This window comes from Homalodisca vitripennis, chromosome 1 (genome assembly GCF_021130785.1).
Source record: "Homalodisca vitripennis isolate AUS2020 chromosome 1, UT_GWSS_2.1, whole genome shotgun sequence".
NCBI lineage: Eukaryota > Metazoa > Arthropoda > Insecta > Hemiptera > Cicadellidae > Homalodisca > Homalodisca vitripennis.
The window spans coordinates 87,206,152-87,343,515 of NC_060207.1; the positions used below are offsets into that span (position 1 = coordinate 87,206,152).

The 137,364-nt window shown below is 33.2% G+C and overlaps 3 protein-coding genes across 12 annotated transcripts; 2 read left to right on the forward strand and 1 right to left on the reverse strand.

Annotated features, from left to right (window-relative positions):
• Nucleotides 1-9,788: 9,788 nt before the first annotated feature.
• LOC124366089 (sodium-dependent phosphate transport protein 1, chloroplastic-like) lies at nucleotides 9,789-66,431 on the forward strand. 3 transcript variants are annotated; one of them, XR_006922776.1, is made up of 11 exons: nucleotides 9,789-9,944; nucleotides 14,094-14,342; nucleotides 16,184-16,343; nucleotides 21,717-21,829; nucleotides 27,058-27,195; nucleotides 33,632-33,836; nucleotides 38,085-38,229; nucleotides 46,240-46,354; nucleotides 50,856-51,018; nucleotides 54,388-54,469; nucleotides 59,555-66,431. XR_006922776.1 is itself a non-coding variant. In XM_046822350.1 (11 exons), exons 2-9 carry the CDS (start codon nucleotides 14,151-14,153, stop codon nucleotides 51,009-51,011), a joined length of 1,224 nt encoding a protein of 407 aa, XP_046678306.1. In that variant the 5' UTR covers nucleotides 9,789-9,944; nucleotides 14,094-14,150; the 3' UTR covers nucleotides 51,012-51,018; nucleotides 54,388-54,418; nucleotides 59,555-66,431. The 3 variants fall into 3 exon arrangements, 2 of the variants coding, with proteins under 2 accessions (XP_046678306.1, XP_046678293.1); XM_046822350.1 differs by having other exon boundaries at nucleotides 54,388-54,418; XM_046822337.1 differs by lacking the exon at nucleotides 54,388-54,469.
• On the reverse strand, nucleotides 53,001-95,261 carry LOC124366103. Of its 3 annotated transcripts, none has more exons than XM_046822362.1 (4): nucleotides 95,043-95,261; nucleotides 67,123-67,245; nucleotides 59,547-59,616; nucleotides 53,001-54,240 (listed from the first exon to the last, which is right to left on the reverse strand). In XM_046822362.1, the coding sequence occupies exons 1-4, from the start codon at nucleotides 95,171-95,173 to the stop codon at nucleotides 53,977-53,979; spliced, it is 588 nt and encodes a 195-aa protein (XP_046678318.1). In that variant the 5' UTR covers nucleotides 95,174-95,261; the 3' UTR covers nucleotides 53,001-53,976. The 3 variants fall into 3 exon arrangements, with proteins under 3 accessions (XP_046678318.1, XP_046678327.1, XP_046678337.1); XM_046822371.1 differs by having other exon boundaries at nucleotides 95,003-95,211; XM_046822381.1 differs by lacking the exon at nucleotides 95,043-95,261 and adding an exon at nucleotides 77,453-78,040.
• Nucleotides 95,262-108,320: 13,059 nt separating this feature from the next.
• Nucleotides 108,321-130,521, forward strand: LOC124366113. 6 transcript variants are annotated; one of them, XR_006922778.1, is made up of 4 exons: nucleotides 108,321-108,355; nucleotides 110,069-110,171; nucleotides 120,316-124,735; nucleotides 124,772-127,131. XR_006922778.1 is itself a non-coding variant. In XM_046822425.1 (4 exons), exons 3-4 carry the CDS (start codon nucleotides 120,316-120,318, stop codon nucleotides 129,085-129,087), a joined length of 2,136 nt encoding a protein of 711 aa, XP_046678381.1. In that variant the 5' UTR covers nucleotides 108,321-108,355; nucleotides 110,069-110,171; the 3' UTR covers nucleotides 129,088-130,521. The 6 variants fall into 6 exon arrangements, 5 of the variants coding, with proteins under 5 accessions (XP_046678381.1, XP_046678390.1, XP_046678351.1 ...); XM_046822425.1 differs by lacking the exon at nucleotides 124,772-127,131 and adding an exon at nucleotides 128,918-130,521 and having other exon boundaries at nucleotides 120,316-122,281; XM_046822434.1 differs by lacking the exon at nucleotides 124,772-127,131 and adding an exon at nucleotides 128,918-130,521 and having other exon boundaries at nucleotides 120,316-122,197.
• The last annotated feature ends 6,843 nt before the right edge of the window (nucleotides 130,522-137,364 follow it).

Here is a 137,364-nt window from a genome sequence, read left to right on the forward strand (position 1 = left end):
CGGCACCACCAGTAACTAGCACTACTGGTCTACTGCTCCCCATTCTCTGTGGCTTCAAGTATACCTACACATACAAAACAGTGTGAGAACCAACATACCTGGCACCACCAGTAACTAGCACTACTTGTCTACTGCTCTCCATTCTCTGTGGCTTCAAGTATACCTACACATACAAAACAGTGTGAGAACCAACATACCCGGGACCACCATTAACTAGCACTACTGGTCTACTGCTCCCCATTCTCTGTGGCTTCAAGTATACCTACACATACAAAACAGTGTGAGAACCAACATACCTGGCACCACCAGTAACTAGCACTTCTTGTCTACTGCTCTCCATTCTCTATGGCTTCAAGTATACCTACACATACAAAACAGTGTGAGAACCAACATACCCGGGACCACCAGTAACTAGCACTACTGGTCTACTGCTCCCCATTCTCTGTGGCTTCAAGTATACCTACACATACCAAACAGTGTGAGAACCAACATACCCGGCACCACCAGTAACTAGCACTACTGGTCTACTGCTCCCCATTCTCCGTGGCTTCAAGTATACCTACACATACCAAACAGTGTGAGAACCAACATACCTGGCACCACCAGTAACTAGCACTACTGGTCTACTGCTCCCCATTCTCTGTGGCTTCAAGTATACCTACACATACCAAACAGTGTGAGAACCAACATACCTGGCACCACCGGTAACTAGCACTACTGGTCCACTGCTCCCCATTTTCCAAAACCTCATTTATAACTGCACATACAAAACAGTGTGAGAACCAACATACCCGGCACCACCAGTAACTAGCACTACTGGTCTACTGCTCTCCATTCTCTGTGGCTTCAAGTATACCTACACATACAAAACAGTGTGAGAACCAACATACCCGGCACCACCAGTAACTAGCACTACTGGTCTACTGCTCTCCATTCTCTGTGGCTTCAAGTATACCTACACATACAAAACAGTGTGAGAAACCAACATACCTGGCAGACACCAGTAACTACACCACTAACTGCTACTGGTCTACTGCTCTCCATTCTCTGTGGCTTCAAGTATACCTACACATACAAAACAGTGTGAGAACCAACATACCCGGCACCACCAGTAACTAGCACTACTGGTCCACTGCTCTCCATTCTCTGTTGCTTCAAGTATACCTACACATACAAAACAGTGTGAGAACCAACATACCCAGCACCACCAGTAACTAGCACTACTGGTCCACTGCTCTCCATTCTCTATGGCTTCAAGTATACCTACACATACAAAACAGTGTGAGAACCAACATACCTGGCACCACCAGTAACTAGCACTTCTTGTCTACTGCTCTCCATTCTCTATGGCTTCAAGTATACCTACACATACCAAACAGTGTGAGAACCAACATACCCGGCACCACCAGTAACTAGCACTACTGGTCTACTGCTCTCCATTCTCTGTGGCTTCAAGTATACCTACACATACAAAACAGTGTGAGAACCAACATACCCGGCACCACCGGTAACTAGCACTACTGGTCTACTGCTCTCCATTCTCTGTGGCTTCAAGTGTACCTACACACACAAAACAGTGTGAGAACCAACATACCCGGCACCACCAGTAACTAGCACTACTGGTCTACTGCTCCCCATTCTCTGTGGCTTCAAGTATACCTACACATACAAAACAGTGTGAGAACCAACATACCTGGCACCACCAGTAACTAGCACTTCTTGTCTACTGCTCTCCATTCTCTATGGCTTCAAGTGTACCTACACACACAAAACAGTGTGAGAACCAACATACCCGGCACCACCAGTAACTAGCACTACTGGTCTACTGCTCCCCATTCTCTGTGGCTTCAAGTATACCTACACATACAAAACAGTGTGAGAACCAACATACCTGGCACCACCAGTAACTAGCACTTCTTGTCTACTGCTCTCCATTCTCTATGGCTTCAAGTATACCTACACATACAAAACAGTGTGAGAACCAACATACCCGGGACCACCATTAACTAGCACTACTGGTCTACTGCTCCCCATTCTCTGTGGCTTCAAGTATACCTACACATACAAAACAGTGTGAGAACCAACATACCTGGCACCACCAGTAACTAGCACTTCTTGTCTACTGCTCTCCATTCTCTATGGCTTCAAGTATACCTACACATACAAAACAGTGTGAGAACCAACATACCCGGGACCACCATTAACTAGCACTACTGGTCTACTGCTCCCCATTCTCTGTGGCTTCAAGTATACCTACACATACCAAACAGTGTGAGAACCAACATACCCGGCACCACCAGTAACTAGCACTACTGGTCTACTGCTCCCCATTCTCCGTGGCTTCAAGTATACCTACACATACCAAACAGTGTGAGAACCAACATACCTGGCACCACCAGTAACTAGCACTACTGGTCTACTGCTCCCCATTCTCTGTGGCTTCAAGTATACCTACACATACCAAACAGTGTGAGAACCAACATACCTGGCACCACCAGTAACTAGCACTACTGGTCCACTGCTCCCCATTTTCCAAAACCTCATTTATAACTGCACATATGAAACAGTTTGAAATCCAACCAGCACCACCAGTATCGAGCATATTGATTCTTATTTCACTTTATCCTACTAATATTATAAATGCGAAAGTTTGAATGTTTGTATGTTTAGATGTTTGGAGGTTTGTCCTCAAATCACGCTGAAACTGCTATACGGATTGTGCTGAAATTTGGAACAGGTATAGCTTTGTGTCTGAATTAACACTTAGAGTGCTTTTTACCACCCATAACACATTGATTTCACCAAATAAAGTCGAATTCAAATTGAAAAATTAGTTTGTTTACATTCGAATGTTATGATAAGAACGAAACGTAATAACGTTTCATAATTCAAATTAAACTCACACTAAACAGCTGTTGACAGCTATAATTCGACAAACTTTCTGAAAAATCTGTTTACATTTAAATTTTATCAATAATAAGTAAACGGTGCTTGATCGGTAGTGTAATGCAGATAGTAAAACATTAACATATAAATTTTACTCCAGATTGCGCCAGTGACGAATTAAAATCATCTAATGCATTAAATACTGTTATAAAACTAACCTTAATGAACAAAGTTATGAATGTTTTCACATAATTTACTTTAAACTGGTGGGCTTCCTGACATTATGATATTACATTTTAACAATGGCTTAGGGAAAAACAGGGAAATGAATACTAACATACCTTAACGATTCATTCTTTCTCTGGCTACAGTCCAAAAAACAAGTGTAACGCAAAACTTTAATAACGATTATTTTGGAATGTTGCATAACCTTAATAAGGATTTCCCCCTTATACCGGAAGTACCGTACATAAGAAGTAGGTAGGACTTCCCCCTAGGTCGTAATAGGCTTTTCAGTCCTAGCAAACTCAACTATGCCAACACGATTTTGACCAAAATAGATTTCCGAGAACTACATAATCGAACGTATATAGTATTTTAATCAAGACAATATGGCAAGCTAACCTGTGACATAGTAGGTAAGTGAATTTAAATAGTCTTAAGTAGGCACTTTTTAACCGAAGTAGGCATCTAGGTCCTATGTAAGTATACTATATATATTTTTTCTTCGTCAGAACAACAAGGCAAACTCTACTATGGTACTGGAAATATCTTAGACCTGAAATATATGACAAGGATTGGAAATATACGCTTTTTGACCAAAGTAAGTTTCCGAGACCTGTGTGAACCGAGATTTGTGTTTTCTTGATCGGGATTACAAGGCAGATTCAGCTGTGATGTTATGTATATAATTAATTAGAACCAGAAATGCTCCTACACGTGCCAAACATGATATAATAATTAAGTTAAACTCTGATACTATTTACCATGAACTTTAATAATATCTACCTGATGTATGTCTACTTACGTTTTAAAATGGTTGTAGGACTCCCATCATATTACATCATAATTGCTTTTTATAAGGACTTCGGTTCTAAAAATTGCGGGCAAAGCCGCGGGTAACAGCTAGTCTATTATAAATGTTTGTTATCATTTATGAGTTTTTTGTATTTCCAGTTCTCATTTTTGAGTTTGATTGTTATAGGCCTAGCTCCTTTATTATTTATGACATTTTCACTATGTGTTTTATATTAACAATTTTAATTCTAAATATGATTGGTATTATGACTATAGATATGTTGATAGGCTCGTATTCGATGAGTATTAATTATCGATGATTGTAGGCCTACTAATCGATATAAAAACCGTCTGTTCATCATACTCTACCCTTGAATTTTACTAGCCATAAAAAATCAAAACCTTAGATTTTCTGAAATGATTCATCATTATAGAGTTCTGAAGTTTATTGTAAATAAAATTATACTAAATAAGAAAGTTAGGTTTACAGTTCATAACAATTTACAAATTTATGTTTGTTATCACAAAAACCGGGTAGGGTAATTGGCAAACGATATTATTTAATCATAACCATTCGATATAATCGATACTGATTAATTATTTTGAACAATTAACTATAATCTATATTAACAGCTGTAAACACTTTCAAATAATACATGTTTTAATATTTCAATTTTACATAAATAACATTTGATTATTAAAAATGGCAGTCAATTTTAGAAAACTACACAACATTATTTTGAAAGATGATAAGACATGTTTTTCATGGCTTCAACATGTTGGGACTCGTACCGAAAACCCATTGTGTGAAATTTGTGGGAAAGAAACAACTGTAACTTTGAGAGGAGCAAATATGGTCTTCTTCAGTTTTCCTAATTTTGGTTATAATAATTTGTTTCATCAGTGTAAATATTAAATTCACATTTTAATTTAAAACATATGATTGTTATTGAGGACTATAGATACTTTTACATCGATTGATAGTCTAGGATTTGAGATGCGAATATAGTTATTGATGATTACATTCTTCAATATAAAAAACCGGGTCCGCTTATCGTAGGTACCTTACCCCAAAAACCACACTTCCCGTACTACTTTCAGTTCTTGCACTAAAACTAATTTATTCATGCAAAAACTCAAACAAAACTATACATTTTCTGAAACTAGACTAAATTTGGACTAGACTTTAGGCTATCTTGAATTTGAATTGTTTGTGTCATTTACAATGTGGCTAAAGTGAATATTGTACATAAAATTGATCTTAACAGTATTAAACTTTCAAAACGTAAAAGATATCTGCCACCTAAGATAGGGCTGCCTTTAAAAGCATCCACAACTTAAATTATAAATTCATTAACTTTCAACTTATTGTTTGAAAAGCTTAGAAATTTATACAATGAGATCCTATTACTACACTTATAAAATGCAATAAATTCATTATTCTACTTAACAAACAAGGTTTATCCCTCTTGCTTCAAGGTTAGGTTACCTTAAGTGGGCACAAACTAACGTATTCAACCCATACATGATAAAGAAACTTACTTCAGTCCAATCTTGTAATATTTCAAATTATTTCACTTTAATAACGAAACAGTCGTAGTCGAATTCGTGACAACCGTAGTCGAAAGTAACTATAAACAATACAAACGCAAACTGATAAACACCGCTATTGGTGCTTTCATATTTAAGAATACTGTCTGCTACTGTGCTATGTGCTGGTAACTGGCGACTGGCGAGTGGTGACTGTTTCATAGAGTAAGAAATGAACTGACTTAGCTAGCAGACAGCCTGTGCTGGTGATGAAACACAACAAAGTTATTGTATGTTATATAATGTACTCACTGATATTTAAAACATTTATAGCAAAGATTATCCAAACAAAGTAATAAGCATCACTCTCAATTGTGTATGACGTTGTAATCATACGCTCGTGCGGGATCTCGTCGAATCACAAGCTTTTTTTCTTCTCTTTTAAGCCTCAGCTTTAAGCTATGCTGGCTTCGATGTACACTGATATTTATTTTATTTATGTTATTTATTTATTATTTATATTTATTTTATTACGCTGGTATTTATTTGCAAAGTACTCAATCGTGTCTATGCCTGATTGGACCTCTCCTATCAATCACAAGCTTGATAGAGAGAAAAAACAATAATTGTTACTTTTATTTTAATTACTCAAATATAAACTAAAAACAGCCATGAAAGTGTGTGGTAAATGTAAAGCTACCAAAAAATATATAATAGGACAATGCCGATTTTCTTAGTAAATTAAAGGAGGATTGTATATTTAGAACAAGTATTCAAATTTTCATAAAGTTAAGTAGAGCATAGTCTAGGTATAAAATAATACTGCAAAGAACAGTGTTTATTCTTTAAATGAAGTGAACAACACAAAATATAGTGATTACAATGCTGAGAATCACCATATTGTAGTCTGGAAGTCCGTACACAATACTGCAGGAATTTTGTATGTATGCTCTACAAATTTAGTTAAGAGATTATTCATTTTAGTTAAGGGTGGAATAGCTATCTTTAAAAACAACAAATTCACAAACGATACAGCGAACTTAAAAATTGAAACTCATAGCATCCCCCTAGTATGTGAGATAGCGGCTGTAAAAATAAGTCGCAGTAACAGTAAACATTTGTACATACTTGGAATATATCGCCCTCCCTCGAACTGTTTGGATAATATCAAATTAGCTATGAATGTAATTTATGAATATCTAGAAATATGTACCCCCAAAGCCAAGACTTCTACCATCATTATTGGAGATCTGAACATCGATAACCTAGTTCCAACAAGCATCAAAAGTCTTCTTAATGAACTAATTACCTCTCACAACACCAGAATAATTCCCTTTCTCCCCACCAGAATTACACCACATTCTGCCACTTCTGTCGACGCAGTCAGCACCACCTTAAACGAAAGTCAGATTCCAGTGCATGTGTTTCACACGGGCATCTCCGATCACACTGGACAGTTATGTCGTTAGAATCTTCCGAATTATAACAAATATAGCAGTGTAAAACTTACTACTTTCTATTTTGAAGGATACACGTTACACATAATAACACATGTTCATCGCCATGTTGCTTGCGGCCATTACAATCACAAAAATGACTTCATACTTTACATTAATTTAAATTATATTGTTATTTAATACATTTAAAAGCTGGCAGAATTTAAATGTAAACAACTACAACTAGAATGGAAGAAAATGTTTACTTTAGATAGGTTACCTAAAACAATCTAAAACCATTTTTAACAACTTCTTTAAGTAGTATACTTTTATTTTCAGAAAGAAATTTTAGGTGGTCATAAACTATATATTGCACAAAAATGATTAAAGTGCTTTAATTTTAGGTTAAATCTTTATTAATCTGTCTATCTAGGGGACCAAGTGGAATCAAGGTTTCTGGGTGGGGAAGGATAACAAATTAAGGATGGGTAGATTTATGGAGAGGGGATATCAAGGTTATCAACTTTCAGGTGAAAATTCGAGCTGGAAGAATAGACAAACCAACTGCATTTTAAAATAACTTAACAGTTTTTCCCAAATTTTTCCTGGTATTTATCATTTGGTCACAGTTTCTACCTCCATATTGAAGTTTATTAATCTTTTCCCTTTGTTACTTCAGTTCTACCAAACTTTTTTGGGCATCTGAAAGTTGCTTTTCTTGATTGGTTGGATTCAGTTGCATAGTCATTTACAGAAATGCTCTTTGTTATTATTGTCTATGAAACTAATGTAGGAGAAGTTGGATGATCTGTGCTGTGATCTGAGGTTGGGAAGGTATCAATCAGAAATGAATGCCCCTGGCCATCAGTGCGAGCTTCGGTAGCACCCTGCACTTATGGGGAAAAAAGAAAAACATCCTTCAAGATAGTACCTAAATTCAAACTCAGATCACATGAGCGCTCATACACATGTAGATGTAGCCCGTTTACTTGAAACTTAGCAACGTCATTTCAGTAACAGCATGATGCTAACACCAGGATTGGATCAGCTGGTGACATGTAACCACGGTAACAGTTTACATGAATGTAATACCTCAACACGTTATTTTGCAATATGTTATAGACAATAGGTTAGGAAATGTCCCATCTCTACCAGCCATTACTCAAATATCATCCACTAGATTTAACTTTGTTTAAATTAATTTGGAACAATAATGTTGAACTGAATTGCGTTATGGACTTATAAGATTGTATTATAGTGAAGCTATATTTACATATGTAAAAGAAATACAAGCATTTTAGATTATAGATAATAATACAACTTTATACTAAGTTTGAGTAGCGTAGTAGGCCTACTTACAATTACTTTAAAGGGTATACATATCTGACAGCATTTAAATTGTTCTAATCAATATTTGCTTGGATGCTTATTACACTACAGACTTTCAATAAATTGTGTTTTAATGAATATGCTAGAAAATTCATATTTGAGGTCTATTTTGTAATAACTATCCCCCTGCAAATTCTACAGCCAATTATTTAGTAAAGTTAAATAATTGTTGATCCAGAGAATACCAAAAACCTATTGAGAATTATTATAAATTTTTAACAATAAGACTATTATGAATTGTAATTATGAATAGTTCCAACAATAATCATTTAACATAACATTTTTAAGTCGACAGATGTCTAGCTGCTATTCAATTCTAAAGTCTGGATCAAACTTGAGTAATATCAGCTAGCTCTTTGGATGAAATTATACGAATAACCAACCTAGTGTCTTAATCAAGTTAGGCCTAGTATGTCACTTACCTGCTTTCCTGAATTAGGTTACACTAAATTTGCTTCTTGCATACCATTTTCAATTTAATAATTTTTTAACCTCAACAAACTTAATTTTAAGAGTAAAACGTATAGGAAAAGATTAGCCTACCTTTAGTTTTATGCAGATACTGACATACTTCTATTTACTGTTTTTGACAGGTTATGTAGTTTTGTTCTTTGATATTTCTGGTATTTTGTGTATTCTTTTACTTTGATTTATGTTATTTATCTATAATCTTCTTTACTCCCGTCGCGTCAAGTAACAGCTGGATTTAGTTTTTGAACACGCAGGCATTTTTATCCATAGCAAAGGCATTGAAGTTAAAAAGTTTTAGTATAAAAGAACATATTAAAACAGCATAATGCTGCCTAGGATACTGCCTACTATTTTAATCATGTTGATACACAAGTGCAGAAGGTGCAATTGTGCCCGGAAGAACAGTCTGCAAGGTTTGCCCAAGGGAGTCCCAAAGATGTGTGGTGCGACCTAAAAAATAATAAAATATAATAACAAAATTCTCATGGCTGATAAGACGTGGGCTTTACCTATAAGAAGCCAAAGAGTTATCCTGAAGAGCTAAATCCAAAGTTCAAAGTCAGAAGTAAAAAATTTAAAACATTTAAACAGATCTCTGTGAGATAGTTCCAATCCAGATGGAGATATGAAGAAAAAGAGTGAGAGGGAGATGAGGGAGTGAGAGGGAGATGAGGGAGTGAGGCGCCTCACAGAGATCTGTTTAAATGTTTTAAATTTTTTACTTCTGGCTTTGAACTTTGGATTTAGCTCTTCAGGATAACTCTTTGGCTTCTTATAGGTAAAGCCCACGTCTTATCAGCCATGAGAATTTTGTTATTATATTTTATTATTTTTTAGGTCGCACCACACATCTTTGGGACTCCCTTGGGCAAACCTTGCAGACTGTTCTTCCGGGCACAATTGCACCTTCTGCACTTGTGTATCAACATGATTAAAATAGTAGGCAGTATCCTAGGCAGCATTATGCTGTTTTAATATGTTCTTTTATATTAAAACTTTTTAACTTCAATGCCTTTGCTATGGATAAAAATGCCTGCGTGTTCAAAAACTAAATCCAGCTGTTACTTGACGCGACAGGAGTAAAGAAGATTATAGATAAATAACATAAATCAAAGTAAAAGAATACACAAAATACCAGAAATATCAAAGAACAAAACTACATAACCTGTCAAAAACAGTAAATAGAAGTATGTCAGTATCTGCATAAAACTAAAGGTAGGCTAATCTTTTCCTATACGTTTTACTCTTAAAATTAAGTTTGTTGAGGTTAAAAAATTATTAAATTGAAAATGGTATGCAAGAAGCAAATTTAGTGTAACCTAATTCAGGAAAGCAGGTAAGTGACATACTAGGCCTAACTTGATTAAGACACTAGGTTGGTTATTCGTATAATTTCATCCAAAGAGCTAGCTGATATTACTCAAGTTTGATCCAGACTTTAGAATTGAATAGCAGCTAGACATCTGTCGACTTAAAAATGTTATGTTAAATGATTATTGTTGGAACTATTCATAATTACAATTCATAATAGTCTTATTGTTAAAAATTTATAATAATTCTCAATAGGTTTTTGGTATTCTCTGGATCAACAATTATTTAACTTTACTAAATAATTGGCTGTAGAATTTGCAGGGGGATAGTTATTACAAAATAGACCTCAAATATGAATTTTCTAGCATATTCATTAAAACACAATTTATTGAAAGTCTGTAGTGTAATAAGCATCCAAGCAAATATTGATTAGAACAATTTAAATGCTGTCAGATATGTATACCCTTTAAAGTAATTGTAAGTAGGCCTACTACGCTACTCAAACTTAGTATAAAGTTGTATTATTATCTATAATCTAAAATGCTTGTATTTCTTTTACATATGTAAATATAGCTTCACTATAATACAATCTTATAAGTCCATAACGTAATTCAGTTCAACATTATTGTTCCAAATTAATTTAAACAAAGTTAAATCTAGTGGATGATATTTGAGTAATGGCTGGTAGAGATGGGACATTTCCTAACCTATTGTCTATAACATATTGCAAAATAACGTGTTGAGGTATTACATTCATGTAAACTGTTACCGTGGTTACATGTCACCAGCTGATCCAATCCTGGTGTTAGCATCATGCTGTTACTGAAATGACGTTGCTAAGTTTCAAGTAAACCAGGGATGCTACAGGTCAGGGAAATCAGGGAAGTCAGGGAAAAGTCAGGGAAAAAAAACAGGACTGGAAATCAGGGAAAAGTCAGGGAATCCGGTCTCAAGTCAGGGAAAAGTCAGGGAATTTCGACGTTGGTCAGGGAAAAATATAAAATCCCTTTGCACAAATAAACTTACTGATCATTTAAGTCAATCTTTTTGTACGTATAAACTGGGTTCACTTTATTTTTTGCTTTTTTATATTTGCCACACTGTTAGCCTCAACACCGCTTTTTTCCACCCATTAATTGCCAAAAACCCTGGGGATTGCGTCGAAAAAAGTCAGGGAAAAATGAAAAATTTGGTCTGGAAATCAGGGAAAAGTCAGGGAATTTCATTATTGGACTCCTGTAGCAACCCTGTAAACGGGCTACATCTACATGTGTATGAGCGCTCATGTGATCTGAGTTTGAATTTAGGTACTATCTTGAAGGATGTTTTTCTTTTTTCCCCATAAGTGCAGGGTGCTACCGAAGCTCGCACTGATGGCCAGGGGCATTCATTTCTGATTGATACCTTCCCAACCTCAGATCACAGCACAGACCATCCAACTTCTCCTACATTAGTTTCATAGACAATAATAACAAAGAGCATTTCTGTAAATGACTATGCAACTGAATCCAACCAATCAAGAAAAGCAACTTTCAGATGCCCAAAAAAGTTTGGTAGAACTGAAGTAACAAAGGGAAAAGATTAATAAACTTCAATATGGAGGTAGAAACTGTGACCAAATGATAAATACCAGGAAAAATTTGGGAAAAACTGTTAAGTTATTTTAAAATGCAGTTGGTTTGTCTATTCTTCCAGCTCGAATTTTCACCTGAAAGTTGATAACCTTGATATCCCCTCTCCATAAATCTACCCATCCTTAATTTGTTATCCTTCCCCACCCAGAAACCTTGATTCCACTTGGTCCCCTAGATAGACAGATTAATAAAGATTTAACCTAAAATTAAAGCACTTTAATCATTTTTGTGCAATATATAGTTTATGACCACCTAAAATTTCTTTCTGAAAATGAAAGTATACTACTTAAAGAAGTTGTTAAAAATGGTTTTAGATTGTTTTAGGTAACCTATCTAAAGTAAACATTTTCTTCCATTCTAGTTGTAGTTGTTTACATTTAAATTCTGCCAGCTTTTAAATGTATTAAATAACAATATAATTTAAATTAATGTAAAGTATGAAGTCATTTTTGTGATTGTAATGGCCGCAAGCAACATGGCGATGAACATGTGTTATTATGTGTAATGTGTATCCTTCAAAATAGAAAGTAGTAAGTTTTACACTGCTATATTTGTTATATATTTAATAATTACGCATAAATAGTGTTCAAATAATTATTCATTACATTATTCAATTTTTATATATAAAAAACAGAGCTGAACGATATTATAATTTGAAAAATCTGTACTGCAATATTATTCAGCGTCTATTTTTGGATGAGTTTTTCTTACTGGGGACCTAAAAAACTACATTATTAGAAAGAACAGACTTTACTTAATTTACTGTATAGACTGGATTTCAAGTTAATACATGTAGCTATTAGGTACTTTTTGTCCATTTTTTGTGTTAAAAATGTATTTATTGACTTAAGTGATGAAACAGTGGAGCTTTTAAACTGATCAAATTTTTGTTTCGTTATAGAAAAACAGACTTCTGGATAAGTTAGTTTTCGTATTGTGCTGATAACACTAATACAAATTGGGTGTGTTCAAAGAGAGGGAAAACTGATGATTTTACAAAACTTCAAGAAAAGCTAGACACAAAACTGCTAGGTATTGTTTAGAGTATACATTGTTCATAAGGGCACTTTCATACACACTGGCAAAACTGAAGCCAGACAATTCTACCCTCTGAATAATCTAGTAAACAAGTCTACTAGTATGAAGTGAGGATGTGTTCTAGGATTAAACAAATCTGCTGTATCTTGCCTTGCTCCTTTATTTGAGGACAAGGTACCGAGGACCAAATATTTGATTGTTCTAACCTGTACTTTCTTGCTCCTTCTAATCTAGCGTAACAATGTATTATTCTTTCACAAAACCCAATAACTGAAGCACATTTATTTTAATACAGAACCTTCATTAAAACATGTAAGTGCATTTGTTAGTATTAATTTCAGTGTTGCAAGTTCCATAAACTATGTTTTAGGCAGTCTTTTACACATGCATTGGTTGACACTTATATTCAAGCAACACTACATTTGAAAGTGATTTTTTATATGTGAACTTGATAACCATAACTAAATCAGGTAGAGAGTTGATATGTTTATACTGGCTATTACGGGCAAGTGCTTTGTTGAATTTACACTATCTAGATAAGTCAATTAGTGAAAGTTAGCTTTTAAAGAAGGATGAAAACCAAGCCCTACATATTTAAAAAAAAATTGAATTTAAATAGAACTGCTTATGTCACCTTAATAAAACACTCAAATAACTCTTTATATCAGTGGTAGACCTTAAAATCTTCATGGAGGCTGGTAAAAGAATAAAAAAATATTAATATTTGAATAACAACACAATAACGATTCTCACTAATACATCTAATACATTGCATTTGAGACCCTAGCGTTTTATATCACAGTTTATTCTTTTTACAACACACTTCTTAAAATTTGAAGAAAACATGTTGAAAATAAAGATGCCATGAAATGTCACTTTTCACACAGAAATTGATAAAATGACATGGTACTAAAAGGATTAAATGTAAGAAAAAACATATTCTTAGTGTGTAAAATACATATCAAGAAGGACTATTCTGTTCAATGTTCTTTCCAATTCAATAATATTTCGTTTATAGATAAAATGTGAAATATAACACTATCTGCCCGATATTGCAATGCCTTATTGTGTACTATAATTCGTATATGTTTCCTGAAGAGTTGAGCAAGAAGCCTCTCTCAGCAAATACAGAACAAACTTGCCACTCCACTGTTTGTCATTAATGGTGTATGTACAGTTGCTGTGATAGCCTGTTTAACTTAATTTAGTTACTAAGATCAACAAAAATCGTCAAAGTTGATCCATAAGAAATGTATGCAGGTTATTTTCTGCAGAGTAAAAGTATATCTACCACTAAAGATCATTTAAATGATGTATTTTTAATTTGAGAGGAGTTGTTAATTAATAGAAGTGTCATAATATAATGGATTTCTGTTAACAGGTCTATTTTTATCATTCTTATAATGTAGAAGAATTGACATTTCGTTTACAACATACAATGATACAAGATAAAATGTTGGCCAAAACATCAAGGATAGTTGGCCTGTGCTCGATCGCCAATTTTATTAATGCAGCGGACAGAGTTATCATGCCCATCGCCATTGTACCCATGACTGATCAGTTCAAGTGGAGCTTACACTGGCAAGGGTGGATTCTATCAGCTTTCGCTTTCGGCTACTTTACCAGTCAGGTTGGTATTAATTTTTCAGCATTACTATCAAAATAATTAATATCAATGGAATTAAGAAAAGAAAAGACACAAACAATGAAGAAACGGTTCGCTTTTATTACAACCTTTTTAATAACAGTTACAGGCCTCTTGTTACGAACATATTATATTTTATTTCTAGTTCTATTAATGTTGATATAATTTACAGATTTTTAACCTGGAAACCTCAACCGACCCATTTGGTGTCGATCGCGTTACTTCCAAATTGCAATCAACACCAAAAGTGTTATTTACTGGAAAAAGCATTATTGACTAAGACCTTTATTAAATTATATTTCAGTTGAAAGCCTATGATGTTTAATGTTTATTCGTCTATGATTTTCTTCCATCCAGTGTCTAGTTGGGTTTTTTCAGATGTGATTTCGTTGTTAACCTCTGTGCAGTGGAAATTGTTTGTAAATAAATAATATTTTTCTTTATTCAAAATTTTTTTGATTTGAATTGAGCAGTTTTATCATACACTGTTTATTATAATACTTCAAAATGAGTGATCATTGTAGAACAAGTGGTATTCTTGACATTTAATGGAGTCAGTTGTGGGTGAAATTGTTGAGTCTGAAGTACAAGTTATGTTATCTTGTTTTTTTCCTTTTTGTTAATTTTGAAGTAAAAAACTGACTTACATACACACTGTTCTAAATCAGCTAACTTCACACAAGGATGGAAATACACATTCATTTGCATGAGAGTGGATTTTATTTTGCTTATTTCATTTTGTTACTTAGCAACTGTAAATAGGTAATCATAAGCCACTTTGCACTTATCTCTGCAAACATAAAAACTATTACTGTTTTCATTTCTGAACCCCATAACACAATATATTTCTGTGTTAACAACTAAATTTCCTACAATTTGACTGTTTTGAACTTTTTAAACACCTTATGTTTTATTATAATGTGGATACTATAATGTATTTTTCCCATGTAAAATAGTAACAAGTACATTATACTATGCTGTAAATATATTTTTTTAATTTTTAATTCAAAATTGTTTAGTTTATTCCCTGTTTCTTAACACATATATAAAACACTATAATTATATACTACATGTAAGATTTTGTATGAAATTTTCAAAGGGAAATAATATGTATGGTTTCAGGGTTGTTTTACAAAAATGTAAAACGCAATGATACAGCTAAAAACCAATTACATACTTATTATATTTCAACATAAACAGATAGCATCACCCACCTGTATTACAAGAATTTTGTTATAGAATACAACCAGTTGTTTGGTTGAAGCTGACTGCAGAGAACTGTGGACTAAAAATTCAGTATTACAAATTTAAAATTCAAAGACTTTAAAAATATAATTTATTTACATTATTAAAGTTTCAATAAACAATAAAATACTATTACCCCCATTTTTTTTTTAAATATATTTTGTGCTCAATATATTTTATTATATAACATAAAATCGGCGGGTGTAAAATTTTCCACCTGTACAATCAACGAATAACTCGGCGGCCAATACATTGTTGGCCCCTGTTCACTCTGCATAGTACAGACTGTTTCAATTTTATATTTACAGTTAAATTTTAGAAACAAATATTTAATTAGCCATTTAAGTGTTAACATAATATGATTGAAACCCCATGTATATTGTCTACCCGGATTAAAAGGGTTAGAGAGTCAGTCAGTACAAACATAGTAGAAATGTTTGTGAATAATAAAATTTGTATGTGCAATCTATATTTTATTAACATGGTTATCACTTAACATTTAATAAATAGTAAATATGATTTAAAATTATTTGCAAAATTAAAATTATGTAGACATGGTTAAGATTTTTTCCTGGTCATAGGTAATTGGTGCGTGTGCAGCCAGTAGGTTTGGAGGCAAGACGGTGCTACTGTTTGCTGTGTTCCTATGGTCAGTGTCGACTTCTGTCACACCACTGCTGGCCACTTCCATCCCTGCCCTCATCTTCTGCAGGGTACTACTAGGCCTGGGGGAGGGTTTAGGTATGTTTTTATTTTATTTTTTTTAACTGTGCTGGGCTTGATTTGAAATATTCACAATATTTTAATCCATGTGAATTTTGATAAAAATTCTAAAGCAAATAAGTGAATAAAACATGGAAAGATAAAAATATTTTTAGAACTAATTTTAATGCCGATCCAAAAACATGTCAATTTGTTTTAAATGAAAAATACAGTTAAAGTAACCAGTACAAATTAGATAAATTAAATTTCAACGAAACAATGGCTACAATCAACTATTTAAAAAATAGGTCATCCAACAAATTGAAGAATGTAAAATTTGTCAAAACTTTTTAAAATTAAAAGCTTAACTATTTGAATAATTTAACTGCTTTTCATAATTTTTCCTTAATGATTTTAACATTTTGTTCACTTTTTAAATAAAGTTAAAAAGTCCACTAATCCTTCCAACTGGCAAATGTGCTCAAGCAGTAGAACTCTTAATAGTAGGGTGGGCTGAAAAAAAAAAATTATTTTTTTTTTCAAGTGCTATACCGCGGAAAACTTGCATATATACTTCATAAATAAAATGCAACTGGGAAAAAAAATTATTTTTTCAATATCACGGGTAGCGCAATGCAATTAAAATAGTTCGTTTTTTGAAAAAAAAACTTGGATTTTTATAATTTTTTCTCCGGTGTAAAAACTTTAAATAATCAATCGCTATAGTGAAAAAACTGTATAATTTGACTTAGAAAACAGAAATACCAATGAACCAGTTAAAAAAACAAATGTTTACGGTAGCGCAAACAGCTTTAAATAACGGATAATTACGCTAAAAGGCGCAGTTTAACAACACTGCCGTCCTGCGACAGTTTACTCACAATGCCTTTTAATAAAAAGTTTTGTTTTAATTTATTTGTTGTTTAAAGTGTGGGGACTGCAAATTAATAATTCAAATTCCTTTTAACATAGTTTATTAGCATCAACTTAATCATAGCATTACACATTTTTCATGAAAATTGTTTATTGAAAATTCAAAAAGGAATTTTGATTTGTAGGATATATTTCATCACAAGTCCATAATCATTCTTGTTTAGGAAGTTTTGAAGGCTGATTTTGCTTTCAAAGCATGGCATAGCTGCTCTTGACTGTAGTGTAGTTCGGATGACGCCCATCTCTCTTGCTTCAAAACCAACTACTTTTTGTGAAGCGATGGTTACAAGTTTGATGCATCGTTCAACCGCTTGCGTATGACAAGGAAATTTGTCGAATCTCCATTCAGCTGCGGTGTCCCCAGTCAAGATTTTTGCACGAATTTTCTTCGTTGCTGATTCTTCTTAGTAATGGTGGTGGTGACAATGTGGTGGCAGTCCAGTCAATCAGTTCACTGTACTCTGTGGCTTGAAAATTTAATTTGGGTGGATGGAAAGCTCTAATTGACTTTCTTTTGGGTGCTGATGTCCTGGCCTTTATGATTCGTCTCAAACCCAATTCTCTTATGTGAGTTCTTTTATCTACTATCATACTCAACATCAAGTTTTCTGGGTGGGCAAAGTAAGCGTTCCTTTTCAATAACGGGGTCAATTACTTGAAGCAGATTTTCAGGCAGGAATCTTGAGGATTTTACAGTTTGAAATATGTGTTCTGGTCCATCAGTTAAGTACTTGCTTTTTTTGATATTGAACCAAACAGGCATGTATGACTTCAGAATAAAATGAACTACGATTTTATGTTCGTCTGATGGATATTCAAACACTCACATACAATCTTAGAATCCTGTTAGCCATTGTTAGCCATCTTGCGTGAGAGAGTGGGCCAGGTTCACGGTGAGATAAATCTATAGGACAGATTCCTGATTGTACAGCAGAACTTATGTCCAGTAAATACTGTTGGTCCTTGCTCAATATGCTTCGGTCAATATCTGGAATTTCACACTCCACACTAGCAAATTTCACCAAGGGGAGTTTTTTTTCGCAGTTATTGAGCTCTGTTCCGTTAGGTCCTTTAAATGTTGTAGGCCCTGTAGTGTCTCCCATCCAAAAACTGGAACAAGTGTCGGAGTGGTAATTCGTTGAAGTGCAAGAGACAAACTGCCCACTGCATTGGCCTTTTCACTTTTTCTTCAATTGTTCGAATTACGCCCCCTTTTCCACCCTGTATTTGTAACGGTGCCGTCACATCCAAATGACGTCTAAATCATCAAGGAAAGTCCAGTTTTTTTTAAATAAGAAATTATACTGTCGGCAATGTTTTGAGCAGATCCAGAACAAGGTGTCACATGACCAACATATACAGATCCAGGTTCTTGAATGATAGAATAATGTTCTTCCTTAATCACTCTCCGAAAATGCTTTGAATTTACCTTTTCAATCACAATAGTGTCATCTTTCCTTCCATCAAAATACAATCCTTGAAATGTGTTGAGCTCAGCCTGATTCTGCACCTGCAGTTCTGTGCGGATAACCTTTTTTTTCCCCCTTCAGATTTTATTTTTATCAATAACATTAGAATGTTCAGTTTCAGTTATAATACCAAAATCTTGCAAAAGGCTAGAAGCAATAGCAGCTGTTTGCTCTATCAGAAACTCCAAAACGATCACTTTGTTAGCGCAGTATTAGTCAATTTAACTCGCAATCTGCCATGGTGTCTTTACAACAGGTTGAAACTCTTCATCGCTACTATCCTCATTTCTATTTATTTCAGTTGAGTCAAAGTCTTCTATTTGTGTAGGTTCCATAGTTTTTGAGCACGATGGCTGTGACAATGAGTCAACGTTCGACTGACATCTGCTGTACTCAGTGTTTTTTCTTTTTTGTCCTTTGAATAATTTTTTTTGACTCCTTCACATCTACGTTACCAATTTTGGCTAAACTATGTTTTTCTTTGAAGGTTACAAAAACTTAAGTTCAATGACTGGTACTTTTTTTGACTTCTCACATGTACAAACAATCGATACCGGACACTCACACAAGTCAACGGCCTTTCGGCAATTGCAATCTAATGTTATTGTGCATTTGCATGCGGAGATATCAAACAGTCGCAAAGACTTTTGCTTGAATTCTTCAACTTTTTTTTTTGAACGAGTCTTTTTCCTTATCTCGTTTGTAGGACTTCATAAGACCTCTGTAACTGTTATTGTAGGCATTGATCATTTGAACAATTCTGTAAAGGGAGACTGTTGGTATTGAGGATTTATCAAATAATTGCTTAACTTTCGGTGCAACAATATTAGAAATTTTGAAAAACTGTTGTTGTTCAAACAATTTGTTGTTGGTTTCCACAGCTAAATTGTAATGTTCAAGAAAGAAGCACTTTAAAACGTCTTCATAGGAAGGCAGTTTACTTACAGGTAGTTCCTTTGGGTAACCGAATATCGGACAATAAAACTCACTACGCGTAATTTTCTTGGACAAAGCCATGACACTCAACACACACTCAACTAAGTAACACAAAAGAAGCTTTGACACTGACAAAAAGCTGCCGAGTCACTGACGCGAGCTCACAAAATGGCGAAGCAAGCGTACACAACGCAAGGAATTGTGGGTTGGGTACGAGTGGTGGGGGACACGGTACAGTCACATACAAAACGAATCATTCCGCGCGGGACGGCAGTGTTGTAAACTGCGCCTTTTAGCGTAATTATCCGTTATTTTAAAGCTGTTTGCGCTACCGTAAACATTGTTTTTTTTAACTGGTTCATTGTGTATTTCTGTTTTCTAAGTCAAATTATACAGTTTTTTTTCACTATAGCGATTGATTATTTAAAGTTTTTTACACCGGAGAAAAAAATTATAAAAATCCAAGTTTTTTTCAAAAAACGAACTATTTTAATTGCATTGCGCTACCGTGATATTGAAAAAATAATTTTTTTTCCCAGTTGCATTTTATTTATGAAGTATATATGCAAGTTTTTCCGCGGTAATAGCACTTGAAAAAAAAAAATAATTTTTTTTTTCAGCCCACCCTACTTAATAGTCAAGTGTAAAAAACAACGCTTGGTGTACAACACTTGGCAAAAATGAGGACCTAACTCAAACAATTTTATGTTAAAATAAGTCACCACATTTAACTTGAAAATCATCTTCACATTCTATTACTACTTCCCAAAGATAAAAAAACATTAAAAATGGAAAACATGACTATTTCAATTTTTAACCATAACTCTTTAAAATTATATAGAATAGACTAGCAGTTACCCGTGGCTTCGTATTTTTGCAGGTTTTGCACCTTTATGAGCACCTCTGGTTCGAGTGAATTTTATTTTTGACGCCAATATTGAGTTTGTCTTGTTGGAACGATCTAGAAATTATGTTAAAAAGTTTATAGTTATTGCCATTGTAATTTATTTGTTCTTAGTATGATTTGTTCCATACTTGATTTTGCCTTGTTTCCCGATCAAGAAAATATATATCACAGTTCAGAGAAGCCCACTTCTGTCAAAAGTGAACTAAGATGAGAAAAGTTAGATAGCAACATTGTCTTTTACACCTAATACTTAGTATTTGTTAAAAATGTACATTTAGAACTACATTAACAATGGCACTACCCGTTTGTTTCTTTATAAACGGAAAAATATTGTCATTTAGAGCTGGAGAAATGGCACATTAGTTCAAAAGCACAGTCCAACAAACTTTCATCTTACAGCATAGTTCTTGCTGACTGCTCCAAAGACTCGTCTTTGGAGTCAAATTCTGATTATCTTATGTTTTAGGACATTTTCTAAGGTAGATGAGTACTTACCTAATCGCTGATATCTGAAACGGCTTTAAAAATAATGGTTATTCCTACCATTATTAGATATTTCTTATATTAGAATGTACTCAGTATAAATGTAAACAAACTTAAAATAATAAACAATGTTTACACAAAACAGTTGCATTTAACAGACACTTTAATAATATTTCACAACTTTAGAGACCAAGGTGGCATTTTTCGCTACTGTAAAGACCAGTGGGGTGTAGCCCTGATGGATTTTTGAAATAAGAAAAGGCCTATATTCATCCCAGGGACCGTAAGAATGTCCAAGTAAAATTTCAGTACAATCAGTTGAATAGCTTGTGTGTGAAAGTAAAAAAAAACATTTTCTCATTTGTAATATTATTAGGATATTTCATTTTTTTTAATACATTTCTAATTGTTTTGTTACGTCAAGGATACTGTACTAGTTTGTTATTATATTATTTTAGTTAATTTTTTAACATTCCTTATTTGTTAATAGTTATTTTTATAACTCTATACTTTTTGGGATTTCTTTTACCCATTTCTTCTTTTTAAAAATAAATAGCTAAATTTGCTTTTCCTATTCTAATTACGTACCCTTATTTTGCAACATCTTATTCACCCACATCTACCATATCTCTTTATATAATTTAAGTTGTATTTAAAGTACTTACTTAAGTCACATGTTCACAGGCCTCCCTACGATATTCCATATATTCGCACACAATGTGCCAATAGAAGAGAGGTCAAGAGCTTTTGGATACTTAGTTGCGGCAGGGTCAGTTGGCCAAACTGTGGCTTCCATTGTGAGTAGAAACTTACATGATATTTTAAATTTATTATTTGAGACACAAACTAGTTCTAGCTCCCAATGTTGGAACATAGTATGGTTGAAAACAAGAATAAATGAGTGACCAGTTATGTTTGAGGGTTGGCATTAGAATCTAGAAGTTGATTGCTTTGGTATTTTAGTTTAAGATAGGAGACCTCAGTACTGAGTAATATTTTGACAACTCAATTTTATGATTACCTTAATCCGATATTAAATTCACTATCTCTTTTCTGCTTTTAATCTATCTTACATTTTATTCAATCATATATGATACATCGAAGATGTCTGGTAAGGAAGTGCGGGGCAATGTTACGAACAAATTCTGATGCGACGCAGTTGATGGCATCAAGTGACAAATACCAGGGCCCTCATCCCGTCACAATCAGGACTCTATGCATCAACTCCTCCTAGGCACTTCTCAACACCCAAGGCTGAGACTCCCAAGAGCAATGTGTCTCTTGCTGAGGCCCCTCTGCTGAGTGCGTCTTCAGCGGCAACTGTTAGCGACCGGGTGCTGCCTGATGCTACACCTGTGTCTACCGCTTGCACTCCACCCCTGATTTTCTCGACGGAACCTTCTGCCGTGTTGACTCTACTTGCCCCTCAATTGTGTACTGCACTGGCTGCGGAAAATGCAATCCTAAATGAAGAGATTATCTAATTAAAACACAAACTAAATTGCATCCTGGATCACTCTTATCGAGTCAGATACTCAATTGCTACAATTTACAGACTAGGTTTTTGTACCAAAGTCACGGTTTGGCATGGTGGGTAGCCTTTTTCTTCTTCTTCTATGGGACGGCCTACTGCCATGCACTTAAGCCTTAAGGACCTTTTGTACACCCCGGAAGCACACCATGAGGCCTACCAGTCTATGATTCAGCAGTTCCACAAACCGCAGAAAAAAACCTATCAGGTCCTCCTGGGGAAATTCACAACCCTTGTCCAAACAAGATGCATTCTGCTCCCTTTGCTATTGTAAGACAATCAAAGAGTAAGTGTTTGGCAGTTTCATCTTGCTCATCACACATTCTACAGAGCAGATCCACCTGAAGGATGCCGACTCTGTGAAGATGTCATAAGTCATATATTTGGCCATTAAATACATATTTGTACAATAGGCTACGTCATACAAACACATACAAATAAAAGCAATTAACATATACAGATAAAACTACCTACAGACTAACTTTGGAAGACTAGACTAGATATATCACTTTTAAAGAACTCGTCAATTTTGTAAAAAGGATTGTTCAACAGCCAATTGTATAAAATATTCCTAAAACTATTGAAGCTACTATAATGAGCAGAAATGTGCAGTCTATTAAATAGCCTTATGCTAACAATTTCATAAGAGAATTTAGTTTTACTTAACCTAGAAAAAGGTACATGAATTTGGTGAGAATTTCTAGTAGCATAAGAGTGAACATGCTCATTGAGGACATAATTATTAACATTATTTTTTGCAAAAAGTAGACAAGATAAAATGTATAGATTTACAACAGTTAGTATTTTACTGCAAATAAAGAAGGGTCTACAGTGCTCAAGACAATGGGCGTTGTTGAGAATTCTGACTGGTTTCTTTTGAATAATCAATACTTCATTTATACTGCTACAGTTACCCCATAATAATAGACCATATGTAATTACACCTTGAAAAAGGGCAAAGTAAACCATTCTAAGACAGTGTTTGTCTACACAGTGCCTCAAATGGTACAAGAGATATATGACCCTGCTCAATCTTTTACATACATTATTTATATGAGAATGCCAGGTCAACTTTGAATCCAGAGTGATACCTAATAAATTAACCACATTATCATTACAATCAGCTTGAAGTCTTAAGGAGAAAACCATATTTTGAGTTTTTTCTAAATTCAACAACAGAACATTTGATTTATACCATTCATCTGCTTCATCAATCATACATCTTAGTTTAAGCTCTCTTTCATTCTGATTATTTACTGTTGTAAAAAAGTGACATCATCAGCAAACATTACTGATTTATAACTCACATTGTACTCAAGATCGTTAACCATAATTAGAAATAAAGTAGGGCCCAGAACTGATCCCTGTGGCACGCCAGACTTTACCTCTGAAGATTTGGAAAGATTACCATTAGTAAAAATGTTTTGTTGCCGTTAACTGAGGTAGGATTTAAACAAAGAATTTTGAATGCCTGTTACACCATAGAATTTAAGTTTTCTCAACAGGATGTCGTGATCGACACAGTCGAAGGCCTTGGAGAGGTCGCATAGAACTGCGCAGGTCTCAAAGCCTGCATCGAAACCAGCCAAGACGCCCGAAACAAGTCCCCCAACTGCATCGGTTGTCGACATCCCAGCTCTAAAACCAAACTGACTACAACTAAAGAGATTATTTGTTTCAAAATATAAGTTAACCTGGGTTTTAATGATGGCTTCAAAGACTTTAGAAAAAACTGGTACCAGAGAGATAGGCCTGTACGATTTAACACTTCTATGATCACCCTTCTTAAAGATTGGCACAACCTTTGACACTTTTAATTTACTAAGAAAGATTCCCTCTTTAAGCATTGCATTTAGACACATGGTGAGAGAGACATTCACTCCACTGCACACCAATTTCACTAAATTGTTTGAAACATTATAAATATCAAAGCTTTTGGAACTTTTTAACTTTAAAATTACTTTCACAATATCACTACACTCTATAGGCTGCCAGGCGAGAGGCTGATGTGAGGGTAAGTGTTGCACCTCTAGGAGCTCATCTGGCTTTGTATTTGCTGGGGGGATTTTCTCTCGGATTTCATCCATTACCGAAATGAAGTATTCGTTGAAAGAATCAGCATCCGGAGTAGCATGTTGTTGTTTCGGTTGAGTCTCATGTTTTATAATTTGCCACACAGCTTTGCAAGTGTTGCTTGAGGACTGAATAAATCCTTGGTTAGCATGAAATTTAGCTTGTTTTAGAGCCCCCTTGTAATTGATCTTGGCCAATTTATAATTTTTAGCATCCCTGGGATCTTCAGTCGCTTGTGAAATATTAAAAAGTGACATAACCATTTCTTTCATTTTTGCCAACTAAGGAGTGAACCAGTTGCGCAGACCTTTAGGTTTATGGTAATTCTTGATGTTATTTGTTCTTGAGTTCCTCATTGGCAAATAAATATTCATCCAGCCTATAAACACATTGTGAAACTTGTTATACATTTCTTCAGCACTTAATCCTTTAAGAGTTACACCCCAGTCAATATTCTGTAGACAAAGTTTAAAATCTTCAACTGCAGGCCCAGGTAATGGTCTGAAAGGTCTTCCTAAGGTAACCATGTCCCGTGACCTATAATCCGAGAAGACATTGATCTACTTAGTGAGAGAAGGTCAGACGCCACTCTGGAGGAATGTCTGTAGTACCATTCTGCTCATTCTCATACCCGGATGCAACCTCCTTCTTCAAAAAATTACAAAATCTTCAGTTGCAAAGAATAAAGAAAGAAGAACAAAACAAGAAAATCTACTTCCGTTCAAAGTCACAGAAAGAAAAAATGTCAAAGCCTCAAAGTAAAGGTACGCCAACTACAACGACAACTGTAGAACTTCCCTACCCTAAGATACAAATCAAGGCGGATAGTCACAGAAGATGTTTGGTGTGTAAAATGCAGACAATGGGAAGTCAACAACAAGAGTGATAGGAGTCTGCAAACCAGGTGCTGGCTTACTGACTGTAACTTCTGGCAACAGATGACGTGGCAAGTGGGAACGACAGGACTATCTTCAAACACCTCGAACAGCTTATCACAAAATATCTTGCGAGTTCAACCACAGTTATGGTTGCTACTCTACCTTATTGACATGACCTATCAACCAACGCACTCCCCACAGACGCCTTATCTCAGTTGGCTTCTCATCCTATCATCCAACGCACTCTGAACGTGAACTCATATCGGAACGTGAACTCGTACATTGAGGAATTCTGTGTTATACACCTGAGAGTGTGTTCAACCTCTCCGACATACAGAGATGGCATTTTACAGCACACAGGATGTACCTTCACCAGCATGGGAAGCGGATACTTGTGGAACGGCTTCTGCGGGGGCTTCAGCAAGGCGCCCAGGGGTTCAACACAGATACTCCTACCCCTTATTTTACTTCTGAGCTGCCTCTGCATACGGCTGTCGTCATGGGTCCAATAACCTCATCGTCCGGGAAACCTCACCTGCTCCCTCAAGCATGAATATGAAATCTTGAATCTTGAATCTTGCAGAGGCTTTGAAAAGCTCACCTGCACTATCTTCTGCCACTGCCACCCTTTGGGTCCATCTTTTTTAGGGACCCCACCTTCAAACAACGCTGCTGTTGAATAATAATCAAAAAATTCAAAATTTCACATTCAAAATATAATATGACAGCTTTGCCAAACTTCTCAATCTAAACCAACAAATTGGATGAAATTGAACTCATGTGTAAAAACTTGAAATCCCACAAGTCCACATCTTGTTCTTGTTGTTGTATTCTTTGAAACTTGAACTGTGTTTTGAAACTTGAAAACAGTTTCAACAATAAAAACATCCATCTTTGCCACATTTTAAATTACAAATTGGTAAACGTTTACTGTCGACTCCACTCCAAAGGAGGAGGAGTCACAATTGTTGTGAAAAGCAATTTCACTTTCTCCAATTTTTCAATTCCAGAAAAAGTTGAACGAGACTTAGAAGCAGTTGCTATTAAACTTCAAACAAGCGGCATAAAATCGTTGGTCATCGGAATTTGTAGGTCTTCCAGTGGGAACAAAGAATTTTTTTCATAATTTGAACACTTATTTACAGACTTGACCAATCACTGAAAAGATTTCATCTTGATGGGTCACTTCAACATTAACGCAACGAACAACAGGAATCCAAATACAAAAAATTTGTGGAATTGTTGAAGTGTTTTGGCTTTAAGTTGCTTCTCAGAACTCTGACCCGAATAACGGAAAATGCCCAATCAGCTATAGATAACATCATTTCCAACATTCCAAATGTCGCATTGGTGAGATCTCTAGTATACCAATATAAATATTATGTAAAGTGTTGTCTATTATGTGTAGTTGAAAGTAAAGCCAATTTATTAATGATAATAAAAAGTTTGATAAATATGCTATCCATATTTTGTAAGTGCAAGATTTAAGAAATAATTAGTTTTTAGCTGATGTAACTATGTTAAGTATGAAATTTTGGTCTAGGTTTGCCCCCACCTGACGTGGCAAACAAGTTTCTACCTGTTCGGCACTCTGGGTATTGTTTGGGTGTTCATCTGGCTCGTCTTCTACAATGATAGCACGACACTTACCAAGGACGAAATACCCTTGTTTGTACCAAAAGTAAGTAATAGTTAACTCCACCAATGTACAATAGTTATCCACAAATTAAAGACATAAGAAGTCGTTAAGATCATAATAAAATTATTTAAATTTTTGACGTTCATGAATAATTTGAAACAATAACAGGATTTAGGACATTTTTATTTGTTGTGTTACAAAAATAGAACTCTGTATTTTAAGGATTGGAATCCATCCTTTTTTCAAGTATAAAAAAGTTATGATAAAGGTTAAGCAAGCACAAATCAATATGTGATGATGAACTCGTATACATGATTGATGCAGGTTTTATGTAAAAATTCAAGTATATACCTGAGAGTCAGAGTAGTCAGTGGAAGTACAAACCAACCACTGCACAAAAAGACTGGGGAAGAAAATAAAGCACATTCCGTAACAGCCTCACTTAATAATTTGAAACAAAACTCTTGATGGCAATCGTTGCAAGGGAGAAGAGCAGGTGGCTTTGGCCTTATTTTATTGTAAAGCTGTTCAAATCTTATGGCAGCAAAATTTTAGTTTCAAAAGCAATGATAATTTCTTATTTTCAATGTCCATATGTGAATTAAGGGTATCAAACTAAATGCTGATTATTGATCAGAATTGTGACATGTACATTATCAGAAGAATAAACAGTCATATAGAAATTTCAATTTATTTGTTATGCTACAAAACGAACTATTGATTCAAAATTAAAGTTGATTTTAATGGCATTGTAAGTGAAAAACTAATTTTGGATACAAAATAACCTTAACCTTTTGAAGACCAGACCAATGTATTCATCCTAGGAAAAAATGTAGACACAAAAATGTGTATTTTTGTTTTTGCCATATATATATATATATATATATATATATATATATATATAATATTTTAATTTGAAATCTATAATACAGAGCACAAGTACACAAAGTTTCAGACAAATTTAGTATAAAATATTGTTTCTATGGTTTTTCAACTAAGCACGTCAGCAGATGCCATGCGCATAGCCAGCTTGTAATGAACACCAAACAAAGAGAAGTAAAAAATTCACTAGCCATCTATAAGGCCTTTTTTGCACTAAGAATAAATAATCAGTGAAGCTTCGCAGACAAAATTTCATGACCTCAGACAAAAAAAAAAAAAAAATAAAAAAAGATAAACATGTCATTTCAACTACTTCATCATATCGACTATATACAGGGTGTTTCATGAGAGGTTGGCACAACTTCAGGATATGATAGTAAGTAGTACGTTGATATGCATTTAGCATATGGCACTACTTAGGAAAAACAGTGCTGAAGCACTGAGGATATACATGGAGCAGTTTCTTGGCAGACATATCCCTGTTCCCAAGACTTTTGAAGCTGTTCATTACCATTTAAGAGAGACAGTTACGATTGAGACCATTATTAAAGAAAGGGCTATTGAACTAAACCATGAAATTAAGAAGATATTTTTCAAATTGTTCAGGGAAGTCCAGGAACTACTACCCTGCAAGGATTGAATATTGTAATTGGCAACTTACAAGTCATATTCAGAATCTAAATCATTTTAAGAATATGTTATTCACAGAAGAAGTTACATTTTCCAGAGATGATACAATAAATTCTTACAACATGTATACTTGGGAGAATCCCTCACGAATCTTTGATTAGGTATCCATATTAAAAGTATACTTGGAGATCACTTGCTGGGCCATGTATTCTTCCACCCCATCTCAGTGGAAAAGTTTACCTACAATTTTTAGAACAACTTTACCAGATTTATTGGATGATATTCAAAGTGCTACAAGAGAAGACATGTAGTTTATGCATGATGGTGATATTGTGACTGATTTACCTCAATGTCACACACCCTCTGAAATGGATTGGGCTTGGATGAACTGTAAATTGGCCAGCTAGATAACTGAACCTCAACCTACTGGATTATTTTTTATGAGATCACCTTACAGTAGCGTAGCCAGAAATTTCGTTCGGGGGGGGGGGTCCGAAACCGGGGATCCGGGGGACGTTTTGTGTGTTATTTACCAATGAGTTCACTGGTAAAAGGTAAATACCAAAAATATGGAGCTTTAGTAACTACGCTTATAGAAAGTGGAAAGATTTAATTGGCAAATTCAACTCTCACAGCAACTCTAGTACCACAAATTTTCTTGTATAGCTACAGAAACTTTACGAAGTTCGATTCTGGCCGAGTAGAAGGCACGAATATGATGTTGCATTCACTGTATAAGAAAGAAGAAGAACAAAACAGAGCTTCACTCAGGCGTATAATTGACACAATTATATTCTGTGGAGAAAATGAAATACCCCTTCGGGGACATTGGGCCACTGACGGCCGAAAACCCTTTAGAAAAAGAGGGCAATTTTCTAGCGTTGCTCGGGTACAGATCAAACTAACGGTCGGAAAATGCACCGGAAAAACTCCACTGATTAGAAGTTCGGCTGCTTTGGATTTCACTGATTGAGGTATTTATGAATGAGTTATAATGACGATTTATTGTATCATTACACTGTAGACGAGTACATAATTATCGGAAAAAAGTAAAAAAATCACTTTCGGTCGGAAATAAAATACACATGAAAAAACTCTAATGATTAGAACTTCAACTACTTCGGACTTCAGTTATTGGGGTAAACGTGGTATTTTTGATTGAGTTAGGGCGACGATTTATTGTTATCATGAAACTGTACTCGACTAACTATATAATTACTGAGAAAAAAAATCACTTCCGGTCGGTAAATACCGAAGAAAAGCTCTCTACAGATTCAAGTTTTGACGATTTTGGATTTCACTGGTTTAGTGGTTGAGGTAGAAGTGGTACTTAGAATTATGTTAGGACGTTGAGTTTAGGTATTAATTCAACGCCGACTAATACATATAATTATCGAGAAACAAAACAATAAAATTACTTCCGGACGGAAAATACCGAAAAAAACTATCTACAGATTTGAAGTTTTGACGATTTTGGATTTCATTGGTTTAGTGGTTGAGGTAAAAGTAGTACTTAGAATTAGGTTAGGTATTAATTCAACTCTACTGATAAGAAGTTCCGACTACTTTGGATTTCACTGACTGAGGTATTATTTCATTTTCCTTAGTATATTCTGATCGGAAGTGATTTTTTTTTCTCGATAATTATATATTTATTAGGCGGCGTTGAATTAATACCTAAAATCAATGTCGTAACATAATTATAAGTACTACTTATATCTCAACCACTCAACCAGTAAAATCCAAAATCGTCAAAACTTGAATTTGTAGATAGCTTTTCCTCGGTATTTTCCGACCGGGAATGATTTAATTGTTTTTTTTTCTCAATAATTATATATGTATTAGTCAGCGTTGAATTAATACCTAAAATCAACGTCCTAACATAATTCTAAGTACCAATTTTACCTCAACCACTAAACCAGTGAAATCCAAAATCGTCAAAACTTGAATCTGTAGAGAGCCTTTCTTCGGTATTTTCCGTCCGGAAGTAATTTTATTGTTATGTTTCTCGATAATTATATATGTATTAGTCGGCCTTGAATTAATACCTAAAATCAACGTCCTAACATAATTCTAAGTACCACTTTTACCTCAACCACTAAACCAGTGAAATCCAAAATCGTTAAAACTGGAATCTGTAGAGAGCTTTTCTTCGGTATTTACCGATCGGAAGTGATTTTCTTCTCGATAATTATATAGGTACAGTGTACAGTTTAATGATAACAAAAATCGACGTCCTAACTCAACCGAAAATACCACTTTTACCTCAATCACTGAAGTCCAAATTAGTTGAAGTCCTAATCAGTAGAGTTTTTCAAGTGTATTTTCCGACCAAAAGTGATTTTTAAAAATTTTTTTTCGATAATTATATACATGTCTACAGTTTAATGACACCTAAAATCAACATCGTAGATTAATAATTAAAAATGACCGCTTAGAATTATTCTAAGCGGTCATTTTACGTCCCCAAGACGAATTTGAACGAAGTGGTCGCTAATTTAAACTGTTCGCCGTGTTATGGTTCAGGTTACTTTGAGACGTCATGTGACCGCGCCCTATAGAAATACCGTGATTACACTACACTATCCAAAAGGCCGAGCCCAAAAGTATCGTTTGATACTTTATGATTTAAACGAAAGGACAATTATATTTTTAACAACGGTCACTTTAATCAATTAAATCAATCAATTTAATGTTTATAGACAAGAGTAATGATAACTGTCCTTTTTTCTCCTGCTCCATGCTTCATTTTTTAATGTCTTAAAATTTCGGGGGGGGGGTCCGGACCCCCTGGACCCCCCCCTTCGCTATGCCACTGTCACCTTAAGTCTACAGTAATAATAATAACATTTATTGCTGTAAACAATAAAAAAACCTGTATTTCAAACGTCATTAAAAAAATTGTTTTAAAATCAATGATACCTTATTTAATCATAGGTATAGTCAAATACAAACAGAGTTGTATGAAACAGAGGCTTCAGATGTACAAGAATTGCTAAGACAGGTGCAAGGAGGATGTAACAGCATCAGGGCTACTCCTGGGATCTTTGAAAGACCAAGGAATTCCAATGTTCTACATTGAGCAGCATTTGTAACTTCAAATCTTAATTGTATATAAATATAATATAAATTGTATTTAAAAACAACATTTCTTATGCACATACCTGTACATGTTATATTTTATTTAAAAACAACTGTTGGGATGCAATGACCAATAAATAAAGAAATAATACTTGGTTCTAAGAATTCTAATAAGATAGCATAAACACCGACCAACTAAAATTGATGTAGTTATTTTATTTCTCAACTGATCAAAACAAATTTGGTATCGCTAGTTTTGTAATTAAATTTGAAACAAATAGTTATTCTTGCAATTTTTCTGTAGGATTTGGATAATAAAGTTTGTAAATTTAAAAATGCTGCTATTTTGAAATGAAAAGTGATAATACGTAATTACATGTTTTGTATTGTTCCTTTTATTAGCTTAACATAAATGCCAAGTTTCATGTTATTTGCTTTGAGTTCTGAGATTTTTTTCATATATGGACAGGCAGACACCAACCAAAACGAGATAAGACATATGTTCATATGAAGTTTTTTGCTTGTTTTTGTGTCTACTATCATATCCTGAAGTTGTGCCAACCTCTCGCGAAACACCCTGTATCAGACTGGTCTTTTCCATGTAGTTACCTAACAGCAATATGTAGTTGGCTGGTCTCCATAGGGTTAAACAATATTAGTAATGAAAGTGAATGTTAACAAATATAAAATATGATGTAGGAATATAAGAAACTATTTCACCTTGTGACTTATGCCCTTGATTATGAATCCTTCTGAGATGATATATCATCCCTTCGGGATGGGTGTGATGAACAGCCAGTGTATGTTTTATGTGGTTATCGCCACCAGATTCTCAACCACACTTCACCCATCAGCCCCTCTCTTCCTTGACACCTTGCCTACCTGGAAATGCTCGGGGCTTGTCGGTGGTAGTTTGAACTACTTGGCTCTGTCTACCTGCTCTTTCGCTACAAGCTATTGCCCGTTTTAGGCCTCTGAAACAATATTCTAAACTGCACACGCTGAACTGGTTCTACAACACTCCGCTTGGCGCTGCTCGCTAATCACTAATAGCGTTTGTTTTTTGCGTTAGCTGCTAGGTGGCACATACGTCAATGGATTTCAAACGGAAACAATGTATAGCATTGAAAAGTTCATCTTCTCAAAAGGATTCATAATCAAGGCTTATGCCTACTTCAGTTATGGTGCATGCTAGTCTATGGATGAATATTTCCCAATTTCCATGTATAATCAAAGCCAACTATTGACTTTTGATGTAGTACTGTTCTAAATTCTCAAAATTACTCATAAATACACGAGAAACTACAAATAATAAATTGAATTTTAATTACTTATTTTCTATCTTCACTCTCACTTGCCAAGACCTATTACTTGGTATTAATTGAATAGTTTCATAGCAATGAAATAAATTATTAAAACTCGTTACTGACAATTGCAGTTGGCATGACCCATAACCGTCCCTATTTAAAAGATAAATTCATTAGCCATTTAGATTTAGGTACTTAAATAGAATTAAAGAAATTAAATATTATCTTTGTACTACTTATCCAGACAGGTTCCTGGACATTGATGAAAAACCAACTGCCCAGTTCCATCTAATCAAGACACAAATACCATCTCTTGGTAGGTATCGGAGACCCGCCTGTTTCCTGATTGGATAGACTTATCTCATCAAAACTTTTTTTTGGTGGAAGAAAAAACTTGTGTCGCTTTGTTATTGTGTCACTTACACAAAGTGATGATTGCCACCACAAAAAAATATATGTATTTGTCATCATTGCAGCCCAGCATTTTTATTTATATCATCAAAATCGTGTTAAATATTAGAGATTCAGAAAACTGGGCTATTCTTAAGGAAAGTTAATAACAGGCATTGTGGTGATAGGTGACGAACACAAATGTGCGCTGGACAGAGTTCATGTGTCACTGGCCTCTGTGGGCCGTATACGTTGCCCACTTCGCCATGAACTGGTCTAACTACATCATCATGCAGTGGCTGCCCACCTACTTGAGCCGCAACTTGGGTGCCAACAAGGAGAGTATCAGTCTCACCGCTGTCCCATACATCATCAACAGCCTCATCGGCATCGGTATGCAGTATCGGAATAGCTGAATTTCCATGCACCCTTTTTTCCTTTCCTTAATAATGTAGAATGTTAAAGGATTTCAAGTTTGGCTCCCAACTTATATACTAAAACTTTGTACTAATCTGTACTTTTTGAAAGGTTTTTATTATTGTACGGCAATTTCATATATCTAGACCTTTAAATTTTAGATATATATATATATATATATATTTGTTATCAATCAAAAACTCTTACACTCTAGATGTGCCTTTTGTGGGTTTGTAGTACATCAAACTAATAGGGCTCTTCCATCAAGCTTCCAGAGATCCAAATGTTAATCTTATGAGAGTATTTTTGTTAGTTTAACTCATTAGTTAGACATCGATGAAGTGTTAGTTTTTTTTTTTACTCAAGCTAGTCTTCCAAAAACTTGAAGTAGGCCTGCCCTATAAGTGTTCTTTTAAATTTTATTCTTTTTGTGTACTTGTAAACTTATGAACAGTTACATATACAGTTTTATACACAGTCTATGTCTAATGTATTTAATTTGTAAAGTGCAACACAATTTTTAGTGATCTGTGCAAAAATTAAAAGTTTACAGTATTTTCAAAATTAACTATAAAAACTTTATTTTTATAATCATTGTTTAATGTAGTTTATAGTGTCAAAGCTATCTAACATAAAAACTGTTGTTAATTGGTGACAATTTTTGTGATTGTATTTTTGTTTGTTAGATTGTTCTTCTGGTTTATTTTCTTCTGCATACTACTTAACCCTATGCACTTGAAGGGGCAGTATTTATAATTTAGAGCTCGTATGGCCAGCTTTACTGGCCGCCGCTAATTTGTTGGAAGCATGGATTAATTTTGGACTATTCATTCATTTAAAAATCAATCACTCCAATATTACATTTTATTTTTTGAGGCCTATCATTTTCCAGTAAAGCATTATCATCCCCACGTAGCTGAAAAGAAAGAAAACCAATGATGATTTCCTTGAAAGCGGAAGATCTCAAATAAATAAAATGTAATTATTGGAGTATTTGATTTTCAAATTAATTAATAATTAAAGTCCAATAAGAAAGAAGCATCTACAGTGTAGGTTATATTAAAAGACTTGTATACTATAACAGCATGTTGTTGAAAATATCTGTTTATATGTTTTATATGTGAAAACAATACATGTTAGGTAAGGGAGTTATTGTTGAATTAGATGGATTGTCATAATGAATCATTCTAAACCACAAAATTCATTGTGATTTTTTGTATTCATATTGTCTGAAAAACTTTAGTTTATTCCATTACTTAATACGTTCGCTGCGGCAAAAGATTCCCCATAATGTACCCGATATGCAGCATAATTCGAACTCGTGATTTTCGTTCACTTGGGCTTATATTGATTCATTATGGTTTAAAAACATGTACCAAGTATATTACATGATATTACGTGCTTACACGTAAATAATGGCCGGGACTGTCTGGACAGTGTCCCACACTTTTGGCATAGGCCTTTTTTTAAGTAGATAAAAATCGTAATAACTTACCAATTGTCATAAGTAATATCCAAAAGGATCAGACATGCCCCAGATGACCTTGATTTTCACTGGATCTGTCTCCAAGCAACGGAACTGTCTGGACAGTGGTCCCACACATAGCGTATAAAAGTATAACAATGTGGCATGGTACAACGCTGTTGCGTGGTTACTCAACACAAAAAAACAGAGATATATTGTTTGAATAAATGTAATATGAAAAATAACACATATTCTTTACAAAGGATAATGTAAGAGCCCGTTTGTTACACACAAAAACTATTTACACTATTTACAGTTCCCTGTTACCAGTTTACAGTCTTCGGTGGAAGATGTCAAAGCATTTTTCATTGTAAAGACCTGGTTCTCCCACACATGCCAAGCAAACAGATCTTGTTTGTGACCTTTTACTCTCTCTGGTACACACTCGGCATGTTTTCATTGTCAACCTATTGCTGTCAGGACGAAGCCTGAGTTTTGTAGGTGTATGCCAAGATGGTAGTGGTAAAACTGGTTCCTCCTTCTAGGGGAGGAATGACTCTAAAACTTAAAGTCGAAATTTCATACATCAATATTTTTCTGGCTTGCAAATTAGGAACCTTACTGTGGAGCTGGTGGGCATTTGTCATGATCATTTGGAGAAAATGTGCAAATATTTTCTTATACCAGCAAAGAGTTTTTCGCTCTGATGGGTAATAGGCCATCATTTGGTCTGACCTATCTATGCCTTTCATGAACGCGTTGTACTTTAAGATTGGGTTTATCTTTCTCTTCACCTTTTCTGTTGATATAAGTAGCCATTTCATTTTCAAACTCCGTTGAAATATACATCACTTGCTGTTTATCTTTCCACTTCCCAATCATGATTCCGTTTCCGTACATTGCGATTTTTTCACCTTTTTGTAGCCATGCTTCTTTTACCTCATCTGGTATATACTTTCTGTTTGATCGCATAGTACCCGTACAATAAGTACCTTTCTGAAGAATCTTACTTGCTAGTGTAATGCTATTGTATTGTATTGTCCATACATACTGAGTGAGTGTTATAGAATTTGCCATCCAATAGATGCAATACAACATTTGCCATGTGCCCTTTCCCACCTACTTCATCAGTTACACCGCAGTACACAAGAAACTTTAAAATTAGCCCATGTGGGTCGGTCAGGGTATACAATTTAATACAATATTATGTCGTTTCCCTTTGATGTACTGAAAGAACAATCTCCCTCGCCATAACACCATACATTCATCTAATGACCGTTCCTTCTGTGGGATAGTACAGATCTTTCATTTTCTGATTAATAATCAATCAAGAGTCGAACCTTTTGTAGGCGATCTTCAGCATTGGCCTGATAAGGGGAATAAAAATAGATACAACGTAAAATAGCAAGGAACCTATCATGGCTCATGTACTGTGAAAAACATTTGGTTCCGATAACAGCCAGTATGTTTTCCAGTAATCCTGGATTCTCGGTAGCTTTAACGTTCCAGTATGCAACAACAAGGCAATGATAGTTTTCAATTCATTCATAGTAAGATCTTTCCATTGTCCAATTCTTGATTTAAGGGTTAGGCCAGTGGAAAAAATACAATGAATGCGTTTTGATTTGTAAATTTCACAATGTTTCCAGCAATATTACATCTAAAAGTAAATTGAAAAAATCACTTGGTTTACCATCACCAGGTACGTCAACCAACAACCCTTGATTTCTTCTAGTATCCAGTTGCCTCAATCCGCTGGTGGTTGGCGACCGTACAGGTGGAGTATCATCATTGTCTTCACTATGTATTCGAACTCCTCTTCATCTGTAGAAAACATAACTTCCGAATCATCGCCAGAGAAAGATCTTCCTAAACCATTTGGACCCGGTTGTTCATCCATTCTAAATAAAGGAAGTTATGCCGCATCCGCGTAAATAACAAAACTAATACTAGTAAACACGCCGGAAAACACTACTAATAACACTAGTAATTTATTCACTCGTAAAAAAGCCTAGGTTTTAATGCGCATTGTTTATTCAACAAAGGAACGAGGAATTAGGAACAACATTTAATTATTGTCCGCTATATAGCAGCTATAAACAAGCCAAAAGTTTTATGTTCCGTTGTCACTGTCCCGACAGTTAAACCGCATTTCCAGACGGAACTGAGTTAACAGAAAGTAAGTATACTTTGTATAGAACAAGTTTGAAAAGTTTCAGAGACCTTCCGCAAGATTGAAGCACGTAACAGGTGAAATAGTCGAGTGCTACAGGGTTGGTTGCGCAACTATCTGGACAGTGGTCTGCAGTTTTGACAAGGGGCATGGTACTGTCTGGACAGTGGCCAGCAGCAAACGTGTTAACAGTCCCATTACAAGGGTTTGTCATTGATCGTCTTGAACATTTCATTAATTGTTTTAATATGATTTGTCAATAACACAGAATTGGTGAATAATGTTTTTCATCAGTCAATGTCTGTTAAATGAGATAATCACAAGAAAATTCATTCATTCATATAATATTATTTAAAAGGAGAAATTATTAAATTCCAACTTAAGCCAAAGTCAGAGTTGAGAACACATATCTTATATTGTAGTAGGTTGTCTCTCTATTTTTTAATGGCTGAGCAGTATTCATTAGTTGTTTGGTGTGACAACTTTGTGATACTCTACCATAGGCTAATGTTCACCAATACCCTTATACAATCATGCAATATAGAGTATGGTAAAAACTAACAGAAATATTTTGTTTGACTTCTAGTTGCTGGTCACTTTGCGGACACATTGGTCAGCCGACGTTGGTCCGTATTGTCAGTCCGGAGGCTAATGACCAGCGTGGGTCTCATTGGCCCAGGTGTTTTCCTTCTAGCTTTTTGTGCAGTTGACAACCTACTGGCAGCTGTCGTGTGAGTATAGGTGTTCTTTTGATTAAATCTTGTTAAAGTTTCTACAGTAATACATTTTGTCACCTGTGTAATCTTGTTATTACAATTGTAACTGCTCTGTTACTGACCTAATTTGAACTATTTTACATGTTGCTAGGTGATGTTGTCTGTCTCTAGTAAATCTAAAAAATTAGTAGTATGTAGTTTGTAAAAGTGAGTATAACATTATGTAATATATGTTTGCCAACAATGTGAGGACATACTGTTTACCACATTTAATGTTGTATGGTTGTAGTGTTTAGATCTACAACTAAAAGTAAAAAACAAAAACAAAATGTACAACAACAAAAAACAGCTACATACACCTTCATCTTGAAGATGATTTGTCATTTATTAGTGCATGCTTAATCAATTTTGAAGACCACACCATAGATCTTAGTTTGATTTACCATTCCGGATAGGTCGGCAAACGAGACAACATTAAAATGTGATAAACTTGATGTCCTTCCATTATTGACAATCAGATATCATTGGGCAGTGCAATCATTTGCCTTAATTTTACAAACACTGTTCATTCAGAGTGCTTATTTTTCTAACAACATTACCTTAACATGTTCAAATTTGAGAATTCTGGTTAATAATCGAGCAGATTTGGATTACAGTAACTAAGTTAGACAGTTAACACCTTGATTGATGAACAATCTCTCCACAAGAATACCAAATACAAGTTATAATAAACTTAACACGTTCGCTACCGAGCGTCACGTATGTGTGACGCATGGGTGTTTCTAGTGGACCAAATACGAAACGTGTAGTTTCACTACAGGCCAGTGCAAAAGTAAACTACCATAACCTCAGACTGAAACTCTTTTTTTGTTAAAACTCATTTATATTTTCAAAATTTATGTCAATTAAAAAAATGCTTAATTTACTATATTAACCATTTTTTTAGTTTCTAAGGTTCTTTTTTTACGTCACGCATGCGTGACGTCGGGCCACAGCGTTGTGATAATCTGCTGCAGACCCGACGTCACATATGTGTGACTGTCAAGAAAAATGTGTATTTAGAAAATCTATTACACATCTATATTGCCATGTTTATTTTATTTTTGTTGTTGTTTGAATAAAAACGATATTGTACAAAAAAAACTTGTGTTTATTTTACAAACTACATATATAGGCTAAACGAGATGAAATAAAAAAGAACAAGTTTTTAGTTCTTGATTTTTTTTTTTTTTCTTTTTTTTTTTTTTTTTTTTTTTGTTCTCTTTAGAACAAGAAGCTTATAAATTGCACTTAGTCCTGTGAGAACCTTTGCGCTGCTTCCGGAGTGATAGGATATTCAGGATGGGTAAGGTTAGGTAGTAGGGGGCCGCCTGCTATCGAGATCCATGAGGAGAATTAGGGCACTACATCTCAAAGTCATCCCGGAAGAAGGGGAGGCCAGCTCTGAACCAGCCTCTCCAGTCAAAGTAGGCAGGGGGTGCCACACCCTTGTTGAGGTTAACAAGAACCTCTGAGGTAAGGGAACAAACCCCACCAACTCCAACAGTCATCTTCCACAGTAGACTAGACCTATCGAATTGCCCATGAACCCCAGAATCTCAACATTTGCGGTTAGTGATGTGCCGCTACTGGACATCCATACGGTTGCCCAGATTAAAGTGACACATCGGTTTTTGCTGTGCCCAGTGGTGGGTTCAACTGGAAGGTATAAACCCAGCCAGAAGTGATCCCTGCTGGGTGTAGTTTTCTTGATTACTCCTTATGCCAATCTCCAAAACATGGGGCTGCGCAAAGTCCAATTTTGTTGTCACTGTTATCTGTGCAAACTTCACAATAGTAAATCGTTGCCTTCCTCTTCTTCTGAGTCTTGAAGCACTGACGACATCTTACTCTTCGGTCCCCCTTCACGAGTCTGTGCTGTTCATTAGGCCTAGGTCGAACAGGGCGTTGTGGCGTTGGCTGTACTTGAAGGAAGTGTGCTATGATTGTGTTTCTTAAATCCAAATAGGTTATCTTACTTCCCCGGTTCTTGCATAGAATGTAACTTGCTATTCCAGAGAGATGCATCAAGGAGGTGGAAAAATATTTTGACATACCAACGAAGTGACTTCCTTGGAGTACTATAATATGAAATCATTTGATCACAGCGATCAATGCCACTCATGTTCTTGTTATGTGCAAGTACCATTGAGGGTTTGGTTATGGTTTCACCTCTTTTGTTAATTACTTCTTCTGTTCCGGGTCCATGGGTTGTGGAAATTGTCAAAACATTGCGTTTGTCCTTCCATTTCATAACGGTTACACTTCCTTTTTGGCGACTTATACATTCACCCTTCTTCAGTTTTGCCGTGATGACCTGCTGCGGATTTCCTGCTCGATTTGTTTGTAAAGTACCACAAACATTGGTTTTGCACTGCATCAAGTGCTCTGCAAGGTCCACGCTGTTGTAAAAGTTGTCTAGGAACAATGCATGTCCCCTTACCTATGTAATCCTGCATCAAGCGAGTAACAACTTCAAAGGAATGTCCTTTTACGGGATCTGATATCGTACCTTTGCCTGTGTATACGAGAATATTTAAAATATATCCATCTGGAGTGCAAAGCTCATAAAGCTTAATGCCATATTTGTGGCGCTTGTTTTTGATATATTGTCTAAAAGACAATCTTCCCTGCCACAATACCATGGCCTCATCAAGTGACAGATTCTTCGCAGGACTGTAGGCTCTTGTGAAATTCGTCAAAAGATGCTGCAGTACATTTTTTTATTTTATGCAATTTGTCATCTGCAGAATCAACATTTAGGGTTATAAAAACATAAACATCTAAGTATCGCCTCAAACCTATTTCTGGACATGGTTTTACCAAAGATGGGGTGGTCATAAAAGCTCACAAGTTTGACCAGCAGTGCTTCATGGAAGGGAAGTGCAAGTTTCCCATCAGTATGGAGAGGAGGCCTAAAAATTTCTTAAATTCCTCTAAATTTACAGGCTTCCACCATCGCATGTTTGAATGCTTGGTAGTAGGAGTTCCCTGAACAAATAAGGCACGAGTATTTATCCAAGCTACAATTTTCTTTAACACGATTCTTCATCAAATATATTTAAAAATATTTCAACAGGATCTGTCGATTGAATGTGTAATCTGTTCTTGCCCAGTAAAATTGTGGACCTGAGGTTCATTCTTTGTGTCAGTCCAAACACCTTGTTTACTCTGATAATCATCATGGATGTTTGAAACAACAAACAACACGTTTGGATCATTGGAAAATGTTTTCAAGATTCATTACATCATCATGTACTTCTTCGAATTGAACCTCTATGCAGGGTCCCCACCCGACCGTGAAAACCGTGAAACCGGGAATAAGCCGTGAATTTCGTTCACCGTGAAAAAACCTTAAATAAGCCGTGAATTTTGTTTACATACCGTGAAAATCTCTACAACTTTTGAATAAATAAAATCAAATCACCACGGGTCGTCGTCAGACGATCATATGGGAAAGTTGACCTTCGCTATTGCAAAGTAAAATGTAGCACGCAATGTAGGGGATAGACCACGAAGTTTGACAGGTGCTGCTATCTGAGCGATTGTACTGATAATATGGTTTATAAACAAATGAGGAAAAGGAAGGGCCGGTGGGAGATGACGCTTCCGGCTCAAATCACGTGAGGCCTGTCTTTGTCTGTCGCCAGTTCCGGGCCTTGGCTACGCTACGCGGCCGCTGTAAACAAGGCATTCTCTGATTGAACGCGAGATTAATAACACAATTTAATTACTTGATAGATTGTCGTTTAATGTAAACACTTTTCGTATTGGAGTTTTATTGTATCAGATATAGTCTATTATTGTTTTCATAAAATAAAAAAAGTATACAAATCCTTAATCTAATGTAAGGAATTTAAATTACATTTTAACTTAATTTCATTCTATTAAATCCCTTATTTTATTTAAATATTAATGAGAAAAATGCTATTCAGTACGATATCTATATCGTTGTGTGTAATGACTGTTAACACAATGTAATAATTATAAAAAATTTTAATGTATGGTGGACAATAAATTGAATTAATTTAGGGTCTTGCGTAAATAAATAGTATAATAATGTGACGGAGCAGAACCTACACGACACATATCAATTAACGCAGCGAGACCATAACTTTATAGGCCTATATAACTGTTTTTAATTACCAGTAAGGTCGTTTGAGAAAACAATTTTATTTTTCATCTCTTTAGATATTAAACGGTTGTGATATGCGTTTTCCTTATCAATAATATTTTTTATGATTCCTAAGCTGCATGGATATTACGAGTGTACACGGTTTTAAATCTTTTATGGTGAATGTGTGTTTAAATTGTATAATGTATTAGTAAAATATTACAAAATGAAACGTCATGTTATATAAAACGTTAGAAAAAAAAACCATTGCATTTTTTTCTAACCAGGAAACAACAAATGTCAAGTAACTTTGTAGTGTTAAGCTTTATTACTACAAAACTACAAAATCGAGGAAGTCGTCCAAGTATAATTTTTGTCGGGTTCCATACGACTACGTTAACGCTATTAATCATTTCATGCAGATGAAAAATATATCGTACAAGGTTCATTTATTGTAATGTGGTGCAGTGATGTTATGGTTAAAAATAACCTTTGTTGTCTACTGTCAATGAGAGTGGAAGGGGAGGGGTATATCGTGTACTCCACTCCCCATCCTCGGGACAACAGCTGGTTTCATGTCTCAACATGAAAGATTTGTTTCCCCAGCTCGGCACTCCAATCTTATTCTTATTGTGAGAATTGGTATAAAGATTTAAAGCTTTTCATTCAACTCATTCTGACACTTTCTCACGGAAATTCCTTTGTTGAAAGAGGCTTCTCTGTCAACAAACAGTGTATAGTTGAAAACTTGAAGGAGGAGAGTTTAGTCGCATTGAGAAAAGTTTGTGACGGCGTATCAGCAGCAGGAGGATTGGAGGCAATGGAAATCACTAATGAATTAGTTCATGCTGCCAAAAATTCCCACGCCCACTACTCGGAGCACTTGGCAAAACAACGAGAAGAAATGAAAGACAAAATTAATTCTGAGAAAGAGAGGAAGTAAGCTGCAATAGAAAAAAAAGAATTGGAAGCACAAAAATTCCAGGTTTTGTCCGACGCCAGGAAAAGGGCAGCTGAGTTAGACGATAAGATACAGGAACTTAGCAAAAAGTGCAAATCGTAATTCACTTTTATTCTAGACATTTTTATCAATTTCTTTATTTATGTGTACAAATATAATTTTTTTTGTATAAACTGGTACCAAATAACTTTTCTTATAACAAGTTGTATATAATTTTTTATACATTTAACGTTTATATGTTATTTTAATTTCAATAAAATTGCCTTTTCTTATGTACTAATTAAAATGTGAACCTGTGATTATGTGAAAATTTTCCTGTGGAAGAAATTGATCGAAATAATAATAATACTGTGTTAAACAAGAAAATAATTTAATAATCACGCAAGTGTACTTCATGGACTCAAACGAGTTAGCCTTAGCCAACGTACGAATCCTGTCACCCTGCAACTTGTCTAACCTGTCGTCAACAAAGTTCTCTTCAGATTTCAACAAACTTGTAAGTTAAAGAAAATTATGAGCTATGTGCATGCTAATTATATTGAAATTTGTCTTTGTCATTGCTTTGATGACTGTTATGATGATGTTTTGTAAAAATAATATGCCTTGTTATATTCATTATGTAGCAAATCGCACATTAAAATCGGGGCTAGCGCTCGCCGCTCATTGCTTGCGTCGTAACCGAAGAGCCTATTGTTATTTCGTTCTTTTAGACGTTTCCGTCAATTCCTGCACGACCAATGACATCGTTAGTCAAATGGGAAGAAGTTTTATATTGTATTTTACCGCTCTGCCGCGTCTGTAGTGTTTTTACGTCTCAACTTCGCCCCTCTCCAACACGATTTTGTTTGTACCGGTAACGTTGTTTATGAAAACTTTCCGACCTTGAATTTTTAATTTTTTTAACCGTGAAAACCGTGAATTAGCCGTGAATTTGAGTATTTTAGATTGAGTGGGAACCCTGTCTATGTCATCTGCTAAAAGGGCTATTTGGGTTTAGGCCCAAGTCAACGTACATATTTATTGGTTCAAAATGCTCACCTCATCACTAGATGAACTTGGAATGTCTGAGTCAGGAACATACTCAGAGGCACCGTCAGAACTAAATAATTCCATCACTGTCATCTTCGTCCATCTCACGATCGATTTCGCTCACAGGACATAAAAAGGTCTCTTCCTTTCACCCATCGCACGATAAAACAAAAAAAGCAGTTCAGTTTTAACTACAAAAGCACATATAAATCTTCCACTGTTATAGGTTTAGACAACAACACGAGGATTGGAAATATTACACAGAAAACCAGGTTTGCCAATACGATTCCCAGGTTTGCCAATACGATTCCCGCATAACAAAAATAAAAAATCCCACGCTCAGACCATGCGACCAGTATATGTGACGGACATTCCCACTGACCGACATGCAATAATATAGTTGGAAAAAGTAGACCGACTGGCAACCAAAAAAACATTTAGTAATACAATCCGTGTGTCACAAATACGTGACGTCGGGCTATAGTTTGTGCCCCGAGAGTCACACATGTGTGAGACGTTGGTCTATGGTATGAATCGGTGCGTCACAAATACGTGACGTCGGTCTATTTTAAAAGTCCAATTTTAGAGTCGGTAGCGAACGTGTTAATGTATGTGCTTTATTGAGCATGATTTGTCAAATTTGTTTTAACCTTCAATAATTATACATTTAGTACATATTTTTCTCATGTTTTGATAAAAACTTCAGTGTGAATAAGTTTAGTAGTCATTACATACTTACTTGCATTGTAAAACAGTATTAAATTGTAATAAATACTGCAAGATATTAAACAGACTTTGTGCTTTTAACTTAGCAGACAAAATTTAATCATTTTTACACTAGAAGGAAAATCTTGATTTGGAAGTTGTTTGAGTATCTCTAGTCACAATTACATTTTTATTGTACATACAAATCAAAATGTAATCTTAAATAATATTATCATTTTAATATATATGAGTATGCAATATTTACTTTTCTTCTTTACTTTTCAAACTTTTTTGGCAGTCATTTAACTTTTTATTGGTAGACAGTTTTTTTATACCGTGGAAGGGTGTTATTTAAAAATCTTAATATATAATATGTTGTGTATATTGTTAATTTTATTTATATACTTTACTAGTAAAGCAGTTTTATTCCCTATGGTACTGAAAGGATAAATTTACATAGTTACAATGAACATGTTTTCAACTGTTGTTCAACAGTCATCTTTGGGTCTCAGAGAGGCAAGCACTGCAGCCTTTTGTTGTAGTTGGGTTAATCAAGTTTGGTGTTCTTTTAGTTTTTTTCCGTGGTAGGAATGCACCCAGCAAAGAATAATAATATAATATTATTCAAAATCTGAGATAGTCAAAACAGATGACATGTCAAGGTTGCCAATATAGCCAAATGAAATATACCACTGGAATCAGCAACTCTTTTTGATTTTAGTGTTATACAAATCATGATGAAAGGTGTTGATTTATGCACTGTAACAAGTGTTAGAATGATTCATGTCAGATCGCCCGAATTAAGGTAACTACCGCTTGACACTAAGTTTAGATCACCCAAATTTAAGCCATTTGGAGGGTTAAGATCTTTTCTAATGTGACTTTAATGTGACAAGAATACGCTGAGTAACCCCATTCATTCACATAATTCGTCTTATACAAATGGCACTGAAAGATTTTTTCCAATTGTAAGTTTTAAAAATTCTACTGGTTTTTAATTTTCGTCCTTCACCTTGTAATTTAAAGAGTTGAGATTTTCACACAACTTATTAAGATACCAGACTTTGATTCTTGAGAACTTGTTTATTGTTAATACATAATGATGGTAATAGCAATCCTGGTTCTATTTTAAAATCTCTAACATACAAAAACTATATAAAGTGTTGATTTAAATCAGGTTTGTCTCTATCTCGATGGGTCTGTGCGCGTGTAACTCCGCTGGCCACCTCAGTAACCATGCAGACATCGCACCCAACCATGCTGGAGTCACATTCGCTATATCCAACACATTGGTAAGTGTGAACAAAAATTTAACATTATTTTTAATTGAACGGTGTTGAAATTATTCAGGTTTCTCTTTGAGAAGAAATTAGAAGATTCGAATAATAAATGCGTACACTATTTAAAATTCAAGTGTTATGTTTTAAAGTATAAAATGTAGAATATGGCTATATTTAGTTCTATACCTGAAAAAAGCCTATTCTATTTTATCCACTAACGTTTTGTTCTAGTATTGTAACAAACTCTGACACTATTAAGTAGTTGTTATCATTAGTACTTATCACATAATACACAGACATTGTTTCTAAGGAAGAGCAGACTTTAACTGCGATTAACCTACAATAATGAAAACCGTATTCTTAAAAATATTAATTGATAGTTAAGTGCAAGTAGTTTCAGAAATAGACTACTTATTATAGTTGCGTTATTATAACACAACTATTGTGTTATAATTATTTCTATTCTATTACATTAAAAAAGAATAAATATAGATCCCAACTTTTAAGGCATTTTGTATTTCTTGTGCTTAGGAGAATTCTAAATATCTATAAGCCTTATATAAAGTGAACGAAACAGGATTTTCTGGACATTTGCTGTTGTTTAGTGATTCAAAAAAATCAGTAACATGTTGCAGAATCTGCAATCTGATCTCTTCCTTAGGTGAATAACTAACCTAACACAAAACTACAATCTAGGTTAAAATAAACAAATCATACCAGAACATTGTGATACGCATAAGTCAGGAATCACAACCACAATGTTGTGTGTCAACTTAACTAACTCTAAAAGATGCACTTAATAAAAACAAAACACAACACTAATTATTAAAACTGAACTACAGAATACAAGTCGCAATAGGTCTGCATTAGCCTACCAACCACCTAGGTCTGAAATGGTAAATTATCTGTTCTTGCTAGATAATTACATGCTAACAAAGACCGATGTGTAGGGGCGTTGTCTTGAAGTAAAAACCACCCATTTTTCAGGGTGTTTCCTCCTGATGGCATCTCTTAAGCACCTAAGGATTTTCACATAAAGTTCTTTGGTCAATGTTTGTCCCTCTGGAATTAACTCATAGGGAATTAAATCTTCGTAGTCAAAAATACACTTGAAGGATAACTTTTACTTTGCATTTGTCCAAATTTTTCGTTTCTTGAAGATGTTTTCATTTTCCTTTCAGAGGACTGATGTTTTATTTTAGGACCATAGAGAAAACCGTGTTTAGTTACCAGTACAATTTTTTCAAATAATCCGGATCTGCATCGGCCATATCAATTAACTCGCCATTAACATGCAGTTTTCTTTTTGGTCGTCCATCAGCATTCTTGGAACCACTCGCAAACAAATTCGATACATGTTCAAATGATCATGAGGATGCTTGGACTCTTGCCATGTGATAAATTTACATCAAATACAATTTTCTCAATTTTTACTCTTCTGTTTGCTCATACAGCATTCCATTCGAAATGGAAAAGTGGGAACTGGTACACAATGCCCCTGATGTTGAAGAGGCATACAGAACATTTCAGACAACTGTCAGACAAATATTGGACCACATATGCCCTAGAAAAAAAGTAAGAGCAAAGCCGAGGGGCAGACTAAAAGTTCAGTATGACCAAGAGTCCAAAATACTCACCAGAAATGAACATGATAGAACATCCATGGCAGCAAAAAAGAAGGCCTACGATCTCAAGCTTAAGAGTCTCAAACAACATATGGCTGCTAACTACATCACTAACTCTGACAATAAGTCTAAAGCCGTTTGGGACATAATAAACTCAGAAAAGCAAAGTAAGCAACAGAAAGAAAATTCGACACTGAAGATGGAGATAGAAGGAAACATAATAGACAACCCCGCCAAAATAGCCGAACATTTCAACCAATACTTTTCCCAAATAGCAGATTCCACATTAGGCGAAAATAGAGAACATCTGAAATACACAGCCATAACTCATCCGATTTTGCTTCCACAAAGAAATTGTCAATCACTAATTTTAACACCAACAACTGTTAAAGAAGTCTTGGGAGTGATAGCTTCCCTGAAAACTAAATTATCATGTGGAATTGATGAAATTCCTTCAAAATTAGTAAAACACTGTGCCAAACAACTAGCACCACCACTGGTTACCATAATAAATCAATCGTTTTCCTCAGGCCAGTTTCCATCCCCCTTAAAAATATCAAAAATATACCCAAAGCACAAAAAAGGATCCATCACTAAACCCGAAAATTACCGTCCCATTTCACTAATACCAACTTTTTCAAAAATAATAGAAAAGGTAGCACTCTTAAGAATGTTACAACATCTGGACAGATATAATCTAATAACAAAGAACCAACATGGCTATCTCAAAGGACGATCCACCACCACAGCTGTCACTAATCTAATTGAATATGTCATAGATAAATTAGAAGACCACAAACACGTATCAGCTGTCCTATTAGACTACAGTAAAGCTTTCAATTGTCTAGATCATGATCTTATCTTGAAAAAGATTTCAGCCCTAGGTTTTGAAGGCTTGGTGAAAGATTGGGTGACTAGCTACCTGAAAGGACGCAAGCAAATAGTTGAGATTCAACAAAATGTAAATGGGAGTAAATGCATGTATAGATCAAGACAACTCACAGTAAGTAGAGGAGTGCCTCAAGGCTCAGTTTTAGGCCCCTTTTTGTTCATACTTTTTACAAACGATTTTCCAAGTTTTATCAATGACAATTCTGTAGAAACCATTATGTACGCAGACGACACAACTCTTTTGTTTACAAATAACACAGCACAAAATCTAATTTTGGATATTTCATCAGCAACAGAAAAATCACTCCAATACTGCCTTCAAAACGATCTGGTCATAAATCAATCTAAAACCACCCAGATCAATTTTAGCAGAAGACAAGAGCAGATTTCCTAAAATACCTAATATTTTAGTTGAAAAAAGGCAAAACTGCTTGGCCTAACAATGAATGCTGACCTCTCCTGGACAGATCACATACGCGATCTGACCAAAAAACTTTCATCTGGCACTTATGTGGTAAAGCGAATGAAGTGGATAGGAGGTTTGGAGACGGCAAAGACAGCATACTATGCTGTAGTGGAGTCCCACCTCAGATATGGCTTAATTTCATGGGGAGGAACATCTGAAACCAATCTCAACAAAATCCTGATACTCCAGAAAAAAGCTATAAGGGCACTCTATAGCCTCAGCCCTAGGGAAAGCTGCAGAGAAGCTTTCAAATCCCTGCACCTTCTTACTGTCATAGCACTATACATCCATGCAGTCGTCATCTACACCAGCCAGATGGACCTTCCTAGAAATGAAAATGCTCACTCATACCACACCAGACGAGCAACGGACTACATTCTCCCTGTACACCACACATCGCAATTCAGCAAAAAACCTTCTTACATCGGACGCAAAATCATTAATGCACTATCACCAAATCTCAAGAACATGAAAGGGAACAAACTGAAAAGACATTTTCGAGACTGGCTGATGGAACGACCTGTATATTCATTGAAGGAGTTCTTCGATCTTCTATAAATACCACATCAATATTTGTAAAGCAAGAAATATTAATCTAAGTTTTTGTTATTATCTACTATTGACGCAATTGTATTTCTTAAAGAAACAACAAATAAAGAATATTGTCTATTGTCTACAACTTGTCATACTCGGTCAATGATTTCATCACTGGTCGCAGTTGTCCAATACGAGGGTCATCTTCAATGTTCATGCGACCTTGAAGAACGATTTTGCCATTCATAAACTTTACTTTTCTTCATTGCCTTGTCTCTTTAAGTATTAATAAACAACTCAAGAGTCTCACTAAGCGACTTTTGAAGCAAAATACAGAATTTAATGTTCGATCTCGGTTCACTGTCTTTTATTTTTTAATTGAGAAGGTTAACCTGCAGCAGACACATGGGTTGGATTTCTATAATTAACATGTGTAACTTTAATGATTTAGAGTAATTTAAGTTTCTTTACAATTACATTTGCATGTATTTTTATTTTTATATTGTTATTGTAGAACTTGGGGTTGCTGCTTAGTTTTTTCTTTCTTTTAAGGGGAGATGTTTATCTTTTAAAAAGCTGATGATGATTCCCCCCCAAGTGCAAGATTTGTTTCTTTTTTGGTTGGTATATTTTTCTCAAGCTGTATATTGTTGTATAGTGTATCTACATGTATTTGAATAATAAAAATAAACACATTTATTATTATATATTTTAATTATTTAGTCATTAACCTGAATAACTTTTTGAACTAACTATTTTCGCTACAATACACAAACAATTATGTAAGTGTACCCTGTTCACGAGATGTTTTACATTTTTTATTTTAAATGGGTTTGACAATATGAAGTGTTTTAAACTATCCGCAGTTATAATTAGTTTCAATTATAGATTAAACTTAATAATGAAATTTATTGGATAATTTGATTGAATTAAATAATATGCATGTGAATTTTTAATTAATTCTGGCAATTTATTAGTTGTGTTGGGTGTGTCACAGGCAACAATCCCTGGTATCTTGTGTGGACCACTTACTGCGGAATTGGTGACGACGTCTCATGGCCGTTGGTTCCCTGTCTTTGTGTTGGCTGCGGGAGTCAACTTCACCGCAGCTGTCATATACTACAGTCAGTCGTCCGCGTCTCAGGTCCTCTGATCCCAGTGTGAGTATCGGTTAAACATATGAGTTCCAAGGGCATTTTGAACTAAGTGAATGGTTAAACAAGTGTAGATTAATGCAATATAAAGTAATGGAGTGTATCGGATTTAGAATTGTTTGTGAAGAATCAGGTATTTTTTGTAATAATTGAGTGTTTTGAAGTGATCGCTGGTAATTGTTTGTAAACAAGTATGTTATGGTGTCAAGTTGGAAGCAAGTTCACAATTAGTACATATATTTCTACAAAAAACTTTAAGATTTATCGAACTTGAGTAAAAATGATAGTAATGAAGAACATTTTCATTTTTTTGTAAATTTTATATCATCATAATGATAAAAACGATATTTTGTAGAAATATATCTGTGCCATGGGGTGGTATTACTGCAATATAAACCTGTGGTTTAAAACATTAATTAATGAAAAGTAGATTAACCTAACTACGTTTAGGTTTAAGGTCATTTGAAAATACATGCCAAATAATATACAGGGTGATGGAAATAAAAATATTGTTTTGATATAAAAAAATGCTTTATTTGATATAAAAAAGGTTTATTACCATAGGCTTGTAATGACTCATTTCATACACCCATCTCACATTCATTTCAATATTTAATTTAATTTAGAAATTTATTAGTAATAATAATTAAATAATTAAGGAATAATTAATAATTATAAATTGTCTCAAATTTTGATACAAACAATAATAAATACAAAATTAAATATATCAAAATTAATCAAAATTCACCTTATTACATATAAAACTCAAAAGTTATAAAGTAAACTAAAGTCAGTGATACAGTGTTCAGGGATGATTGTTGAGTGAAGAGAGCAGAGGTTTAAAAGTTTAAGAGGAGAGAGGGATATAGAAGAAGTGAAGCAAGATTATTATTTTAAATAAAGAAACTGGTTATATTTTATTCAGCAGTATTTGATTCAAAAGAAAGGTTAATTTATTAAATTCATATTATCACTGAAGTACAGAGAAGCAGAAGGCAGACATTGGGTGAGAAAATTCCTTTTAAATTTAACAGTGATCCCTTGGAAGAACATAAAACCCAGGAACATTCAATTTGGCTAACAATTCAAAATTAATATAATTAAAATTTAACAAAATTATTTTTCAAATTACAATATCTTTTATTAAAAACATTACCTAATATTTATATTTCATTAAGCCAGCACGACCACCCTACCCTAAAATTTAAGAACTGTATTTAAAAAAAAATACCATTATTGTATCCTCCATCTTGTTTCAAAATTCAAACCTGTATGTCAATTTATCATCATTAAAGTTCACATTTGTATCATACTGAGTTATTTATTATTTCTATCTATAATCATCAGAATACAAATTAAGTTTAACCATTTATTTAAAGTGTATAGTAGTAGTATATTACAGGCTGCAACTCTATTTTTCTGTATAATTTCCTCTAACAAGCCTTTGTTGTAGGATTCGCTCAATTATTATGTATTGTAATTTACTTTCTACACAGACCTAATATCATAAATTAGTTCACTATTCGAGACTAACAAATTAATTTATAAATATTATTACTTACAAAAATAATTCTATTTTAACTTTGCATTGTTTTGTGTTTGTAAGAAGTATTGTAAAATAATTTGTATACAGTGTGAGTTAAAAGTATGGATACACTCTGTTTAGTTTTTGACGGATAAAGATGGAGGGAGGAACTCTGTACACCTTTCTAGGAAATAGAAGTGAAGTTTTTAGTGACTACTGTTACAACTTTGGCCACTTCCTCAAAATGAGATTTTGTGGGTAGGGGCTCAAAATTGTTAGCAGTTTCCACTGCTCTTTTTCTTTTATCAAGACCTTTGAAATGAGGTGTCACTTAATTTTTTTATAATAGGCCTTTACATTTAAAAATTTTGAGCCACCCCCTAAAATCCCATTTTGGGGAAAAGAACAAGGTTGTAACAGTGACTAAAAAGTTCACTTCTATTTCCTAGAAAGATGTCCCGAGTTCCATCCCTTCATCTTTATCCATCAAAAACTAAACAGAGTGTATGCATACTTTTAACTCACACTGCATAAGCTGTTCATATATGGAAAAAACTAATTTTTATTGTTAATCTCATAATAATAGGAAACTAGTATACTTGTGATTTCAATCAAGATATTTCTTTCAATTGGATATAGAACTGTTATGCTAAATGGTATGCCAATACCATTTAAAAAAGTATTTAGTTTAAATATTTATTGGTATAAACTTATAAAGATTAATTAGAATTGTTATGCTTAATTCCTTAATGCCATGTAAAAAAGTATTTAGTTTAACTATTTATTAGTATAAACTTATAAAGATCAATAAAATTAATTAATACATTCATATTAATATAAAATTAATAAATTAAAAAAAGTGCATAAAATTAATTATTTTACATTACACAGAAGTCTACTTACCTCTGAAAAAATACAGAAGAAAACAAGATACATTTAGAGTATGCCATATATGCATGAAGATTTGTGAATATAAGCTTGCAAATTACTAGCATGATATGAGAACAACTGAGAACATTAAACATTACATAGTAATTCTATTGCAATATATAATGAGTAGGTATTTCAAAATTTATCATGGCATTTAATTAACAGTTAGTATTATAGGTTTTTAATTTACAATATTTATATATCAGTAAATGTGTTTAAGCTAATAATGCCTGTGATCTTGTTGATTGTAAAAACTTTTGTTCTACTCTCAACAAAATTATAGATCATGTCGGGATTCTAATCATTGTAAGCCTGTTTGTGAACATATTTTGACATTTTCAAGTTCCATCACCTTTTGCTCTCTCTTACCTACCATTTTATGTGGATTTTATTTGATATTCAGTACACACAAAATATTAGATTTAGATCATGTACAATAATTTAAAGTATCTTTAATATAGAATACAGATTAATTAAGAGATTTACATTTGAATTCAAACGGTTATTCTCTAAAGTTTCGGTAAGTTGGTGTGAAGGCTCCTAGTTTTCCAGAACCCACCATGGGTGCAGTTGTGGTTGGTTTTGCTCAGTTGGTGGTGTATTGGTGGCAAACTGCTCCTGGTGGTTTTGACTCTGACACATTGGTTCTTAGCTGAGGCGGGACACCTTATGTCAATCTGTTCATTTTCAAACAGAGTTAGTTCCGTTTTTGGCACCGACACCCTCTGTGAGTCTTCTTGTAGAATCAGGTACCCTCTGGGATCAAATCTGACCTGGAATAAATATAAATAAATAACACCAAAATATGGCAGAACTAAAGAGAATCTTTGTGCTTTTGTAGTTCATGTAATGAAAATTAAATAAAAATTTAAAAAATCCTTTTATATAACTGCTTTTCTAATCAAAATTTGATTTTTCAGATAAAAAAATCATACTAGGCGTATTTGGAAAGTAAGTACCATTTCATTGTACCGCCAACACAGCGCTGCGGTTGGCTTGCGCGTAAGTCTTCCTTTTTTTTCACTAGCTCTCAACTAACGCAATTTTGGTTGCTCTATGTTGTGTTTTCTGGTTGTTGTTAACATTTATAAAGTTTAAGACAATTACTGATCTCTCCAACTGTAAGATTCGTTCTTTAATTAAATTTTTGAGCGTAAAGAATGTGAAAGTGGCTGAAATTTATCGTCAACTTAAAGACATTTATGGTAAAGATGCAATAAGTGATAAAATAGTGAAAATGTGGTTTAGAATCTATATATGTAAATGCGAATGTTTGTTTGTATGTTCCGTTATAACTCTGGAACCAATGCACGAAACATCGTGAAATTTTGTACAGTGATTCTACACGTTCCTGGAAGTAACATGGGCATACATACTAGAGTAAATTTGGTCCAATTTAAATAGTTTATTTAATTAATTTTTTTATTATAAATCGTTGTTGATGTTAGAGTGTTTTATATTGGATCCGACAGACTGCGCTACGACACATAATACAAAGCGAACTGATACTTAACAGCTGTTAATACTTTCAGCTGAAGTTCATCAAAGAGGCAGAAACATTTGTTTACATTTAAAATTTAGAAAATTTTTATTGTAAAGTGCCTGATCAGTAGTGTAATGCAGGTTGCATAGAAGACGTCATTGCCTAATTTTAAATTCAGATTGCACCAATGATCAATAATCTATATATATAAAAATGAATGTTTGTATGTTTGTCCTTTATGGAATCGTGAACTATTGGACCGATCATGATGAAAATTTGTACGTATATGTATTTTTCCACGGAGAAGGTTTATAAGCTATGCCCATCCCTTTCCCGATTCAGGATTCCGCCCCACTGGTTACAGAAATACCCATAAGAAATGCATTGCAGCAAACATATGTTAACGTCTTTTCAAATTTTTAATCAGCTGTTCTTTGTAAACATATATTACACTTATAGTTTTAAAGCATAGAGTAAGCTTAAGAGAAACGACAAATTTTGTTTAAACTGTTTCTGCAATCACTGTTAAACATAGACTTTACTATCCAGATAATACAATTCAAATTTGACGTAAAAATTCACCTTTAACTGCAATATTTATTTAATATAAACCATGCTCATGCTTGATCAGAAGAGCAATGCAGATATCATAATTACTATCTTACGTTGGCTACAAATATAAAGAATGTTATAAAATCAACCTTAGTTGTTTTTTTTGACAGAAGTATGGTTCTCAAAACTCCGTGTGTACATATTCTCTCGATCGAGACAACAAAGCAAGCTCAATTGTGGCATCGGAGATATAACTAATTTAATCTAAAATTTATTATAGTAAAAAAAAAAAATTTACTAAGTAATATAAGGACTTCGGTTCTTAAGATTTGCGTGCGAAGCCGTGGGTAACAGCTAGATAGAGGCAGGAATATGGTACATACCTTCATAATACGCCCAAGAGGCTCACGATGGAACGACTATCAATTATCTCAGCAATGTTTAGAATGTGATAGAAAAAGAATAAGTGAATATAGTGTACTGTTTTCAACGGGAAATTGCGTGCGAAGCCGCGGGCAACTTTTGCAAAAAATTATTGAAATGCGCAGCAAAGCGCGCCGGGCCCGCTAGTCTATATATATAAAAATGAATGTTTGTATGTTTGTCCTTTATGGAATCGTGAACTATTGGACCGATCATGATGAAAATTTGTACGTATATGTATTTTTCCACGGAGAAGGTTTATAAGCTATGCCCATCCCTTTCCCGATTCAGGATTCCGCCCCACTGGTTACAGAAATACCCATAAGAAATGCATTGCAGCAAACATATGTTAACGTCTTTTCAAATTTTTAATCAGCTGTTCTTTGTAAACATATATTACACTTATAGTTTTAAAGCATAGAGTAAGCTTAAGAGAAACGACAAATTTTGTTTAAACTGTTTTTGCAATCACTGTTAAACATAGACTTTACTATCCAGATAATACAATTCAAATTTGACGTAAAAATTCACCTTTAACTGCAATATTTATTTAATATAAACCATGCTCATGCTTGATCAGAAGAGTAATGCAGATATCATAATTACTATCTTACGTTGGCTACAAATATAAAGAATGTTATAAAATCAACCTTAGTTGTTTTTTTTTGACAGAAGTATGGTTCTCAAAACTCCGTGTGTACATATTCTCTCGATCGAGACAACAAAGCAAGCTCAATCGTGGCATCGGAGATATAACTAATTTAATCTAAAATTTATTATAGTAAAAAAAAAAATTTACTAAGTAATATAAGGACTTCGGTTCTTAAGATTTGCGTGCAAAGCCGTGGGTAACAGCTAGATAGAGGCAGGAATATGGTACATACCTTCATAATACGCCCAAGAGGCTCACGATGGAACGACTATCAATTATCTCAGCAATGTTTAGAATGTGATAGAAAAAGAATAAGTGAATATAGTGTACTGTTTTCAACGGGAAATTGCGTGCGAAGCCGCGGGCAACTTTTGCAAAAAATTATTGAAATGCGCAGCAAAGCGCGCCGGGCCCGCTAGTAATATATAAAAATGAATGTTTGTGTGTTTGTCCTTTATAGACTCAGAAACTATTGGACCGATCACTATGAAAATTTGTATTTATTTGTATTTTTCTATGTAGAAGGTTTATATGCAATGCCCATTGATGTAACTCACCACCAGGCTGTACTGCAAGATATAAAAGTTATCAAAGCGCCTGCACATTATAAACTGCAATTACGACACAGTTACGTATATTAAATAGCCAAACACTATTTGAAGGCAAAGAAATATACGGGAAAGCTTAAGAGACGCGTGCGAAGCCGCGGGAAACAGCTAGTATTCAATAAAGGTCGAACAAATGTGGCGTCAATGAATCCTAGAAGACAGATGGTGCACATTTACAACGCTTCCAAATGAATTTCCGCAAATTTCATGAATTGGTTTGTACGAGATTTGTACATACGGCCTAGATTATCATAAGCTGTATTCCTGATGGGTTTAAAAAATGCTTATTGATGTTCACAAAGCCAAACGAGTTGGAAGCACTTTGATCAACCATACAGATAGTCGTCACCAGTACAGGATTTATCTGACACATGAAGCGCAAGCACTTTGGATCCGACGGTGAGTTGAAAAATACTATGAAATCGTCACTAGTGAGAAGTGTCTATGCAGAAGGAACTGAAAAGCTGGTCACCACTACAAAAAGTGTCTGTACATTCATGGAAACTATTTATAAAAATAGTTAAGGGTAGTTCTTTCTTGTTAAAATAAAATTTATTTGAATTGTTTTACACATTTTTTTTTCAAAATGGTACTTACTTTCCTAATACGCTTTATACTTTAATGTTTTCTAAACATATCAAAAATCTGGAGCGACTTGAATTATTTATTAATATCATGTTATCTGAATGTGTATATCTCATATAGCTTTTGCTATTGTTATCTGTTACTGTTTATTGTTATATTTTAATGTTGACTGAAATTGAAACGTTAACTACTAGTATCTTTCTTCTTATTTAATGTAAATTAAAACAACCAAAACATAGTGATAAACATGCCAAAGTCATACATGACAATAGAGAAGTTGCATAAAATTATGCCTGATACACACGCCAAGCAGTTATTAATCTCCCTAATGTTCAGTTAGCGTATGGGTAAAACAAACAAGTGTTGAAGGCTAAGGTTATAGAAGTTTGAAGCAATGTAATTGGTCTAACCCTTTGAAGCCTATGTTTCACTCTAATGAAATTTGTAAAGTAATGGTTTTTTGCCTTTCCAAATTAATATGGAGTAAATACATAAGCACTGAATGAGAGGCAATAATGTAACATTGTAACAATAAAGTAATGAGATAGGCAATATACAGGGTGTAACAAAAAGCTTGGGCTGGCTATGTATTTTCATTTTCTGAGCGTGATTCTAAGCTAAAAATGAAGAATAATTTTATTCCGATTTCCACTTTATTTAGCAGTTATATGTTATTGTTCTTCTTTTTTTTACAATTTTATCTTTGTTGCTACCTTTATGATTGTTACAAAACTTGGTAAATGGGTCTATATCAATAAGTATTAAATCAGAAAAAAATACCTTAAAATTAGGTTTCATATTTTCAAAATAGCCGCCATTTAACTTTTATTATATAAAATATCTGATAAACAACTGTTTTCATAAAAGTTTTATAAGACACAAAAAATATTTATAAATAACTTTTACTTTCCAAAGATACCTCATTTGTAAAACATTGGTTAAGAAATAACTATTTTATGAAAGGTTTTGTATAACTCGTGCAAACTAAATGGCCATAATTTGACAGTATTTGAACAGCTGTTATTTAAATCAACTGTCACTGTAATTGGTATAAATTTGTATAACCTATTTAAAACAGCTGATGCCTATCAAAAGACAAAACCTTAGTTGCTCCCGGCTTGTGCAAGCATAACTATAAAGTGATTGTGCTCGCCTTGACAGATTTCTTTGCAAATAGTTGGTATCTTATGCAGTTTTTATAACTATACAGGTTTTTTTGTTATTTGAGTTTTAAAGTTTTAAACAGACGCCATTTTGTTAATATGAAAGTAAATAACACAATATTTTTTCTCTTATCTATATAAACCTATGTGCAAAATTTGGTTTCTTTAGTTTTACTAGTTAAAGAGATAATAATTTTTTTATCAAAAAATACAAAATGGCAGCTAGTGGCTAAACGAGATGTTTCTCGGCCTATGTTTACGTGACATTTCTTGTTTGAAATGATTATAACTATCATCCACAGAAGTTTGTGACACCCTTTTGTGAACACTCTGTATATACTGATAATTCTACAATTTGCTGTTTCAGTAATTAATTACAAAACAATCATATGTCATGCTAATTATTACTAAAGTCTTTTTTCTGCTGTCTAATAAAATATACATCTATAAATTTAATTTTGCTAATATTGATCATCTGGCTTAATAATTTATAACATACATTCATTGTGTAAAGGCGTCTTTCAATTCAATTCTTCAAGCATAAACAGTGAACTAAAGAGTTAAAATGTAATAGATTTAAGTTTTATTTGTTTTTATATTAAATTGTCATTACCTGTGTAGGAGGTTCGGTGGTTCTGGCGTTGAAGGCTGCCACTTTGGCCGAAGTCTGAGCCAGTCTATCCCTGCACCAACACAACAGTTTACTGTACCTCTCACGTCACATTGTCGCTGGGTCCTGCATCACATCTAACTGAAAATGATGAAATCCAAGAATCCTTGGTACTCTGTATCAAGCAAGTCTCTAATATTGAATTAATCTCTTAAGTTATTGTTGATGGTTCAATATTTTGCCTGCTCCAACAAGTCAGCTTAAAATTGTTTTAAATATTTAAAAAAATATATTTATGATTACTATTTATTATTAGACTCTCTTTTGAGAAAAAGATAAACAAACAACCCAACAATATAGGTGGAGAGTTAAAGAAAACAATATTATTGTTTAGTATTTATGGTCCAACTCGAGAAAATGTAAGCTCCCTTAGTTTATTTTTAAGTAGTTAACTAATTGTAGCGGTATTGCCAACATCCCACTATGGTGATGTGTGCTTTGGTAGTCACGTTCATAGGTTTGACTACTATACTAATGTGGCTGTGAATTGTTGTTTACTCAGGTGAACCTGAGTATATCTTGTAATAGAATTGAAATATGTGTTCAGTAAAAAGGAAATAATGCAATACAACTCAAGCAGTTGTTATTTTACATGACATCTCAAGATATTCATTAAAAATATGAGAAATGGCTTTACTGTCAGGTTAGGATAGAATACTGCTAGAAAAGTGCATATGGCACCATTTGTCAATTGAATGATTGATTTTATGAACTTTTTAGTTTACAAGAGAGTAGACCTTGCATTCATAAGGGGTTGTAGGGCCGAAATACTGATCAGTGATGGGCGATAACTTTGTATCTTGCACTGGGTAGGTAGCACTAGCATACTAAATCTTATATTTTTTGCCAATTCGTATTGACTCACCATTTAGACATTATTTCCTTTAAAATTAAATTAAAATTAGATTGCAGTGTTAAACTATCAGAGTTACACAATACAAAATCTTGAAGAAAATAAGATGGGCCCATTTAAACCAATACTAAAACGCTGGTCTGTAGTTTGCACACTTTTTAAAATAAACTACATAACATATAGCAATGAAATTTATGTGGGTTGTTTTATAGATATTTTATATGGTTTAAAAAATAACTTTTAAAGACTATTTATTTCCTATATACCTACAAAAAGATTGTTTTACTTTAATTTTAATTTTTAATTATTTTTTTCTTCCTGCAATCATATTAAAAGCTTGTGTCAAACCTTATAAAAGACTTAATTAAACATGTGGTCAAAATTTCAATGCTTTCTATCTCTTTTGCTTCCTCAGAAAAGTTTACAAAATCCCATTAAAAAGGTTATTTTTGAACAATTGCAAAAAAATTTAGACAAATTAATTATTCACAGAAAATGTATTAGTTTAAGCAGTTCCTACCTTGAAATAATTCTGTACCTTAGGTGTGATCATTAAAATTTTCTTCTTCAACTTCAAGCTTTTTCTGTCCTTTGGTTTGTGCTTTCTTTGTCATCTCTTATGTTTGTTTTTCTAAAAAGTAAACTTGGTCTTTGTCCATGTTCATAGCTCACAATGTGTTCAACATTTATTCTGAGATTTTTCATGATTTCACATTTGACAATGTAGACATCATTAAAAGATGCAATAACTTCATAAACACCAAAATGAAATGTTGATATGCCCATAGAGTTTTGAGAAGTCAACTCCAAATGATGTTATTCATGTTTTCATTAGGCTTTTCAGTGTGGCCATGCATATGTTTTTGAGAAGGGTTTTCTTTGGTATATCATCAAAGCTTTTTAGCTTTCATTACCTCCTGAGGTAATTCAGTTCAACAAAGAGAACTAGAGCATCTGCCCAGGGTGTGTTGTGACGGAAATCTGAGCGTGCAACATATTTTCTAAAGCAAATAAAACTAGTTTACAACCCCTTATATGCCCCTTAAATATAAAATAACATAGAATAATCAAATACAGTACAAAGGTCTTAACATTTTAAAAATATTTGTTTACCATTGTCTTCTGTGTAATGTATTTATAGTTACAGTTCTTTTTTGTGCTGTAGAAGAACTCAGCCTGAACACATCAGAGCAGAAACAGGTTTTAGCATTGGATGATATATCTTTTCATAGAATATTAAATTATTTAACAGAAGCTGAAATTGAAAAAATATCTTAATTTGATTTTTCTACTATCAGCTTGCTTCAGGTACAATATTATACTACTATTGTATTGTTATAATAATAAAATGTATAATTTTTTTATAGCAGAAGGTTTTATATGTAAATATTTACTATTTTAAATTGTATCAACAAAATATTATTACGTTTTCGAAATGGCAGTATGATCTCCTCAGACCGGTTCATAATATCACAAATAAGACAGAGTAAATAAGTCATGTCAATACTGTGTGTTGTGCTAACATCAAGAACAAGCAACATACATAATATGTGTAGTGCAAGCACTATTATTATTTGTGGATATAGTTCTAATGTAGGTAGAAAGAATAATGTAATGATTTGCCTCTCCTGGGAACAAGGGAGTCTGCCTTGGACTGGGGAGGTTATTACAGAAACATTTGGAATGAGAAGTCTGTTTCAAGTATATTATTAATTTAATTTTTATAACAATAAACCCTACCTACAATCACTGGAAAAAGCAGACTCTGGAATAAAAGTAAAGAAAACTGGAACATCAAAATGAAACAAAATTTGTTTCCCTTATTTTAAATGCTTCTTATGCAGTTTTACTGCCTTTTCCTCTCTAATTTAATCATCTTTTATTATTGCCAAATTATTTCATATCACAAATTATTTTGTACAATACTTTGAACATAATTTTGATGTCCTTGTTAAGGCTAAATGAAAAATAATTATTTTTACAACTGTTGAGTTATACATTTTCAATAAATTATATGTTTAAGATTAATATGTAATTCTGCAGTTGACTACATTATAATTAAATATAGTTATAATAGCAAATTGTTACTATAAGAAAGTTTAAGAGCTTAGTTTTATAATTTTATCATATAATCTACATAATAAAAACTAACATGAAACAAAGCAATGGACTGAAGAGAAATATTTTAAGTTGTTTTAACTAGTGCTGGAACTTCAAGAAGAAAGTGATATGCGCCTAGCAAACAATACCTGTCCTGTAACCAATTTTATTTTAAAAAAGTTCTTGGTACAAAATCAGTGTTGTCTTACTGTTCAAGAAATAATAAATAATAAAATGATCTTTACCAGTATTTAATATTTTTTGAAATTTATTTGAGATAAATCAGAAAAAAGGTTAAAAGTGAAGTTTTGTACCGTTGGCATACTGTTAGCAATATGAAATTTTAAATACAAAGTTGTTTTGTTTATAAGAAAGTTTATTTCATAACATAACCTGGATTTTAATATAATAGTTTTGTCTTTTGTGTTATTACTGATTGGGCATACTACTGTATTTTGAAATAGTTACATGAAGTACTGAAATCATTTAATAAAAATATCTAAACACTGTGCTTATCTGAATTTATATAAGATAAAAAATAAGTATATTAACTTTAAACATGAGATATTTCAAGATTAATTTAAAAAATATCTTTACAAATTAATCATAATTTAACTACAAGTACATTTTATGTACAAAATTAAAAATTCTTTGAAGAGACTGACAGAATTCTGTTGTTCTTGTTAACTAATGATGTTATCCACGCCCCCTTGACCTCAGATTGGGTTGCTTCTTTAAAGTTAATTCTCTAAGTTGGCAAATTTAGAGCAATGACAGACCTGTGGCATCGGTTTATCACATCATCAAGCAATGTTTAATGCATATGAAATTGCAGTCATTGTATGAAAGTTACTAGCAATACAGATAGAAAATATTTATCTCTCCTTTTACTGTGAAATATTTAGATAAATTTTTGTTATACTATGTATTAAATAAATATATTTATTCCTATTGTATCATCCTTTCATCAAAGAACAATTAATTATACAAAAAGTAATAAATCCACAATACATAGTTATGTATATCTTGGTTTGTATTGATTAGCTGTATTTATAGTAAAATTGCATTGTTTTTATGGCAATATTTTAATAATGTGAGTAATAAACATGCTAATGACAATGGACCGAGTGGTTGTTTATAACATAATCAAGCTCAGTCAATGACAGATATGGGTTTAAGGGTTTTATAGAGTAATACATATGAAGACTTATTACATACAAAAATACAAGCAAGTAAGGTGATAGGGTACAAGTAAGTACCTTATCACTAATATATAAGCTGTACTGATCTATGCTTGTGAATAGTCTCAATACCTTACTCTTTTTTATTGTGAAAGTTTCTGAAGATGTTTGAAAGTTTGATACTCAATCACACAAAGCCTTAGCGGTCAAATTTAGACAAGATTGGCATGTACATTGTTTAGGTATAAAAATAAAACACAAATAAATATTCTGTATAAGTAATTTAAAAATAATTTAAATACTGAAGAAATAGTTAAAATTTTTGAATGTAAATTGAGTCACAGCAACGCAAAATGCCACACAGTATCACAGAATTTTGTATTTAATGAACAGGCCTTGACTGTTGCGCTGTGTTACAGATACTAATGATAGTATTATCATCTAACTTCTACTATAGACGACAGTTTTTCTCTTGCTATTAAATATTATTGAAATGAAACATTGTTTATAAAATTCAATTTAATGAACAAAATTGTAACTGTGTGCATGTAAGATACTAAAAATTGGCTTCTTTAACATAGTGAAAAGGCAGATCTATGTTAGCTGCAGAAAAGAAAAAAAAGCATAGGGATTTGGGTCCAAATGACACAACAAACCATTTACTCCATTGCTTTGTAAATTTTTGAAAACAAGCGAACGCATTGAGCTCGTGACTGACACATTGCAAATGTACGACACACTTAAAGCACGATTTTTTTTTATTGTAGCAAACAAACAAAAAACACACTGTCCCTGTCTTTTATCTAGGGGACAGTGAGTTCATTTTTACACTGATGGGGGATACAATACTGATTAGGTATGTAAAACTAATATATAATTCCTAGTATGATTCAAGAAATACGATGATCCGATGATATTTCAAACAGACATTAAAGCAAGGGCATACTATGTATTGTATCAGGGCTACAGATGTTTATACTTTAGATAAACGAATACCGAGAATACAAACAAATATCGATCCAGGTGACGTGAATTGAAGTGTTTGCAAATGTTATTAGTAAATAGGGATGGTCTAAAAAGTTCTTCTGTGTGTGTGTGTGCATGTGCTCGTGTGTGTGTGTGTGTGTGTGTGTGTGTGTGTGTGTGTGTGTGTGTGTGTGTGTGTGTGTGTGTGTGAGTACATATCTTGAAAACCGTTTGGTGGACAGTGTAGAGATCTAGCACCAATGTTGGTCTTTTAAAGATTAAGGCATAGCCATAAAATCTAGGATTTTTACTCTATTCCTTGTATCAGATGTAAATCACAAGCACTGGATGTAGACCATGTTGATAACTCATAATATCAAATAACTCAATCGATCTGATCAACCTGACACTATTAACGCAATATAAATTTGTGAAACTAAATGTTTTAATTGGATTCCTTTCAAAGAAATTAACAACATTTTATGTATATCAGGGTACTAGTAAACTTTATAAATATACACTTTCTTCATTGGGAAAATTGTTTAAAATTTGGAATACTTTAAAAATAAACATAAAAATAAAAAATACTTGTATGAAATATCATGATTGGGGTATAAACTTGTCTTCCTAAATTTAAGTTGATGTTACAACCGACACATCCATATACTTACTAAATAAATATAATATTATATACATATAATAATATGTAATAGAATATATATATTCTAAAGATATTGTAAAGACTCGTAATACATTTTTTTTAAATTATACACCACAATGGAGTTTCCGCTGTCTACCTTGTGATGGTACACAATGAATAACTTTCAACGAAAGTATGTGCTGGGCTATAAACTTATATTCAGTTGAATTAAAAATAGCTGACTATTAATTAATAGAAAAATGGATAGCAAAGTTATGGATAAATAGGAAATTTTCTTTCCCATTTTCAATAATGTGGTCATTTTAGTAAACATTAAATACTTTGATCAAAGAATCAATCGTATATTACTTCCTGACAAAGCACTTTTCTAACTGAGCATAGCAAATTTTGTCAAGGCGTTTGTTATGTAATAATTATTTGTAAATAAGATTAAGAATGTTTATCTGGTGACTTACTTTTCATTCACCTTTAAATTTGGCTATTAGTCCATGATAAAGTACCCAGAGTAAGTAAGTTCTGTGTTATAATTACATATTTTTAAAACTATATTACTTTGTAAGAATCATCTCCTACTATTACCTCTGAATTTTTGCAAACTAAAGAAGAGAAAGATTTGATTTGATAATAGCTTAGTACGTTGGAAATGTTACATTTGTTAAGTAATTTTCTGATATTAACTGAGATCTTCCTTTGTCTTGTAAATATTTTTGTTGAGCTTGTAACAATATGTATATTAAGTAGTCAACGAATGATCATAGATTCTCAGACTAATCGAAAGATTTAGCAATTTCACTTGTATATATTATGGATAGAATTTACACAGTTTTCCAATAGTTGTTACGTTAAACTGTAATCATTATGAGACCCCTCACATTGTATGTCATCTCATCTGCAAATTGTAAATACCATATTAATAGTCTACCAGGAGATGAATGGAGTGAGGAGGTCAGATGGAGATGATGAACTCGGCATTGTTGGTACCTGATGCGACTCTTGTTGATCAAGCCCTGTGTATTTTGTGAAAACCATTGATTTGAGCACAAAATAAAAATTATTTATTATTGTTACTCGTTTTTTTTAACTATGTCCTGTACATTATTGCATCTAGTATTTTCTCTTGACTGGTATCGAAAGTGAATATGTTGGAAGAGCTACAAGAAGCAGATTTTGCTTTAGAAAGAATAAGAAGAAAGAAAGAGTACTGTATTCATACAATAACAAAAAAATAAATATTACCCTCACAAATCTATGGCTATATTACTCTCACAATATAAATGGCTATTTAAGATGCTTATATTCACTCACAAATAATTCTTTCCAGAGCATAGTACCATACTTACAAATAAAATATGTGTTGAACATTTAGAAAATAAACAAGCTACACATTACTTTTTTACAAAATAGACACATTTTGTTACAGCAAAATTTGGAAATTCATTAAGAAAAAGTTTAATAGATATTGGTTTTTTTATGTATATTTTTACTGTAAGAATTGTCTAAAATATACTAAATTCCAATTTTTTAGTTTGTGCAACTTATTACTTTTTTACAGCAACAATTTCACAAATTTCATATAAAGCTTAGATTAAAATTGGAACTCTTTATATTTTTTTTATATACGAGTACATATGGTTATACAAACCAGTCCAAAAGTCTTCAAAATACTTAAAACATTTCAAACAGAAATATATTTAACTTTTCTAAAAATGTATTGTTAGTCTCATTTCAGTCTAATAGAAAAATGAAAAAATACATTACCTTGTGTATAAACGTGAAGACATGTATGAGGCAATATGATCTTTGCCCTGTTGACTGCAGCCTGTAGGCTTGTTGCACATCTCTACAGTTTTAATGGGGAACTCTCTGCTGCCAGATGTCGCTCTTTTTTAATAAACAACAGCAAATAATTTGTTATCCTACATACATATATATAATACACTTATATATAATAATAAGTGTGAAAGTTTGTGAAGATGTTTGGGTGTTTGATACTATATCACACAAAACGCAGTGGACGGAATTTGACAAATTTGGCATGTACATTACTTAGATATAGGAATCAAACGTAGGCACATGTTTATTTAAAAATATCAGTTATAAATACTTTTAAAAATATTGAAAGAAAAGTGTATTTACTGTAAAGATAAGCAATATTTTTACAGCTGACAGTCACAGACTGCCAGCATTCTCACATTACTTAGTACTTGTATGAACCAGCGGTTGTGTGATATATGTAATAAAGATAAATAGTATTATATAACTGTTATTATATTGCCCTATTAGAGAAAAAGACCTTAAGTCTAAAAAACTTTAAATTGAGTTAAAGCTTTTTTCTAGATGATATTTTACCTATTTTTTTAGGATAGAAGGCTGTATCTCCATTCCTGGATTGAGAAAAACACTAATGAAATAAGCCTTATGTCCAAAAATCTCTGGCATTGTATTAAAGACAGCATTATGTGCAACTCTTGAAGACAGAAAGCCTTAAGTACAAGTTGTTTTTGTACTTGAAGCATTTTGCTTCAAATTGCTATCGTTACAATAAGAACTGGAACTAAGCTGTAACTCAACTAGTCAATAGAAAGCCATTTATCTACTCTATTTCTCTAAGGTTTTTTACTAGTGGTTTTGATACTGTTAATAACTAAAATCAGGTGTTTCCCTCCAAATACATATGATTGTGGACTATTTAGTATATTAATCTCACTATATGAAGAAGTGAGTGGTATAATGTCACTTCTAGTATAATGTTGTGGTGAAGCAAGTTGTAAGTTTTGAATTTGTTGTCACTCATATTTAGACGGGACAATATACATGTGAAATTTAAGATCCAGTTATCTTCTAAGTTTACTAAAATCTAACATCGCTCAAGATAATCCTGATCATCTGTTGCCACCATCTGCTGTAGCCTCAACATCTACTTTTTGCTCTGCTGCTCCTGATTTTGTTTCTTAGTGCAATAGTAGTAGTGATGATCGTGATAACAGTTATGTTTTAACTGATCTTGCTCCACTTAAACTCTCAACTTTAGATCCTTTAGTTACCGGCATTCAAAATGGCATAGGCATGGGTAGTTATTACCCTAATAATGAGTGTTTCTCAGCAAGCAAAGAAATGGGCATAAACCAACCTAGCACAAGCATTCACTGGAGAATAACATGCAGTAAGTGTAGAGCTAACGAAAAAAGGGACTCTAATAATCAGACAGAAGTCTGTTTTGGGTAAAGAAGAGAAAAATGCACAGAAGGGATAAAAGTATATAAAAAGCATTCTCTATATAATATGTCGACTTTGAACGTAAAAAGAGACTCTAAGAATAAGACTGAAGTCTGTTTTGGATAAAGGGGAGAAAAATGAATAGAAAGGATAAAAGTATATAAAAAACATTCTCTATATACTATGTCGACTTTGAACAAAAAAGGGACTCTTAAGAATCGGACAGAAGTCTGTTTTGGGTAAAGGAGAGAAAAATGCACAGAAGAGATAAAAGTATATAAAAAACATTCTCTATATCCTATGAATGTCCTCTAGTGCACTGAGAATATTTTAGAAACAAGAAAGAAAATATATTCTATGTACTGAAAAAAATTTGATTTACCAAAGAAACATTTTGACTTTGAGAATGTTGTTCCGGAAACAAAACAGTAGTAAAATCAATAAAGCATGATAATCTTGCTTTATCACCACACTTCTTGTGTTTCTATCTTCAAACTGAATAAATTAGGAAATCAGTCCTACCTAAATTATTTGTTGTACAGACTTTGTTATGATGAGATAGAATAATCTCCCTTTTGTATGTATTTCAAATAGTTAGTAGTGTGTTCAAGTATAAGCCTAGTTTATTTTAGAAAGAATTAAAAGGTTACAATCATCTTTATCAACCAAGACAAAGACAAAGCATGCTTTGTTTTGAAAAAAAAATTTATAAAGTGAATTTTTTTAATATTCAATCACAATGTATGTTATTATATTCTTAGTAACATTATTTGAATATATTTGTAATAACCGCTGTGTGTCCTTTTTTGTTAAATCAGTTTAATCTAATAAGTTTGAAAAGTTGATTCTATCCAATAGGTGTTTCTTATTAATAATACAAAATAGGTATTCCAACAAAAACTTGAATGACATTAGTACAGAAATTAAGTGGTACTTTACATACTGTATTTAATACATTATTTGAGATAATGTTAATCATCTGTGTTATAAGTTCATAAAATATAACATGAACTAAAATATATATAAGCTACTATGAGCAAACATGGTATTTAAGGTTTTATTGTCAATTTTTTAAGTACTGTTTGGAAGAAACAAGACCATAAACCACTTTTAAAACGAAAATAACCCTATATTATTTTTTCCTTACATAAACTTGTTTTTAATTTTCCAAAATATTTATTAGAGCCTTTAAATATGTTGTTTGAATAAAAAAGATAGCGGACAATATTACTTTACTACTTTACGTTTTACAATATCTCACTTTCAAGTCAAACAGAGTTAAGACTTTCTTCCTAAGCGGGGAAGTATAGATGGCTGCAGTTGCGAATTCAAACCAATTAGTTTATTCTGAATTTTAATTAATGAACAAAATTGTTTATTTATGCAGGTATGGTACTTGTCGTGTACAAAGGAAAATGAAATAAAATGAACTAGTTATTTAACAATAATTATTCTAAAGCTGTTTTCAGGATCAGTCTGGGTCTCCCACTTCCGACGATTTAAGGAGACAAGACAAAGGATAGGAGAAATTTATGGAATGTGCCAAATGAAGTCACTTACCAAAGTGACTTTCCTTCACGGACACAACCTAAAGCGTCCTTGGACCAGGACGCACGAGACCAGAGAGAGTTCTAGGAGAGGGATCCTGCGCCTACACTGATTGAATAGTCTACGTTCGCAGGAGAAAATTCATTTTACCATGAACAACGAGGCAAATCAAAAGGTAAACAAAGAAGATCGAAAGAGGTATGATAATAAAGGGGAATGGTGAGATATAGTGAATTAGATAGGATGTTTAACAGAAAAGTGAATATGTGCAGAAAGCACAAATACGCAGGTGTAATATAGAGAAAATGTATATCGTGTCAAGAGTTATATGATAATACATCACGAGAGATGCAGCCCCCACTGCCAAGCCGACCAGCACAGGCACACATGAGGTTCAGCCAATAATAAATTTAGAATAGTTTAAGTGCTGATCTCTATATTTGACTCATTCTTAGTGTGTGTAATTAAATAAAAATACTACTAAATGAAATTAAAACTAAACAGTAGTTGAACTTGGTTTCCTTAGACATAGTGGATTAGCTGAAAAAACAAAAAGGAGGGACTCAGCGTAAACATGATTCAACTAATTGCTCCTTGATTACAGTGTGAAGAAACAAGTAGTCTTAATGATTCCGTGCCTATAGCAGTGGAATAACAAAGGAATACACCAGACACTAAATACAATTAATTCATTTCTTAATACAGAAAATCGTCATGGGGACATCGCTCCATTTTTCATAGATGAGAGATACAATTTGATTAGAGGGATATAAATATTGATATAATTCTTTTTCTGAACTAATGAAATAGAATGATATAGCGAACATGGATTGGGAGATAAAACATATTATATTGTACTGTATGTTTACAGACATTCGCTCTTCCAAGAAACAAATACCAAGAGTACAAACATGTACTATATATAAATTCCTGTAAATGGCCCCAATATTATATTGGAAAACAATCACTCTTTTAAGAGTAAGAATGACTATTCATTGGTGTGACATTGTCCACCGAAATGCTGACAGATACTATAATGTACATGCAATTCATTACAACCTAAATAATTTTGAAATCGCTTCAACCTTAAAGGAATTTGTCATTTTGGTAGAATAGGTCATGAGGGGTGTGAAGTGACGGGGTCTTCAAACCCCAACACATGACTGCGAAGCACAATCACAGCCACCTTCTCTCTTCTTTCGTGCTGTACTTCAGTGTGCGTGCAACTGGGAACTGCCTGGTCCACTTCTTGTCTTCTAATAAATTCAGATTAGGCTGAACTGAACTGATGGGCTTCTTTTCTATCATCTATTACGCTCTCACGTCATTTCAGTCTACCCTCAGCTTACGGAAAAATCTTTCCAAAAAGTCTAACTTCTACTACACTTTTCTATAACTGTTTTTTTTCTCTGTCTTTCCAAGGCAAGGTGGAACAGCATATAACAAGGGCTGCGTGGTCAAGGGAAAGCTTGATCTCTAAGATGCAGACTCTGGGTATCTGGCGACACACAGTTTAAACATATCCTTCCCTAAGGAGAGCGGGCCACTGCTTGGGGGAGACCTTTAGATCTCCGCTACTCGTGGAAACACAACGAGTAAACATGAAAAAAAAAAACAACACCAGACCAAACCAGAGAACTCTTAACAGCTCTAAAAAAGTGGATGGAAGTCCACAAAAGACAGAGGGATACCCTACCTATACTGAACAATCACAACAGACAAACGAGATAGAAGACTTCCTGGCATAAGTCCTAGATCCCCGACACATCTGAAGAGGATGCCATACTGGAGGACGACCCCCAAAGGGTAAAGGGAGTACAAGCCGAAAGGCCAGCCTCAGAAATCCGTAAACTGGTTGCTCCTGCAAGAAAACGAATGGCATGGTTTTGAAGACGTGGATATTTCCAAAACGAATCCAAGGCATCTGCCCTTACAGCATATCCCAGAAGAGCATATAAGAGATAAAAGACATAGAGAGGGCAAGCCAAAAAGACCTCACTTTTATGGCTCTAATCCGGAAGCTCAACAGAAGAAGAAAACAAGAAATGAAGAGGGACAACAGGGGTCACGAAGGAGTAATATGCACCTCCCCATAAACTGTCATACAAACAAGCTGCATAGGATATAAGGGTGGGTATACTTCACTCCGATTTTACGGAAACCCTACTCTCAGCTGACCAAATGGAATCTACTCAGAACTTCATCCTGAAGGCGATCATGGAAGAACAGGAAGGTCAAAATTCTCAGTGATCAACAGGAGACACAGGGTCTTGATTTTCACTCGTGAAAACCAAAATACTGCGGAATGGCTGAAAGGCAAAAAATATACCCTAAAGCTTTGGGAGAGAGCCAGTCTGAGGATTGTATCAGAGGGAGAAATTTCTTTACAAGAATCGCGACTGCCTACTTCCCAAATATCATAAACGACTCCACCGAACAGATCATGAAGTTCTAAAAAGCACAAAAAAGCGCTAACGTTTGGAGAATGGAACGTGCTGCGTAGGAGTGATGAGGGTAAGTCAGTGGTGCTTACTCTGGCAATCGACTGTGCCACAGCAAACAAACATGAAAATGAAGGTCCATTTGTCAGCTATAAGTTTGGGAAAATTTAGCTAAGACTGAAGAAGAAACATAAAGGGAACACTGAGAACCCCAAAAGGTGGACGAAACCTCAGGAAAGCTTGAGAACGTTACCAAAGAGCAGACCATCCAGGTGGATGAGACCGCAAAGGTTTGGATGAATCTGTAAATGTTTTTTTTTTTACTTTCTATGGAAAGAGACGATTGCATCCGCACATAGTTCTAAAGGAACCTTTGCACCTACCTTACTTATGTTTGTACCTCTAAGACTTTTAAAGAAGCCAATCAAATTTGAGGGCTCCTATTCTCTGGTGTTCTTGGAGCTGTGAAGATACACCCCTAGAACTTTGTTCCTACTTTTTGATATGGCAAGAAAAGTTTAGCCATACTTGTTCCGCTGATTCATCTGTTTCTCTGGATAGTCTACATTCATCAGTCTTACTAAGACCCACCTTCAGTAAATACCTTATCACACAGGGCTACTTCTAAAGTCAGTGCAGTCCGAAACGAAACACCAACTTGGCCCTTTTCCTGAAGAAGGGGCCCACCTTGCAAAAAGAGAGGTAGTTTTTGCCTAAACATGTTTCCCTAACCCTTCAATACATTGCAGAAAATTTGGAGGAAATAAAATCCTATCAGAAACAAGTATGTGAATTATAAAGGTCGACTCAATTGGTAGAGAAATCCATCGTAAATGCCTATGAGAAAAATTGCTCCCTCAGACACAAAAAGCTAAAGAAAGATATGCCTTGTTAGGCTAGGGGACTAAAAACACTTAAAACCCAACCGTGACAACTTGAAATGCCCTAAACGAATAGAAGAAAGAAATTAGAACAAAACACAAGAAGAACCTGAAAAACTTTTGTAAAAACATAAACAGGTAAACAGACGCTGTCAGGTTTCTTAAAACTCTCCAAATTGATCACTCTAACCCTCTAGGATCCTTAGGCTAATAGTAGCCTTACGATGAACAAGAAGGCGACTCTAGAACTGTTGGTGAACACGCATTTTCCGGGTGATCTCTCAACTTGAAATGTGGATTTTTTCTATGACGGTGGAGAGATCTGATCAAGAGGTTGCAAAATCCAGACAACGGTCAAAAAAAATCTGAAATGATTAAATGGGCAATAAGATCCTTTAATCCATTTAAATCCCCTAGGACGGATAGATTTTTCCCGGCCCTTTTCCAAGAGGGGTTGGACATTCTACTAAACACATTGGTCATCCTGTTTATAAGCATTTATACCCTAGGGTTAATTCCAAAGAACTGGAGAACTGAAACCCAAAATAATTTATTGGGTCTACGAAGCCATAATAGAACGAATGGTCCACATATGCTGCTCTAGTGTGGTGGCCGAAAAATTAACATAAAACATTTGCCAAGAAGCTACAGTCTTCAAAGGTTAGCTCGCGTAAGCATCACAGGGGCTCTCGTCTAACTCTGGCACCCGAAGCGGTTCTTGGATACACTTATTTGGGACAGGAAGTGGTGAAGACAGCTGCATTGAGTGCAATGAAGTTTTTAGTTACAAAGGTGATCAGGTCTACCTCCTCAGAAGGGCACATGAAAATAACTCAAGGATTTCCTGAGGCTGAAATGATAACCTACGTATCAGAAAGTATGGTTAGTTGAGAAATACTCTTTTGAAAACCCATATATTGACAATAGGGGAAAATTGAGTAAAAAGGAGGTCTACCCTACTAAAGAAGTCCAGAAGTTTTACACAGATGCACCACGCCTTGACTCTATGGCAGGATTTTCGTATATACGGACCAGGGGTTAACTTGGCTGTGACCCTGGGAAAACATACTACGATCTACCAAGCGGAAGTAATGACAACAGAATCATGCACCAGAAGACTCATACAAATGAGGCCAAAAGGAGCAGAATACTAGTCTTTTAGAATACTAATCTCTTTGTTAGCCAGGCTGCACTAAAGATACTTAACGCCCGCTCGTTTCATTCGAAATCAGTATTGGAATGAAAGAATGTTCTAGTGGAATTGGCAAATAAGAACAGAGTTACACTCGGTTGGGCGCCGGGCCATGGCAATTCATGGACACGAAAAAGCAGACACCCTTGCCAAGATAGATTCCCTTATGGTAAGGCCTGAGCCAGGCTGTGGATGGCTTTCTCCTACATCAAAACTCTTTTAAAAGATTGGAAAAAGAGGATTAGATCCTTAAACTGAAGTAGGGCCTCAGGACTATATTAAATGATTATCTATCCTTACGCTAAAGGGTGGGCAGCAATCCTAGACCAAAGTAAGGAGGATGTGAGATTGGTATTAGGGATGTTGGCAGGATACGGCCCCCTTAGAAAACATCTAATGAAGGTAGGTCTTAGACTGATTATAATGCAGACTCTGTGGAGAATCACAGGAATTAGCAGCTCTTTTACTCTACGAATCGTTGTCTCAACGACCCTATTTTTATATTTGCAATATTAGTGTTGGGTCTTTTACACTACTAATCGTTGACTCAACGACCCTTTCTGAAAAAATAACAAATAACAGGGGGTCTTTTACTCTACGAAGCGTTGTGACAACGACCCGATTTACTAAGAAAACTAAAAGTTCAATCCAATGGTTCTTTGTCACAACGACCCATATACCGAATATAAGAATAGAAATACAAGTGGGTTCGTTGACACAACGACCCTTTTTCCATATTTTTTATCTAATTCATTAAATTGGGCCGTTTACACTACGGATCTTTGTATCAACGGCCCAAATATAAATTAAAAGTTGAAAAGTAGAAAAAGGTTCGTAGAATCAACAACCTAGTTTCAGAATAAGTTGAAATATATGTATTAAGGGGTCGTTGACTCAAAGACCCTATAATGCATCTAACCTCAAATAAGACATTCTAGGGCGTTTACTCAACTGATCGTTGTCTCAACGCCCCTCCGTCCCAAACAAGCGCTCTCAAACGAAACAGGGTCAATCAGTCAACTCCTAGCCCGGTAGGCATGAAGGCGCTGCGTCTGAGCCGAGTTTAGTCCTAACATCTGATATAAAGGTTAATACTTTGTATAAGTATTATATGTAAATATTTTGTTTATTATACGTGTATATTATTGAAATAGATTTAAAGTCTGGTAACAGTTGTATTTATAAAATATAAGAAATATTTTTAAGACATGCATTTCTTGTTATGATTCCCATTTCTTGTTTATGTATTCAAAATATATTTCACTCATGTACATAAACTGAAATAATGTAACTGTCATTCATATTTCTACTTCTGTCGGAAACAGGTTGAGGTTTCTAATTATTATTAAATGGTTAATCAAACAGTACCCAACGTTCAAATTAAAGTTAAAATGAAAACGTTGCAAACAAATGAAAACACTAAAAACACTAATACTAGATTTTGACAACTACAACTCCAAACATGCACTATGAGGAATTCTATTGACAGTGCCGCAGCCACTCATCTGAGAAGGACGAAAGATTTAATTTCTGTATGACCGCACAATATATCGAAAACGAATTGATTTATATATGGTAATTGATTTATAGCGATCACTTTTAAATTGCTATTGCGGTTAACCGTACAGTGACGGGAAAATCGCAGAAGAAATAAATTTGTAAGCAAACTGTGTACAGTCATATGACATTTTTAGATGTGGCATGGTAACACAAGTACCCTATCCATCCGCAAGATATTTCTAAAAATGTCTTTTTTTGTATGCTTTAAATGTTATATGAATCTTTATTTATACATAGACAAGAAGGAGCTCCATTTTGGCGCATGTATACTCATGCTTTTCGGCTGAGCGTAATATATTAGGTATATTGTAACATATACGTACTTGAATTCTGTGCGCTCCACTACCCGTGTGTTATTTTTATTATATCTGATTGAGTTCATTTATAAGTCTAGGTGAGTTAGTGTAGTCGACACTATATACATCATCTGATATCAAACCTTTCTTACCACTCAGTAACTAATCCCATCGTGTAACTGTAGAATATTTAGCGTATCAACTATACCATGTAATCGATTTGTTAATTACATGTATAAGTTGTTAAAAGAGGTTTGTTTGCATTGGATAGTTTTAACAGTTTAAATTAATCTATGGTCAAATATCAATGGAATGAAACTTAAATATTCTAACTACAACTACAGAAACAACAGTGAGGTAGTCTCAGGTAAAGGCTCGGGTGAGGTGGTTCCTTCCTCAAAATGGTGTCGTTAGCAGAAAATGCAATAGTTTTATTGCAACCGGTCTCGAGTTTGCGTGTCCCTTCTGAATGGGTCTAATGAAATTACGTGGAAGGGGTTATAAAACTATTCTCAGAAATTCCGTGAGGGGTATTGGGTAAAGAGATAAGTCTACATAATAGCCTTTCTTCCATATTATAACATCTGCTCCTACCTACCAGGTGTCAGCAATAAGATAAATTTCTCAAGCCTCAACCACATCTGACACTGAAAAATTAGCAGAAATTAGGGAACCCCTAATATCCTATATCACACGACATTTAAATACAATACAACCATGCGATATAATAACTCTAAATAAGATTCAGTGATTACAAAAAACCCTCAACAATAGTTAAAAACTTTACAATAGTAAAAAAATTGATGACACATTTGAAAATAAATTGTTGCAGATAAAAACAGAAATAAACTGAATGCAAAATAATGAATGAAATTTAAAATAATTTGTTTTTTTTTTAAATATATATGAGGTTAGAAAAAATATATTGTTAATTAGCCTACAAATTTTACTTACTATTTTCATGGATATAAGAGGCAACGTCATTTAAAGATGCAGCGAACACAATCCGACGTAAGACCATCGAGGTATATAAATTACAGGCTCGTGCCGACCATCAATGACACTACTGAATTTGTGACATCTCATGAAATCGAGCGGCAGATTAGCGAAATAAAAATGGGCCTCGCTTTAAACGACGAAGGGGCTTCAGAACCAGGAAGTGGAGACACGCGTTGCAACGTGTGTCTTACGATGAATGGATGGCCACACCTTGTGGACACATTGTAGTGTGCAGGCTGTGCGCCGTCTCTATGACCGAGTATGAAATATTTCATCAGGTCACAAATGGCGATGGAACTATTTACAACACATATACGCCTGCCACTAACATGTCCTATTTGTAGAGCAATTGTTGGTGCTTTTGTAAAACCATTTTAATCATATCTTTACCGTTTTAAAACAGTGTAACTGTAAAATATATTGTTCTATTAAAAGTGTCTAAAAGAATGGTTTGTTTCTTTGCACAACTAGTTCGTAGTTACCCGTATTACGAGTATGTATATCTTATATATATTGCAGCGTTTTATATATTTTGGGCTATCTAATCCTATAATGTGTATATCTATTATCTATATATATAAAAAATGAAACTGTTCGTGTGTAACAGCATCACTCACAAACGGCTGGACGGATTCGCCTAATTTTTTTTTAAAATTTGTTCGTCTTGATCTGTAGAAGGTTATAGGATACTTTTTTATCCCTTTCCCGATTCAGGATTCCGCCCCACTGGTTACAGAAATACCCGTAAGAAATGCATTGCAGCAAACATATGTTATTAAGTGAAAGAGTCTTTTCAAATTTTTAATCAGCTGTTCTTTGTAAACATATATAATGCGACAAAAAATATATTTATATATAAATTTCTTTACACTTATAGTTTTAAAGCATAGAGTAAGCTTAAGAGAAACGACAAATTTTGTTTAAACTGTTTCTGCAATCATAATATATAAAAATGAATGTTTGTGTGTTTGTCCTTTATAGACTCAGAAACTATTGGACCGATCACTATGAAAATTTGTATTTTTCTATGTAGAAGGTTTATACGCAATGCCCATTGATGTAACTAACCACCAGGCTGTACTGCAAGATATAAAAGTTATCAAAGCGCCTGCACATTATAAACTGCAATTACAACACAGTAGTTACGTATATTAAAATATCCAAACACTATTTGAAGGCAAAGAAATATACGGGCAAAGCTTAAGAGACGCGTGCGAAGCCGCGGGAAACAGCTAGTATATAATATAATGTCAGTTTGTTCTCAAGATGTCCTGTGAACAGAAATAAATTATATCTTTCCAGCCCTCATAGGCTTTACTGCGTTCGGCCAATAGAAACCTTTATACTTTAATTGCTTATTTATGAAACAGGTGTAAGCATTATTAAAGATTTTGAAGACTATTTTATTTCATCTATAGGCTACTAATAGATCCAACTCTAAATAACGAAACATTATCCGAAAACACATAAATACTTTTCCAACTTTTTTCCAAACTGCAGACACAAGCATTTTCACAAACTAGCTATTAGCATGAGCTTTTTTATAAACAAACACATGTTATTTTCGATTAAATATTAAAATACAAATAATTTATATATATACTATCTGACATAATTAGTTTATATAGTTATTAACAGTAAACCTTTTAAGAAAGGAAAAGTTATTTGTTAAAACGCCTTTAACATTGCAACATTAAAACAAAAATATTTGAAATGTTAATCTATTTAATCAACTTTTTTACTATTGTCGAGGGAACTGCAGAGGGTAAGTTAACTGTTAAAGGTAATAATTTTAAATTTTATGTTATTGGGGGATATTTTTGTTTTCTAGCCATTTTCCAAGTTCTTTTCTTTACATAATACTATAGGTTTAGTTATATTTAAAACATTTTCATAAAATATGCAAAAGATGCTGTATATATGTAGTGTTTTTCAATTCGTAAAAAATAAAATAATTAAAGTAAAAAACATAAAATTATAAATTTTAAACATACAAATTTTAACATTTTGGTGATTGTGTATGGAACTGACGAGTGTATCAAGGGAAGTAACATAATCTAATTTAAAGAGAATGTAATTAGAAAAATATTGATTGAAAATCGTACTTCTAAAATTAATATTAAAGTCGGGAAGCTGGTCGAATACGGGTATGGGCGAGATATAGCCAGACATTTGTCTACTTCGTAGTTGATGAGAGAGAAATTCGCTTTATTTGTATTACTAAATGCATTGACTGAAATAACCTACTGATTAAATTATATACACCCAAACGTGTTTTTACTGCTCAATTACTAAAATAACCGCATATGTATGTAACGGTTAAAAAGGCTCAATACTTATTACTGCATTTTTCAATAATTTAAGTGATACAATTGTATCAATACTCAATGTTAATTGTTGTTGTCAATTAATATATTTTATTTGTTATTTATGCTAGTTATCTTTTAACAATTTCACTTTTAGTGGCTGTTATTAAAATATGAGTACAATTGGTTGCATGTAACAATAGCTACCCTCACTGATACCCTTAGATTCACACTCAATTTTGCTCGCATGACAGATGCGTTACGGAAACATCCTTTTTAATGGCAAAGCAGGCATTTCCGACATAAATGGTGGTTATGGAAGAAAATTCCACGTATAAATCTATTTTCCACTAATTACATATGACAGTAAAGATGTTTTAGAATTCTGAAGTCGGAAGTGAAACATTTCTATTTGCACTATTTAAATAACTGAAATTTTGCTTGCTTGAACAGTTTCAAAGATTCCAATATTAATGAATTGTTAATAAATAATTTTAGATCAATTGGTTGAATATTAAGGTCTAAGTCCATAGCCCTTTTGCAGTGGACTCTTGTAGTATAGAGACCTTAGAGAGCTGGAACGTTAATATATAACATGTCGTAATTCTTTAATGATTTGTTCCTTTAGACTAAGTATATGGTTAGATCTCTGGTGATTTGAAAATAATAAATAGTATTTAGTATTTATATCTTTTAATTTAACTATAAACTGACAAATCAAATAACAAACCCCAAGGATTAGATCGAATCATAATTTTAAGAGCTAATGCTAGAATCACAAACTAGCAAAGAAGAATCACAAAATGCTAGAAGGGGCATTTTAAAATTATAATAACATTTTGTACCACATGATTTCTATATGGTGGTTTGAAACGGAAAAAGAAGTTTTATGATGTAACTTTTAACATATTTTTAGCTTCCATAATTTATTTTTAGTTATTATTAGTCACATTCTAATACATTTAGCATATAACTTTATAGGGATTATTTTCAATTCTCCTTTTTAAAAGATGTATTGACGACACGTTTTGTCGGCATAGTCGAAATGTAATTCTCCTCATTTAATTAATTTTCTACAATGAAGAATGGTTAAATGATGGTAGCCACTTAACCTATTCTTACAGTTAAGTTTCTCCTTAGACTACTAGATACGATTATATCTTAATATATTAAATCTTAATCCTCTAAAGAAACTCTCCATGACTTCTTTTTCACCTCAAACATTATTAATAAGCATAAATGTTTATGAACATGTATATATTAATATTCCGTGCAGGTATTAGAAGCATTTATTAAACTTCAAGTATCACCTTTATTCAATCCACAAATTAAATTATTTATAAATTAAGAGATATAGATAGAGTCAATAACATATTGAAATTAGAAGAGGAGTGAACGAAAAATAAAAGTACAATTTTGCTGTGAACAGCACTAAAATTCTATTAATTTGTTTAAATATTACAAATAAACTAATTTTATAAAATTATATATTTATTTGGCATGAATTGTATCGTTTATATAGAGAATCAAACTAATTCGTAAAAATGTAAGTTTTAAATAATGAACATTTACGTTTTAATAATTCATTGTATATGAGCTAAATTACTGATTACTTTCAAAATTGTATGTAACTTTTATCTACTATTATTAATTTTATCTATATTCTTGATATTTAGAATTGCTATTTATCGTTACAATTTCCATTTTTAATATTTTATTTGTATTCCATTTTTATCACTCTTACTTGGTAATGTCTTATCATTATTGCTTATAAAGTATATCTGTATCCGATAAAAGGGGTTTATATTAATATAGTTTTAAATTAATACAAAACAAATTATTACATTTGTAAATTTATAGTGGCAAGAGAATAATTTACGCTACATCAATACGAGCGCAACATTCAGCGCCGTACGACTGGTGCGTGGCAACATCTCGCCACATTGTCCGGCTGCACGCAGTTGACACAAAGACCCTAGTAGACTAAAAGAACCACTAAACAGTTTAAAGTAGGTCGTTGTCTCAACGACCCTCTTACTATATTTTATCCATTGAGTTGAAAAATGGGTTGTTGTCGCTACGACCCTTCTTCACATTGCTTATACATTTCTCCATTTTGGTCCGTTGACACAAAGAATGGTTGAGTAAAAGACCTGGTTCTCTCAATATAAGCATTTAATATAATTTAGGGTCGTTGAGACAACGACCCATCTTTTGAAATATTCAACTAAACATGCAAAAAGTGGCGTTGTTGCTACGAACCCAGTTGAGTAATTGACCCTTTTCATTCATTTTACTGGGTCGTTGTCACAACGAACCTATGTAGAAAATCTTAAATATCAAAATGGGGTCGTTGTCTCAACGACCTGTAGACTAAATGACCCTGTCTTATTTGTTATTTTCTCAGAAAGGGTCGTTGAGTCAACGATTAGTAGTGTAAAAGACCCGTCACCGGGAACACATATGGCTAAACTCTCCTGCCATATCTAAAAGTAGAAAAAAACTAGGACGCGTATCTTTCCAGCCCCAAGGACATCAGAGAACAGGAGCCCTAACATTTTATCGTCTTCGTTGAATTCTCAGATTCTGAGAGCACAAACATAAGTAAGGGCAACGCAAAGGTCTTTTTATGACTGCGTCTGGAGGCGATCGTCTCTTTCCTTCGAGAATAAAAAGGGTATTTACATTCATCTGAACCATTTGCAGTTTTGTCCACTTTTTGAACAATGAAAATGTGTATCTCATGTATGAGATATGACTACTTCAAAGAGTTCTGTTTGAAAATTATAGAACTCTATAGTATTGAATCATAAATTCTTACACTACGAAGTCTGTGGAACTTGAATTTGGGGTTCCTCTACATTTTAAATTCAAGTGCCAGAATTCGCTAATTGTCCGTTTATATCTGTATTGATAGCATTTCAAGTTATTGAGGTGACGGGTCTTTTACACTACTAATCGTTTGACTCAACGACCCTTTCTGAGAAAATAACAAATAAGACAGGGTCATTTAGTCTACCAGGGTCGTTGAGACAACGACCCCATTTTGATATTTAAGATTTTCTACATAGGTTCGTTGTGACAACGACCCAGTAAAATGAATGAAAAGGGTCAATTACTCAACTGGGTTCGTAGCAACAACGCCACTTTTTGCCAGTTAGTTTAATATTTCAAAAGATGGGTCGTTGTCTCAACGACCCTAAATTATATTAAATGCTTATATTGAAAGAACCAGGTCTTTTACTCAACCATTCTTTGTGTCAACGGACCAAAATGGAGAAATGTATAAGCAATGTGAAGAAGGGTCGTAGCGACAACAACCCATTTTTAACTCAATGGATAAAATATAGTAAGAGGGTCGTTGAGACAACGACCTACTTTTAACTGTTCAGAGGTTCTTTTAGTCTACTAGGGTCTTTTGTGTCAACTGCGTGCAGCGGACATTGTGGCGAGATGTTACTGCGCACCAGTCGTACGGCGCTGAATGTTTGCGCTCGTATTGATGTAGCGTACATTATTCTCTTGCCACTATAAATTTACAAATGTAATAATTTGTTTTGTATTCATTTAAAATTATATTAATAATAAACCCCTTTTACCGGATACAGATATACTTTATAAGCAGTAATGATAAGACATTACCAAGTAAGAGTGATAAAAATGGAATGCAAATAAATATTAAAAATGGAAATTGTAACGATAAATAGCAATTCTAAATATCAAGAATATAGATCAAATTAATAATAGTAGATAAAAAACCTGGAATAACAAAAACCTTGTTTCTTTTATTTATGGTTGGTAGTTGTTAAAATAGCCATATATATATATATATATATATATATATATATATATATATATATATATATATATAAACAAATAAATATATATACACACACATATATATATATATGTATATATATATATATATTACATACATTTTTGGTCTGTAGTGGTTATGGATTCTGGGGGTTGTGATCGTGAAAATCCTAAATATCTCCCGGAGAATTCCAGCATAAGGTAAATTGCAACTGTTTATTATTACATGCACCTAAAAGTTTCCTTACCACCATTTTGTATTCTATTATTTTGTATCAAATGTTTGGTCAAAATTTCAAACATTTTGTATCTGGTTTGAAAATTTTTAAATTTTGAAATAAAGTTTACTGTGCTGTTGGTAGAACACTTTTGCAAAAAAGAGTTACGGGACAATGTTTATATGCGGCTTGATAAAAATACAAATTACAATTTATATGGAGATAAGAACTTCCCAAAATAAAAGCATTGCCTTATTATTTACAAAGATAATTATATTAATCTTTTAAATGTACATAAGTTTTCGAGTTTTATATAACTTCGTTACAAAAATACTTTCTGAATGGCAGTTGAATTGAAATATGGCGATATTCAGAGATACACTGACATTGCGAGTGACATTGGGAGTACTCAAAATAATTTAGTATATTGAAGGTAAAGGTTAGCAACTTGTAAAGGCGTGCCTTTGATCCGATTGTTTGCTTTATATGAGGAAATATTAATAAACTATCAGAAACACTCTACAACTAATGATTATAATGCTCGGTGGCTCACACTGGATTTAAAATTGTAACATAAAAATCTAAAAATACAGACTGAAGGTCGTTCGGACTAGCGTGCGTTCGGATTACTGTGGACACGGATTCAAAGTGGACAGTTATTGAACGTTTAAAATGTTGATTGTGGGTGACACCATAGTGTGTACTGGCTAGCGATAGTACTAAAGATTATTTAGCAAGCAATTGGTATAAAAGGTGCTAAAATTAACAGGATAGTCAACTTCTTAATTTTTTATTGTTGACATCAGTAACTATGGTTATGGAAAGTGAAACGTAATTTCATTCAAAATTTAAAGTCAGACCAAGCTACTGTAAAATTTTCAAAACTGCACTTCAATAATCATCATTTTAAATAAAAACAGTGGATCAATGTATTATCAAGTAAAAATTTCATGCCTACAACTTTAAATCTTGTTTAAACAAGAATGTCATTCTCAATAGTCATAATCTTCAGTAGGAAACAAAACTATGATTAAATCCGTACCGGCTGCCACAATGCCTTCCAAGGACCAAGTCATCAGTGGGAACAGAAGTTTTGAAGGATAAAATTCTCCGAATCCTTGTCGGTGACCAGGATATCTTCCTAAGTACCTGAAACCGTAAGTTTAAATAAACGTTTTTCTGAAAACTAATAGTTGAATATTTTGCTAGCTGTCTGGATTTCATTACAAGAAACCTAAACTCAAAAGTATGAAAATTTTAGTGGAAGAAAATAGTTGTGATGGATTGTCACAGCAAAATTCCTTGTCGACGGTCTAGATCTCAAGCCTGGACCTGAAAATTCTCCGAGGCGGAACAACCCTGATGGACTGCTACAGCAAAATTCCTTGTCGACAGTCTAGATGTCAAGTCTGGACTTGAAATTCTCCGAGGCGGAACAACTCTGATGGACTGCCACAGCAAAATTCCTTGTCGACAGTCTAGATGTCAAGTCTGGACCTGAAAATTCTCGAGGCGGAACAACTCTGATGGACTGCCACAGCAAAATTCCTTGTCGGCGGTCTAGATGTCAAGCCTGGACCTGAAATTCTCCGGGGCGGAACAACTCTGATGGACTGCCACAGCAAAAATTCCTTTGCCGACGGTCTAGATGTCAAGCCTGGACCTGAAATTCTCCGAGGCGGAACAACGCCTGATGGACTGACTACAGCAAAATTCCTTGTCGACAGTCTAGATGTCAAGTCTCGGGACTTGAAATTCTCCGAGGCGGAACAACTCTGATGGACTGCCACAGCAAAATTCCTTGCCGACGGTCTAGATGTCAAGCCTGGACCTGAAAATTCTCCGAGGCGGAACAACTCTGATGGACTGCCACAGCAAAATTCCTTGTCGGCGGTCTAGATGTCAAGCCTGGACCTGAAATTCTCCGGGGCGGAACAACTCTGATGGACTGCCACAGCAAAATTCCTTGTCGGCGGTCTAGATTTCAAGCCTGGACCTGAAAATTCTCCGAGGCGGAACAACTCTGAATGGACTGCCACAGCAAAATTCCTTGTCGGCGGTCTAGATGTCAAGCCTGGGACCTGAAATTCTCCGAGGCGGAACAACTCTGAAGGACTGCCACAGCAAAATTCCTTGTCGGCGGTCTAGATGTCAAGCCTGGACCTGAAATTCTCCGAGGCGGAACAACTCTGATGGACTGCCACAGCAAAATTCCTTGTCGGCGGTCTAGATTTCAAGCCTGGACCTGAAAATTCTCCGAGGCGGAACCACTCTGATGGACTGCCACTGCAAAATTCCTTGTCGACCACAATTTCTTATTCAAGCCTGGACCTGAAAGATCTCAGTGGAAGAAATCAAAATTTTACGGATTGCAACAACACAGTTCCCTGTCAACGGTCGAGATGGCAAGCCTGACCTGAAATTACTCCGAGTTGAAGAAAATAATTCTTATAAATAGAAATACCTTGTCGGCGGTCCTAGATTCAAGCCTTCTAAAATTGGCTTGAATGCCATCTGTAGGATTTCCACTGACAAAATTCCTTCTCTTGAATTTATCAAAGATCTAGATGATCCCTGACACTTACAGTAGTTACAAATTCTATAACAGCTTAGTAGTCTCAGGTACTGTCTGTACTTGGGGGGGTGGCGGGAGGGTCAATTGTGAAATAAAGTTGTAAATGAATATGAAAATATTTCTTTTTTATTTCAATGAACGATAAAAATCCTTAAGTAATAGTTTAAAAAGCTTAACACACTATTGTTGAATGAGCTGGTTTTTAATGTTCAATAAAACTTACAAAACATTTCTTATTCTGGCTGCATTTCACAAAGCTTAAAATAGGCTGCATCTTATAATTTTGTCTTTTAGGAGACTTAAAAAACTCTATTGCACTTAAAGAAATACTGTAAAATATATAATCTCCTTTTCACCTATAACAAAATTATGCAGTGTTCAATAATATTTATCGTCACTGTGTTAAATAGAAGAAAATAAAAGAACCATTTTTCACTTTTATATTTCAGGGGATTTAATACCGTCTTCAGGAAGTTTTAAATTAAGTTAATACAAATCTATAAAACGTAAACAAGAATCATGAAGATGATAAATTTAAACACAGTGCATAACATTTGATAAAGTCCAGCTGACGTAAAATTTTTTCTTATTTAATCTTGTTCGAACAGTTGATTTTTTAGAAAGGATGGAATAAAACTTTTAATTTTTTGACAAATTTTTAATCTTTAACAATAATTTAAATTTATGTCTTTAAAAAATTTGTATTAAATTTAGACCAAATGGGTTTTTTTTGTCTTCAACATGATTTAATGAGTTTGCTCTACGTGCTTTAGTTTTAATCTGTTGTAATTTTCATCAGGGAATGGTGGTAGTTGGTGTATTCCTTTAATGTAAAACACTCTTGTTTATGTTCTAGACCATGTCTTGCTAATGGTTTTTCTTTATTTTTTATGGAATATATCAAACCTATGCCCTGTCATACGGATTCATAAATGGTTTAGATGTTTGGCCAATGTATGTATGGAGCATTACTTGCAATTTATTTGGTATATTAGATTTTTAGAATTAACAGTCATTGTTGTCAATTATAGGATGGCTTTATATGAAAAATATATATCAAAGGGAGATGTTGCGGCAAGCCAATCAACCTTTTCACCAAAACTACTTCCTTTTAATATTAGTATTTTTAAATAATTTGTTTAAACTATTTTTGCTACTAGGCAACTTATTTATAGAAAGGTGTGTCTCTGATGTTAAATTTCCAAATATACATGTACGTATATTTTATATACGTAAACTCGAGACCGGTTGCAATAAAAAACTATTGCATTTTTCTGCTAACGACACCATTTTGAGGAAGGAACCCACCTCACCCGAGCCTTTACCTGAGACTACCTCACTGTTGTTTCTGTAGTTGTAGTTAGAATATTTAAGTTTCATTCCATTGATATTTGACCATAGATTAATTTAAACTGTTAAAACTATCCAATGCAAACAAACCTCTTTTAACAACTTATACATGTAATTAACAAATCGATTACATGGTATAGTTGATACGCTAAATATTCTACAGTTACACGATGGGATTAGCTACTGAGTGGTAAGAAAGTTTTGATATCAGATGATGTATATAGTGTCGACTACAGTAACTCACCTAGACTTATAAATGAACTCAATCAGATATAATACAAATAACATAGGGTAGTGGAGCGCACAGAATTCAAGTACGTATATGTTACAATATACCTAATATATTACGCTCAGCCGAAAAAAATGAGTATACATTGCGCCAAAATGGAGCTCCTTCTTGTCTATGTATAAATAAAGATTCATATAAAATTTAAAGCACACAAAAAAGACATTTTTAGAAATATCTTGCGGGATGGATAGGGTACTTGTGTTACCATGCCACATCTAAAAATGTCATATGACTGTACACAGTTTGCTTACAAATTTATTTCTTCTGCGATTTTCCCCGTCACTGTACGTTAACCGCAATAGCAATTTAAAAGTGATCGCTATAAATCAGTAACCATATATAAGTCAATTCGTTTTCGATATATTGTGCGGTCATACAGACATAACAGAAATTAAATCTTTCGTCCTTCTCAGATGAGTGGCTTCGGCACTGTCAATCGAATTCCTCATAGTGCATGTTTGGAGTTGTAGTTGTCAAAATTTAGTATTAGTGTTTTCATTTGTTTGCAATGTTTTCATTTTAACTTTAATTTGAACGTTGGGTACTGTTTGATTAACCATTTAATAATAATTAGAAACCTCATACCTGTTTCCGACAGAAGTAGAAATATGAATGACAGTTACATTATTTCAGTTTATGTACATGAGTGAAATATATTTTAATACATAAACAAGAAATGGGAATCATAACTAGAAATGTATGTCTTAAAAATATTTCTTATATTTTATAAATACAACTGTTACCAGACTTTAAAATCTAGTTCAATAATATATACGTATAATAAACAAAATATTTAGATATAATACTTATACAAAGTATTTACCCTTATATCAGATGGTTAGGACTAAACTCGGCACAGACGCAGCGCCTTCATGCCTACCGGGGCTAGGAGTTGACTGATTGACCCTGTTTCGTTTGAAAGTGCTTGTTTGGGACGGAGGGGCGTTGAGACAACGATCAGTTGAGTAAACGCCCTAGAATGTCTTATTTGAGGTTAGATGCATTATAGGGTCTTTGAGTCAACGACCCCTTAATACATATATTTCAACTTATTCTGAAACTAGGTTGTTGATTCTACGAACCTTTTTCTACTTTTCAACTTTTAATTTATATTTGGGCCGTTGATACAAAGATCCGTAGTGTAAACGGCCCAATTTAATGAATTAGATAAAAAATATAGAAAAAAAAGGGTCGTTGTGTCAACGAACCCACTTGTAGTTCTATTCTTATATTCGGTATATGGGTCGTTGTGACAAAGAACCATTGGATTGAACTTTTAGTTTTCTTAGTAAATCGGGTCGTTGTCACAACGCTTCGTAGAGTAAAAGACCCTCTGTTATTTGTTATTTTTTCAGAAAGGGTCGTTGAGTCAACGATTAGTAGTGTAAAAGACCCAACACTGATATTGCAAATATAAAAATAGGGTCGTTGAGACAACGATTCGTAGAGTAAAAGAGCTGCCCCCGTTATTGAAAGTAGTTTAAATCGCTGAAGGACGCAATCCAGGACATTTCAGAAAAGTTCACCGTCGTCGTTGAGTTCAACACCAGAGTGGTAGAGTAAGGAATTCCACTTACAGACACTAGGGGAAGTTTGCTGTTGGAAATGGCGCTCCGGTTAAGGCTCACTGGCCAACGATGGAAACATTCCAACCTTTCGAAAGCCGGATTTTAGGAAATCTATCCCTGATATCACCATAGTTTCGGAAGACTTGTCACAAGAATTACCGAATGGGTGGGATGTATTACACAGGTAGTAATGATGAGTACATTTCCATCTGGAAAAAAAAACTGAGAGTAAATAGCAAACTCACATTGGTTTGTAATGTGGCGAAACTAAATCTGGTAAGATTCGAAAAGCTACAAAAGTGTAATACAGATTTTTTTAAATTAAATCATGAAATTATTTATGTTAAGTGATAATTTTTGAATGAAATGTAATGTTTATAGGAAACGTCGATTATAATATATAAACGGAAAGACATGCATCATCATAGAACTCAGTGATCCCTTTGTACTCATAGAAATTAAGCATGAGATGAACAATTTCCAGTCATCGAATGAGAGGCTTCACTAATGCCCAGTCAATAAATGATTTATGTAATGGAAAACGAGAAGGCTCCAGAGCCTGACACTATTTCAACAGAGATTATGGTGATTACACGAAGCCGTCTCTTTCTAGTCATGTAAAACACGTATCTGGAGGCTAGCGGGTTTGCTTTACTTTGTAAAAAGCTTATATTGTTGCTGCTATATAAAGGGAGGGACCCTCAAAATAAACGCTTGTCCGACAGGTTGCTGAATATGTTTATAGCTGAAAATATGGAAAAGCTGCTCAACTGCGCCTTCAAATCTTCGTAACCGGAGACCTCTAGAACCCCAACACGGCTTCCGCGAGAGCCATTTCATAATAAGCGCCATTACAGAAGTGCTAGGGGAATAGACATGGCATGCCTACTGGTATTGCTTGTGAATTAGACAGAAAGAATTCGTCCAGCTCTGCATGGTGGAGTGGCATGTTTAAAACGTTTGAACAAACTGTCTTAGACTCCGGCTACCTGTTGACAGTTTTAAGGAACTACTTTGAGAATCGGCACTTTTCATTTGAAACCGTAGATAATATGATGGGATACCCGTCATGTTTGGGACAACCTAGTGTTTGAAAGTGGGCCCTCAAATGGCATGATTGCCTCTGGAATTAGTATGCAGTTGGTACAAAAATAAAAATGCTGGATAACACCTTATGTGGACGATGTTGCCTCAATTACCACGTCATTGACACTACAGAAGCGGTTCAAACCAGATTGAGCCTGGTCATGAGACAAGTCAACAAGCGGATGGATGACCAATGGCGTTCAGCTAGCAATCCCCAAAACGGAGATCAAGTAGTAATGGATTCAAATTAAGATATTTTGAAGGGCTCAGGGGAAGAAGGGGGCAAGTCAATTTTTTTTTTTTTAGTTTGCTATACCAGCGGATAGGTCAGATAAGTAGCTACCTCGTGTTTAAAATTATACAGAGAAGAAAGAGGCTAGTTAGTTTAAAATCGTATTTAAAAAAATATCCATACAGGTTATAAAGGAGGTAAGTCTGAGCGCTTCAGGCTAAGAAGGGGGCAAGTCAGCTGGCGAAGTAAACAGGAAATCGTCTGCAGGCTTTTCGTATCTGTAATATTGATTGTTCTCCAGTATTGATCCGTCAGTGTAGTTGATTTTGAGGTTATGTTTTAATGTTCTGCTGTTGTAATAGTGTTCTTTGCAGTTTTTAAAATCTTTTGTGGTGAATAATGGAGAGTGAAAGTGAGTATGAAGAGCATAGTGCAGTGAATGAAGTGAAAAATACGAAGAAGAGAAAACATTTTGGACGTTTAAGTGATGCGAATAAGAAGTTGAACCTTCAGAGCCATACTCCAGGGCCTGATTGCCAATGTAAACATCTCAAATGCTTTGAAAATGTCCCACAACATTGCCGGAAAAGTATTTTGTTGAATTTTAATTTAATGAATTCTGTTGACGAACAAAATACTTATCTTTGTGGGCTTATTTCTGTGCAACAAATACAAAACAGGCGCCCTCGTTTAGCTGAAGATGAAGCTAATTTTCGTGATGCAAACCTATTCTTACAGAGTCAGATTTTTGTGTGATGAAACAGTAAAGGAAGTACAGGTTTGCCAGCAAGCATTTCGTTCAATTCACGGAATTGGAAAGAAAAAACTACAAATCCTCCAAAGAGGTCTTAAAAAAGAAGGTAAGGGCACCCCGAGACGGTCGAGGTAAGCACAATGTAAGGCCTAATAAACTTTCAGAAGAAGCCAAAACAGCTATAGTAGAACATATAGGGTCTTTCAAGGGCAGAAAAGGCCACTACAACCTGTCACAGTCCAACAAAATATATTTACCAGAAGAAATTAAACATAAAAAAAATGTTTGATATGTTCTGTATTAAGCATGAAAATATAAAAGTGTCCTATGAAACATACCGTACAATTTTCTCCACAGAATTTAATATATCATTTGGCTATCCCCGGCATGGACACTTGTGGCACATGCGATGAGTACACTGCAAAATCAAAAATCTTAGAAGCAGAAAAAATTACATTTAAATGTAAATACAGACACCGATCAAATAGAGCAAAAGGATACTGAACTAAAACGCTTGCGTATTGAAGAACAACAGTTCATAAGAAAAAAAGCTGAAAGGTTCTATGAACGAAAAAGGATTGCAAAGCTCATTAGCAGAAAAAATTGAAGACCTTGAGGCAATTTGCTTTGATTTCCAGAAAAATCTGCCAGTCCCCAACTTGTCGACAAATGATGTGTACTATAGACGCCAGCTGTCAGTTTATACCTTTAACATTCACATTTTATCCACTGGAACCAGCGTTTTTTTTATACGTATCCACAGACTGTTGGTAGCAAAGGCAGTGACGAGGTTTGCTCCATGATTCACGATTTTGTATATAACTTTTCTAGATCCCAATGTTAGACGACTGCGCATTTTTTGCGATTCATGTGGAGGGCAAAACAAGAACTGGAATGTTTTTAGATTCCTTCACCAACTGGTACATGAGCAACACAGATTTGATGAAATCATTGTTTGTGTTTCCCCATAAGAGGTCACTCCTACATGGAGACAGATAAGAATATGGGAGTTATTAAGCAAAAGACTAGAGTCGAGCTACCAAGCCAATGGGCAGATGTGTTCAGGCAAGCCAGGGTTAAGCCTCGACCCTTTGACGTTGTAGAAGTAAAGCAATCAATGTTTCGGAACTGGTCTGGACTTCTCAATAGCATGTATGTTAACAAGTGCCCCTTCAAATCCAGGCCAATAAGAGAACTTAAGATAACTGGAACTCATCCTCGTTTCATCTTTCATCGAAGCTCCTACAGTGGGCATTTTGATTCTGCAGTGGTTTGTAACCGACAAGTGAAAAAACGAAGGAACTTGGCAGACAACGAATTCATTCTTCCAGATTATCTATATGAAGGTAGGTCTTATAACGTTATTAATTTAAGAAGCTTAGTATTAGAATAAGTGTTTGAGTGAAGGCTCTAATGTTATCGTGCTTTAATCAACAAAACGACAATAATAATTCTATTTAACACAGTATTATTTTTATTTTTTTATGAACTGTATTTTTCTATGTTCTTGTAATAAGAAATTATAAAGAGTAGGATATGGAGAGGGAGGGATAATTTAGAAAACATTCTGAACCACTCATTTGATTTTTCAATGTAAATGGTTAGTGTTAAATTAAAATTGTATAAAATAAAAATAATGTAATTAATTGTATTCATTTATATATAAATTGAATTGTAATTAATTTACATCTCTACATTACAGTTTTTGTTACATTTATAGATTTGATACCGATACCCAAGGCAAAGTATGAAGATGTGAAGCACTTGTCCAGGTTCTGCGAAAGAGAAGCTAGAGAGTACTTAGAAAACTTGCCATACAAGTAGAGAAGCTGAGAAAGTTGCAGAATGTCATGAATATTTAGTTTGTAATAGTTTTTTAACAATTAAAACAGGTGTTAACAAAAAATCACTTTGTGTAGTAGATGACTTAACTCTTTTTTCCCTGGACATCCATTTATTTTCTATGACTTACCCCCTTTATAACGTGTAAATATGGAGTTTATAAACAATTTATGTTATTTTTAAAAAAAATCAAGGAAGGTAAGACAATCTAAACCTATAAAAAATTTTGTAGATTTAAGATAAAACTGTATAAAGAATCTAAAAAAATTAAGAAAACTCAAATTTTATATAGAGATTTCGATCTTAAAACTTAAAAATCAGTTTCCTGTAAAATCTACAAAAACTGACTTGCCCCCTTCTTCCCCTGAGCCCTTCATTTGCTAATTTTTTATGATAGATGCTGGTTTGCATATCACTTTCTGGGTACATATCCGACAGCGATATGGTGGTAACAGTAATTACAAACCTAAATCTCCTAACGGAAATGCCCTTTTCTATGTATTCATAGGATATGTTCTAAAACACAGAATTGATGGATGTCTGATAGATTCTTTAGAAGTTTAGGTCAGATGGGTAAGGCTGTTTTCTTCGTCTGATTCTGCGTTCCGAAATGATTACTAAGCACTTAAACTAAGGCATCGTTTCGTTGACATTTTTGGGTAAGAGAATTTTGTACCCTGTGTATACAAGATAAGCCATCGTAGATCGCCAACCAGCCTTGCAAATTTCGTTGAAAAATATTATTGCGTTAAAGCATCCATGGGATGTTGTCGATATTACATCTTGGAGAATGTAATAAGGTCTGTTTTATATATTTAAACAATCAGATTTGGCAATTATAAGTCATGTAATAAATATTTAAGAAGAATTATTTCCCATTTTGGCTCATTTTTCTCGTTTTTGTAAATCAGTCTTTAATTAGATTACTTGAGCAAACTAATTTTTAAAAATATATTTAAAAATACAAATACCAGTAACAACTTTCTATAGATTGTGGTAAAAAATAATTTACTTTTAAGAGAGCCGTGTAAAGTAAACATTGTAAATAAATTTTCAGTTGATCACTGTTTATATTAATTTAAATATACTTTTAGAACTGGTAATAAATCTTCATATACCACTCAGCTTTGCTTCTAATTAATAAATTGAAAAGATTTTGTATAAATTAATTAATTTGTCCCGCAAGTTAATTCTATATTTTATTGTATTATTTCTACTGAAAGTATATTGGTAGTAATAGCCTTTGACACAAACATTTGAAATAATGTGGATTCTGCAAGAATGGCCGCCTCAGAGCAAATCAAATTATATAACTATAATGTAAAATAATTCAATTATTATGATTTCATGGAGCACAAAAACGTGACATTATGCTATACCCCAAAAGTAAGTGGGGAAATAAAAAAAATAATAATACTTGTTTCTTTATATTGCGTGACGCTAAATAATTATCTTAATAAAGAACTTACAACCGTTTGTGCAGTGAACACTTCAAAAGATGAGTCTTACTTATCTGAATTTGAGTGAAAGTCATTGCTTTGCTGTTGGTAGCCTCTGCAGTGGTTTGGTATTAAATAGTATAATTGCAAATAACTATTGATACTGGCCTGGAATCTGTCTTCTTGAGACTTTTGTGACATGATAAGCTGTATTTATTTAACTATAGTTATTGTATAAAATTTTTGGGTTAAATCTTTTAGGTTAAAATGTACATTATTATTGTTTACTTCGAATGTTACGCCAGCTGGATAGATTGTATGATAGATTGGTCAAAAAGTGTCAACTCCGTCGGTTTAGATTAATTTTCTATCTCAGTTCTTTCAAGTGCTTGAAGAGTTTCGTTTCAAGAGTTTCGCTTGTGCCCCGATGAAGAAAATATATAGCAACAAAAACCAAGTTCGTTTAAAAAGCGTCGTAAAGAATCGAAAGTACTCTTTTAATTTACTTTCTGTCTACAGTGGCGTAGCGAAGGGGGGGTCCAGGGGGTCCGGACCCCCCCCCGAAATTTTAAGACATATTAAAAAATAAAGCATGGAACAGGAGAAAAAAGGAGATTTATCATTACTCTTGTCTACAAACATTAAATTGATTGATTTATTGATTGAAGTGACCATTGTTAAAAATATAATTGTCCTTTAGTTAAATCATAAAGTATCAAACGATACTTTTGGGCTCGACCTTTCGGATAGTGTAGTGTAATCACGGTATTTCTATAGGGCGCGGTCACGTGACGTGCAAAGTAACCTGAACCGTAACGGCGTAACACGGCGAACAGTTTAAATTAGCGACCACTTCGTTAAAATTCGTCTTGGGGACGTAAAATGACTGCTTAGAATTAAGACACGACGTTGATTTTAGGTGTCATTAAACTGTAAACGTATAAATTACTATCGAAAAAAATATAAAAAATGACGGAAAATACACTTTAAAAACTCGCTAAATACCGAAAAAAGATCTATATAGATTCAAGTTTTGACGATTTTGGATTTCACTGGTTGAGTGGTTGAGGTAAAAGTGGTACTTATAATATTATGTTTGACGGTGATTTTAGGTATTAATTCAACGCCGACTAAAACATATATAATTATCGAGAAAAAAACAATTAAATCACTTCCGGTCGGAAAATACTGAGAAAAGCTCTACTGATTCAGATTTTGACGATTTTGGATTTCACTGGTTGAGTCGTTGAGATAAAAGTGGTACTTAGAATTATGTTAGAACGTTGATTTATGTATAAATTGAACGCCGACTAATACCTATATAATTATAGAAGGAAAATTGAAAAAAATTATATAGGTCGGTTAATACACCGGAAATACTCTACTGATAAGAAGTTCCGACTACATTGGATTTGACTGACTGAGGTATTATTTCATTTTCCTTAGTATATTCCGATCGGAAGTGATTATTTTGGTATTTCTTTCTCGATAATTATATATTTATTAGTCGGCGTTGAATTAATACCTAAAATCAATGTCCTAACGTAATTATAAGTACTACTTTTACCTCAACCGGTAAAATCAAAAATCGTCAAAACTTGAATCAGTAGAGAGCTTTTCTTCGGTATTTAACGACCGGAAGTGATTTATTTCTCGGTAATTATATAGGCAGTCGAGTACAGTTTAATGATAACAAAAAATCGTCGTCCTAACTTAATCAAAAATACAACGTTTACCTCAATAACCGAAGTCCGAAGTAGTTCACGTTCTAATCATTAGAGTTTTTCAGGTGTATTTTATTTCCGACAGAAAGTGGTTTTTTTTATTTTTTCCGATAATTATATACTCGTCTACAGTGTAATGATACAAAACATCATCATTATAACTTATTCAAAATACCTCAATCAGTGAAATCCAAAGTAGCCAAACTTCTAATTAGTAGAGTTTTTCCGGTACATTTTCCGACCGTTAGTTTGATCTGTACCCGAGCAACGCTCTAAAATTGCCCTTCTTTTCTAAAGTGTTTTCGGCCGTCAGTGGCCCAATGTCCCTGAAGGGGTATTTCATTTTCTCCACAGAATATAGTTGTGTCCATTATACGCTTGAGTGAAGCTGTTTTGTTCTTTTTCTTTCTTATCCAGTGAATCCAACATCACTTTGGTGCCTTCTACTCGGCCAGAATCGAACTTAGTAAAGTTTCTGTAGCTATACAAGAACATTTGTGGTACTAGAGTTGCTGTGAGAGCTTAATTAGCCTATTACATCTTTCCACTTTCTATAAGGCTTAGTTACTAAAGCTCCATATTTTTGGTATTTACCTTTTATCAGTGAATTCATTGGCAAATGACACACAAAACGTCCCCCGGATCCCCCGGTTTCGGACCCAACCGGAACGAAATTTCTGGCTACGCTACTGCTGTCTAAGATTTAAAAGTGCAATTGTGTTATATGCTTATTGTACCAATAAAAATATATAGCTTAAGTACAACGGAAAAGTTAAAACTGTCCAAATAAAAGTCGACCGATTAAATTTACTTCCGCTATAATTTATTTATGGTTCCAAAATTGAGTTTTAGTTGTTGAGCTTTGTTCATCAACACTGACCATAAAAATAAACACATATGAGGGTTTTTAATCCAACTTAGATTAAAAAGCGTTTATTTGCGTTATGCCATGTTGCTGATGTTATAAATAATTTTGATTTTTACCCCGATAAATAAAATACGTGCATGTGTAAGTTTAAAAAGACTACTTTAGTCAAAATGTACCTTTTCCGTGGCTTTTATTCTGCTTCACTGTATAATTATTTAATATTTTCTAAAATTTAAATATAAATAAATGCTTTTGCCACTTTAATAAACTTCAGTTGAAAATGTCAACAGCTTTTTAGAGCCAGTTAACTTTGGATTACGTGACGTAAGTATTATAATTATTTTCCAGAATTATTAAATATTCTAAGATACGTTTCCAATGTTTCTCACCTCCTTGGGCTTCTGCAAGTATTTCAAAACCAAGATTAGCCAAATAGGTCCAGCCGTTCATAAGTTTTAGTAACTATTAACAATTAAAATATAAATTTTTGCATTGTAAAACCTGCAGCAGGATCGTAATATTTTTCATTTCCAAATCCATCCTCTTTTTAGAGATTCCCTTGCCACACCAATGCATGTAATTTACTACAATTTACTTTGTTAATACAATTAAATTAACATCTTGCTATAATAGAGTACTTGTTTAACAATAACGGTCTTATTTTAGGGAGTACGAAAATGTACTGCTAGCCACGACAACCTTTTTCCTAAGGTTATTTTATATAACAATTGTATTTAACATAAAGTTTAGTATCCACTATTTCGCCCTTTTCTTAAAACTAGCAACATATTATGTATTTATTAATAAACTATGTGTTTTAATATCATGACTAACTTACAGATTTTATATAATACGAAACCAAATTGTAACCGATGCAGAATAAATTTTCCGGTCCCAAAATAAATTAATTTGTTTCTTCGTATTTATATTAACATCAGTACCGGTAATCAATATTAATAAATAAAATTAACGAATTGAACAATTTGTTATTTTATGCCTACTCGACAATCCAGTTTATTATTGTCAAAAACGTTATTTTTACAAGATAATTGAACTCTGTAGTTAGAATATTTATTGGACAGTTTATACCAAATAATAGGTAATACATTATTTCGAAAAAATAAAATATGGACCATTTTCTTCAGTGATGTGAAAGTACATGAGTGCATTAATGAATAAGAATTATTGTATAATTAAATTATGGTGTATGACTGATTAGGTAGTATTTGCTTGTGGTACACATTTAGGCTAGCTAATATGACGTGACTTTTGCTGTACAATAATATTTTTAAATTGTCATACAACAATGAAACCTCTTAACAAAATTCACGCACGTAGCACTCCCAGTTACTGCACTTGGCATGACGGGCGCAGCAGAAACATTTCGCGTGCGACTTTACTCGATACGTACCTGCTTAATTACTAGATACTTGTATTCGAAAATCCGCCTGATTTGGCCCAATACAGCCTGTGCTGGTCAAAATGCTCTTAGGAAGGGCCAGATTAAACTAGACATAAGTTAGTTTTTATTCTTCTACAGTAATCGAAAATAGCTTAAAGAATTAATTATTTGTTTAAAGTTTGTTAATTACAATATTGCACCATTAGTACTCTAGCTTTATGATTTAATATGGACTGTACATTCATGTGTACGGGTAGCTCCACGAGTAACCCGACAAACTTCTCAGGTGGTTTCCACTCATCATAATAATTTATTAACAAATTCAAATAAACATATGTCTGGAAACGCTTTGTTAGCGAACTACGACTAGCGAAAGATTCCACTCGATTTTCGGAAAAAAGGATGGAAATATCCGGCTTCGACCAATCCATCTGCCAGTAAAACTTATCTGTAAGTGATCTGTAACATTTTGTAAATAATTAGGTGCGCCATCATGTTGGAATATAATTTGATGTTTTCTTTTAAGTGGCACATCTTCAAGTATAACTTAAACAGTCTTTGTACACAAGACCAGTAAGGTGGTTTTCAAAAACAAATAAGCCAATTAACTTCCACCAGTTTTACCATACCTTAGATTTATCGAAATCGAATTTTAAAGTTCGACTCTAAAACTGATTTTAATATTATTTACTTGACTAAAAAACATCTTAAAATGTTAAGTTTTTACGAAGTACAAAACATGTATATAAAAAATATATATATATATATATATATTTGTATGTATATGGGCTACTAGTCTGTGTGATGATCTTATGAAGCAGAATAAGAGGGAGAATCGATACAGTACAAGGTCTATAGTACTGACAATACTACGGTCACATAGCCTACAGGAATTAAAACCGCGCTAGCTTTAACTCAGATTCCGATGTCTTAGACCGCTTGCCTATAAGTATTCCAAAATTAAGAAAAGTAGGTTATTCAAATTTAAAAAAGATCTGCAAGGGCACACCAACGGGAGATGAACGGGACCTGCACCCCTCCCCCCCCCAAGAGCACGCGAGGATCGCCTAATACAGTACTCTTATTTTCGAAGTTTATGTTAACACTTTGAAATCAATCATATTCAAATAAATAAATTCAAAATCGTATAACTATTTTAATATACGAAATACACGACACTGCTATTTGTAATAATTCAATTTTGTTCAAAACGCTAAATATGTTAATTTTACCGTTACAACAACAATAAATTAATAACATGAATGAATAAATCATTTATTTCCTATAAACTTACAAAATTGAATTAACTTAACAATGATAGGAAAAATACACTGACCTCTTTGACAAGACGTAGTGAGGTCAGCGAGAAAAAAATAAATACAAATCTAAAATGTATACAACAATTAGTTTCCAATTTACAGGTTTAAAACAAAATACATTTCTGTGTCTAGCTTCTTAAAACACATATAAAAATATGAGCTTCTACAGCGTCCACAATAATTATTTAGAATGATAGTATTCTAAATAAGTAACTTAATTCTGGTTTTCTAAAAAGCCACTTTTTACTTGTGCACAAAATGTCTTAAAGTTTTCTATCTGCTTTATGTAAAAAGGCAATTGATTAAATATTTTTGGACCAGCGTAGGAAAAAGATTGTCTGAACTGAGATTTATTGACTTTTGGTAACCTAAACAGTTTAAGATTTATACTTCTGGTAGAATAAATTAAATTGTTACCTCTATTACCACTTCTCAAGTAAAACTCCTTAAAAACTTTAAAAACATAAAGATGTTGTATTTGTAAAATTGTTAATTGCGAATAAAGAGGAAAAGAACTCTCTCTGAAGCTTTTACTTGATATGACGCGTATAAGTTTATTTTGTGTTATTCTTAGTTTATCTATATGCACTTTAAAAGTTCTACCCCAACAACTTATACCGTATTGTAAAAGGGGAATATGCTAACGCAAAGTATAAATTTCTCAATAAATATGGATCACAAACATTTCTTAGAAAAAAACTTTCTAATCGAGAATTTAATATTGTTGTGAAGTTCAAATATATGTTTTTCCCATGTAACTTTCTCATCTAAAATAATCCCCAGATACTTAAATGAATTTACTTTTTCTAAAGGTGTACATTTACAGTTATTTATTTTACAAACTTCTGGATGATAAATTAATGGAGCGTGGGTGTGGGTGTGTACGTCACAATACATGGTGGGTGGAGTATGGTTAGGTTTAACTATTTATTGTGACTTGTAGCTGTACCCGTTACTAGTACCGAGTACAAAATGTACTGGTACTGATTTAGAATCATACCTAAAATGGTACAGACACATATTCCAGATACTGTTACTGCTAAACATGTCTAAGTAGATACTTTGTACCAGGAACGACGGTGGCGTACCATGTAAAGTATCTGTGTCGTAAAAGTAACCTAAGAGTAACCTGTACTGGTAACGGGTACTCTCATGCAGACGAGTATTCGTACGAAGTATCTGAACAGTTGTCACAGTAGTGAGTGCGTTGCCGAGTTTTGGACCAGTTCTGTATTGTTTAGTTTGTTATCTACTGAAAGACCGAGTGTTTTAGACTACTCAGCTAAGATTAAAATTTGTAATATAATTTAATAACAACTCAACTGTTAAAATTATTTTCTCATATACTTCTAACATTTTAAAATTACATAGGTACTTAATCGCAGTACATTATTAACTAACTTGTATACAAATTTGGTCTTCTATACAAAATTGGATCACAAGTTTCTGAGTTATCGATGTTCAAAGGCTTGGTTGAAAAGCGTTAAAAATGGTAACGACCTCGTTTTGTCGTTATTGATTTTTAAAAACAAGGCTAATGTTAGTAAATTACTGATCGCGAGAGAAAAGAAGAGACCTGGATTCTGGCCTATCTGAAATTTGAAGGCGCTACTACTAGTATGTTGCCGCGCCTTGTTTCGTAATTCCATTATTGTTTCACTGTTCCATTGCTATGATAATCAATTCGCAGGATTGGCTGTAGGGCGAAGCGCCTGAAATTACCGCGCGGCAACACACTAGTACACAGCTGTGCGCCGGCACGGGCCAGGTCTCTTCTTTTCTCTCGCCATCAGTATTCATTGTATATTTTTAAGCGCAGAAATAAACAAGCTAAACTTTAATGTAACTTCCGTTACTGCAGCTCTATTGGTTAGGTTGTGGTCAATTTTGAAATTCGTGTATATACCGTGGATTCCTGCTAAACCGAACTAATTAGGACCGGACCCAGTTCGGATTACGCGATTGTTCGTATTAGCTGGAATGGCAGAAAAACACGTGTTTAAGCATAAAATGGGTCTATTTTGTTATAAAATTATGAACATTGTTTATCAAAACACGTTTTCTGACTGTTGTACTGTATTTCATGTAACAAATGTGTTGAAGTGCAAATACTAAGTGCAGTTAGAAAGTTATAGTACAATGTAGTTGTTTTTGTAGCGCATACTGGGTATGTCCAAGCGCTAAGGACTATACTGTACTCCAATTCCCTTGGCGCGCCAAAAACACACACTGACAAATAGAACAGATGCACATTGCGCTGTAGTCTGCAGTGATCGGCATTCGGCATTATGTCGTCTGTTTCAGTTCAAATGACGATTCCAGTGTTATGATTATTTGCGTAATGAAAGTGTGAGTGCTGACTGTTATGGTGAGTAAGCGAAAGCAATCACCGTTGCTATTAAAGATAAGCTAGACGCCCTTCGCGCAGTAACACAAGAATCGATGAAGAGTGAGGAGGAAGTGAGTGACGACAAGTATCTGTGAGATAAAGGAGAGTTGGTACCACCTAGATCAACAGGCTACTGGTACACACTTGTCGGTATCATATTATGACACGATGGCGAAACTACGCGTCATGCAAAAGACTCTTTACTGCAACAAAATACAATTACTGAATTCATATCTTTTTACAATAATTAATATTGTATTCAACAATAATATCAGTACTGTACACACACTTTTAGTTTGATTTATCTTCTTAATTTAACTCATACTTAACCTAAAAGTTTCAATTTGGTACTGTATTTAAATTTCATTATTTTTTACTATACTGTGCCGTATGCAATTTGTCCTAATAAAATACTGTACGCGTATTTAATGAAAGTTTTTTGTACGAAATGCTGCGTCCATTTTCCTTTTTTTAGGTGACCAGTTGCTTTAACTGTGCATTATCTTTATAAATAAATATAAGAATTTCCTTCCAGACCTATTCGGATTAACCGGATGTTCGGATTAAACGTGTTCCGAGTAGTGGGACTCCACTGTATACGTTTTGATTCGAGAATATACATCAAAATTCAGCTTTGATATTGTTTTTCGCCATAAACCTAGCTATATTAAATTTAATAATCTGTTCATTAATGAACAGAATGACATTAAATGAATGTTCCAGACACCCTGCCCCCAGAGTAGATTCATGGATGCGCCACTGAGACAAGGTGATGATCCAGGATTGTTCCTTGTGGACCTTCAAATGTAGAACCAAGTAAATATGGGGTTTCTACCAGAAGCCCATTTAACTCCAAGTAGACAATAAGCTGTTTACACATTAAAGGAAAGAGGCTAGGCCTTGGTAATTTTACAAGCGTTCAGAAAGAGCAGCTGCGTACCTTTCGACATGTTCATAAGATTCTCCAGTAGTTGAGGATTTGTTCTTGGCATAATTCTGCATCTGTATTTTATCAAATAAAAGTGTCTAAAATAATTATTTGCTTGATGCATCACCTGAGCTGTCCTAATAATATTTCATTCGTTCTTAATTTGGTTTGCTATATTTATAAAAATAACTATAAAGTGTTCCCTGACGAAAATTAGGGTTTTAATTTCTTCACTGTCAGATTTTAGAGTCATGTTTTCAGAGGTCTTTTTGTTTTCCCTCTTAAGCAATTTAAAATATTTTAGAAATATTTCTGTTTATTTTCGGTTTATAATGATTATTATACGACTTTCTCGGTCTTCACTTGATGTATGTACTTTTTACGAGCTGCTTCGTACCCTACACTCTCAACAGACCGGACATCTTACCAGATACAACAGGATCCTATAATTTAATTCTTTGGATGTATTGTCTTACTACATTTCCATTTGATTTGGTGTTTCCTTGACTTCCTTAACTAACAAGATATATTATAATGCTCCAGTAACGTTTAAATAAATGATTCATATTTTTTATTAACATTAGTCCTTGTAAAATTAGTCCACTTTATTCTCTCATTCTAGGTTTTTATTCAATTACATTGTAATGATTAGGTTTTATAAGTTTCTTATTAGTAGTTATTTTTACTCAGGTGGTTAATGTCAAATTTAAGAGTAATTAATTGCATAATAGTACAATATTAAAGGTTCCATAACTATCTTCAATGTTGGTAAATAAATTATATACATGTTGAACGTTCTATTTTTCAAGTAACCTCTAATATTGTTGTAATACAACACTCTTTAGATGTTCTTAAATTCTGTTGTGGTTTTAATTGATTCAAAGAGATGTATGTTTAAATAAACACCATTAATAACACTATTTTCCAGATTTAAATTTCTTAAATAATGTATCAGTTCATCTCTCCATCCAAACTTCTATATAAGGAAACAATTATAATATATTTTCCATCCACTAAAATTTATATTTCACAACAATCAAAATGTTTTACTTTCAGATAATTTATGAACTATAGAATTAATAAAATTTAATTAGTTATACTTATACTGAGCTTCATACTATTATGAAATATTACAAAGCCAATGTTATATACCGTAACTAAATTTTAAATCATTTACAACTTTAGAATACATTATAGGCTACAATACATATAGTAATCTATATCTAATTACAATTTCTTCGTTGTGTATAATTCTCAATTTATCCAGATAATATGATGTAGCACATTATTTGAATTCCTGGAGTGATACATAATCAAAGGCACGTGTAAGCATAAAATAAGCTTATAGATTAACCAGCAATGGCATAGATAATATCAAATTTTGAACAGATATCTCGTGATATTTCTGGTATCTCGTGAAAATATTACCCTTTCTCATTCAGAATTCGAGAGGTATTCAATAGAATACACGAAATATAATTAGCAGTACAGGATATTATACTGGTATTCTACCACCGTCACTTTGCCGTCCAGAACGTGAAGTTATCGGCTCCTTGTATTCATTGCGTAAATATTGCAGTTCTCAGTTTGTAAGCGCTCAAATTACAAGTAGACGTTGAAAAATTACTCCTGATACTAATACAAACACATGTTTTAATGACATTTTGCACACATATGCTCTGTAAGTTATATTATAATATACAAACACCAAACATGCGGTGTCGACCGTCAGGGGATCTATCGTCCAAATTAAATGCAAGTTAAGTGTATCTTCACCTTGTTAAATTGATCTTTTTGCTTTATTTATTTATTTAACCAGTACTTTGCCCTTGCTTTACTAGCTATTGATATAAATAAATAAACGTTTGATTTACAATAATTGCTATTGATTTTATTTGTCACATACAGGGTTTCTTGGATTATACTGCCATGGGCACATAAAACAAATTATATCCAACATAGAAAAAATTGTGGTACATGTTAAATTTGAATTTATACAAAATAGGTTTCAATTTTGAAAAATTTGTAATCATAAATTGGGTAGATCTTACTTGAGTTCAAATCCAGTTTTACTTTGTATGTTCCATTGACACTTATTCATCTTCCAATCATCCTTGTCGGCTTAATGTAGATTTAATACTGGTAGTAGTGATTTTTGCAGATCTAAGAGTTCTGGTTGTCATCCAATATTCAAGTGTTCATCATCTAGTAAATGTCTTTTCTGTTCTTGGATTCAAAAATCTAGATTCACCAATTTAATACAAATAATAAAAGTATTACTGTATTTAATAACTCAAATGTTTATTAACTTTGATGAGAAATGCTTCTTCTCAGTCTCCTATTAACCCTTTGGATGCCAAGCAAATTTCAAGATTCGTTTTGAGTAATGCCATGCATGTGAGCTGTGGGTGTTTCCTGAGTGCCAGTGGTAAATGGCCTATAACAGCCAAGTGTGCCAAGCACAAAACAGCTATTTTGTTATGTTAGACTAAAAATTGTATAACTCCTATCCTAATACTGATAAATGGACAATTTTTGTTTTGTTTTGTAGGTTATGAAATATACTGTTATGTAATAACAAAGTTTTATGATAATATCCAAAAATATAAATAAGAAAACTTAAAAAAAAAAAATAAAAAATAAAAAAAAATTTATTTTATTTTTTTTTAATTAGAAAACTTATATTATTTTACTATTTATGTAAACATATGTTACATTTTACATTCGTATGTATAATTATGAACCAATATAGAAAATTTCAGAAAGAAATATTGAGAAATAAAAGTTTTATAAGATTTTTAATAAAACTTTACATTTGGACTAAAATGCTAAAATATTGACAATGTAATCTAAGGGCATGTTATTGTAAGGACTTTTCTAAACAAAACTATATTTATTAAACTAGCATTGAGATGGTTGAAAAACATTGGTTAGGACCCTAATGCATGTTCACAAAAAATAAAAGCATGACAAATAGCCTATTTTTTTTATATTATTTGCTTTTACTCACCCTCAGTTATTGAAAGGCAGAAAAAGTCCAATCTTCAATCACTCACTATTTTTTAGTGCCTATAGTCTACAGCATAGGCCTATTGAAAAATGTTACTAAGTCTATAAAAAACTATGCAAAGAAATGTCTCTATATAAAATATATACATTGTTACATAAACGTTCAGTCTATTTACACTCGTGGCGGGGGAAACAGTCAAGGTGGCAACCCCGGGTGCACTTGACACATACTGTCCTGGACCTTATACTATAACAAGTTATATATCAATTTGTTAAGTAACTCTTCCCCTTTCGTTTGATGTATCTATTATGAAGATTCGCTTACTATATGATTTAAAAAAATAATATAATCGCAAAGCCGAAAATATCGGCCCGCGGCACACTTCGGTTAAACGTAATGGGCCGAAAACATCGGCTCTCGGCACACTTCGGTTAAACGTAAAGGGCCGAAAATATCGGCTCTCGGCACGCTTTGGTTAAATATAGTGAGCCGATAATATCGGCCCTTGGCACCCAAAGGGTTAAGCCATCTTCCAAAAGAATAAAAATTCCATTATTATCATTTCCATTATTATATAATCACCAGCTGATCTAAATTCATTTTATAACTCCAGGTGTTGTAAACTTACTTTGCATAACAATCTCCTTAATATTAAGATTTTATTAAGAAATTATTATATTTTTTTATCTGATGATTCAATTTTACAACAGTTTATGTATTTATTATTTTTTTTTATCTGATGATTCAATTTTACAATAGTTTAAGTATTTCTATCTTATATATATATATATATATATATATATATATATATATATATATATATATATATATATATATATATGATAATTTGTTTTATGTTAATTTTAACTCTAAAATAGGTTGCTAGTTTCTCTTAAATTTAAAATCTATTAATTTATATATGTTTATTGTAAGTTATCAAAATTGCATGGGTGTATGTTCTTCTTCTTGTATGGATTCCTGTGTATGTGTGTACTTATGTGGTATAAACTCCTAAGTTATCTATTAATCTTTTATAAACAAACATAAAATAATATGAACTATTAACTTTTCAAAACAAAACTGTAACAACCTTTAAAAAGTCGCTCCTGAGACACTCAGGAACTTTGCACACAGATGCTCTGTAAGCTATACCATAATATGAACACGCAAAACATGCGGTGTTGACCGCCATGAAATCTATCGCCCAAATTTACGTTATGTGCGTTCACGGTTAAAAAATCACTTCTAGGAAAAATCCAAATACATGCATTTCGTTTAATTATGTGCAACATTCCATTGAGAGCACTTGTTTGGATTTGTCTCAGAAGTGATTTTTTTACCATGAACGCCCAACTAACGTGCATTTAATATGGACGATAGATCCCTGACGGTCGACACCTAATGTTATACTTTTGTTTTATTATACAACTAACAGGACACCTTTGTGCAAAATTTAAATAAGAAAAACTGTGTGGATTTGGAGTATACGCGATCTTTTAATAGTAAATTTTATAAATTTTAGTCTAATTTTTTAATTATTGGCGCCTTCAAACTGAAAACTGCAACGTTTACGCACAATACAAAATATAAAGAGCTGATAAATTCATGGTCCGGTCGAAAAAAATAACGTTAACTTCACGGTGGTTGTTCAGGTCCAGAAACATATGTTTTTGACAATACAACTGAGTAATTTCTTTTGTCTATTTGTAATACCAAAGTAAAGTAAAAAGCACAATAGAAAGTCTATTTTAGAAACGAGCTCCTCACGCCTGGAATTTAATGGGGTGATCAACCGAGGCGGAGAGAAAGAGTGGGGACAGAGCCGAGCAGTACCGATAAATCCCGAAAATTCCTGACAAACTCTGTACATGCGGCTGATAGCGACCTCAGTTCGGAACGGTTCTGATTTCTATTATCTTACGAATTAATGAGTCGTTTTATATCCGAATTAATGAGTCGTTTTATATCCGAACATATCTGCAAAACATAGAAATTATATCGAATTAATTATATTAATATAGAACTTTCTTTATAACTCCAAAGACACATTACACGAACATATCTGCAAAACATAGAAATTATATCGAATTAATTATATTAATATTGAACTTTCTTTATAACTCCAAAGACACTTTACAAAATGTGAGATGGTGCACAACGAATAAAATGTCATAATCTTTTTGTGCTATTGGAATATATTCAAATTAATAGGGCAAAAGCAACATATAATGTGGAGTCCTTAATTGGTAGTAAATAAATTAATAATTACACTACAAAATCTGTAATAAGAGTTATGTAATAGCTGTAATAAACTAAGGGTATTAAAAAAGATTAAAAAAGAAACTTTTGTGTGTGTGTGTGTGTGTGTGTGTGTGTGTGTGTGTGTGTGTGTGTGTGTGTGTGTGTGTGTGTGTGTGTGTGTGTGTGTGTGTGTAGTACACACACCACACCACTGCTACTGTCCGATGAGACGTTCTGAAAATTATTGATTGTTTGTTCTGAGCTATTTATAATTTTGGAGGGAAGACCAGTCAAATTTGGGATGAAACGGAAGTGGCTGGATAGTTGATAAGTCAAGCCAGCGTTTCTACGCCAGGTGCAGGGTTGCAGTGTTGGTTGACTCATATCTCCTTTCTGTGGCATGTCCTTTGATATCTTATCGTATTTTCTTTTGAGAACTTTAGTATTTGAAACACTTTGTTAAGTATTCATATTTTAGTAACCTCAAATTATTACGATCAAATTTTAACTTATAGCAATAGCAATATATTTCTCTGTCTGTTTTATAGCTACGCCACTGAATGTAACGAGGTTACTTTGTTACATTAGACTTCCTTACGTCTTTTTGGGTCTTTCGATACTCCGTTGTATTGGTTTATTTGTATGTAGACAAGAGTAATTGCCTGCCATTAATTACGTTGTAAAATCAAGGTTTAATGAAATAAATTTAATTGCGCTGAGTCCTGCAGCATCCAGCTTTAAAAATGTAATATATATATATATATATATATATATATATATATATATATATATATATATATATATATATATATATATATATATGTTGTTGTACCAAATTACTGAAATGTGTTTAATTCAGAGTAGAAGCTAAAAACACAGTGGTACATTTTAAGAGGCTTGTCACATTGATTGCCTGCAATAATTAAATTGTGCTGCATCCTGCAACATCCAGCTTTGAAAATGTAATTTAAATATATGTATGCTGTACTAAACTACGGAAAGGGGTTTGAAAATACAGTGATACATTTTAATAGGTTTGCCAGGTGCTGAACTAAATTAAATTCAGATGAGTACAGAGTGAGAACGCGCGGACTGCCCATTCCACTATTCTAATACACGGGCTATCTGTAGGTTGGCAGGAGGGGCCCCTCCATCCCCACTCTTTCTCTCCGCCTCGGTTGATCACCCCATTAAATTCCAGGCGTGAGGAGCTCGTTATTATAGAAGACCACCAAAACTCAGATGAGGGAATGAAGACTAATATGTTGTTGTGGTTGTTTATTCTGTTTTATCTAATCTGATTGCTAACCATTTACAGGTAATTCTAACAATTCAGCATGTGTTTAATTTTTAAGTAAAACATTGAACTTTCTTTTGTTATTTAGATATTCAATATTTCACTGGTAGAATACATTACAGCCTATTAATACTTTTAACAATTAGTTTAAGATTTGATAGCAGTATATAATTCATAAATAACTGGCCAATAACAAGTATGTAACCAAATACTCTTAGTACAAAAATAAGAGTACTCACCTTGCCTAGAGTAGGCTACCCCAAATATTGTTATTCAATAAACTTAAAGGGAATAGTTTTTTGGTGCAGTATAATAAGCGGCCACCAACACAATCAGATTATATGGAATCATCGGTATTCATGACCTCCAAAGGACTGAAAGCAAAATGCCAGACCAAATAACGTAATAGATATTTCAAAGAACAATCAGTTTTGAATCTTGGATATTAATGTATAGCCTAAGTTAAATATTAATATAATTTACAAATAAAAATGTAATATATAATTACACCAAAGCAATAACATTTATTTACCTTATGTATTTTCAAGGATAAATGTGACTGCTTGTGAAACAAAGAAGACATGTAAGTCACTATTCTTGCCGCCATTAGTCAATAAGGAACAAATGATTTTAATTTAAAATTTATTTCCAGACAAGTTTTTATTTTGAATAAATTTTGAACGATGATGTTGAATTGGATTAAGTTTTAGGCGTAATATATAGAAGCATTATTTTTATATGTAAAAGAAACCAATTTGTTTTTTAAATGTTATAAAATATACCTAAATTGTATTTAAAGTACTCTTGACCCGTGTAGTACGGTACTATTACTTCACAGGGTAGACATGGTTTTCAACACCTCATTACAAACTGGAAACCCCGGTTTAAAGGAGCTAGCTCCTTTTGTTGCAGCCATTTAAAACATTGCTCAGTGTTTATAAAAACATTTTGAGGCAATATAAGCATATTCATCGCCATTGTTCTTGTTGTTATTAACTAGTCTTAACCAACAGAAACGAAAAATAAGCGATAGCTATAACAGTAATGACATCACTAGCCTAAATAAAGAAAGCTGGCAATGGTTAATTGTGAATATCTATAGGTCAAATTGCATATTCGATAGTATCAATATTTAAAATTGATAATCACCATTCAATTTTGTTGGTGGCCGTTACACCAACAAAATACTATACTGCAGCTTAGTTTTTATCAATTTCTTTTTCATACCACTAACTTATAAGGTATACAAGTACATAGACTTAAGTAGGGCATTCCTTTTGTAGTCCTATTCATATTTTTTTTCCTGAAGATAAACTATTGGTAATAGAGAGCTTTGATTATATTTATTAAAAAAAGATAACCGATTTGTTGGCCTCAGGCTTCAGAGTTGCCCATATACCATAATCCAATTTTTTAAAGATTTTACAGGTGTGTGTACTTATGCCCACTACAATCGAAACCTTGATATTCATGACTATAAAAAAATACTTAAATCTAAATTTCAAACCAAATTATGTAATAGGAATTTCACTTAAAAATAAAGTTCTGCTATTTTTACATCTTATAAATTAATCATAAATAAAAGAACTATGTATGTTTATAAAACGTTACGAACAAAACAATGTAACATTTACTTACTTTTTACTATTTTCAAGGATAAATGACGTGTCTTGACTCCTTGTGATACAAAGAACACACACATACATCGCCATTATATTTATGGCCATTACTCAAATACCAAACACATGATTTTACTTTGAATTAATTTGGAACAATAATGTCGAACTGAATTACACTGTAGGCTTTTAACCCTCCAACTGCTCGTAGTATTTTCCTTAAACGCCAAGCAGCTTTTTCCTAGTTTTGCAAGCTTTCTTTCTAAAATCTGTAAAAGAGATTTTTACCCCAAACCTAACTCTATTTAACTTAATTACATTTAGAACACACAAACAAATACTTAATACTTTTTTTTGTATGTGCTTTCGATAGCAAGTAGCCAATAGAAGTTCCATCTTCAACGTTTCTAACTGATTTGGTATCATTTTGTTCATAATGAATATTATAATACAATGATATTAAGTAACTAGGGTAAATATTTTAATTTGAATATTTTATGGTGAGTGGGAAAATATTTTTGTTATTTGCATGTCAAAAAGGGGAGAGGTGTGCCTGATAAATAAAGTTCAGTATATAAATTTCAAATTCCAAGATGGCCTAAATGTCAAATATATAATGCTGTAGATGGAGCTTATATTGGTCACTGTTAAATTACATTAAAAACATAAAACCAATATTTAATACATTTTATTGTTTTGTGAGGCCTTTCGATATCCAAGATATCTTCTTCAGACACATCACAAAAGTAAATACAAAAAGTAAATTTGATTTTTAATAATAGTTAACATATGTGATTTAATATTAATTTGTCCTGTGTGGCGTAGTGTGTAAATATAATTAAATTATTACTGGTATTATACTATATAAATTTTGAATGTTATTTTTGTAATCTTTGTTTAAGTAATATTGAATTTTGAATTGGTCCATCTTCTTGATTTAAGGGGATTCCCTACTGAAAAATGACCAATTTTTACAAAAAAATTAAAATTAACTTTTATATTTATTTCAATTCTATGGCTTATTAGAAACCATAAAAACATAACATTTACTATAATGTAACTTTTCATCACTGTGAAAAAATATTTGAAGAGGAGCACGCACATCTACTTTTGGTCTAATCAGCCTGTGCCAGAACCAGACTCCAGCAATCCTTTTTTTAGTAATAATATAGCAAATATAGCCTTTTCTTTCTTGTTAGTGGTTTATTAGGCCTACATATGTCTTCAATATATAAATATACTATTCACCGACTACAAGTACCAGTATGGTAAGTTACTTTCATCTATAGCTACTAAATAGCTCGTGTAAACTTCAAACGCTGATTCCAGAAGATTTAAAATTTTTATATTTTTCACACAAAAGTTCTTATAACTTTTTAGCTATTAAAGCTAAAGCAGTGAAACTTTTACTACATATTATTTGTAATGTTGTACAACTTTTTGTGCATGGATATTATTACATGTTAAATAAAAGTTTTAATAAAAAATAATTAAAAATACTATTTATAAAAAAAAATTTTAAATGTTTTTGTCAAGCCATAAATTTAAAACTATTTGAGAAATAAACTTCGGCATGCACAAAAACTTAGTACTTGTCATGTTCTTAAAAATGAGATAATAAACAATAATATTAGTTCATTAGTTACAAAGTTATGAGACATTCAAAATCCCATGTATTTTTCTAAAAAAAAAACAACTCAAAAATTCCAAAAAGGAGGTAAATATATGTATATTTTTAAAATATAACAGTGGCAATCATTATTCTAGGACCAAAGGAACCCAAATATATAAATATTAAAATCATTAAACATGTTTGAATGAAAATCACTAGTTTCAGTAGGGAATCCCCTTAATAGATCATCTGTATTTGTTTGATTTATGTAATATGACTCCCATGCATTTAAATATTTTGGAGTGTTAACATGTTTTAATAGTTTTAAGTTTTTCTGTGATATAGTGTGTCCAGTATTGATGCAGTGGTGTGCGACGGCAGATTTTTCTTTTCTGTTGAATTTAATGTGGGAGCAATGTTCTGTATATCGTGTATGAATTTTTCTTCTTGTTTGTCCAATGTATTTTTTGTTGCAGTCATCACATTTAATTTGGTATATACCTGATTTATTAATAATTTCTTCTTCATCTTTTGGATTTTTCAATTTATTCTTCAATTGACTTGTTGTTTTATATGTGACGTTTTTATTTGTATGTTTTTTGAATGATTTTTGTACATCTTTAGATATATTTGTCCATGTAGTGCTTATCCAATTTGTGTTTGTGTCTTTAATAGGTAAAAGTGTTGTCTTTGACTTTTTGTCATGCTTCATTGCAAATATTTTCATGAGTCACTTTGAAATTTTAGTGAAAGAATCTCTACCATACTTTCCAAGAATTTGGATTCGATATTTTGACTGTATCTATTGTGGACTTCTGACTTTAGAAACACCAAACTTTTTGAAGATTATGTTTTTTCCCAAAAATTTATAAGTTGATTGAAAAAAATCTTTTTAAAAACTGCTGAAAACTGGTAAAATTGATATAGGGTGATAATTAACTGTCGTCCTTTTTAAGAATCGGGGTGATTTTGGCTTTTTTGAGAGAAGATGGAAATATTCCCGAATGAAAAGAGAGATTAATCAAATGTTCAAGCGACCTCAACAAGTGTGATGTACTTTGTTTAAGAAGCCACGTTGAAACATGGTTAAAATCATTTGATTTCATTGAAGGAAGATCTATCAGTCTGGCAATTTCCTCTTCTATGGTAGGAGCCAGAGATATGTAAGCTGCTAGATTTTGTACTAAAGTGGATTATGGCTGATGCTGCTTTGGGCTGAATCCTTGGTCAGCACCAACCAACGCAAACAAATGGTTGAATGCGTCCGTGATTTTGGCTGACTTGATTGTTTCCAATCTGAAGCTCAATTGGTCATTCAGATGGTAAACTTTTTGATGATAGTCCATGCAGTGTTTGAAAAATGAAATTGTTGGACTTGAACAATTTTTGCTGATGTATGCTTTTGCAGCTCTGATCACTTTTTTATAAATCCGTTGTAATTTTTAATAAAAAATTTGAAAGCCTCGTCTCTTGAATGGTTGTTGATTTCAGAGAAAAATCGAAATTCTCTCTTAAAACCAAAATATCTCTGTGGATGTCTGTAATCCATTCACATATTTTTATTGTTGCCTGTTAATGGATATTTTTAGGGGACAGCTCACAACCAGATTTTTGAATTGAAACTCAATGGGATCTCGAATTTAGGCAGTTCTAACTCTCTCTCAATCTCTCTAGAAAGAAAGAGTGTAGAAGAGCAATGTTTGAGGGCTTTGTATTTCTTGTTGTTTTGATTATTGGATCTCGTGCTGGTTTGAGACCACTCACAATGGCCTATTGGTCATAGTGATCTGAGATGACCATGTTGATCACAGACACCTGGAGATCAGTCAAGTTTGAGATGATGTTATCAATTGCCGTTGCTGAAGTACTGGTTGCTCTCGTTGGTGTTTATCGACCAGACAAGACCAAATGATTCTAACAAGTCAGTGAAATGTTTTTTGTCATGGGACCATCGATATCTAGGACGTCGATATTAAAATCTCCCATAACGATAAAATTTGGACCCTTTTTCATCATGTCAGTCAGAATTTGTTCAAATTTGGAAAAGAATTGTTTTTTATCTCCATTTGGGGACTTGTACACCCCAATTACTTGGGATTGTACTGTTGTTTTGGAATGTTTACCCCTGTTACTTCTAAGTCTTTGTCAGTTGTGCTGTCGATAGAAACAGGCGTAAACGAAAAATTGTTCTGAACAAAAACCGCTACACACCCACCTTTGGCTGAGATGCGACAGTATTTGTTAGTCAATTGGTAATTTTGAATGTTGAATGTTGCTGAATATTAAATCCATGTTCGGATATGACTATCAGGTCAGGAAGAAGCTCTTCGTACAAGAAGGAAAGTTCCATTCTCTTTTCTGTATGTCAAGCTGTCTGAAATTCTTTTTTAAATAGTTTTTAAATTCAATTTGAAGTCAGTCACTTTGTTATGGTGGCTAGTAATGGGTTCCCTAAAATCTTTGTTTATCTAGTATTATGTGATGTTGGTGTCCTGTGCTCTTAATGGAGTCATCGAATGTTTCAAAAAGCAACATCCTTAGCTGCTTTGGCATCTCATACAGATCGGGATTCGGTTCTCCTTCAGTTCTTGACAAAACAGTGGGCAGTAGGTGGCGAGGTGCAGTGACAAGTGTGGTATTGTGGCGGTGAGGGTCCGATGCCATATAGGCCAGATGCGCAGCCATGAGGCCCTTCAGTAGTCGCTTCCCACTCTCACGAAGATGTTGGCCGTGATAGGTGAATAACTGTTGACCGATGCGGCTAATGTCGAGTATCTCCACTCTCTCACTCTGAACACAAAGCTTGCTCATGTTGGCGTTTGCGACTCTGATGGTCTCCTGTAAAGGGTTGTTGGGGAGCAGATCTTGCCTTGGTGGAAATAAGGACATTATCAGGACTTTGGACATCATCCTACAGTTTTTAATTATTTCTTTAATTTTGGTGAAGATTATGTCTGGTGGGCACATCATTATTCTCTGAGATCAAACCGAAACGGTTGTCCAAAGGAGGGGCGGCATCTGGGATAGTGTTGAGGAAGCTGGTGCTGGGTTTGCAGGTTCCACTTAACCCATTATCACCATACTGGCAAGATGCCGGGCATTACTGTCACCTACAATAGTGACAGACTTGAATGGCCAGCACGGTCTCCTGGTTTAGCCATGTGTGATTATTTTTTATGGGAGCTGTCTCAAATCACTGGTTTATAATGATCGTCCCTGGTTCAATTGAAGAAACACATTCTTCAAGCTATCGCCAAATCGGTCAATATGGTAGAAAAAGGTAAATGAAACTTCATTCTGGTTAATGCAGTGTATTGACAGTAAAGAACACCATCTACTTGATATATTAAAAACTAAGTAAAAATTAAATGTAAATGTCACATTTTATTATATAAAAAGAATGAAATATATTGTATCTTTATTACTTTAATTTCAGTTTAATTTTTCAATAAGCAATGTCCTCTGCTCTGCCCTATATTTCCATTAAGATAAAAATGTACAGCGATTATAGCATGGAAGAGACCATTAAAAGTCCCTGTTGACTTCCCAAAATGTCTCTTCCCCCGAATGGTTCCGGTTTGATTTGGGTTTGGTTAGATGTACCATGACCCCCTTTTATTAAAGTTTCATGATTTTTATTTAACTTTTTCTTGAACATGTGTTTCATTCTCTATTCAAAAAACCAAACAAACATTTTTTACCCCGAACACCTCCCAACTTATTTTTCGGAATGGGGGTTTTGAAAACTCTGCTAAATAACATGATAAGCCTGGTATGAGGGTACAAGCACTTGCAATAGTTCCATTGAAATGAAAATGTACAACAATGCACAACATAACGCAATGGAAGAGATCCTAGACCTACTCTTTGGTAAGGTACTATAACCCCCTTTTTTAATTGTCTTATTTTGACTAAATGTTTTAAAACATGTATTTTAATGTCTACTTTTTAAACAACCAAACAAACATTTTTACCCTTCCTTATTGTCTATTTTCTAGTCAACTTACTCAACACAGCATATACGTATTAATGATTCATCACCTATGCAGCTGATAAAATCAAAGCTATCAATCTTGTAAAGAATTAACACACTGGCTTACTTTGACGAGTCCATGTGCCTGGTACCTCTCCAAAGAGGAGGAGTCAGGGGATAAAACATATGTCATATTAACCATTGGGAAAAGGAAAGCACCTGTAAAATTTAAAAACAAAACTGGATCTGGGGGGAAATGAAATGAAATGAAAAATGTCTTTATTAGAGGCGAAGTTAGGACTATAAAGTCCTCTCTACCACTTAACCTGGAAATGGGTGACTCTCCAGACCTGAGGGAGTACTGTTTTAAGAAAAACTTGATAAATTTAAGATAATGATGAAGAATATTAAATAGTTTTACCAAAAAACTTATTTGTACTTTTAAATTAAAAACATTAGCATAATTAGTAATTTTTAAGTTAAAAAACAGTACACTATATTCACGTACTCTTTTTCTATCACATTTTAAACACTCGTGAGATAATTGATAGTCGTTCCTTTGTGAGCCTCTTGGGCGCATTATGAAGGTATGTAACGTATTTCCTGCCTGTATCTTTCGTGTTTTTGGTAGGTGTTGTAAATTATTCAGTACAATTATGAATCTCGATAAACTAATCTGGTTATAAAGAATTAAATTCAGTCTGTTAAAATTAACTTTCTGTCTAAGATATTTCCAGTATTATTGTGTAGTTTGCCTTGTGCTCCGACCAAGAAAATGTATCAACGAAAACCAATTTAGATCATAAGGCATCTTCTTTTGGCTCTTTTCATTTACCTTTGATCTAACCAAATTTGATTACCTTACAAACACCTGATTACCTGTGCAAACATTCACGGCTTTGTACAATTAAGTAGTTTTTATAACATTGTTTAATAGTATTTTCATTGTATTAGATAGTTTATTGATCATTGGTGCAATCTAAATTTAAAATTATGAAATAACTTTGTCTATGCTATCTGCATTACACCACTGATCAAGTACTTTACAATAATAATTTTCTAAATTTTAAATGTTATCAAATGTTTCTGCCTTTTTGATGAACTTCAGTTGAAAGTAATAACAACTGTTAGGTATTAGTTCACTTTGTATTATGTTTCATAGCGCAGTCTGCCGGATAGAAATTCCAAAATCAACAAAAATTTATAAATAAAACATTAATTAAATAAACAATTTAAATTGGACAGAGTTATAAATCTAAACCATTCTCGATTCTCCTCCTACACACACAAACAATTTTATCAAAATTGGTCCAGTCGTTTAGGAGGAGTTCAGTGACATACACACGCACACAAAGAAATATACATATATACAGGGTTTGTCCGGAAAGTAATAGGACTGAGTCAATTAAAAAAAATGTATTGAGCAAATCGTTACAATTCTTTACAAACTTTCAAGATAGGCTCCTTCTGCGTCGATGCAGTGCTGCCAGCGCGATTTCCAAGCATTGAAGGCGTCACAGAAGCCATTCTCCGGAATAGCCTTGAGAGCCGCGGTACAAGCTGCTTATATCTCCTTTGTCGTCTCAAAATGCTTGCCTTTTTAGGCGAGAAAACAAAAAAAGTCTGGGGGGGGGCCACATCTGGGCTGTAGGGCGGCTGTGGAAGAGTTGGGATGCCGGCCTTGGTCAGGTAGCTATTCACAAGAAAGACGGTGTGAGCCGCAATTTCTGGTCGCCAGTGAGCACTTTTGGGACCATCTTCGCACACACTTTGCGCATGTTCAAATGCTCCGTCACAATTTCATGAACGACAGATTTCGGTAAATGTAACATCTGGGCAATTAAATGAATACTTAGTCGACAGTCTGAGTTCAAAACTTTGCGCACACGAGTCACATTGTCGGTGTTTGTCGAAGTCGAAGGTCTTCCAGCAAGGTCTTCATCAGCGACCTCTTCCCGGCCCTCCAAAAAGGCCTGGTGCCACCGAAACACACCACTTCTTGCTAAAGCAACATCTGGGTAAGCCTGCTTGATTATATCAAATGTCTCTGCCGCAGATTTACCGAGTTTCACACTGAATCTAATCGTGTACCTCTTCTCTAACGAACGCTGCATTTTCAGCTTGCACCACTCACAAAAAACACGTCACTTGAAAATGCCTGTTCTGACTCTTCAGGTGCTCGGAGACAACTGACCAGCCGCTTGTTCGTTAGCTAGGAACACCCTCTACCGAATCCAGTCGTTGCGCGCACGCTCCGAAGTACAGTCTCGGCAAAAGAAAATCAGTCCTATTACTTTCCGGACAAACCCTGAATATATATATATATATATATAAAGATTTAGCTTAAGATGGCTCTATTAAAACTGCATATATAGCTAAATAGGCTTAAAATTTAATTAAAATCTAAGAAACATTTTTAAAGTAACAGAATTTCAAAGGGAAGTCCTAATTTTTTACTAATCTAATTTGATTTATTGTGCTGTTCAGTCTGTATAATCTTGTAGGCCAATGGGTTTTTTTTATAAAATAAAATTCCTATGGCATAGTATGATCATGACTGCATATTAATTGCCAATGAAATATTATATAATTTATTATTTCAACACCATGTTTGCAATAGTGTCTATTGATTATACCACACAAATACAGATCTGATTTTAGCAGTGAAAGGATGGCCAAAAGAGTATTTTTAAGAACACACCACTTTATAATTAACCATAGAATCTGGAGTCCACATAACCTTAAAAAAATTACTAACATTTTTAGCCTGGCATACAAGTATGTGTACCATGTTGTTATCTACATATGTATCGGGTATCATTAATATCAAAGTAAATTTGTTTTTTTATTTATTTGGAATAATAATTTATTGGTAGAATAAATAATTAATGTTGTGTTTTAATTTTTTTGCAGCCCATAAAAACCATACAACAATAGCGTATATAGTGGATGATTTTGTTTTAGATGGATGACGATATAAAACTTTGGAAAAGGCGAGCACGCAGCTATCAACAAAGTTGTTGTAATAGTTTTTGTGATAGAATTTATGATAGAGTCAATGAAGAACAACTGGCTTTCAAAGTTGGCTATGCTCTTTATAATGCACCTACTGAGATAGATGAAGATACCAAAACTGCAGTGTATACAAAGGCTCAAGAGAGTCATATAAAGTTAGTCTGTGATAAGATAAAATCATTACACCCAACAGGAGAAAACTCATTCTATATTTCCTATTTATACATTGTGATTAGATTAAGGAACAAAAAAAATGATGAAGGTATTCAAGTATTATTTCGTATTCCTACGTTTGAAGAAGGTAAGCCTATTTTAGACAATCATAATTTTATTGATCCTAAGCCAAGGAGATATGAAACTTGGAATGACTATCTACGAAAAAACAAACTTCCAAAATGTGATATGTGCTATCCAGTGAACGGAATCTATTCAGCCATAGATGGTAGTGTTGAAATTCAGTTTGGAAAATCACCAGCCTGTGACACCCGCACAGCAGTGTTCACCAGTCTCGATGTGTCCAGTACTGTTTTGTTGGTTGGAGCCACTGGAGTCACCCTTGTATCTCTGGCAGTCCCTGTTGCTGCACCATTTGTTTGGGGTGCCACAGCTACAGTGCTTGCATCCGGGACTTACGATACAGCGAGAAATTTTTATCGCCTTCATGACATCAAGAAGCATGGAGAAAGTCTTGGTTTAAAGAATCCTGATTCCAGAAGTGCTTGGTTAAGTTTGGCAGGTTCCGTTGTCGGTATGGCCTCTATAGGAACTACTGCTTTGGCTAAGGGGGTTGTTGCTACAGAATCAGCAATCAGTCGAGCAGGGCTCATGACGTTAAGAGTGCTCAATGTCTCTTCTCTGGCTATCAGTGGTATTGGAGTAGTCAACGGAATTATAACATTGGTGATGAAACGCATTAACGGAACATTGGAAACAGCCGACATCCTGCAGTTTACTTCAGCTTGCCTTTTCTTTTTGAACGCGTTGGTTACTTATAATCTGGCTTGTAGGTTAATAGAAGAATTAGCATTTTCTGATTTGACAAATCTATTTAACCTTAGAGAAAATGCAAGTTTTCGAGCTATAAAAGACATTATGGAATTCAATGATCTAACAACCTATAGTGTTTTGAGACAGCTTGTTGTAGGTATCAGGTCATTATTGAGTCCTGATATCGGTATAGATGACCTTGAGTCTTTGGCACTCACAGTAAATTCTCTTTTGATGAAGAGAAGTACAGGAACAATAAGTAAGGACAAGTTTTTTGTAGAGATGATAATCATTATTCATAAAATTTGGAAAAGATATGAAAATGTCATCTTATCAGTAATTGAAGACGTTAAAAACACATTCAAAGTTTCATATTGGCAGGAGATAATACCGAGACAAGCATCAACAAATTTAGAAATTCCACGTCAAATGTGCAAAGAAGTTGATTGGGTTATTGAGACTTGTGGTATCAGTCATCATTCAAATGAACATAGAAATCTCATGACCTTCGCCAGAGCTTTTGCTACAACTTACGGGTTAACTACGGATCAGGAGTTCATAAATCGATTCAAATTCTACTGTGACTGTATTGTAGCTCAATTCAGGGAGGAAAGGGAAAATTATGAAAACGATCTTGACTCTCAAGTGTCAGATAAAGATTTTGTAAGAAGTGATTTTGATAGATCATATGGGATAGAAGATGACAAATACAAGTTCTTTTTTAACAAAGCCTTAGATAAGGTCAATCATCCTGACTTTTTGGGTAATATTGACGAGCTGTACGAAAACCTTCCTAGGATAGAAGAATCTCACACACACGTTCCATATTTGCAGACAACAAAAAGTAAGATTTACACCTTCTGTGGCCCGTTAAATGAAAAAGAACTAACAAACGATTATTACTGGGACAAGGCTAGTGATTTATCAGGTATTAAAACTGATAGTAAGAACTCTGTAATGAATAGGAAAAATGATCTTGTTGTTATTCAACCAATTAGTAATTCAGAGGTGGTTGATTCAGAAACAAACCAACTCCTTGCTATAGTGATTCACACAACATATCTAAATTACTGCCACATGGGCCTATTGGTAGTGATACTTAAGTGATACTGTTCAGTAGTTGAATCATTTCACTGTAGTGATTAACACCACTTAGCGTATCAACCATCACCGCTTATGAATTAAAGCTATCAAAAGCAATGCTTTGTTTAAAGTTTGTTATTGACGATGGATGATTTAAATAGGTATTCAGAGATTTGTCATTGTATTGTGTTACAAAAATAGAAAAAAATGAAATCTATCTTCTTGTAAATTTAAAAAAATCATAATACATAAAGCTAAACTAAATTTGAGAACAAAACCTTGTTGAACGTCAAAAAACAAAGCAATACCTGACTGGTACATCAACAGCCTGAAGTCCAGACTGTTGAAAATAAACGCAGACAATGTCATTGCTCAGAACCAAGAGTAGTACTACACAACACATGTCAAATGCCCCAGAGAAGGTAGAAGACTGGAGAAAAAAATCAGTGTCTCAACTTCCTGTGGTATTGCGGTATGTTGTCTGAAACAATAGTACAGGACGGCGATGATCTGGAGTGGGAGGGATAAGGGCAGACGCCCTTGATCGTACATATTGGTCCTAGTTCATGGTGTGCGTACAAATTGTATTGACAGAGTTTTATTTGATTGTTGAAAAATTTTTAAGTTTATGTTGTTAATTCTTTATTTATAATTGGTTACCAAAGTGGCCTAACTTCAACAGAAACACTTGGTGTTTCTCCTGCTAATTTTATATATGTAGTCGATATGTGTAAGTTGCAAAAAAATTACCCTCATATATTTTACGGCTTCATCTCATTTGTGTGTTCATCTAGTGGAAGATAATTCATACTACTACGCTTTTTTCATAATTTTTTTTGTCCTAAAGGGAAGGAATTCAACCTTCATTCATCAGAATGCCCAAATCGCTAATAACAAAGAGGAAGAATTGTTTCTCATGTTATGAATTGATTCCAGAACTTTTTGTAGTGAATGAGACTGGCTTCAGGAGAACCATTCACAATAATTTCCATATTATAAATTAGTGAGTTCTTTTGGTAGAAAAATTAACAAAGGAGAAATTGTAGGGATATTTTAAACAACATTTAAACTTCAGTGAATGGAATTTCCATTTACTGTCAAGAAGTATTGCAAAACGCCCGCTGTCAAAATTAAATTGGCTTCAGGATTTTCAAAAGTAATCATTATCAGAATATATCACTACCAACAGTTGTGGAAGATTTGCAGCATTTAGTAACACTTTCCTCTTTCATTTTAATGTGTGTTGTCCCCTAAAAACAAACTGGAATTGTTTTTTAAACAGAAAAAACAAATTCTTGGTTAATACCTGGAATTTTAATCTCACATGAGAGACTTAAGTTTCTATCCTAGATTCTAACGAGCTCAAAGGATGTTTATTTTTTTTGTAACCAAAGCTTCTACAACCTAAGATGTCACAAAATCAATTGAAAACTCAAAAAAGCTTGTAAAATGATAAAGTTTACTACTTCAAATCAGATATCTCAAAATTGACAGTAAACTTATTACAAACATAGAAAGTAGCTTATGAGTTAAGTTCTTCTCTGAAGTAAGCGGACGAGAAAGATCTGAATCTTGTCAACAACAGATTGAAGCAACAAGTGGGCAGAGCTTGGCGGACTCTATGATGCTGTGACTCCAGTCAGAACTGTAGGTTCTCCATGTTGTGCAACAACTAGTGGCTAAAAAGACAAATTATATAAATTTCTTATCGACTTTCAATGTTTTATCTATTTCTCAAAAGTCTTTGATTGTAGATCATCACAGTCCGTTGAAAAAACTCAGAATGTATGGTATAAAAGGTGTGTACATTTGTGGCTGAAATCTTACCTCAACAATAGAACTCACTTAGAATTAATCATTGAAAGTTTCAGAACTGAGATATGGATCAATAAGCTCCTTGCTATTTCTGATTTGTGTCAATGACCCTGGTTCATTGCTTTTTCCCGGGCAATTGGTGCAGTATGCTGATGACACGACTTCCCTATTCAGATCTTATGTAAGAGAATTACTGGAAATTCAAATGTTCAGTGATTTGAACTGTGTACATTTCAACGAACTAAATTTGCAAACCAATGTAAACAAGGCAAATTATTTACAATTATGTCTTAAGATCGAGAAACTCTGACTTTGGTACGTCAGTTATAACTGATGAGGTCATTCCTGAGAAGTTTGACCATGTAAAGTTCCTAAGGATGTATCTTTATTAAGGTTTGACCTGGGATTTTTATGTGAGTTCAGGTTGTGCCAAGATATCCTAAGGAATTTATGCTTCGAGAAGATAAAATTTTGTCCAACGCAGGTACCGCTCATGGCATGCTATGGTTGTCCAACGCAGGTACCGCTCATGGCATGCTATGGCTTTATTTTTTCTTATCTTCTCCTAAGAGGGTGGGAAAGATGCTCAAATTCTGAGTTCACAAGAATCTTCAGATTGCAAAAGAAGTTGTCTCAATAATCTCAAAATTACACTCCAGACAATCGTGCAAACCAGGCTTTATTCTACTACATTTTTCAATCTGCTGTATTATGTTCAATAGTAGTCTTAAACGGGCCATTAACACATTCTTACAAAACAAGAGGCAAAGATAGCCGAATAGAACAGCATCAAACAATAGTATGGTATATGATCGCCTTCCTTCACAGACAGGTTCGCATTTTGTTAATAGTCTTCATGAGTCCAAGCAACCCAATCACTAAAACACGGATTCAAGTATTTTTTTTTGGTATCAAACTCCTATTACTCTCTGGGAGAGTTTCTCACACAACTGGGAGAGACTTTTGAGTTGAGCAGAGGTGGTCCAGCCTGGCATTAGATATGTATGTACGTAAGGAGTGGATTTATCGTCTTTTACACATTGTATTTAGCATTATGTTGTCAACTCAATATAGGAATATTGTATTTTATTTTATTCTTTTCAGGCCAACAATGTGTGGAGTAATCTTTTACTTTTCCACTAGCACTTTTTTCATCTTGTTTTTATTTTCTTTAACTTTCACATTTAGTGTTCTTATTGTTTTACCCATATACTCTATTACAAGAATATATTATACTTTAAACATAGATTTTAAGCACTGTGTACTACTTTTTTGGTTTGGTTTTAATGAGGTTTAACCTAAGAGTGAATCTTGTTTAATAAGCGGTTCTAACATTGTATTTTCTGCTTATTGTTCTAGTTTTCTCTGATTATACTGGCACATAAGGGATTGATATGTATGAGAACTTATATATATATACTTATTATTATACTTATATATTTTGGACTTATTTATAACAGACTGAGTGTACCCATTTTTTATAAGATCTGATGCCACATATTTTCTTCTTTTAACCCATCTTTATCTGAGCACACGCTCTTTGAATTGTTAAACAAAGAGTAAGCAACTCCTTCTTTGATAGATTTTTGACGGTTCAATTCAAAATTTAGATATGGACCCATGTGTTTTCTTATGATAAATCTTTGTCTTAAAAACATCCCTATCCCTCATATCTTGAAAGGAAGTTTGTTTTGGACCTGCTTGATTAGGTGAATGGAGAGAGAAATGCGTTAGACAAAAAGTCATTTAGTTGAGAGTAGGCAGAAAATGCAATGTTAGAACTGCCTTAAAACACAAAACGCTCTTAGACAAAGTCTTGTAAAAACTATATTTACAGTATAACATATATTGTAATAGAAAATACATAGGTGGGACAAAAAGACCCCTAAATTTGAAACTTCAAGGATATAAAGACAAAACAGTAAAAGAGCCAGTGGAAAAGTCTAAAACTGCTCAAAATTGCTGGTCTGAAAATCGTTTAAAGTGGGATCAACATAATGCATTCTGAGAACAATTTTGTCAAATATAAATTTATTGAGGCTTCATACATTGCACTACCATATCAGTCGTAAAATCAACATTCAGTTAAAGTTAGACCACTTACCAATATTGAAAAAAAGAATTAACTATAAAACCTACAAAATTTCATCAATCTTCACTTGGTACCACGAAAGTGCTGACATTGATTTTCTCCCCAGTCTTCTAACTTCCTTGGGGGTCTTTCATGTTGTGTTGGCAAGTTCTTTGCCACAAATTTCAAATATTTGTTGCACCCTTTTGTATTAAGATTTTTGACACCCGATAAAGAGGATGGATTTCAGACCTCGAATCATTCTACTTTTGCAACATACAACTATGGCAAATGGCTGAAATCTATTCTCAGAAGCAGTAAATCACCAAGCTTTTTGCTGTAATGGTTTACAATACAAAGCTAAACTTCTGTCATATTGCCAGTGATACTGAAGTAGGTTTTGGACCAACAAACCAATTTGTTTCCACAGTATACCACATATTTAAAATGTTTTACATGTAGTTACTAGTGGTGGGCTTTCCAGTTACCTGTTGTAAATGGTTCCAGTTAAATCCGAGGAGCTCAGTGGAACTTTGCACAGTTTCCAAAACAGTATTATAAATTTCTGGAATCGTACCTGTTTCCTGTTAATGAACAGCAGAATCATTAGCACAGTGAATATTTTATGTTTAGTGATTTTAACTAGTGTTTTGTACCTTGAATAACTATACAACTTAACTGTTAATTTTAGTTCATACAATGTGTTTGGTATTATTAGAAAGAAAATCAATTTAAACGCACAAGTCTTAAATAACTTATTAACCATAAATTAATATATTTTAAATTAAACCCTCTTAAGTGCTACAATCCCACTGTCTATGTTTGTTTACACCAAATTACATCCAAATGGTTTATTCAATAAATTTGTAGTTTATTTACGAAAACTCAGGAATTGCTCTCTTCACTAACAAAACTGGAAGTACTACTTCATGAGCTTGGAAAAAAGTAATAACAGTCAACTGACTCAGTCAGCTGTTGGCGTGTTTACTTCATTCCGTTTGTCCGTTTGTTTATTTATTTCAATGGTCAAAACCAATTTACATAGAATACATTGCTTATATAAAAAAATGGCTCAAGATAAAATATTAAAATAATTTAAAGTATATAACACTGAACAGTAAACAACATTGTCCAGCGCCAAATGCCTAGTAACTTCAATGCATTTTTTCCTGTATAATATAATTTGTTATGTGTATATTTTCCAGACAATTAGATTTAGTTTTATCAAATTTGTAACTTAGAAAATCTTTTATCAAATTTGTAACTTAGAAAATCTTTTATCAAATCTGTAACTTAGAAAATCTTTTATCAAATTTGTAACTTAGAAAATCTGTTTTAATCATTTCTTTATTCTATTATTTTAAAGGCAGAACAATAAGTAACAAAGTTTTTCATCTCATAGAACATGTGTTTAGAATGTTATTTTATATTTTAAAACATTTTTGTATTTATAAAATAACATTTAAAGAAGCCAAGTAATATGTCTGAGGGTCAATATTATGTTTGAATTTTGGTTATTTCTTTGTTGTTATTTTAAGTGTTTTGGGATTAGTCATCAATCATAAATTATGTCAGGTAATTAAAAGATGAGATAATGGCATTAATTAAAACAACATTGTTCTTTTTATTTTGCTGCTCTTACTCAATTCAGCAATAGTGAAACATCAATGTTTGGAATTCACCATTAACTGAATAAATGGGTTATTTTATTAGGTTCATTCGGTTATCACAGATTGCATTTTACTACCCACTACTAGTACTTTCTATATGTGGTTTAGCAGTAATTCAGAAGTAGCTGATTGAATAACATGTTCCCAATTTATTACACTAATGATTCACACCACATCTTAGCTACTGTCACGTGCATTTACAACTAGTTATATTAGAATAATATAGAATTAGTACTTAAAATTAAAAAATGAGTAACTTTTTTATAGAGTGATTTATATTTTATACCTATATAACTTACAAATGTGCCTATTTTTGCTCCAGATTGGCAAAAATTCAATTTGTATTGAAGAAACTCAATATGGAAATAATTTAAAAAAAACTATAGTGATACCAATTAAATCATTAATGAAAAATAGTCACACCTCACAATAACTATCTTATATATCATTGCATAATATAATGATTATTTCAAGTACTATTTTAAATCTATAAATAATTTAAAGATTAACCCTAGGAGCATCTATGGCAAAGTGCACACTGTTTTTAACACAGTTTACAAATTTGATTTCTATAACTAAACAAAATCTTAACCTGTTCCGATAGGCCATAACTGTCAACTTGTCTAGGGTGTACTAGAGTAAGAAAAATTATCATTAATGGATTTCAGAGAGTAAATAACACTTTTTAGTTGTAAGATCATTTATTACCTTGTAATACTTTCTTGGCTTTAAAACTCTATATTCAGATTTTTTAGAATTTTCACAAAGTATTATAATTTTTTTAACACAGATACATGCAAAGTGCTACTTCAAATTTAGTGTTCTCATAAGTGGTTTCTTTTCTTTTACTCTTACTCCGTGTTGTATTTGAGCACATAAAGCAGTGGTTTGACTATTTAATTTTTTATAATCATTCTGTCACTAGGAGTCAGCCTTGCATCAATGATCAATGAATTGCAAGAACCGAGAATAGCATATAAATGGACTTGGCACGAGAAAATTACAGAACATTGGCAGCAAAGCTGTGATTATATGTTCAGTCGAACTAGGAGCCAGTACCTTACAGCAATAATTACTTTGAACATTTTACAGTAAGTAGTACTGAAGAAATCCACTAGAGAGCGTAAACAGCCATAGTATATTATTTGAAAAGCCCATGATGGACGGTTAAACCATTATTACTCTTTTGGGATAAACTGCTATAACCCGTCAATGTTCTTTTGGAACCTCTTTCAGCTAATCAATAGGTTAAACTTTACATCCATATAATATATATTTAGGAATGACCATAGTGTTATATATAAAACTATTATATATATGATTTCAGCTGTGGCTCTTAGGGTTAAACAAATTCTGTATATAAATTTCTGTAAATGTGTAGAAAATATATTTTTCAAGCTTGATCAGGAATAAGCTTCCCGTTTAAAAAAGCTAATTAAATAAATAACTTAATTTTTAGGTCCAAATAATAAGAAAAGATAATAATTCTTGCAAAATTATTTAGATACTGTTACAATTACCTAACTGTAGTAGGTTTTGAATAATTTAATAGTTTATTATATTTGTGTTAGATTTAAATATTTTTTCAGATATTAAGTTTGACCGTACTTTTCTAAAATTGTTAAAAATCTATAGAATCATAATAACTTTTTCATCGTGAAGGTCCCGAAATGCTGGCCAATTCTGATCAAAATGAAATATGCGGGAAAAAACTATGGATAAACTTCATTAAGATTCTTTTATAGTTATTTGTTGTATTTTTTTATGTTGTAGTTTTTTTTTGCGAAGAGGATAGATTTCAATCCTCATGTTGTGTTAACTTTTTATTACCTATAACGATGGCAAATGTCCAAAATATTGTACACATCTTTTGATGAGAGTTTTTAAAAAGAATAACCACATAGCTTACAATGACTTTTTAGATATTTTACAGTGAATTATGTATTATGAAAGATCAATAAAAATAATATGATATACATAACATTTAATATTCTGCATAAATTTAATTTTATTAAAAAATTAAGTAACCACCAAAAGTTAAACTTGTTATTAGGGTGATAAATCAAAAAAAATAATTATAAAAATAATGTTGTAATCTCATTGATTCATATTTTACACCTATTTTATTGCTAATAAATCCGTAATAAATAGAAAATCAAAATTTTGGTAAGTCTAAGTAAATAATAAAATATTTGTAAATGACTGTTTATAAAAAAAACCTGTCAGAATACATCACAGTGTTTAATAAGGTTTAATATTCTTACAACAAAAGCATTTAATGGTAAAGGTAAAACCAAAAGTATTAAGAATACTCAAAACTTATAAAAGAGAAACAAATAAAACAATTAAGCAACACAGATTTTTGTTACAAGGCTAAAAGTAGGAAACAAATCGAAGACATAAAAACTAATCTAGTACTGTACTTTGTAACTTTTGGTATATTTTGCATTATTTAGATGACTAATTAATATATAATATTATATAATATATATAAAATATATACAATACAATATTTTATATATATATATATATATATATATATATATAGAGAGAGAGAGAGAGAGAGAGAGCTGCAGCTCTGAAAAGATTTAATAAACTAAAATGAATGTATACAAATATTATTTTTATTATTTTAGTATGATAATTATTGATTCTGACTTAATCACTGAACTGAATCATGTCATTTAGGCTACTAATGCTTATATATACCAAAAATGTTTAATAAATGATATAATAGTTTATTAGTGGTGAAAGTCTTATCTGTTGACATTTTGTTGTTGTAAAACGGTCTTTGGAAATTTTGAAGATTTATTGTTTAAATAAATATATATTTACCCTCTCACATATGGACAGAAACAGACTGTTGGCCAGATTCTAGTTCCATGAATAACAATAATGATGACTCATCATAAGCTAAAAAACATGTAAAACCCGTAACAAGTATTTTGCTCTTTACGTTTTTGACTTAACAAGTAGATGATGTAGAACATTGTCACGTTTATATTTTTTATTTTGTACACGTATTCTTTAATGTTCATTATATTTTAATGCTGTTATTAATATGGCAAGCTCAAATTGTCTAGTAACAGCTTAATTTAACTTTTAATTGAAGCATTGTGTTAAATTATATTGTGTTTATCTCCATAAAAATGTTTATAACCTATACTGTACTAAAATCATATTTATTTTAATTTAAAAAACTAATTTTGTGTAAAGTAAAAACTAAATCACTATGCTTTTGACATAAGCACATGATGAATAATGTTGCACATTGGCTCTGTCCAATATTTATGGAGGGGAATGATAAGCCATAAGAGAGGTAGTTTTGCTATAATTCATTTTACAATAACTTTTGAATAATTTTATTGATGTAAGACATTAATTAATTAAAATTAACCTGTCCTGCCTAGGCCATTGATATATCGCTAAGCTGGTTTATAAATGTAGGTACTTAATGTACCCCAGAAATGTAAAGCAACACCTGAGTTGCAATAAGCTGGTAATAATCTAATACTTAGATTAGCTGTATAATGGACTGTTTATGTAGCCTTACACCATATAAAAGAGTAAAACAGTTGTTATCAATGATAAAAATTTAGTACAAGACATTGAGGAAATTTGTTTAAGTAGAGTTGTGTTTTGAATCTCTAAGTTTCCTAGAATATAGTTTACTTTTTTAATGTGTGATTCATTGATTAATATATAGTTTATAATTTATTAGTTTACTATTCATAGTCTTCATCATGTAGAATAAGTTTTTTATTCACTCATTAAAACTGTTGAATCATAGTTGGTATTAGTAATTCCATTATTTAATCTCCCTTATCATTCAAACTACTTTTCTTATCACTTGTAATGTGGTTTATTATCTTCATTAATTTTATCTTTCTTTTCTTTGTCTACTAACAACAACAGATTCTTTGCCAATATTACAACAGACATTGTAATATTGGTATATTTAATTTACAGGTCCTGCCATTTCGATACTTTGTGATATTGTGGCAGATTTAGTTCATTTATTGGCCACATGTGGCTACTTGTGGCAGATTTAGTTCTTTTATTGGCCACATGTGGCTACTACATTTTGCTCTTATTAGTTACGTTTATTGCTTATATTCTTGTTGTATTAGTCATTCTTGAAGAATGCATCAGCAATCGTCAAGAAATTGCAAAACTATTAATGAAAGTAAAGAATTTATTATGTGCTGTTTTAAGCTTTGGAAAACAACTTTTTGTACTAGTTACTAAACAACAAAATAAATATATGCAATAGGTTTTTTATAAGTTAATGTTATAACTCGTAAAATATTCTTTTAAAATTATTTTTTCTGTTGAATAAGTTTATTTAAAAGTGTATATCACTCTATATATTTTTTGTATATACAATATAAATAATAAAAAACAATCATTTACTCTCTTATTACAGTTTAAAATTTTTTGTTGTTAATATTTTTTTGTATTGTTTGTTTTTGCTTTAGTTACATAAAAAACTTCAAATAACTAATAAAATTAATCTGAAATTGCAAAGCAAACAAATAATCATCAGCCTTCTAGAAGATAAAGAAATAATTTTTATATTAACACGTTCACTTTGGACTACTGTCCTGAAAGTTGTAATACCAAGCTCTGTAATTTCACTTGTTATGTGCTGCAATCCTGCCACAGATCACTGAAACTTCAAACCCGTTTCATATGAAGTATACTTACTTTCTGTAACTTCAGTTCTGTCTGCAAATGTAAAACTACTGTCCCGCTATGTGTGGGACGACCGTCTGAACAGTTACATTACTTAGAGACAGTACCATGTGAAAATCAAAGTCACATTATACATTTCTGATCCTTTTGTATATTATACATCACAACTAGTAAGATATCCTGATATAAAATATAAATATAACTACTTTTTAAAATGCCTTTGCCAAAAATGTGGGCTACTGTCTGTTGATTACTTATGTGTAAGATTGTAGTATCAGTAATACAGTATGATGATTTTACAGCATTATGAACCAAAATAACACAAACTGTACAAAAATCGTAACTTTGAATTTTGCCACATATCGGATACACAGGCCCTTTGCCACAATTAACGTGTTAAACAAGCTAAATATGCTGTTTTATTTGCGGTTTTACAGGTTGCAGATAATTTGAGTAGAAAGGGGTATTTATATTAAAGTTTATCTAATTTATAAATGGTTGCTTTTGTGAATTTATTTTAATATGAAGTAACATAAAATGCCTAACCCCTTAGTAGTATTTAGATAGTTCATAGGCTTTAGCTTCTCGGTCGTCTGCAGTCAACAAATGTTTGGGTTTATCATCAGTTGACTGAAAACAGCTCCTCACAGAGGCTGAGATATAAAAAAATGTAATTGTGTAAGCAATGTTTCAACACAGTTTGAACTAGTATTTTGACGTTAATAATAAATATTTCTTACTTTTAATTTCAAACTTTTACTATGTAAATGAAAATTAAGTGTAATACATATTTTGGCTACAATCAAATGGAAATGTAATACAAAAACTGCCAACTAGATTAACACTATTGGCAGGCTTTTTTCTTGGTTTTACAAGGGTATTTTATTTTATACAAATCATAAAACTACTTTACTTAGTTATTTGGTTATACATTTTCATTTCTCATGTTTTCATTATTCTGTAATATAATAAATATTTACAAGTAACAAAATAGATCTTTTCTAGTTTCCTGTTATAAAAAATATTTTAATTGTTTAGTGGTGGGGATTATATCTACATAATTGATGTATGTATGTTTCTAAATAAAAATTTCAAAATGAATAACCAAATTTCATCATAAAAGGTATAGTTTTTAATGCATTTGCTTTACAAAATTTCATTTATGTATTAATATAACTTGTACGGTATTATATTAATATAACTGAGCACTTTTCTGAAAATTGGCATTACGCTAATAATAATTGTTGAATTGGAACAATTAAATATGTTTCATGTTTAAATAGTATTATTTTACATTAAAATCAAGCAGTAACAATTATTATAACATCTGTTGAAAAAAAGCCCAACATATTTATTGGTTCAGAAAGCTTCAACTTTATTATATTGTCAAACAGGAATTACATTCACAAAGGTAGAAACAATGTACAAATTATTTCTGAAAAATTTCTAATTTTCACTTCACATGACCTTGCAAATAATATAATTTATCACAATGCGAAAAAAAAAGCTTCAATAATGATGAGACTGACAAACGTAGTACAACATATTTTTTCTCTACTACTTGTGTGAAAGACATAAATATAAAACTATATTAATAAATTGATCATTTCATCCACTATTCAATTACACCATTATTTTTGTTGAAAAACTTTATTATGACAATATTAAGTGAGTAACATAGCAATGTCTGTCCGTCACAAGAAAGACTGTTACTAATTATTAAAAATGATATACAATCAAAACAACCTTTTATGATGGTATGTTAAACCAGTCACCAGTTTTTGGGTTAAAACACTTTTGCTGTTTCTATGGTTTTAGGCTTGTTTATATTGTTCTGTTTATATTGTGCACAGTTAATGTATTAAACAATCTATTTGCTTTTGTATGATTAGAAAAAAAATATTGAATTACCTCTGCCATAGCCAATTTAATTAAATGAGATTAGTGTGTAAATTATTACATCCCAGTTGGTAATGGTAGTGTTTACATCACTATCATACATGTTGTCAGATACCGGCACATCATGACTGCCAGTGTGTCACTACCAACTAACCTTGCAACAAACATCAATTATAAATTTCATAGTTCTAACAAACGGAACAATTTGATGAGTTTTGCCATAACCACTGAAATGTTAACCCTAGAAGTGTGGAACCAGCATATTTTATGTCGGTTGTAATTTATGTGTGTTGTGCGGAACCAGCATATTGTATGTCGGTTCAGTTTTTCATTGAAAATAATTATTTATCTTCAAACAATCACCATGTTTTTGGTATCATTGAAATTGTGAGATTCCACTCTATAATTTTCATATAAACTTTTTTTTTCTAACTTCAATATTACGGTCGTGGTGAAATGTTTTCTGAAGAAGTCATCATTATTTGAGTTGAATTTCGCGGGTGGCCGGGTCAAAGAAATACGTCATTTTCAACCAATCACAGAAAGTTACGTATTGCCTGCAAACAGTGCTGCCATATGTCAATAGACGCGGAATGAAATATTCTTTCTTCCAGTGCAAACAGAAAGTCATTAGAACGAATAGTTGATTTACTATGAATATTCTAAAAAGGAACAATTCTAAAGTTGTAAACCAGCATATTTTATGCTGGTTAGTATAATAACATTCACACAGTTATTTATTGTCAATAAAGAAAATTAAAAAAAAAACAGTGTAAAGTGAAAGAAACAATCTACCGGTACGATTTTTCAGCGGTAAATTTAGTTCAGTAGGTTTCCGGCAGTGCGAAACGAAAGAGATGAATCACGGCGTCGCATCAAGACCAACCCAAACCCATCCCTGTCGGCCATTGTCTTGTAACTTGTTGCACCACAGTAGGCCTACATTACGCTTGTGTTCGTTCCATTTTTTCAGGTTAAAATACTCTACTGCATAAATGCATATGAAATGACAAAAACATTATAAAACAACGTTATTTTGAACTTTAATATCTATTGTTTATATATTGTCAAAAATTTTACAATGCAAGGTTTTACAATATTTGACGCACAACATTTATTTTTTACTCAATTTCAAAAATTATTGAGTGTATTTCTTTCAAACATTATCTGCTAACATAATATAACAAGTAAAAAAATAAAAAAAATGTTTTCATATTTTTTGTTTACATTGCAAACCAGATTATTTTTATGAGTAAATTCTTCAACGTGCGACTGTTAACAAAAAATGTCATAACTCAGTCTCTTCTCAAAGTATTTGAACATATCTCATATTTTATTTTAGCCAAATAAACATACTTACTAAGGGTATATTCAAAAATTACATAAACATAAAGTATAAGTGAAATTTTTTTAGCTTGTTTCTGAATTTTGTTACAAAAATATTTTCATTTTTCAAAAGATTTTTTTTGTAAGCTTAAAATAAAATAACAGTTTATTTTGTTGTTGTTTACTTTTAGTATTTTCAAATAATATGTATAACTTACAATAGAAAACTATTTTTTATATAAATATATAGTCACATTTGGAGGTAAAAAAAATGAAAAGCCCAAACCCTTGTACTTTTTTGTACATTTTCGCTTTTGTAAAAAAAATGTCAAAATTACAATTTTTGTTTAATAGAAATGTTTAATATATTTTTCTAATTTGGCATAAAATTCTCTAAATTTTATACATTTAACATTTTGACCTTACTGTAATATTTCAATACCTTACAGAGGTCCAAACTTGAAATTTTCATATAAAACTTTTTGCAATTTCTCATTATTTTCATGAAAATATATACTAAACCAAAGAATATCAAAACATTTGTTCCTATTTCAAATAGTACAACTTCTGAGAAGAAAAACGATGTATAACAATAAATGTTTTCTTGATATTAAGTATTTTTTACGAATTTTTTAAAAAACCCTTGCAACACGTCAAAAATGGACTGACATTTTATCTTTGGTAACATGGACACACTTCTAGGGTTAACTTAATGTAAAATCGGTTGTTGAGGTGTTTTTGTTTATCACTTTGAGGCTTTTGCATAACTTTTCTGGGAATGACATGTTGAAATCTAATGTAAGAACACCATGATAAAATCATTTGTTTATCTTGTAATCTGTGTACTTGTATACAAATGTCTTCTGTAAAATGATATACAGGGTGAATTTAAGTTAGTGTCGAAAAATTTTTTGGGTGATACTACTCAGTATTATAGACCAAAATATGAAAATAAAAAATCCCTATCCCATCTATCTTTTAACTACAACCAATTTCGCTATTTTGTTAAAAAATCATGTTTTGTTTCAATAAAACTCAATTTCCTCCATTATTTTTAATGTTTTTTTAAATTCTGAATCCATTTTTTAACTTGCCCATTTTGTGGGCTTTAAAATGACATAATGCAACGTTACTTTTATTTTCATCTTCTACTGGTTATTAAAGAATCAGTATTGGAAAACAAGGTCTACTTAAAATATCACGGTGCCAAATAACCAGTCAAAATTGTGTTTAATTCAATAATAAATCAACCATAGGATAAACACATAAAGAACAGTTACAAAAAAGAATAATCATAAAAGTAAGTAATCTACAAATTGTTTTCAAATTGCCTGCCTCCGTTTCTAATGCAGGCTCTCGTACGCTTCCTCATGGCCCTAACCGTCACGTTCAAAGATAACTTGTTACGCACTATTTGGGCAGCTAACTCAATCCGGTTTCTTAAGTCTTCCT

Bases quoted from the DNA above. Each gene is read 5' to 3' on its own strand.
- LOC124366103 (XM_046822362.1), bottom strand. From the start codon at position 95,173: ATGTCACAAAAGTCTCAAGAAGACAGATTCCAGGCCAGTATCAATAGT. The intron at 67,246-95,042 runs GTAAGACTCATC...TTATTAAAAAAG, and splicing joins TTTCACTCAAATTCAGATAA to AGCGACATCTGGCAGCAGAG. The intron at 59,617-67,122 runs GTAATGTATTTT...GTGTTGGTGCAG, and splicing joins TCTTCACGTTTATACACAAG to GGATAGACTGGCTCAGACTT.
- LOC124366113 (XM_046822395.1), top strand. From the start codon at position 120,316: ATGGATGACGATATAAAACTTTGGAAAAGGCGAGCACGCAGCTATCAA.
- LOC124366089 (XM_046822350.1), top strand. From the start codon at position 14,151: ATGATACAAGATAAAATGTTGGCCAAAACATCAAGGATAGTTGGCCTG. The intron at 21,830-27,057 runs GTGAGTAGAAAC...ATTTTGGTCTAG, and splicing joins GCCAAACTGTGGCTTCCATT to GTTTGCCCCCACCTGACGTG. The intron at 38,230-46,239 runs GTGAGTATAGGT...GATTTAAATCAG, and splicing joins AACCTACTGGCAGCTGTCGT to GTTTGTCTCTATCTCGATGG.